Raw genomic sequence first — 133,052 nt, 5'->3', positions numbered from 1 at the left:
CCTGACCGAGGCCGAGCCTCGCGGCGCATCGCGGCGTTAGGCCCCGGGTGAGACCCAGAGCTCGGGATTTTTCCTAAGGACGCAGCGAGGGCTGCTGCGGGGCATCGCTCCGTGGGGGTGGGAGACACCGGGACGCCGCTCTCCGCGTTCCCCCCTCGGGTGCAGCTCCGAGGACAGCGCCGGGGCCGCCGCTGCCCGTAGTGCGATCTGCCGGCAGCCTCTGCTGGGGGAGGATTTTTTATTTCACATTTGCTTCTCTCTGTATCTTTGCTTCACCCCCCTCCCTCCCCCCTTCCCCCGGCCTTTTCTTCCTTTTTTAAATATATATAGATATATCTTTATTTATAATGTTATTTTCTTTCTTTTTTTTATTCACTCCGATATTTTTCTCCCATTCATTTTCTGCTCTCTCCTTCCCGCGGACGTTCATTTCCTTGCTGCTTTTTTCTTTCTTTCTTTCTGTTTCCTCCCTCCCCCTCCCAACCTTCTCCTCCTCCCGTGTCTCTCTGGAAGTAAAACTCATTTTAGGCCTCAGCCTTACGGAAACCCGACCCGTAGCAGTGCAGGTGCATTGGCAGTGCTCACCACCCGGATCTCCCCCACAGCCCCTCGACGTGCTCCCGCCCCACCGAGCGAGGAGGGTCCGGGACCGTCCCACCCTCAGTCCCGGCCCTCGACGGCCGCAGAAAGGAACAGCCGGGCTGTAGGACGCTTCGGCTGAGCCTTTCCAGCTCCGTGGCTCTCTTAGACGCGGCTTTTAATTGCAAAACAAAGCAAAGAGTTTCCTGAACGCCCGTCGGGAGCCGCCGCTCCTGCGAGTTGGCGAAGCCCAGATTGTGGGAGGAAAAGCGAAAAACAATTAAGACACGATGCAGGTCGGGGCGGCGAGGAGCGGGGGTTACTCTAGGTTGGCTAAAAATAACTTCTCCTAATTAAAGAAAAGTGACGTCAGACGTGCAGGACGTAGAAGAGGGGAAGGCAGCGGACCCGGCGCGGGGCGATCACGTTCAGTAATTCAGGGGAACGGGCACCGGGGCCGCTCCGAGGTGCGGGCGGCGAGCGGCTCCCCGAGCCCGGCTCCGGATGCGGGACGGCTGAGGCGGACGGCATCGCTCCCTCGGGGAAGGGAGCGGGGAGAAGCCGGGACACGGTGCGGAGCTCTGCGCTGCGGGCAGGGCCCAGGGCGCGGAGGCAACGCGGGCGCGGAGCGGCGTCAGTGCAGCACCATGGTCAGAGCAGCGGCCGCCACGTCGGGGCTGAGGTCGGGCCGGACCTGTCCGAGCAGCGCCGGGGGATGGAGGGGAGCGAACACTCTGAACCTCCGCTTGGAGATGGGGAGATCTCCCCGCTTTTTCTCGGAGTTGTCGGGCTGTAGCCGAGGAAGTGTGATGGCTTCTTTCATTTATTCTTTTTTTTTGCCCCGGTTCTGCATGTGTGCATGCAGAGGAAGCGCAGACCCCTCGACCCCATGTCCCCACGTCCCCCTGTCCCTCCGTGCCTTCAGGTGCGGGGGCTGCGGGCCGCCTCCAGGCTCTGCCCGCTGTGCCTCGCTCGGTGCCAAGGAGCCATTTTGTGCGCTTAAATTGCGCCCGAAATAAATAAATAAAAACAATAAGGAATAATAATAACAATAATAACAATAATAATAAATACCAACCCGACGTTTAAACAACGCCGGAAACCTCGCAAACGCAGACAGCGATTTTTCTCCCGGGCCTCTGCTTACACGGAGCGGGCCGAGGCGGGCGATGGCAGCCGAGCGAGGCGCTGCCGAATGAAGCAGGAATAAATATATGGAGATATTCGTGCTTCTGCGAGGATAAATCGCGTCCTTCACCCGGCGGGGAGGGGGCCGCGCTCCCCGGCCTCGGATGCGGTGCCTTCAGCCGAGCGATGCCGCGGCCTCGGAGCGGGGACGGCGGGGACAAACGGGGCCGGGGAGCGGAGCGGGGCCGCGGGGACACCGGGGCCGGGAGAGCGGGGAGGCGGCCGGATGGGACCCGCGGGGAGAACGAGGCCGCCCCCGGGGGGAAACTGAGGCCGGGCCGCGGCCCGAGGATTGAGGCAGCGTTCGGCCGCTGTGCCCCGGGGGGTGCGCCTCCCTTCGCACCGGCGGCGATCGGCGGTCACGGCGGCAGCAATAAATGAGGGGAAAATCCGGAGCCGGAAAATGAAGCAGATCCGATTTGTAGCGTTTTTGCTTTTTTTTTTTTTTTTTTTTTTTCCTCCCCCTCTTTCTCCAGGGCTGATTCAAACATCCCCGGTCAAACCGTTCCCGAGCTGCTCGGGGTGGCGGGGATGGTTCCGAGGGGCTGAGGAAGGAGCGGAGGTTTCCCCCCCGGCCGCCGTGGGGCCGTCGGGGCGGAGGGGCACCCCCGGGCCCGGTTCTCGTTAGGGAGAGGCGGCCGGGAGCCGGGAGCTCTGCGTTGTGCGCCGAGCTGGCAGCGCCGCTCCTACAGCTTTTAGCTTAATTGAGCTCGTCTATTTTATTTCATTCCTTTGGATTTGATTTTATGATTTTATTTTTTTAAAGAGGAGATGGGAAGCGGGGAGAGGAAGGAATAAATAACCCGAATAACGGAGCCGCCGGGAACGCGGGCGGCGCTGGGAGCCGCGGCCGCTCCCGCAGCATTTCGCTCCGTCCCCATCTCTCCCGTTTTACGGGAGGTCACGTTTTAGTCGAGCCCCGGATTGAAGGGAAAAGGAGGTTTAGGAAAGGAGACGGATTATCCCATGAATTTGTATTTCTTTCTTGAGATGGCATTCTTTATTTATTTCTCGCCGTGTAGGTCAGATCGGCGTCTCAGATAAGCGTATTTCCCTCCTGGCATTCGGTTATTATTCTCACCGTTGTTATTATTTGTATGTGCCGGATTTGTCACTACACGCGTACGGCGCTGACAGCCCGCGAGGGGAACGGAGGAAAAGAGGAGGGGAAATCATTAAAATGGGGGAGAAAAAGGGGGTCGAAGGGATCGGGGAGGGATCGCAACCCGGAGCTCATCGGGACGGGGCCCTTTGAGGCAGAGCACGGACGGGGCGGGCGCTGAGAGACTGAGAGGGACAGAATGAAAAGGGATGGGAAAGGGGAAGGAAAATGTGGGGAAAGGGGAGAGGGTGGAGGGAAGGAGGGAGAAGGGAAGGCGAAGGGCCGGGAGAAAGGAGAAGTTGGCTGCAGGGCCGTGCGGGGGGGACACTGCGGGGAACAAGAGCGGAGGGGCGGCACGGCTGGAGGGGGGAGGCCGGGCAGGGGGGATGCAATGGGGGGGATAAGGGGGAGGGGGGGGTTGGAAGGGGCGTCCCGAGCCGAGCTGAGCCCAGCGGGTCCTTAGAGCCCGCCCCGTCCAGCGGGTTCGGCCGGGCCGGGCTGCGAGAGAGCGGGAAAGGGGGCGCTGATTTAAATGTGTGCCGAGGATTGGATGAGCGTGGTGTGATGTCACTTCCCAAAGGGGGCGATTACCATGCGAGGGGAGTAGAAGTTGGGCAGCGGGGCGGGAGCGCGAGATGCTGCCGGGTCGGTACCGCCACGGGCTCGGCTCGGCTCGGACGTTCCGCCTCCTCCTCGCAGCTCCGCTCCGTCTCCGCTCCGTATATTCATCTTTTATTTTTTTTCTCTTTTTTTTTCTGTGTCTCCGTGGTTCCCGGTGGCAGATCCCGACCGTTCTGCCCCGGCTGTGCTCCTTCACCCCATCGCCCGACTGACGGCAGCCCCCGCCGGAGGGATGTTTCTGTCTTTGGTTATCTAGCTGTATGAGTGTTTTGGTCTTCATAAAGCTAGATAACCGAAAGTAAAAATGACTTCCAGACCTGCACGCCCGGGGGAAGAGGCTGCAGCAGCACCGGCGGCCCCGCGGCCCGCACAGCCCCGCCCGCCGCCCTCCGTCCGTCACCTCGGGGCTCCAGGTAAGAGCCCGCCCCGTCGGGCCGCTCCGCAGCGCTCCGGGCAGCGGGACCCGCGGCTTCGCGGCACCGGGAGGGAGGGAGGGAGGGATGGATGGATGGATGGATGGATGGATGGATGGATGGATGGATGGATGGGGAGCCCCGTGCACACGCGCTCAGCTCCAGGTACATGGGAGCGGGCTGGGAGAGAGGAGCCCCCGGGCTGCTCTGCTAACAAAGCCCCCCCCGGCATATGCTGCGGTCAGACCTCGATACAAACCTGCTTAGTGATATTCTATCCTCTCCTCCTCCCTATTTCCCTATTTCTTCTCTCTCTCTTTTTTTCTTCCTTCTTTTCTTTTTTTTTTTTTTTTTTTTTTTTTTTTCCGGCTTTGGACATGATCCCGGCCTCCCCTTGAAGGCCAACTTGGCGATCATGCCTGCACTTTCCCTGTGAGTTCGCTGTTGCTGGGGAGGTCTGTAGGGAGGGGATCCCCAGGACGGGTCTCGCAGCCCGGTGTTCCCTCCGGCAGCGCAGGCACAGAACCTCCCGCACCTCCGCCGCGAGCCCCAGAAGTTGGAACGTAAAATGTATGACAGTGTCTGGCAAATAATAGGGAGGGGGGGAAAAAATACAACAAAAAAGGAGGAAAGAAAGAAAGAAAAAAAAAAAAAAAAGCAATTGGCAAATCTGCATTCCGTTCCCATGGCGACACAAAGCACCGCGCTCTCCGCCGAGCCGCCCCGGCACGTTTTTGCAGCCGGTGTGGGGTGAGCACCCCCGCTTGGGGTTGGAGTCCCTGGGCGCTCCGTGGGGCACTTATAGGGTATGGCCGCAGTCCCTCGTCCGGTGCCCGCGGGGACGATCGCTGCGCCCTCGGGGGCCGTGACAGCTCCGGGGCGGGGGGGATGCAGAGGGAGCCGTCCCCACCGCTTTCCCGGGGCCCTTCGCTGCCCCCGCGGTGCGGGAGAGGAGCGAGATGGGCAGGGTGCTGCCGCGCTCCCTCTGCTTGCACTTATGGGTGCTGTGCTCGGCCCCGTCCTTTTGGCAGAGGGGAGGGGGCAGAGTAGGGGCCCGAGTCCCGCACCCATCTGGGTGTAAGAGGGCGAAAAGTGGAAGCTCCACGCACTCGGGGGGCTCGGCACCATCCCCAGCGCAGGGCCGGCATCAGCCGCTGCAGAGACCTTTTCCAGGGCCAAAGCACCGCCGTAACCCCATCAGGAGAAAGGATCTCAGCCTGAATTCGGCTGTACCGTGGGAAAGCAAAGTTCCGAGGAGCGCTGTTAATAGAGATTCTAATGAGGAGTCATTGGAGAAATTAAAAAGGGGCAAAGAGAGACGGCGGCTGCAGCGCTAATTCCGCAGGAAACCTCCCAGGGAAAGGCAGCGCAGGCGGGAGCGCTGGGAAGCATGAAGGCCTGGAATTAGACTATCATTTAGAAAGCGTTACTAATCTGAAGTTACAGCGGTAATTCCGTGATTTGCTGGGTCCCACACGCAGCGCCAGAATTAAAGAGACGGATTTGGTGAGAAATGTAACTCAACGGCGGCTCCGCGGCTCGGCGAGCGCCGAATGAATCATTCATTCCAAAGGCAGCCAAAGACGTGTCGTTAGGAGCCGACCTCCCTTCTCTCCGTCTGGAATATGCACGGCTCCCTGCAACCCCAGAAATCGTGGAAGGGATGGGAGGTGGGAGGAGGGAACGCGGCCCTTTCGCTCCTCCATCCCGTTGGTTATTGAATAAGAAATAATTTGGGGCTGATTTCGTGTGATATTGTGTATGTGGTGCTCTGCTCCTCTCTTTATTTCTTTTTCCCTCCCGCGTGATGGCATCGAGTCAGGTGCAGGCGTTGAGGTGGAGATGCTTTAAAACTGGAGCGAACAAAGCGAGCAAGGTGCTTGATGAATGCATTTATTCCGGAGTAATGATTTGATGGGGGATGGAAGAAAGAAACATTCAAATTCCTAATGAATGTAATTCAGGGGGAAGCGTTGGAGCGGTGGTGGAGGAGAGCTGCGTGCTGGAGTGCTGCTACATGGCATTGCCCAGGAGGTAGTTCTGTCCCTGGCTTTTGTAATGGCAAAAGGTGGACATTTAAAAAGGAAATCCAAGGAAAAAAAGAGTGTGTGTGTGTGTGTGTATATATATATATATACATATACATGTGTATAATAAGTGTGTTTGTGTGTGTGTATAAATACACATATATAATTGATGAAGTAAAATGGAAGCGTGGTGATTGGGGTGTGCACGTGAACTCCCACAAAGGACAAGGCGAGCTCTGTCTCCTTGCTGTTGGACCAGGTGTCAGACAGCACCCTCAGCTCCCCAGTTTTCCCTCCCTGAAGCCCCCTGCTCTCAGCTGTTCAGGTGTTTTGCAGGCTGTAGGGCTGGTCCATGTATCCTAGAGCCATTCCCACAAAGCAGGCTTGAGGCAGGGATGGAGCACTTTGCCCTTTTATGTTCCAGGCAATAGGAGCTGTGGTCACATTTTTGCTGGGGTTTCATTCTTCGTTTTCACACTGGGAGCTGGCAGTCAGGGCGCACCTATCTGCACCGCAGTGCCCACCTTGCAGCCCAATGCAAGGCTTTCTGCCTTCTGATGGGCCGCTGGCCCACCTCCTTTGGGCATGAGATGGGTTTTGGTGAGCGGGGCCACACCTGAAGCATCCCAGCAGCCTGCTGCTGCTTGGCCCTGTGCCCTGCTGGTGTCAGTGTCAGCCCCATCCTTGCCCCCAAATACAGAAGGTCGGTGCCTGCTGGTGCCCCCATCACTTGTGGGGTGGTGCAGTGCTGCAGGCAGGGAGTAGAGCGTGGCTCCCACATCCCTCCTGCTGCTGGTGACGGTCCCTTTGCAGAGGTACAGGGTGCAGTGCGTGTGGGGTGAGGTCTCCAAGGCCGGGTGTGATGTCTTTGTTCTTCAGCAGTACTAGGGGTGGGCAGAGGGAGATGGGGATGTAAGGATCCTCAGGGGTAATTGGAAAATGCCATTAGGGGATCAGTGCCGCAGGGCATTGCGTGCTCAATCTGTTTTATTTATTTATCTTCTCCAAAACTTCTCCCCATGCAGCGGGATGGGCTCACAAGATTTGTACCCGGTGCCCAACCTGTGTGGCATGGAGTGGGTGGGGATGGGGCTGCCCGGTGCCTGCTGCTCCAACAAGCTGCTCTGAATGGAGGCAGGGCCGCTCAGTTATGGATGAGATCCCATCAATGGGCATTTTTGTGGAATTGCCTGGCAATGGCTGGTGTGGAGCTGGAGGCCTGGCTCTGTCGCTCCTTTTGTCTCCCTGATTCATCGCGTGCTGCCTGCACCCACCTGGCCCTGTGTCCCGGCTCTGTCTGTGCCATGGGGCTGTGCTGGGGGCCCTGCCCATGTCTGAAGCATACAGCTCCCATCCCTTCAGGGCAGGGTGCTCTGTGGATGCCAGGTGCTAATTTGGCACTGGGAGCTTCTCAGAGCTGTGAGCATGAAGGTGTTTGCATCTCACACGTGGTGTGGGTTCCACGTGTCACCGGGGCGCTTTGTCACCCCAAATCCTCACAAACTGTTGGGGTTGGTGGTGTAAGATGGGGACATTACCACCTGTGCCACCCTGCCCAGGTTGGTTTGCTGCTTTGTGGTGTTTCTTGCCCCAGAACACATTGGCAGAAGCGAGGTGTGCAGGGTGTGGACAGAGCTCTGGGTGCCACATCTGTGTTTGCTCAGCAGTTCAGGTTGGGTTTAGGGGTGTTCGCCTGCATAGCTCAGGAATGGGGGGTAAAAAAAGAAAACGGGCTGGGGAGGAAAGCACACAGTCTCTGTCAGTTAGCTGTCTCTTGGAAACTCGGCTTGCTGTTCCTATAGAGGCTTTCTCTTTTCCTTCGCCCTGGTCTGGCCTTAAGTACCACTTTAAGTGGGCTTTGCTCATTCACATCCAGGCTCCTTAGAGCAATTGAGCCCGCGGGGGTTTGAAAAGAAGGGACAGTCCCTCAATGGCAGGACCTTGGGCCAGGCTAATTGGTTTTGGTTCAAGGGGATACTGGATTTGTGAAAAGCCCAAAGCCATCTTTCCCACGCCAAATCCCAGCCCTTTAGAGGGGGAAGTGTGGGGTGCCAGGTGGGGAAGGAGCTGAAAGAAGGGTGATGTGCTTGGAGATCCATTACTACCCTGACACCCACCAGCTCCTGCAGGGATGGGCACCCCGTGGTAGTGCAGGGATGTGGGTCCCTGCTCCATGGGGATGGGTCCCTGCTCCATAGCACCATCCTGCTTTCATTAAACCTTGGCTTCAAGGCTGCCACAGAGATAGATGCTGAGAGGAGCAGAAGGATGGGACCTGGGGAAAGCTGGCAGCACCAAATCGTGTGCCTTTTATGTCTCATTTTGGTTTGGGATTTTATTTTTTACCCCTTACACCGAATCTCTCTGGCACCATCCCAGCAGTCCCATGACCTTTACTCTCCCAGATCCATAAAAATCACTTAATTATTGGGCCGAAAATCAAGGCTTGGAAACAAAGCCAGCTTATGGGACCATCATTTCTTGATGTATTTCCTATGAGGACATATTTCTGGGCACCTTCAGAGCCGTGCGCGCAGCGTGTTGGATATGAGATATCAAGGCATTATTTATTGAGGAAGTCTTCACACTCCCTCATCTGTTATAATTAACTGATGACATTTTTTCTAAGGTTCAAAATATGGTGAAAAAGTATAATTAGCGCGAAGCTGAGGCACTGCATTAAAATGTCTCCTATAGTTAATGTAAGATCGTGCTGCTATTTATTATAGGAGGGGTCGGCTCTGACCTCTGTGTTGCCTAACACTTTTTATTGTAAAGATTGTTGAACTTTTTTATTCTCTCTTTTTGAGACCCTCTGACACTCCCATTGTTTGCTGCGGGCCCTTGAAATTCGGCGGGGGGAAGCTGTTCGGCGGAGAGCGATGCCTATTCTTTGTCCCCTAAATTCCTTTCAGGTTTAGCTGAATTATGAATCATTCAGAATCGCAATTTCCCTTCAGTTGCCTCTTTGAGGCAGGGGGAAGAAAAATAAATGTGTTGTTTCTCCGGAATAATAATCACAACAAACCAAGAGTGCGGTGCCCTGGCATGGCTGGGTAGGATGGAAGAACCATCGCAACCGCCTTTAGGAGCCCCCTCTGCATCCAACCGATCCGTGCCCCGATCTCCCGGCACCAGACTCGATGCTGGGAAGAAAAGAAATTGCATTTGTGTGCATGGGTCCTGCCAGCCCCAGCGGTTCGCCTTCCTGCACCGCCGACCCCGGGAGAGCAGCCTTCTGCCGCTGCCAGATAACATTAGCTCTGTATTTCATAGTGGCAGAAATCTGTGCCGAGGCTCCGGGCTCGAAATCCCTCTCCCCGCGATGAGCATGAGGAGGAGGGAGGGGAATTTGCTACACTTGCGTACAATTGGGTTGGGTGGGTTTGGTTTTTTTTTTTGTTGCTTTTTTTTTTTTTTTTTTTTTTGCTTATATAAACAATGTATTATTTATCAGGCATAAATAATACATTTTCTGTATGTTTAGAATGCACGTGATTTCTGCCGATTAAAAATGTACAGGGTTTAAGGCACCGAACCAAGCACTCGCAGGTCGGGGCGCTCGACTGCGCTTCGGCCGTGGCATGTAATTCAGCCTCTGCTGCCTGTGCCCACGTTGGGCTGCAGTGACTCGGTCACAGCCTATTTATAGCTTACTCCCTCCTTCCCTGGTCGGTGTAGATGCACGGCGAGGTGGAATTGAGGTTGCACGGACAGCCGTAAATTGAGCATTTCCTAACTTGTGAAGTGCTTGACCACGGAGTTCAAACAAGGCCTTTTCAGGGCTGGGTTTCTGCATGTGGCATTAACGGCGTTGGTAGGGGATGAAAAATGCAGGCATAGAGAAGCCATAGAACAGCGGAGCCCAATCGGACTATTGAAAGTGCTCTTTGAATAGGTGGGGGAGTCAACAGAGCCTACACTTGATCTGAGCTCAATGGCCAAGAAGATGTCTCCAAGCTGAAAGGGGGAAGCCTTTGTTCCGCCAGCACCAGCCACGATGTTTTCTTTTCCTTTGGTTTTGCCTCGTTCACTCCTAGGGAGGTTTGGGCTCCTTCTCTTGAGGAATCTTCATTGTGTTCACTGAAATTGCACTTGGGGAAGGTGGTGTGGCCTTAGGAGGGTGCACAGGCATGTGCTCCCAGCGTCACACCTCCCGATGTGCGCTGCCCGGGTCCTCCTTCCCATGGAGCACATGCTGGAAGGAAAAGAGAGGCCTTTGTGTGTTATATGGGAGATCTTATATCTTTTTCTTTAACTGATGGAAGAATTTACTCCACTTTCCTTGGGATCTGGTGGCGTGCAATGCAGGTTTATCTTCGCTGGAGATGGCTTTCTTTTTCCTTTTCTTTGTTTCCTGGGAATTCTCTCCATTCTGCCTTGCAATATCCGTGAGGACACGTTTGGCTCTCTCTGTTTTACAGCAGAGGCCTCCAGCCATTTTTGCCTTGTGGGTTCCTGCAGCCTGGTACCCTACAGGGGCTTTTCCTGTGCTGTCACAATGTCTATCTATGCGCGCCACATTGGGGTTTCCATTGTGTGGGTACTGCCTGGTGTTCCGTGAGCATCTTCTTCATAACTTTCCCCCTCTCTCCCACATCTCAGTTCAGCAAAGGGCCTGTCTATCTGGATGCAGGCAATAAACGTCTGTTCTCACTCTGACTTCTGTTAATGAGATAGAGACAGGTAAGCATCACACATACCAACTTTCCTGCTCTCAGCAACATCAAGGAAACGGTGACAAGCTATTAATGGAAAGTGATGGTCTGGGTGCTAATTAGTGCTTCCTTTTCAACTTTTACCTCCATGTCTCCACGATGCCCATCCCAGCCTCTCCTTTCTCCTTGCATCCCTTTGTTTCCAGCACGTTCCTCGTTCACCACACACATCCCATCTCAAAGGAGATTCTCTGCTTTTTTTCCTACCAATTGCTTGCTGAATCTCTTCATTCTCTTTTAGTACCTTTTTTTTTTTTTTTTTTTTCCCCCTTGGTAATTGCTGCCAGTACCTTCTTTCTCCAAAAAAAAAAAAAAATGAGCACGATATTGTTCTGGGGTCTGAGACCTTGGGGACTGGGCCATGCAAAGTTGGTCGTGAGTTTCTCATCTTCATCACTGGGCTGTGATATCTGCTTATGGCGCTAGTGCATGGGGTCACAGTACCCTGGGGATGTGAGGTCAGAGTTCTGTCCCCTCTTCTCACAGGTAACACTATGGGGAGTCTCCCAGCAACTCTGAGGTCCTGGTCACAGAGCAATTAGTATTTAAAGCAGATCCAGTGGTGATGCCCAGAGACGGAACAGGATGGCTCTCTGCTGTGTGAGCCTGTATGAAATGACAGGTTCTGCTAAATCCTAAGTGCTCTCACTTGCCACCAGGCCCAGAAGGGGCTCCTTTTTTCCATCTCCACCCCAGTCCCTGCAGCTGCAGCAGTGTGATGCCTGGCCTCAGCCTGGTGCCCACTCTCTCCCACACCTGTCTCCTGGGCTCACTGGCTTCCCCGAGGACCCGACCATCCCCTCCTCACTGTTTTTGCATGGGCTGTGCTTTTCCTGCTGCCAGGCGCATCCCACAGAGCCGCCTAATCTGCCCCTGTCATTCCCAGTCACAGGCTCAGCACACACCGTAGCTTTGTGGGGAACGCTCGCAGGGCATCTCTGGTTTGCATATTAGCTAATTAATTTTCATGACCAAACGATGCTGCCTGGTCTCCTGTTTATGCTCCTTGCCGCTCCCCTCTCCCTCTCCTTGCTGACACACACACGAGACGACACATCTCCTCCGAACGTCAGCATCCTCCCGCAGCCTTGAGATGCAAGTGGTTATTCTGTTGGCTTGTCAAACGCGGGTTTCCCAGCTTCATGGTACACAGGGGCCCCCTGTTTCACATTTGCTGATTCTTATTAGACCCAGCGCGTGAGGGCCCCGTCTCTCCCAGCAAAGCACCGCGCTGCATCCCATCCATAAATCCAAGCCTGGAACAAAGCCTCCTCTACCCTGCCCCATATTTCTACCCAGCCTGCCCGCTTTCCCCTCTCTCTCCCTTTCTCTTTCTCTCCCCCTCTCCCATGCTGAAGGTTTCCTAGTGCCAGGGAGATATGATAATTCTTGTGAAGAGAGCATGAAATGCCTCTGCTCTTTGTGTCTGTTTAATTCAATGAGAATCCCAGCCCCAGATGTCATGAATGGTGGGCTTTGTGCTGGCCCTTCCTAAGCCCTAACCGCCAGCCCTGCTCTCTGTCTTTCTTGTTTCCCACCACTGGATACTGATTAACAAACTAAATTATTTTTCCTCCCTAATGATGTTTTCCCACTTTGCCCACCAGGCTGGAAGAAGCCACGGGGAGGAAAGAGTTTGTGCAAAGGATGAGATAGCCAGGGAGAAAATTAAAGAGACAGTGTTGCTCTCTGGGCTCTGGCAGCGCAGGTCCACTCCGCTTTATTTCCTTATTAGAGGATGTGGTTGTGTCTGGCTGTATTTTATGTGGCTGTATGTATTTCAGCTGAGGGGATGGGCTTGAAAGCATCTGCACAAGGTATACTCTGAAGCATGCCAAGGTCCGTAACTCACTCGCAATTGTGTGCATGAGTTTGCAGGGTTCCAAATTTAAGGTCTCTTTTCCAGCCCTTTTCTTCGTGAGCGGTGTTTGGTAATTACTTGACATCCATCCATACATGTAGGAGCCACTTTCTAATTGAGACAAATTCTCTTTTCCTTAATCAGAGCTGACTGCGAGTTCATGGAGCAGGATGCCTTGGGAAGGGATGGGACATCTCCACCTGAGTGAGGAGAGGTGAGTTGTCCTGAAGGACTGAGTCCCTGTGTGCAATGGGAGAGCAGCTCTTTGACCTGATCCCTCCCTCCCACAGCCAGATTTCCCAGTGAGGCTATTGAACCAGGGCTGCTTGTTAGCTGCTGCTAGAGAAGGCCAGCGGTGATAACCCAGTGAGCCTGTATGGAGCTGGAGGCAAACAGCCAAGATGGACTGTGCAAAGCCTACCTGCTTCCCAGAGCCTAGCAGTGCCCTTTGCCACACACCAAGGCTGTGGCCAGCAAACACCCTCCTGGAGCTGGGAGAGAGGGTGGGTGCAAACCTGTGCAAGCAAGGAAAGCAGCAGGGAGGAAGAAATCCTTACAGCAAAAGCAGAAGGTTGGAGTGGTGTAGCTGGGAGGTGGTGTGAGAGGTGTAGCTGGGAGTCATTCAGGTGGGCAGTTGGTTTGGCATTTTGCTTTTGTTTGTTGATCCTTGGTTTAGATGCAGGCAGGAAGAATAAGCAGAGAAAAGGGTGTTGCTTGTCTGCACACACCAAGCACAACTACTGCATGCACCTCCTTGTGTACGGCCTTTGCTTCCCACCGCAGTCACATCTGACCCTTATTACTTCTGCAAGGTAGAACAAGGCAGGAAAAATGGCTGTGCAGTGAGTTTCTTCATGCGCCAGGATTTATTAAGAACAATAGGGGAAATCAATCCATCTATGTAGAATACATCGCAGGCTGCAATGGGATAAAGCATTTATTCCGCTCTTGAAGGGTAGAGCTATAACTCATGGGAGGCAAAACCCTTAGTGCTCCGGAGTCCCTTCCCTTCATGTGTGCAAAGAAATGCTTTAGCCCATGGCAACCTACCCGCTATTGAATTTGTGTGGAGGATCTGCTGCCCTTCCCCTCTGCCGGCCCCTTTTTGGAAGGCAAGTCACTCATTAAAACACACCTCTGGAAAATGAAGGGGCTGTCTGTTCAAAAGCATCTCTTCATCTTGGCTTTATTTAAAACAGAAGAGGAGAGAATAGAAATGTCTCGGTGACGTAAAAGCAACCCCCCACCAATTTGGAACAGAGAGATTAAACCAGTGCAGGTTTTGCTGCAACTTTCTGCTGATGCCCAAAGACCAGGCACAGCAATTACAGCGGAGAGGGACAGGTTGGGCATTGTAGCAAAGCAAGCTCATGCCAGGGAGAGCTGTGCACTGTGGCTGAGTGTGTCCAATGCTGGCTAGCTACATGTGTGTCTCTGTGTGTAAGTACTACCCTGTATCTGGCTCTCCAGCTCGCAGTAGACGGCATGCAGTGCAAAGACTGGAGAAGTAGTTAGCAGGGGCAAAAGGTGACTGGGATTTGTTATAATCTTTCTGGGTGTGTGAGAGTGTGAAAGAGGGGAGGGGGGGAAGGGGCATTAATAGTGAAATGGTATTTTCACTAAGCCTATTTTCACTGGGTCTAATCTATCTTGTGGGAAGAGGATCTCTTCAATAGGGCAGACCCAGTGAGGCTCATGAGCTGTTTGGAGGGGGTCTGGAGAGCTGAGGAGCACTGGCAGGGGGAGGCGTAGCAATTGAGCGGACACATGTCAGACGGTCTTCCTCAGCAGAGATGACTTGGTAGGTAGCGTGCTGTTGGGCAGATGGGGTTAATTCTTACACCCAAATCAAAAGGCGACCGAGGGGGGAATGTTTTATTAATGAAAGCAGCCCTTTGTGAGTATTCCTCCTGAGGCACGTTCCCTCCACCCGCTGCCTTCCCCCCTGGCTGCTGTCTGGCCCCACGTCTTGCTCAGTACCTGCTCAGCTGCCACTCACCCGCTGATGGGTTTCATCAAGAAGTGTCTCTGCATGTCTGAGTCCTGGGCCTGGGTGAGCAAGGCCATGCAGGAGGAAGGACAAGTCTATTGGCTTAGCCAGCATGAAGAAAGAGATGTGCCACAGAAAGCAGAGCTTGAGCTCTCACAGGTTGTATGCCAGCCTGTAGCTTGCTGCACGGTCACCTTTCAGTGACATCCAAGACTGAGAAACACCATGGTTTGCAGAGCACAAGGAAAAATGCAGGTCAAAAGTGGTCATCTCAGCAGGTAGGGATGAAGGGGACAACTAGAGTTGGGTTGAGGATGTTTGGAATGCCCCCTTCCCATTCAACTGCCTCACTCTCCATCCAAAGAATGGTCTCTAGGGAAAGGGCAGAGGAGCTGTTTCCATGCTCCTGAAAGCATTGCTGCCCACTTCCTTGGGGGCACTGGGCAGTATGTTGTGCCAAAGGATGGGGTTGTGAGAGGGGATGTGTGAGGGGGAAGTGCTGAGAGGTTATTTCTGTCGCTTTGTTAAAAATAAAACAAAAGCTGTTTTATGACAACTGATTCGGAAGAAGGAGGAAGCGGAGCTCAATTCCCAGAGCGCCTTTTAGAAAGGCTCTGCATGCGCGTGCGTGCGTTGTACGTGTGTCAGAACAGAGCACCCAAGGAAGGCCAGGTCGGGAAACCTCGCACGGAAGCGGGGAAGAGACCCCGATGCATGGCTGCTTCCCTGAGGGAACCCCCGCAGGGCTAATGTTTGATCTGAGGCTCGGCTGTACTCCTCTGAAACCTTGGGATGTCAGGAGCTCAAAGGGAGACTGGGACAGAAGAGGATGCTATTTGCATTTTCCTATGAATGCATCTATTTGTATAAATATGGTGTCTCTGTGCATGCGCACACCCCCCCTGTGCATGCATTTGTTTGAAGAGCAACACGCTGTCCCCATAGTGTTCTCCGCTTAGGGCCAGAATTGGGTAGTCTGAAATTCAGGCTGTTCCTGGAGGAGCTGTAACTCCCCTCCCTGCTCCAAATCCAGCGCTGCCTACAGACACAGGAGTCCCGAGAAGTTTTGCCATGCGATAGCGGAGTTTCATTGTGGAGGATTGTGACTCCCCCTTTCAAATTTGCACAGACATCAAAAGAGTCTGGAAGGTTCAAACAGATCACAATGTAATCAAAATGCCAAGCCACCGTCTGTTTCTGCCTTTGGGTTGACAAGCAGGATTAGCACCCAAGGGAAGCAGGGTGTAATAGTGTTTCACGGGCACTGTGAACGGCCCAGAAGTGCACGGAGTACAGAAAGGTTAGCCGAAGGGCAGGTCTAGCTACAGATGCATGGTTGGGGGGTGGATTTTAAAGCAAGGAGCTGTATGCGTACAACCGCCATGGATATTTCCTTTAGCAGAAGCAGGACTGTCCTGTGTATGGCTACGTCATTCTGGAAGCAGTTTAAGCTCAACTGGAGAAAGCCAGTCTTGGCCTGGAATACAAGAGGAGCAGTGAGCAGCAGAAGCGGTTGACCTATAGTGCTGTCATGATAATGGTGGGGCTTTCCATGTAGACAACGCCAGAGTGGAGCAGCCAGCCTGCCATCCCTTATGTTTCACTGTCTAACCGAGATGTACAACACAGCTTGTCTGCGTGTGGCTATAATCGCCCTCTTGCCCGGGTAACGCGTGCTCTGGTTCTCAGCGGAGTCGTGGAGCAGATGCCAAATTTTCAATGTGTGTCATGTGCCTATTTTGCCATGCAAATAGCCCCATCTTGGCTAAAGACACATGAAATGCTTCCCAAACACTGCTTTTATGTCAGTAATTACTATAACCATCCTGAGGACAGCCCATGACCACGGATGAGAGTTCCTCATTCTGTGTCTGGTATTGCTTGCTTGGACAACCAAACAACACCAGTGTTTCCATTGTGAAGTTCCCATTAAATGGGAAACACCAGGTGTAGCTTTGTCTGCACCGTCTATATGACTTTACCTTTTCCTTTCATAACACATTTTGTTTTAAGTTTGTCTTAAATTGAGGTTTAGGAAGGTTGCGTGTCCTTTAGTGGTGCCTCTGCAGTTTCAGTTCAGGATTTGTACTGTTTCAGAGAGGAGAAAGGCAGGATCCTTTCAGTACCTCTAAAGGGGCTGTGAGAAAGAAGGAGGCAGACTCTTTAGCAGGATCTCTAGTGACAGGACAAGGGGAAATGGTTTCAAACTACAACAGGGAAGATTTATGGAAATGAGGAGGAGGTTTTTTATGATGAGGGCAGTGAAGCACTGGAACAGGTTGCACAGGGAGGTGGTGGGTGCCCCGTCCCTATAGACACTGCAGGTCAGGCTGGACGGGGCTCTGAGCACCTGATCAGCTGTAGGTGTCCCTGTTCAGTGCGGGGAAGTTGGACCAGATGGCCTTGGAGGGTCCCTTCCAACTCAAACAGTTCTATGGTTCACTCTCTGGTGTCTGGGCAGGTCTTGGTTCCCCTCAAGGCTCCAAACATGGGACCTGCCTGGTGCGACAGGCATGGTGAGAACATGGCTGCTGCAATGGTCAGGCACACGTGGCAATGTGTGCTGCCTTGTGAAGGAGAGCTGTACTGTGGGGACTCTCCCCACGGGCTCTGAGGTAAAGATCCACAGTTGGCGCTGCAGATGAACGGCCTGGCTAAGATGGCCGCCTGCCCTTCCTGTGGGCACGCGCAGGCCTGTGATGGCGTCTCCTTGTCTCCCTTTGTCTTCAGGGCAGCAGCATGGCTGCCCATGCTTCCAGGCCCCATGTGCCAGATGCTGGGCAGAGGGCAGCCCACCGGGGCAGGCCCTGAGGTAGCGTGGGCCCTGGCGGCCATTTTGAGGGAGGCGAGCGCTGCTTGTAAGATGGCCGCATGGGCATGAGGTGGGGTGCAGCGCTGCCTCGTCTTCACCACGCTGCCTCCCTCACGCCGTCCCCTCCTTATCTTGCTAATTACCAATGAAGGCAGAACAATAACGGGAGCTGGCATGCCCCAGTTCTTTCTCTGCCACCTCCTTCCTCGGGCGGAAAATCTGCACACACACACGCACACACACACACATACGCACACCCCCGCCCGCCAGCCCCTCTGTGATATTAATTGAATTAACATACTTCCTAATTTGCCCTGTGTTTTCCGCGCGCCGTCTCCCAGCCGCCTCGTCATGGCTTATCCAACTGGTGGGGAAGGAGCGGGCGCGCATTCTTCCCCCTCTGCTCGTTTGGTTGTATGCGAAAAATCCTTAATGACATATAAAAGGGGTGGCGTGGGGGTGGGGATGGCGGGACAATAGCCCATGAGGGATTTGGCAGGAGACGTGCAATATTTACCGAGATAGACCATCCTTGCTGTCGTTTTGTTGGTGGATTACGATGGCCGTTTTCCCCGCGTTCCTCCATTTATTTATTTTTCCGATGGCGGGGGGGACGCGTTGGCACGCCGCTGCTTTGTGTGGCTTGCTTCACCTATGAAAAGGACACATTAAGGTGTTTCCATAAACCCCTGGATGACAAAGAAAGCGCCTTTCTGCTCGGCTTGTAGGCAACAATGACAGAAGCCTTTAAAACCATGATTTTCACCCCCCCCCAATCCCCCCCCCAACGATTGCAGAAGGCTTCCCCTAAAAGGAACTTAAATACATATCATTAAATCTAAAGCACTAAGCTCTGCTCCTGCTAACTATGCCATGCTTTTTGTTTCTGATAGTATTTGTCCATTGCGGAGCGCAAGCGAAGGATGCGGAGCCTCCCCCGCCTTCCTCCCTTTGTTTAAATGACAAAATGTTTCAATGTTTTTGTTTAGAAAATAAACCTCGGTGGGTTGGGTTTTTTTATTTTATTATTATTATTATTATTAATTTTTTCCCCCCCAGCTTTTATTTTTTATTTTGCATTTATCTTGGCTTGAAATCCAGGCTCCTCCTCTTCCCAGATCATGGGAATCCATGTTCCTCGTGATCGCTTTTCCCTCCTTTATCTAAAAACACAATGTGATTTTATAGCATTACTCTGCTATTTTTTGAATTTGAATTTTGAATTTGAGCATTTGGGGCTTCAGGATATTGCAATTTTTACTTATTTATTTTATTTTTTTTTATAAGCAACGAATGAAAAGCGACGATTTAAGTGTGTAATGCACAATACAGATGCCATGCATTGTAAATACATTTCAGGGGCATAAAATCCAACACAGAGAGCCGGTGTTCCACGAAAGCTGGGAGTCCAAAAATAACTGTAAAAAATGAATTGTCTGTCAGGATGAATCTCTCAGATCCTAGCCAATATTTGCAGGGTTACAGAATACAACTGGGTTACTTATTGGCATAAATATCTCATTTTAAAATGCAGATGACAAACTAAAAAGAAAGAAAAAAAAAAAAAAAAGAGGTGAAGGAGATATTTGACTGATTATTGGATACCGTGGATTCTCCACATTTAATTTCATACTTACATGCTATTTGCTTATCCCATGTTTATGGGTATGCGCTTTAGCTTCGTATAAATCTCTCCTGTCTGTCTGTCTCGCCGTGTTCTTTTCTCTTCTGCTATCCCATCTGCTTCTTGTGGTCCTTCTCCTGAAACCACATCACAGGATCCGATGGGGATAATGGGAATCCGCCTCTGGTCTCTATCATAAACATGCCAACGTGGGCTATTGTGTCGGGAGCCGGCGGTCACCAGATGGTGCTTGGTTGCCCAGGGTATGTGTCACTGGGTTTGGTCTCTCTGTAAGCCAACAAGCCCTGCAATGTTGTATCCCCCCAAGATCTACCCACTCTAGTTAGAGATGGTGTAGGGACCATTAGGTGGTGTACTCCAGAGAGGAGATACTTTTGGGAGCATTCAGCTCTTTGCAGATAGGAGCTGCCCTTGCAGAGCTGAGATTTGTTAATTCCCATGTTCAGCTGTGTTCACCCTGTCTGCATTCATGGGAAGGAAAATTAGCATGTTTGCTTTTGTAGGACTAAATACTGTCCTCATGCAAAAAAAGAAAAAGAAAAAAAAAAGGGGTTCATGCCCACTTGAGCAGACATCTCCCCTTGCTAGCTGTAGGCACTTGGCTTGGGAAGACAGCACAGAGATACTTCTGTATCAGTGGGGTGCAGACAAAATCAAGACATCTCCTCTTTCTTGGGCTGCCAGACAGCTCTTGAGTGTTCACAAATAGACCCGCTTGTGTGGGTCTTGTGGAGAGCAGCTGAGGTATGGGGCTTACCCCATGAAAAAATGCTCAGTGGGTCCAGCCAGCAGAAACTTAGGGTCAAATCCGGCTCTTCATTTGGTGCCTGCATGTCCTCGTGAGGTCCTGGACGTTGTTGTGCATGTGAGCTGCAGAGTGGGAATTAATGCAGAAATAAAGATTGAAAATAAAAACACTGAACACAGACAGATGGAGAGAGCCTGGCATAATTACATTTAGTGGAGGGCCGCCATGAATGAAACCAATTAAAGGAGAAGCGATGCTTGTATGAGGGAGAGGGGGGGAAGACCTCTCTGTATCTTTCTCAGGCATCCACTGTCCGGTGGGGGTGAATCCCTGGGTCATGAGCGAGCTTCTGCATGCTTAGCGGGACTTTGCTTATCTGCTAGGGTGAAAAAGAAGGAAATGGGAAATGTAGGACGCTGGCAGGGCAGGAGCTGGCTTGCAGCCAGCCCCAGCCTCATGGTCCCCATTGTCTCATGGCTTTAATGCGTGCCTAGAAATCCAGTATTTAGGATTCAGGTTGCCATTGTAAAGAAGAAAGGTCGTGCTCAGCGCCGCTTGGCGTGGATTCCTCAGGCAGCTCTTTTGCCTGCGTGCCCTGTGCTGGGGCTGGCTTGGCAGAAAGACTTGGGTTAGGAGTGTGTGGGCTGCTGCTGCATGGCCACGGCTGCTCTGTGCTTTGTGAGGGGTAGAGGAGAATGTCCAAGGCATCAGGGCAGGTTTGTGCAGGCTGAGTGTGCCTTATGGATGAGCTTGGCTGAGCACCTAGCAAGCCACAGTCGCTTCAGGGCCCCAGAAATCGCTGTTTTCTACCCTTCCTCCCCTCTCCTGCCATCCTGTTCTCTCGGGTGGATGCCTTCTGGGTAGAACAGCAGCTGGCAAGGCTTGGCCAGAATGGCTCTCAGGGGCATTATCACAAGGCTTGGGATTTGGGGTGTTTGTTGCAAAACCACAGCACCTGGAATCAAGGGCTGCTTGGAAGCTTCGGTCTCGATTAAAAAGAATCAAATGGTGCTAATGAGAAATGGGTTTATGGGCATCATTATTACAGGGAAAACTCTGGAAACAAGACAAAGACACGTTTGGGCCTGGAATTACCAATCTGAAGAAAGGTTCTCTATCTCCTTGTTTTTTGGTTGTTTTTTTTTTAGTCAGCCTTAGCAATTTTGGGTAGTCATATTGCTGGTATTCAGAGCTGGAGGATGGAAGTGTAGGATACTTAATATCAAACAGGGTGTGAAGGAGAGCCTGACAAACCCAAGCACTGTGGTTTATGTTGGGTTGAATGGGGGCTGGTTTGGATTTGTACCAATGACTCTTAGGAGTGCTCCAAGCCACTGGTTGTAGGGAAACTTGGAAGCAAAGTTCTGTAGCTTGTGCTTCAGTCTCTGAAATGTAGTAACTGGTAATGCTGGTCCCGGCTGCTCTGTTCTGTAAGGGGCCAAGCAAGGGATGTCCATGTGTGTACATGCCTATGGAGGTGGTGGAGACAAGGCTGCACAGGCACACTGCCTTTAAAAACTTGCTTTGGACTCAGCACTGTGCTCAGCATCGTGGAAGACTCTGCTTAAGAACCAGGGGAGATGCTGTCCCTGTGCTGTCCTCCTGGGGCTGTGCAGGAGCTCCCTGGGTTGCTTCAGGCACGTTCCATCCAGGTTTCCACTCAGAGCAGACTTGCAGGGTTATGTGCTCCTTCAGCCTATTTGTGATGTGCTACATAAGCATCACCCTCACCCCGATGGACACGTCTGAATGTGCTGTAACCAGTGTGGTTTTAAATGTGTTTTAATGTGGGAATGTACTGGAGCTAACCAAAATGAAGGAAAACTGCAGGAGCAAGCTGGGACTTGTATGGGCTGGTCCTGTGGCTTCTGAGGTTCTTTCAGGTCTGCTTTCAGCTAACAGCCCTCACTGTTCATCTGCAGCAGTTACAGCAGTGCTGGTCCTGCACTGTCCCCAGGCTGGGCTTTTCCCAGTGGGGTGGAACTGAGGAGTGGAAATGCAGGGCTAATGAGCGGGTGCTAAGCTGGGACCCATCATGTTGCTTGTGATCAGGCTCATGGGTGACATGGCAGAGCAAGCTGGGAGCTTGGGGAGGAAGTAAATGGTTCACGTACATAAGTGCTGGCTGGGGAGCCCATTAGGGCTTCCCCTGCAGAGGGAAGATGTTACCTGCAGTTGTCTGTGTTGCTGAATGCTCTGTCTGGTGGGCTTTCAGACTTCTGCCTCCTCCCATCCCAAATGCCAGAGGTTAAATGAGTGCCTGTGATAGCCACAAGAGCTTAAGGATGTGGTGACTCCACTCCCTAATCCACAGCTTGCAACGTGACTTAGGGAAACAAAGGCTTGGGCTACTTATCTTCATTTGTGCAAGGGCTAATTCTCCTGCCCCATTTGGGCATGGCCATTTGGAGCTGGCGACAGATGCCTGCTGCATGCAGGATTCACATCCTGCCCACTGCGATGGCAGAGCCCAGCTGCTGGGATTGCTGGCACCTCTGATCATCCTGAATCACAGAATGGTGAATTTTCAGACCCGAATCCTCTGATCAGACCCAGTAAGTGTCACACTGGCAGGCAGAGGGACACTGGGCTGTTCAAACCGTACACTTGTACCCCTGAGGGATCAGCTTTATGGCTATGCAGAATTACTCTGCGTTTTCTAGGCCACTTTCGAAAATGGCTGAAAATTTGCTTTCCTTAGCCTAAAAACTGAGCTCTCTCGTTGGCTCTGTAAGTGATGGGCAGGGACTTGAGATCTCCTGTGACCTGAGAGCCTGATGAAGTTGGGAACAGCTCAGCAAGGGTGGAAATGGGTTTTGCAGGTCATTTTGAACTCAGTCACGTTCACCGCTGTTGTTCCCCTATTTTGGGCACAGTGGTACCATCCACCCTGAGTTCCTCTCTGCTGCCTGATGTGGGGCTCACAGAGGTGCACCAGGGAGAGAGGTTTGGTGGCAGAGGGGACCTCAAGCTCCAGGGAGAAGGGGTGTCTCTGCTGACCACTGCTTGCTTTGCCATACAGCCCCGGGGAGCGGGAGGCTGCGTGACAGCGCAGTGGATGCTCTCGGCAGGTCTCCTGCCTGCGGAGCCAGCGGTGACACATTGCTGACATGAACAGAGAGGAGATGCTGGGGTGAGATCCTGGTCATGTCAGCTGGGATCAGGTACCAGGTCTGGCCGTAGCCTCCAGCAGCTGCCCTGAGTGTTGGTGAACATGATCCTGAGCCAATCTCAGGGTGTTTGCTGCATGTCTGCAGCAAGGTGCTGTCCTAAAGCTCTCTGCAGCTCCCTGCAAATGCTGCTGGAGGGATACCAGCATGAATGTGCTAGGCTTGCAGTCAGATGATGGGTGCCATCTTTGCAGGGTGCAGGCACAAATGTTTCAGGGGGATTTGCTTCCCTGCAGATCCTATTGCACTCCGGGGAAGATAGGAAAACTCTGGTCCTGAAGGGATGAGCACTGTCTGCACTTTGATGGCAGACGTCCTGGGAACTGTAGGGAAAAAAAGACACCCACTGATTTTTTCATTTCTCCCCGTTTCTGTCTGCCTATCAGCCTGTCAGCTCTCTAGATGCTAATCCACAGCAGCAGCAGCACAAATAAAGCTAGACTGGAGGGATGCTAATTTATGCCTGGATTTCATGCTTTGTTTTACTTCCACACTTTATTGGACGGGGTAGGCTTTGTGAGTGACGTAAAATGTCGTGTGCACTCTCCCCGTGGCAGGTTCCTGCACATGCAGCAGGAGAAGTTCATCTCTCTGTATTGCTGCAGCTTTGCACGTGGCCTTCTCTGTCTCCCCAAGTATTTTGGGGGCGGGGGGGGGGGTTGTTTCTGCTGAGCTCCCATCTGATGAGGACTCATTCTAAATTTTCTCGTGCTACATTGAAAGCCAGGGATGTATTTCCAGTCTCATCTCGCCTTCTCTGATGGTGCCAGCATTTATGCATCTAAACTGTAATTTTTTACGCTCTAACTGGGGAACCAGACTACAGCCTCTGCAATTTGCATGAATAAATGTCATGTAAAACCATCTGCTCATGGACAGTGACCAGCTGAAAAGTTATGTTAGGAGGCAATCCGTTTGGAGCGATTGGCGGATCTATTTAATGAGATGTTGAGATTTACACGTCTCCATGTCTGAGAGAAGGAGCATGGGTAGATGGATTTAAAGGCAGGGATAGATAGATTTAAGGTCACAGAAGCATTCAGAGCCTGCCAAGCCTGTCCTGAAGTGGAGGTGACTCTACCCGGGTGATGCAGGCAGGGGAGGAGGTCCGCCAGCGCTTCAAAAGGCACTGTCTTAGGAAAAGGTAAAATGCAGAGCATGTTCAATTAAACGTTAATGAAGGGTCTTGCGTAGCTTCTTGCAAGGTTATTGCGTGGGATTCACTCTGTGACCCCTGAGGTCTTTGAAAGGCAGGAACAGCCCACAGCGATGTGTGCTGAAGGATCCTGAGGTCTTCAGACCCCATTAGAGGTAAAGGGAAGGAGATGCCCACATCTCACTGCATCTCCATGCTTAAGAGGCTGGTGCTGACCTTCCCCTGCAGCCAAGGCTTTATGAGCCAAGTGGCAAATCTGTGGGTAAGGAAGGAACAGCCAGAAGGAACTCCAGACAGCTGGAGAACTCTTTGAAATGGCCACATTGGCTGGGATCTACCAACCCATTTTGTGCTCAATTCCTTCCCAGCTCCTTCAGAGCAGGGCAGGGAGGAGGGCCCAGAGGTGGCTCTTGTACCAATCTCTGCTCTCAGCCATGCTGGGTTCAATCCTAAGTGAGGATTTAATTGCATTCAGTAAAATCTGCCCAAATTTACAGCACGGAAATGAGAGCAGAATTGCAAGTGTCCTTGTTTCTCGGTGCCGTCAAATAGCTTTTCTCAGCCTTGAGTCCTGGCAAGCTAATCTCTGTAGAGTTTTATTTCATATGGTGTCTGCATTGCCCTATTAAAACCACAGCCCTGTTCCCGATTCTGTACATGTCAAGTGCATATCCATGTGTATTGGAGCAGAGGGATGTGGCAATAAAACTGTTCGCGACTACTTGTTTGGATAAAAAGCACAGATTTGCTTACTTGGCAGTAGCTTCCCCTTTTTAGCAGGAATATTTGCACAGAGGCTTTCATTTTGTCACAGTGGTCATGGGAAGGATGCTGCGCTGCCACTCGGGTCCTTGGGTTTCTGTGTGAGGTTTTGCCATGGTTTGTTGGTAGCGATGTCCAGAAATCTCCCGCGGCAAACAAAAGAGCTCCAGGCGGTGGTTTGGCTGCAGGAGCTGCATGATGGGAGCTGGGCTTCCTCCAGCCCCCAGACCTCTGCCGCAACGAGGCAGGGCTATGTTGGGTTTGCATCACAGCTTGTCTCCTTTCTGACTAAGCTGATGGACAGGAATAGCTTCTTACTCCTAAGGTGCATCTGTTTCTGGAGGCGGACGTGGGTTGTGGCATTTGTGTTGGCAGCTTGCGCTGTGCTGCTTGGTGAGGCTCTCTTTGGGCTGCTATCTGCTGGGATGGGGGGGACCTGTGAGCAGCACTGCACGAGAGCATCATAGGTGTACGGAGGTGTTTGCCTTTGTGCGGGTCTCGGAGGTCTCTTTGTTTTGTCTCCCTCTGAGTACCTTGTGCAGATGCATTTGCATATATGGAAAACGTTGTCATCATCTCCTCCCCCTTCCCCAGCTCATGCTGCTCTGCAGACTCGTGGGCATTTCCAGCTGAACGGTGCTGCCGAGCCCAGCCAAGCATGTGGGGCTGGGGGCTAAGCCCTGTCTGCTTCTTCCTTCCCTAGAGGGCAGTGGGGCGGTTGGGGGGCGGTCAGGACATCAGGGGCATTTTTTCTTAATATTCTCTGACTCGCCGTAGGAAGATGGTCAGGTCCTCGAAGGGTTGTTCCCTCAACCCCCAACCCTGACCCCCTCTGCTCCCCCCCTTCCATTCTCACGCTGGCAGCGGCGCTGCAGAAAGCATCCAAACGGCACTACCAGTCTAATCCAAGTTGAAACCATTTTTGTCCCTATCCAGAAAGCCTGGGAGCGGTCCCACCGACAAATCCCTCGCTCCACCGGCCACCATTCACCCCCACAAAGACGTCCTGTACAGGACACATTCAGTCCCTAATCCTCTCTAAGGTGCTGCAGGCTCTTCTCTTCCCAAACCCACACCTGCTCTGGGAACTCGAACGCTCCGAGGTTCGTCTCTGTGCTCTGCAGCCTCCATGGGGACAGGCTGGGCCATCGGAAGAAGGGGGTGGAGGAGAGCCGGGGCAGCTGCGGGGCTTGTGTTAGTAAACACTTCCTTGGGTTCACATTTTAATTCCTTGCCCCCCTCCCCATCTTCTCCCCCATCCTTTCCCTTTTCTGTACGCTCACACAATGAGACCATTGTCAAGGGGTGATTTGAATGAGGGGTCTCCGGGCATGTTCCCAGCATTGTCAAACAGAGTGGGAAAAAAACCACAACTCCAGCCCAGCCAGGAGGACCGGACCAGACTGAGACAGATGCCTAAATTAGTGACAAAGCCTTTTGAATGTCCCCCCTAGACAAGGGTTGCCTTGTGCGTGTGTGCGTGTGTGTGTGCATGCTCGTGGGTGTGTATTTGTGGCTGGGTGGCAGCTTGCATGTCTCCTCATGTTAATTAGTTTTGCATGCATGTCTGATAAGGTGCCAATGAATATATTTGTCCTTCCATTGGCGAAAGCTGTCTCGGCGGCAGGGGAGATGCAGGGCGCTGGGGGTGTGCTCCGAGCAGCCCGGGGTAATTGAGCTGTGCGGGGCTGGAGGAGAAGGGCTGAGAGCCCACTGCATCAGCGGGGCTGGGCTTCCCAGCCATGGGTCGGCTGCCTCCTTTGCAAATTGCAGAGAGTTTAAAAGAGAACTGAAGCTTTTTTTTGGTTCACTGGGTCTTTCTGTTCGTCTTTACTGATTGTCTGGCTGAGGGTCTGTGGGCTCTTTCTTCTCCTTTGCCCTGTGTCTCTCTCTCAAGTCCCTTAAAAGGTGTTTATTTCCAATGGGTTTGTATCCATCTTTGTATGTACACATACACATGCAATCACTCACACAAAGCCCCAACAACAAAACCTCAGCCTGCTTCTCCAGTGAGGCAGCTGGATCCACTGCCAGCTACAAAGCATGGGAAGGAGCGGAGCTGGGGTGTGCAGGGCACGGAGCAGTGGGAACAAGAGCTGGAGAGACAAAGGGAGCAGTGCTACCAAGGATTTATCAACATTTGTTCAGAACAGAGTTATTAATTACAAAGATAAAAGTCTTTCCACTTCCCCAGCATATGGACCAGCACATAGTGTCATTCCTAGAGTGCATCCATCCATCCATCCCCCCGTCTGTCCATCCATCCGCCCAACTGCATTCTTCAGATTCACACAAGGATCTATAGGATGTAGGGATGTTAACACCACTTTGTTAATTATTTTTTGCATCTTTCCGCTTAAACCAGCAAAGCTCGAGAGCCAACATACATTTACTGAGCGAGAAGCTCTAGAATGGCCAGGGATGCCTTCCCTCCCCATTCCCCCCTCTGCTGCTGAGCAGCTGCTGTGCTGAAAGAGCAGGGAATTACATGGCTGAGCAGCGACTGCCACAGGGCTGCTCTGAAGCGAAGGTCATTTGGGGAAGTTTTGCTGTATGCAGGGTTCGGTGGCTTTGCTTTCTCTTCTATGCTGGGTTCCCTGCGTGGGCACCAAGGGTGTGGAGAGCAGTGGGGCTGGTTCTGGCTGGGAGATGGCTTAGTTGGAGCAGCAGAGCATAGGGCAAATGTCTTAAATCAAAGAATCATAGAATAGCCCGAGTAGGAAGGGGCCCATAAGGATCATCGAATCCTCCCTGCTGTTGGAGCAATAGGCACAGTGGGCAACTCAAAGCACTTGTGGGGAGTGTGCAGGAAAAAAGGACCCCCAAGAAATGCAGGTTGGAGAACAAAGGCAATTTCATGTGGCTTATCAGCGGTGCCTAATTGCGCAGGGTGAATAATGAGCAGTGGGGGAGGCAGCTCTGCTGTCCTCCTGACAGGCTGCAGCCAGTGTCTGGAGAGCCCGAGTCAGTGCCAGCACATGGTGGGGGTCCTCAGAGAGGGCCAGCCCCATCTTCTGCATCTGTGCCCCTTTCAGAGCTGCTGGGCTCCTCTGTTGCAAAGCCTTTGTGTTAACTCCACATCATAGAATCGTAGGATCGTGGAATCATGGAATCACAGAATGGCTTGGGTTGGAGGGGACTTAAAAGATCATCCAGTTCCAAGCCTCTGCCATGGGCAGGGTTGCCAGTCACTAGTATGTACCCTGTAAACCAAAGGGGAACGTGCCATTGGAAGAGGTCACCATGCAAGTGCTTGGACCTGTTGTTGGCTTGTGGGGTGCACACGTTATCCACAGCTGACCCTGGTGCAACGTTGCCTTTAATCATGAGGAAGAACTGGGAAATGACCCACAGACCCACTGCAGACCCCTCCAGTCCATCTCCCACCCCTCCATCCCACTCCATGCATCCCACCTCTTCCTCATTCTGCTCCCAGCCCCATGCAGGGCAATGGAAACCGCTTTGTCAGAGCTCTGTGCCAGCCCGATCTGCAGAAAGGCTTTTTTTTTCCCCCTGTTGGGATGACTATTCCCACACAAGCAAAGCCTCTTAATGAATCCGTGGCAGCAAAGTAGGTGAGGCGCTCGCCCTGCCAAGGCTTCTTGGCACTGCTACAGTCACGTAATCATGCTCGGCTGCCAGCGGGGACAGAACAGGAAGAGTTAACATGGGGACAGCGTGGGGACAACTAATCCCAGCAGGATGGGTGGCACAGACCTGTCCTTCCTCACCTCCCCCTCACCGCAGCCCACCTCTTCCTCTCCCACCTCCTCCCTTCACTCATCTCTCCCATCTCCATCACACTGTCACTCCTCCCCCGGCCCCTCCCGTGCCCCGCTCTCTCCATCCAGCACGTTCCCCTCCCGCACGCTCCGAGTGGGAGCGAGGGGCCGTGCGTTTGGGCTGCGGTGGAGGTCACAGCTATATGGGGATTGTTTAAAAGAGATTTGCCCACATCCCAGCCCATGTGACCAGCCTCAGCTGCAGGTCTCTCTTTCTTAATCTGGAGATAAGCGTGATTATCCGAAGAAGGGCTGTTCGGAGCTTTGTAACTGTGACAGGGGAGCTTTCAAGTCGCACTTTGCTGGCAGAGCAGCGTTTAAAGCCGGGGAATCAGATTCCAAGCGTGGCTTTGCATCTCTTTGCTGCTGGGAGCATGGCGCGGGGCTGGCAGCAGGGATGGGAGCTTTATTAGGACTTTGCTTATGATGCGGAAAAGGAACCGGGGGAGGGAAATGAGGGGAAAAAAAATCCCAATTCACCATTTCCCGACTGGTGGTGGAATTACAGCCATTCTCTGCTTCCAGGAGGGCAGTGGAGTCCCATTGGCCTCACATCCAGGGAGCAGTTTGATGGCCAGGAGGTTCTGCTGCTTTCGGTGCCATGCAGCGCGGGCACGTTGTGTCTCTTTGCTCTGAGTCCCCATCCCCGTTGCACAAGAGGTCCCCAGGGCCCTGTTTGGAAATGAAATGCTTGTGGCAGCTGGGGATGCTGTGCCTGGCTGTCCCCAGAACCCCATTCACAACAAAGCTTGTTGGAGGTGTGTCTTGGTGGGATGTGGGGATGTGGCAGTCGTGTGGTTTAATGTCTTGTCTTGCCATCTCACACCAAGGGCACAGTCCCCAAAGGCTTCTTGCACCAGGACAAGCATCAAAATAGGGTTTAGTGGAAATGTTCCGCCGTAGAGCAGGCGCTTCTCTGCTTCTATTTGTAGAATAAAAACTCTGAGCAGAGACTCATCACTGCGTCTCTTTTGATGGAGATGGGTCAAGGAGAAAGAAACCTGGATCTAAGCCAGGGGCTGGAATCTGGGTCGATGCTGAATGAGGACTGAGTGCCAGCAGCGCTCCGGCCCGTCACTCGGGCAGCACTCACTGTTCTTGCTGTATCCTCCTTGGAAGGGGTTCAGCTTCAGGCCAGCCTGATCCAAAGGACACCTGAACAATTCCCTCCTGCTCGCAGCCACTCATTGCTAGAGTTAGTGTGAATCTGCAGCCCCTTCTTCTGGGTTTATTTGAGGGGAGCAGTTTCTTGCTTGTGTCTCATGATACAGAAAGTGATCAGATGTCCTTCTCTGTCTTCCATGTCTTCTCCTTGCATAATTTGGCCATGGTGGTGTCCAGCCCTAAAGTAGCCCAGGTGAGCAGTGGGGCAGGACGCATGTGGGGTGGAGATGTGTGCCTGTGGGACTGGCTGCTCATTGTACCTCCAGCAGCTGCAGGAGGGAAGTGGTTGCAAATACATCATCTTGAGCATGAGCTCTGCACTGTCTCCTGCATGGTCTGCTGTCCCTGGAGCCCCACGCAGCTGGTCTGTGGGTGGGAGCTCTGTTTTCCTTGTACCCCTGTGAACTTGATTTTTTGTTATTTTTCTCTGCGTGCCGCTTACATGAATCCTCTTCAGTGCCTACAGCTTATTCCGTGGCTTTACTGAGGATCTGGCCAACATATGTAGCCTTCCTCCAGGGTACGGCTCTTTGAGAAGCTCCAAGCTGGACACAGCATGTTTTCCCAGTGGCTACAGGGCTGAGCAGTCCAAATCCCACATTGCACAGATCTCACACGTGCCCTGGGTGGGGGAGAAGCAGAGCTCCCCCCACTCCTGGCAGCATGGGAGCAGCAGAGGGAACGTGGGCAGGAGCGTGGAGGTGTTGGCGGGTGCAGGCAGGAACACACGTGTGCTGGGACAGCCGTGCCCATCTGCACCATCATGGTCACACGTGTGCCTGCATGGCAGACCATCCCCATGCTCCTCACCTACCTGAATCTGTGGGGTACAGGGGGAGGATGGAGGCATCCCTTTTAAGAGCCTTTTAAATGGAACTGGATCTCTAAGAGAAAGAGTTGAATTGATTGCAAAGGTTGATTTATCTGCTGGATGTTTCTTCCAGCTTTCCGGGCATGCACAAGCTCAGAATTGCCAAGGTGGGAAGGAACTGACAAGCACTGATGTGTCAAAGCAGGACATAAAGAACTAGGGGCCATGTCCCCAGCTTGCCCCAGCCTGGCACTGTGAAACATCTCAGTCCTGCAACCCACCAGGGCCAGCTCTTCCCCAGCAATGACTTTGCCTCCTTTTTGCACAACCGCAGCACGTTTCTGTCTTGCCCTGGCAGTGGGATGGGATGGCCAGGGACAGGCAGACAGCAGAGCCCAGGCACACCAGCCCTGTATGGAGAGCTTCTTATGGGCTGAGGGTGGATGGAGTGGTGTGAGGTATTGTGTGGTGCTGCATAAAGCGAAAGGGCTGGTGGGTCTCAATGGAAGTGACTGACAGATTTGAGAGGTGTGAACAGGACGGAAGGGACCAAAGGTGAGCTGAGCCCAGCAGCCAGGGCAGGGTTTGGCAGAGAGCAAGGGGGGATGAGGAGGAGTGTGGTCATGCCATGAGGAATGGGAGAGCTGCTGCAGGGCTGGAGGTGGTGCTGACACAGGAGTGACACAAAGCTGCATCACCTGAGTGTCCCTTATCACTGTGTGGGGCAGTTCCATGCTTTGCTTTGTTGCTGTTGCTCACAGCCATTTGCTACAAAGCCCCAAACCAAAAGATTTGACCAAAAAAGAAAATATTTTTTTTTCTTTTTTTTTTTTTCCTTTTTTTTTTGCTCTCCACCTCATTGCCATAGTAACAGAGGTCCTGAGGACACCTCCATGAAGTAGGTCACCGCAGACCCCGTTTTGCTGCTGCTCATGGCAAGCGCTGGGCATCCCCAATGGCTTGAGCATGGCTGGGCTGGAGAGGTACCCTGCAGTGGGGTACCCCATGGCCATGCCCTGGTGGGGGTGACATCACCTAAGTGCCATCCAGAGCCATCCAACGCCTGGACACCGATCGTGGGAAACTGCCGTCCCTCCTGTTGGTGTCCCCAAGTCAGGGCTCCCTCCCATCCCCCTCCGCCTCCCTCCCCCCTTTCACTGGAGCCTCTCTCCTCCTGATTTGCATAATTTTCCATTTTCAGTGTCCCCTTTTCTTTTTCTCCTCTCCATATGGTGCGTCCCCCTCTCTGCCTGGTGCAGGAGCCCTCCTTAACAAGCTCGGCAAAGCCCTCTCTCTCAGGGGCTGCACATGAAAGATGTTCTGTAAAAACAGAGGCCGGCAAGGAGCCCTCCCCCTCTCCCCCTTGATTTATAAGGGGCCGAGATGTGGGAACGTTCCTGGGTCGTGCTTTGGAGCCGTCGGGTGTTTGCAGCCGTCTGCAGTGCCTGTTTGCTCCATTCAGTGCAGACCCCTACGGCTGGCGCTCCCCGCGTCTTTCATCTGCAATGCAAAAAGAGTGGTGGGGAAAGTTGGTGCCTCTCCTGCGTGTCCCAGGCTTTGCTTTCAGCTGCTGAGGGATGCTCTGTGCCTGCTGCGTCGGGGTTGGGCTGCACCCTTGCTGGTGCTGCTGCCCCACCTGAGACACAGGTAACAAAAGTGGCACAAGTGAAACAAGTGACACCGGTGGCACAAGTGACACGGCTGGCACAAGCTCTGTAACCAAGCAGCATTCAATATTCATTCACCATTCATCATCTCCTCCATCCCAGCCTGGGCTTTCCCACCACCCTTTGGAGCTCCATCCTCAGCAGCACCGTGGCAGTGTCTATGTACAGACCCCACTGCCATCCCACTGCCACTCTTGGGGATCCCCCCAGTGCCGTGCTGCCGGGCAGAGGGTGCCAGCCCAGCATTTGACGGGTTAAGCCGGTCTCCAGCTAATTTCTCCCAGCGCTCCCCTCCTCCTCGCGCTTCTGTATGCAGCAGGCAGGGCCTCCGCGCAGGTTCCTGCACTGAGCTGTTGCCAGGGGAGTAGTTAGGCGAGTCTGAGCTATGCGGGGAAAAGGCCCGGGCTGTCAAAGTGTCTGAGATGAACCATAGCCCGGTCCCCCTGCAGCTGGGCCCAAGCATGCATCAGCCCTTGTTTGGAGCCTGGGAATGGCAAAGCCCAGGGAGGTTCAAGGGCAAACTTGCTATTCATTAGTCAGGGGTCCTTGACGTTCCCACTCTCTGTCTCCCTTCTTCTTCTTCTTCTCTTTTCTGTCCCTCTTTTGACAGATTCCTGGGTGCTTTGGGGGAAAGCTCCCCTCCTCCTCCTCCTCCTCGCCCCGCCAAAAGCCCTCCCCATAAAATTCCCTGCAGACAGGCAGGGGGACAACAATGACGGCACCGAGAGCCGCATCCCGCGGGCATCCTCTGCCCCCCGGTGCCGTGCACGATGCACTCACCCCATGCAAGCTGCACATCACCCATGTTTTATCATTGTGATGCTCACAGGAAATTGTAACTTGAGATAAGAAAATGTCAGCAGCATTCTCCTCTCACTGAGCCCAAAGCACCATGAAGTTCCTCCATAGGAAATGTAACCACGTGCCCAGGTGCACAGGGTGGGTGTGGGATGGAGGGAGCAGTGCTGGAGATTGTAAAGGTTGGAAAGACCACTAAGATCATTCAATCCAACCCAACTCATCACAACCGTGCCCAGATAGAACCCATTCCCACTGCACACAGCATTTCATTGCTTGAAGAATCCAAAGCTTGCTTGTAATTACCCAAAGCAAACAGCACATCTTCTTAATTTCAAATGATTTTTCTCTCTCCAGGTCCCTGGAGCAGAATGGAGGTGTAATGCTGAGGAGCTGCAAGAGAGAGCGCAGCTTTGGTCACTTTGGAGTTGGAGATCTTGAGCCAGGGATGAGGTATGAAGGCTCTATTTGCATCAAAGTGTGTGTGTGTGCAAAACGACAGATACCGGGGGCTTGCAAAATGCAGTCAGGGGTGGAAGGGAGGAAAAAAAGGGGGAGAAGGAAGGGAGGGACAAAAAAAATTCAGCAGTGAATAAAGGTTTTAAAAGTAACACCTCGGCACAATTAAATTGTCCAGAAAGTTTCTCCGCACCGACGGAGCGGGGCTGAGCTGGGGGAGGAGCAGAGCCCCTCCTTCCTGCCCAGCCCCAACAACAGGCCTTTGGCACACAGCGGTGGTCCCGTCAGGCAGAGCCGCCTGTGTTGGTGGGCTGGCACTGGGGGTTCCACTATCGAGGGTGCTGTTATTGGGGGTGTCATCACTGGGGGTGCTGCTGTCGGGGATGTCACTATTGGGGTTGTCTTTGTTGGCACTGGGTTCCACCCAGCCATCTCCTCCAGCCCCTCCAGCCCCAGTTACCCCGTGCTGGGGCAAGTGGATGTTGTCCCATTGCAGAGAGCATCCTCTTCATTGGCACAATGGTTGAGTTTCTCAGTATGAAGCACGTTCACGTGGCACCAGAACACCAGTGTGGGTTTTGCCTGATGAGCTCAATGGCTCAGCATCTGCCTCCTCTCCTGGGCTTGGAGATGTGCTCACTATCCTTTGTGTCCCATCATGTGAGGACATTTGGGGTGACTTTGTGTAATATAGGGCAATGCAGCATCGGTCTGCTCCCCTGCTTTGCAGCCTGGCTCTGTGCTCCCTGCACATACACACACACATCAGCGTGGGGTCAGCCCTCTGTGAGCCATCCCCAAACCAATGCACGTGGGCTGCATTTTCCTCCTGCCCTTCTAACGTGTCAGCTCGCTTCGAAGTTGTGCAAGAGAAAAGGGATTTTCCTCGGATTCCCACCAAGCGCTCTATGAATATTGCAATAAAGGGGTTATAGGAGATAACTATTTTTAAGAGAGAAAGAAAGAGGAAGAAAAAAAACCCACATAACAAACCACCCATGGAAATGGCAGCCTGGACCCCAGAGTGAGGAGTATTTGCACAGTTCAAAGAGTGCCGGTGGTTCACGCAGCCGCAGCCCGCGAGCTCAGCGCTGCGACCTACAGCGGATCGCGTGGCGTTGCTCCCAGGGCGCCTCATTAGAGCCACGCCGTCAGATTTATATCTTAAAATGGGCTCGCAAATATTTTATACAATTTGCAATATTTTATAAAATCACGATTTGGTGCACTAAAAAGAATAAACGAGCTGCCTGACGGTGCTTTTTGCGCCCTAGATCCAAGCGCGTGGTAGAATTAGAGGTGTGTTTGACTTTGCTCTTCCCAGCACTGCAGTTTATAAGCAAAGCGAAGGGAGGATGGTGAAGGACGGGGCTGGGCTCCATGCTAAAGGCCCGTGCTTGTGGTTAATGCGGAGAAAATGGTGGAAAACTCCAGGAAAAGAGGGAAGAACCTGTTATAGGGTGTGGGGTGAGAGCTGCAGGGGGAGCCTTGGAGGGGATGAGGGCACTTTGGCTCAGCGTCACAGCTTCGGCCGCAGCTCCGTGCCTCATAGGTATCACTTTCTGCAGGCAGCCAAGGGCGCTGAGGGCAGGGAAAGTTAACGTGGAGATTAAAACATCAGAGGGCTGCTCCTTTAGTGGCTCTGACATGCAGAGTAATCCCTTGCCCCAAAGCCTACAGGGAAGGACAGGCTGCAGCCCCTCAGTGGGGCAGGGGGAGCACGGGGCCATGGCTCCGTGGGTCAGGAAGGAGTGAGGTGACACACGGCGGGACAGCAGCAGGTGGTGGGGTGTTAATGGGGATGGGGTCGGAGCCTCGGTCCATCCATGCTCCCATTTCTGTTCTCAGCTTCTGCGATTCTGTGTGCTGATGAAGAGACAGTAACCTGTGTGCTTTTCCTTTCCTTCTCAGATCCCAGAGAGAAAAGAGACGTCCCCAGCCCAGCAGCTCCTTCCTGGCTGTGCTCTGCTCACACTGTGCCTGATATCTCCAGGATTCTCCAGGAGGGACCCAACCTGTCACAGCCCCAGCAAGAGGCAGCATCGGCTGCTGGACGTGGAGGGGTTCTGCATTGCATCACACCTGTGGGAGGGAGCCAGGAGATGGGGAGGCTGACAGAAATCCCATGTAACTCCTGTTTATCACCTCCAGGACCCAAATACCACTGGGCAGAGATGTGTGAGCACTGTCCCGGCTGGGTCTGGGGGTGTTGTTGGGAGCGGGAGGGAGGTCTGAGCGGGATGGATGCCATGCTTAGGGACTCTGCTCATGGAGCAGAGCTTGGCCTACACTGTCCGTGCTGTGTGTGATGGACTGACCATGGGCTGACCATGCCTGATCCAGGCAGTGTTCCATTGCACTGTACAAATAATGCACTGTAATTCTCCCCTATTAAAATCAACCCCACCCCATGCACTGTTACAAATAAACACTCCTTTCTGCAAAAGCCAGCTGTGTGATGTGGTACAGTACTGAGACAGAGGAGGCGATGGGCACGGAGCTGCCTGCAGACACAACCCGGGGAGGATGGGAGCAGCCCAGAGCCGAGCGCCGCGCCCCAGCGAACGATCTCTATTTGGTCTGAGCCCTGTCTGGGAAGTTGCCGTTAAACCCAATGCAAACAGCCCCTGTGAAAGGGCATAATGAATATGTCTCCGCAATGATTTGGAGCTCCTTCTGCTTGCAGAGCGGGGTTCCCCATTGTGCCCGGCTCCCGGCGTGCTCTCGGCAGAACGCTCGAGGTGGCTGCTTTCCCAGCTGAAACCCGAAAAAAGCAAACAATGGGTCAAGGCCCGCATTGTGCGCGCCCAGGCAGGCAGAAGGAGCGCAGCCCGGCATGGCCAAGTTCAAGGCTGGGCAGGGGGCCGGGCGCGCGGGGATGCTAATGGGGCTGCGCTGAGCAGGGGGGGAGCGGGGACTCTGCGTGCCGTTATCCTAAAAGCACCTTGCAGGGCAGCAGTGGGGATGATTGCCCGCTGTAGCAAGGGGTGCTGATGCTGCTGGGAGGGATTTGGGGTGCTGGGATGAATGCGGGTGCTGTTGCTTGCCGGGGTGGTTGAGCGCCGCTTAGAGTAGTGGGACCGCAGGTGGATATTGGTGGGGATACCGGTGCTGGAGGGTTGAGAATGGATACCGTGGGGGGAAAACGGTGCTACAGAGACGGGGAGGAGATGGCACGGTGCAGCACTGCCCACGCTGTGCCTGCAGGATGGGGCTGTTTTTGGCATCTCCGCCCGCAGAGGATGCGGGCACGGCTCAGCCCCTCCCGGCAGCCGCCCCCTCCCACCCCCCCGCATCCTCCCCCCTTTCCCCGCCGGTTCCCCCGTTGCGGCGCGGCTCCCCCCGGCCCGGATGAAGTGTGTGGAGACAGGCGGAGCGGCCCGTGGAAAAACACCATGGAGGGCCCGCACAAAGGGGGTTTTATTCAAATTTGTTTAGAGTTTAGCGGATTTGCATGAAAAATGTGTGAGAAAAGCCGGCTCCAATGACCTCATCCCCAGCTGCCATTAATGTTCAATTAAGTGCTGAATAGCGGCAAAGGGGGGACCGGCCGGGACGTGCAGAGAATCCAGGCTCGGGCGCAGACTGTGAGAACCGGGCGGCCCCCCCACCGGCCGTCTGGCAGCCCCTCCCCGGGCGCGGCGCCCCGACGGGATCCCCCCCCCGCCCCCCTCGCACCGGGAGCAGCGCTCAGCCCTCCGAGTGCCCCCGGCACGGCCTGAATCGAGGGGGACCCCTCCGGGGGGTTGTCTGGGAGGGGGCGATGCCCGCCCGAAGCTGTCGGACGAGGCCCGGACGGGGCAGAGCCGCTCTCCGCTTCGCAGACGGTGTCAAAGCCCAAGTTCAAGTCCACGCCGAGGGGCTCTGCCCCGGGATTCCCGGCTCCTTCCCATCCTCCGCCTTTTGTTCGCCTCTGACAATTGCTCTTTATTTCTTACACACCCCCCGGCCTCCCCCCACCCCCCCGCCTTCCCGCACTTGGCACCGTTTAGCTGTCTGCCTTCAAACTTAACAACCCCGGTTCTTGGTATAAGCACTCCAATTCCCCCTCTTTCCCCGTATAAACGCAGCTCTCCCCGGGTGCGGCCCCCCCGGCTCCACGCACCGGTCCCGGCCCGTCGGGTACAGCCGCGGCCGGAGCGAACTTCCTGCTCAGACACACGGGAGCGAACCGGATCCACACAACCCCCCCCGGAGCCGCCCCCAGGCTGTGCTGCCCCGGGACAGCGCTCAGGTAAGGGACCCCCACCCCACTGGTGTGTTGGGGCGCTGACACGGGCACGTTTATGGGCTATCTTTCTGCGTCTACCCTGCCCCCCCCTCTGCCACCGTCTAGAATAAAACATCGCACGGAGGTTGTGCTCCCCCCCAGGCCCGGGGCTGCCTGGCGCTGCCTGGCGGGGAAGGTCGGGAGGCCACGGAGACTTCCCCAAACTTCCCGTGCTCGGCCTCTCTCCGCCCCCTCGGGAGGGGAACACCCACCTCGAAGCGGGCCGCTTCGCTCAAGGGGGACCCCGGCGAGAAGGCACCCCCGACGGCCTCGCACCTGCAAGCCGGAGCCGTCGGGGCACCGGGCCCGCTGCTGGCGGAGCGGGAGGGTACTGAGCTCCCGGCGGGGCAAACCCCAGCCCCGGGTTCCTGCAGCCCGAGGGACGGGGAGGAAGGGGGGGCAGTCCTCGGCACAGCCCCTCGGGCCGTCCGGTGCCGTCGGGGTGCCCATGGGGAGCACGGCACCAGGCGGGGTGCGCCGTCGGGGGGCACGGGGCCGTGGTTGTGCCCTCTTCCAGATTTGGTTTTCGGCTGAATTTAGTTTTATTTTTGAAGGCAAAGTTGGGTGAAGGAAATGAAATGAAGCTTTCCTCCCGGGATTAAAACAGAGAAAAGAGAAGGAAAGAACGAAAATACCTTAATTAGGGAGAGGGGACGGGATTTGGGAGGAGGAATAAAATAAGGGTGTTGAAAGGCTGCGGGTTATGGTGTGGGGAAGGCAGAGGGGTCCCCGGGTGCCAGGACTCTGCCCCACTTCGGGCACAGCACCGCGGTTCCCTTCTGCGGAGCTTCGGGGCGGGGCGGCCCTGCGCGCATCCGTAGAATGTCACATAGCTCAGCAACAGAGCGCGTAGCAATCCGGTGTCATAAAATACAGCATAACATGTAAATAGCGCTGTGCCGTGTTGTAGGGATGTAGCGCTCGGCTCACGGCTCTGTGCTGTGCTCCCACCAACGCGGCCCCCCCCGGGGGGCTGCTCCAGTGACGGGGCGCCCCATTTTCACCCCGTTGATGCCCGGACCGGGATCGCACCGTTTCCGCGCAGGCAGCGGGGACCCCGCGCATCTTTCCCCACGGCCGCGGTCCCGGTGGGCTGCGGGGGGAGGTGGGGGTTTGGGAGGGGGGGTCCTGGGGGGTCGCGGGGTGCAGCCCCACCCTCATCGCTCCCCGTTGGGCGCTCCCTAAATCACAGCGCAGCACTCCGAAAGGGCGCACGTTTGAAAATCGCAGCATTGTGGCACATCGGGGTGTGGACACGCCTGCTATGAAGGGAGGGAAAGGGAGGGGGGATGTGGCTTTATTAGTATTTTTTTTTTCTGTAGCTATTAAAAATATGAAAGAAAGAAAGAATGAAAGAAAAAGAGCAAAGGTGCCTCCGAATTTCATCCCATTCTTGCGTTCCCCCCCTTTGCTGCTGGAATAGGGTCCCACCCCCGTGTCCGCACACACGGCTATTTTGCCCTCTCAGCGGACGAACGGGGGGGGGACAAATCACCTCCGGGTCCCCACCCGCGCCCTCGGGGCACCCGCAGCTGTCCCGCAGTGCCCCGGTGGCAGCGGCCGGGCCGGCGTCGGGGCCCCTCGGGGGGATAGAAGGGGCTTTTCCACCTCCCCAACAGGATCGGTCGGAAATCAGAAATCCCCCGCGCATGGAAACGGCCCTTCCCCGGCGGGGGGGAGGAGGGGAAGGACGGATGGAGGGATGGAGGGGGAAGGAGGGATGGAGGAGGGCGGGAGGGGGGAAGGGTGCCGCGCCCCTGATTGGCTGTTTCAGCACAAAATCCGGCGCTGGGTTTGAGGGGAGGGGGCCCGGGGGATGTCGGGGGGCAGAGGTGGGCGCCCCCCGGCCCCCCCTCCCGGCAGCCATTTTGTGGCATTGCTCTGCCGTCGTGCCAGGGCCGGGGGGGGACCCGGCGCAGCGCTTTGCCCTCGGTGGGGCTCGGGGTTGGGGGTAGTTCGGTGCCACGGTGGGAAATGTATTCCCTCGGCCGCCACGCTCGCCCATTGACAGAGATAAACATGCAAATGAAGCGATTTGCATGTCATTAGCATACAGGCAGATTGGGGGGGGAGGGGCTGCCTGTATGTGCGCACTGCAGCGTGTGGCAATGCAACACCCAAACAGCCATTGCCGAAGGCTCCTGGCAGCGGCACCTGCGGGCCCCGATTCGCCCCGTGGTTCCCCCTTATCCCCCGATGCGGGCACAGCTGGGCCCCCCCGGGCCCCTCCACACCCTGTGCTCGGTACCCCTTTCCCGGCCGGGTGCGGCCCTGTGTGGCACAGGGACAGGCAACAGCGATATGGCAGAGCTGAGGCAACGCGATCTTGGGGCTATTTCCCTATTTCCCCATCGTGCACGGGAACAGAGGAGCTGGGGGGCTCCGTTCGGCCGCCGCCCATTGCAACCCCAAATAGCGCTGGGAAAGGAAATAAGAACCCGCGGTGATGCGGGCAGAGCGCGGCCCGGGCTGTGCGCAGGGTCAAGCAGAGGGTTCTGAGAGTCCCCGGGGCTGGGGGACATCGGGGTGCAGCCCTCGGGGTCCACCCACCTCGGGGTACCCGCACCCCGGGGTACACACACCGCGGTGCCCCCCTCAGGTGCGGAGCATCCATCCCTTTGGGCACCGGGCACTCGGCACACGAGGCCGTTAGCGCACACCCCGCGGGTACCGCTCGCCCTACACTCGGAGTGTCCCCCCCCGGCCCCGCACCCCATTCTCTGCTGGCTGCGGTGCGGGGGGCAGCAGCCGCACGGTGCCCTGTGCGCAGCCTTGCGGGTTTTCGTTGAGGTGGGATCAGCTCGCGGCTTCCTGCCCGCATTGGGCCGCGGAGCGAGGAAAAAGAGTCGGGGGGAGAATCCAGCCCGATAGGGGCGAATGTCAAAGGTGCCCGACGCGCTTCTCCCCCAAATCCCGCGCCTCAATGCGGGATCTCAGCGGGCAGCGGGCAGCACCCGTTCCTTGCCCGACTCGGGGCAGCGCTCCGCAGCCCGGGACCGTCCCCATTCGGGGCTCACTTCGATAGGGACGATCCCTTTTCCCTCAATCTCCTCGTACGTCCCACAGCAGCCGCTCCCCGTGGGCACAACGCGGCTGCGGCCGCTGAGAGGGAACGAACCCCGCAGTTCTCTGCGGTGCGGAGCTGCGGCTCCGGGCTGACACCGCTTCGCGTGGAACGACCGCACCGCTCCTGCGTCCCCGCACGGCAGAGGAAAGCGCCGAGCAATTGGTTTTCCAAAACCATTTGTAACGTTTCAAGTGTATCCATCTCCCGTTTCCCCTCGTGTTTCCTCGGGAGGACACGGAGCAGAGCAGGAGCGAATTGTGACTGCTGCAAATTCCTCCCAAACAGAGTTAACAGATTATCGTCACAAATAATGCCGCCTCTTTTCTCAGCGACTCGATGCACGATCCGAACTTAGAAACACCGTTTTGTTTGTCGGTTTGTTATTATTATTATTTTACATATATATATAATGTACCCGAAATCTAATTTTCTTAAGCTTAGGCAGCCCTGCGGAATAACCCCGAATAACAGCCAGGATTTCTCTTTTTAAAACGACAAATATACGTGTATATATTTCTGGTTAGCTTCACATTAGGCGAAGCCTGCGGGAGAAGCGCTGTGGGAGGACAATACCGAGCGGGGCTGGACGTGTCCGGCGGACACCACTTAACGGGATTCATCTTTTTTAATTGCAGTCCCGAGCCAGAAAATTCGGTAACCAACGCGGGGTCGAAAAGAGCGATTCCCGGGGACGTGCGGGGCTGCTCCGCCCCGCTCACCCCTTCTCCGTCCCTTCGGTTTTGTTTATTTTGACGCTGATAATTTCTCCTCTTGCCCGATTGTTTCCGGGAGAACGACTGGAGAGGCGCCGCACGGACAGTGCCGGGCTCGGGGGAGGGCAGAACAAAGTTTATTAGTGCCGTGGGTGGGGGTGCGGGATGTGTCCCGGCTCTACGGAGCAGTTCCCGTGTGTGGGTCCGGCGCTGGCTCTGGGCGCGCACACAGCGGTGCTGGACACAGCCCGCACGCAGCGCATCCCCTGCCCCGCCTTTGGGGCCAGCGCCGGTTAACGAACGGGAACCGTATCTGTGTCGGTTCTCTACGGCTGGGGCCGAGCAGGGCGAGCCCGAGGCTTTGCCGTCCCGTTCCGCCATCGGGGCCCGGCGGGGCTTCGCACGGGGCAGGGCCGGGGATGCTCTTGTCTTCCCGGCAGCCGCGCATCCCGGCACCGGAGAGGGCGGGGGGGGATCCCGGCTGCCTTTCCGTCCCCTATAAACCTTTCCCCCTCGCAGGCAAATTCATCCTGCTCTGTGCTCGGCTCCTGTGCCCGCGTGCATCCCGTTGGGTAAAGGGAAAGAAGCGGAGCCCGGCAGCACCGCGAGCATCCGGCGGGACGCGCCCGGGGAAGCGCGGAGCCCCGCGGAGCCGCGCCCCGACGGACGGCCCCGCCCGCCCCCTCCTGTCCAGGGTCCTGAAAGCGGCCGCTCGACCGGGGCCGGCAGCTCCGACGGGGCGGGCTCGGGCTGTACCCGTCGGGACGCGGGGCTCCTGTCCGCCGCGTTCACCGGGAGAACCACCGGTTCTACGAGAGGGAAGACGGGGCTGCAGCTGTAGCGCTGCCCCGACGGCGCGTTTCCATCAGCTATTCTTCCCCGATTTACTGCTTGTCACCGGCGACTCAATGCGTTCCCCGCTCTTTGGGACCTGCCCCGCCACCCCCCTCCCCGGGGCCGTGCGGAGCCGGCCCGACCGCTCCCCCCCATTCCCCCCCCCCAGCCACACGGCGCTGCCCCGCGGTTCGCTCCATGCGCAACACCGCAGCCCCGCCGGCTCCGGGGAAGTTCAAGAAGTTGGTTGGCCCCACTCCCTGTGAGTGAGCCAGCCCAAACATCAGTGTCTGCCCCGGAATATTTCACCGTCGGGGAGCGGGAGGGGGGAGAGACAGCTTAAAAAAAAAATAAGCCCCCTCGGGCTCTAATCTCCCATGCATCGTTACAACTGTCCGCAGCGAGGCGGGGGAGGCCGGGCTGCAATTAGCTATAGAGCCGCTCGCCTTGCAAACAGAGGGGCTCGGATTATTGCAAATTCATTTCTATTTTCCAGGCCAGCGCTTGTATTCTCTGTTAGCATAAGAATAGAGCCAGGCCCTGTGAACTCCTCCGACCTACTGACCCCTCTCCCCAGAAATGAATAGCAGCACTTTCCGTCCCCCCCCCTCGTCAGCCTCTCCAGCAGACTCGAGCCACGGCCTAAATTCCTAATCAGGGTAATTTAATATATCTTAAGCCCCTGGCTGCTTTATTTTCGCTCCTTTTTTTAGTTTGTTTTAGGCATTCACCGGCTCTCACCCCGTCATTAGAGATCCTTATTTGACGGATATAAGAAGCTGTTATGAGACTACAAGTCTCTTTTTATCTTCTAAATAAGCTGTGCTTCCCTGTAATTAGAATGGTATTCCCAGCCTTTGAGGCCTTTCAGGACCGCCTAACAAAAAACTTGCAGGAGATGAATAATCCCGAAGGACAAACTCCCGTCCCAAGTGAGAAGCTGGGAAAGCAGCAGCGCCCGGCGCGTCCTGCTCCGTGCTGTCCCCGTGTCCCATTGTCCAATCCTGCGGGGCTCCCATGGAACCCTCGGAGCGAGCACAGCGCCTTCTCCCCACAGCACCTCGCGGCCATCACAGCCCAAACGCACCGGGCACCACAGCCTTATCCCCCCCCCCGGCTCCGTGTCGCCATCTCCTCCCCATCCCGCGGGTCCCTGGCCGCCCCGTCGTGCCGTCGAGGGGATCGCACCAGCGCTGCTCGGCTCTCATTGGCCACCTCGGACTGACGACGTGCTCCCAGGCCCTACCGATTGGTTTTGCTCTGTGGCATCACGATTGTTCGACGGGGCTCCCCGCCGCGGTGGGGGGGAGTTCGCTCCCAAAGCGCTTTACCCCGTCCCGGCTCTAATCGGTGGGGGAAGGGAGAGAATATCTGCCCCGACGGCGCGCACAGCTCTGCCTGCTGGGACGGGGAGGACGCCGCGATGATGGGCACAACCCGTCCTTCCCCACCTGCTTTGTGTGCCCAAGCAGCTCTGGAGGTTTCGGGGGGGAAAAAAAAAATCACATATATATATATATATATATATATATACATATATAAAATAGATGTGAAAATGCGGGGAAAGTGGCTTTGGGATAATTAGCCTTCTTGATGTGGTTGGAGAGTTATCTAATCCAGAGGAGCCTAAAGGCATCATTACGGAGACAATATTTCAGGAAATCCAATTCATTGGAGCAAAAATATGACATTCATTTTGCTGGTTATGTTATTACAAATATCCTTCAAAGCCGACATTTCACGCCCCCCCAGCCCCCCTCCAAAAAAAAAAGAGGAGGGGAAAAAAAAAAAAAAAAAGGGAAAAAAATAAGGAAAGAAAATGACCAGACGAAGAGCCCCCAAGATACGGACTGTAAACGGAGGAAGAGGATTCTGAGCACAGGACCCGCGCTGAGCAAAATCGGGGGCTGGAGACTGGAGGGAACCCCTGAGAGAGCAGAGGGTTTGGAGGCGGAGGGGACAGAAACGACAAGGAGAGGGAAAACCTCCCGGCCCCAAACACGGGACACCTGCGCTGCAGCTGCCCGGCTCTATGGGGCTGCCCATGACTCGCCTTGAGCCAGCGGTGCGCGCTATTTCCAGCCCTGCTTCACTTTCCTTCGCAGGGTTTTGGAGCCGAGCGTTTTCCGTGCTGAACAGCCGGGCTGTCGTTTCCCACTGCCCGCTTCCCTGTCTCCGAGGCAGCAGAAGCGCAAGTACCAGCAGTGATACTGGTGTCACTGGTGCGCGGCTGTGAGGCTCTGCGGGAAATGCCCTCCCTCTTCCCCTCTGGCTGCGGAGCTTCCCGAGCTCTCTCTGCCCAGCCCCGGCCTTTTTCCCGTGTCCCTTTCGGTGCTGCCGATGGCCGTCGGTGTCTCTCGGCGTTGAGGTTCTCTGAGCCTTTTCGAACCCTTCAACGAAATCTGCTTCCCGCAGCACCCCTCGTCTCCCACCCGCATCCCGCCCCGCCGCGCAGCTCTATGCGGGGGCACGGACACGCGCGGCCTGCCATTATTTGGCTCGCTCCGTGTGTTTTTATGAGAAATACGTAGAAAACGTGGGAAGGAACGTCGTTTCCCGTCCCTAAAGAGACGCTCCGGCAGCGGCAGCGTGATCCGGGCAGACCGGGACCGGGCCCGTCCCGATGGGGCTACGGCGGGGGTCGCTCCCGAACCGCGCCCATCCCGGCTCCTCCAGCTGCTGCCAATTCTCTTCCAACTCGCAGCCCGGTTGTTTTGTTTAATTAAACTCAATGTCAGTGTTAATTTTCCGCCTGGCCGGGCAGCCCTGCCTTTGCCGAAGCCGGCGTGTTGGTTACAGATGTCAGTACGCCCCGTCGGGGCCGCGCCGTGCCTGCCACGCGTGTCCGCGGCCGCGGGGCCATCGTCGGGGCCGGGAACTGCAGGGCTGGGCAGGGCTTCCCTCGCAAAGCCCACAGCCGTGGGTCGGTCCTGCATGTGCGAGCAAGGTGGATAAGCTGTGTTTCACGAGTCTTGTAATGGAGGTGTGTGTGTTCCCCTGCAAAGCATCCCTCTGGGAAACGTATTTTGGGAGGAGTGAGTCGGTCTCACCTGGTGCTTTAGGAATGAGATCCCTTCACGAGGTGCTGCCCCGGATTGGGGGTGAGCAGGGGATCCCAACCCCGTGGCAGCTCAAGGATGAGCCACTTTCTCCACACATGCATCTTAGGGCACAGTGCAATGGCAGAGAGCAACGTCCCCTCCTGCTGCCATCACAGAGTAGAGCCCCCCACCAGCTCCCTTCCAGCAGCCAGACACCTCTCTGCTCTTCATTTCTCGAATATTTTCCCAACCTCCCTGAACGTTCTGTCCCTACACCCTCTGCTGAATGCTGCTCCCCTCGCTGGGCACGCAGTGGCACATCCAGTGCCCTCTGCTGCTGAGCCAAGCAGTGAATAAGAAGTGCCCGTTCACCTTCTCTCTCCATTCATGCTTGCACCATCCACTCTCTCACCCTCCTCAGCCACTCTTTTTTTGTAGGCTGAGAAGTCCCAGTTTACGGCATTACTGTGGCTGTTCCATTGCTGGGCAAGCAATGGGATTGTTTTCTCTGCCCATGCTCAACATGGGATCCCCCTCTTATTTTAAGGCTGAGCTCATTGGCACAGAGAGATCCTTTTTCCTGGCACAGAAAGACCTTCCTACGCCCCTCTGCACAGTGCCACATTGTACCAGCACTGGATACTGTCACTGGGCTGCTCGTTCCTTTCCCAGCCCCTCCTGAGCCCCCCAAGCACTGCCGAGCTCCGCCGCGGGAGCCCCAGGTTTTGTTACACCACTTTGTCTCCTAACTTTTACCCGGTTATTCATTCCCGAGCTGCTTTTCAAACCTCAGTTTGCAGCGACAGGACTGGCCTTATTTACCAAACAATCAGGTTTGTTGCTGTTTCGACTCATTCTTTGTTACAATTTCTATCTGTTTTCCCCATTAAACTCGGGATGTTGTGATTTTCCGGACCCCCCATAGAGCCCTTTTTCGGCAGTTGGCGATCCTCCATTCCCATTTACAAAGACCGATTCACGCGGGAGGTACAATCCAGCTCCTGAAATACCCATTTCATATTTAAACCCTTCTAAAACTCTGGTGTAAATCTCATCTTTTGTCACTATTTATTTAGGTGTGAGCAGTTTTACAACCTTTCTGACCACTATCCAGCCTGTGAGCACACCCAGCTCCCATTAGAAAGCTCCTTGGTGGGGTATTTCAGTGGGGTCCTGTTGACGATTACCAGCATAGGGAATCCATCTGATTCCCTCCCTCTGCCTGCCACCCAGTTCTGCCTGCTCGTCCACCTCTGGGGCTTCCATTTGCCATTGGCAAAGTGCTCTTAAAAACCTCTTTGTTTACACCCGCGTTGCAGTTGCTCTGTTCATGCTCCTTTGGATTTTCATCCACATCCCCACGGGTACCGATAGGTGCTGACTGGCTTGGAGGGTGATGGGGTTTGTGAGAGCTGTGCCCCACACATTTGGGACTATTTGAGTGGAATTACCACTGCTTTCTTTGATGCCATCTCCCCCATCCCAATGTCACATCCAAGGATGCATCTGGAGGGGATTTACTCTCTCTATGTCTCCCCCAGATTTGGGTCCCACTGGGGTACAAGCCATGAGTTCACAGCCCCGATTTCAAGGCAGCGTCTCAGTCCAGGGGGAGATGCTGAGCTCTGAGCACAGAGCCCTTGGCCAGCATCCACCTCCCCCAACCCCCCCCGGATGGAGGTGCAGGTGTAAAAGCGTCAGAAGAGAAAATAGCACCCACAGCAATAGGCCCAGTGGTATTGAAACCGCTCGTAAACAAAGCCACTTGAGTGGAGAGTATTCAGAGAGACCAACAGCCGCAGGAAACTATAATTACGTTTAAATATTGTTAGCATCATTATCTTTTATCCGCGATCAGATTAAAACAATTATGGCATTTTCAGGAATTGTCCTGGCATTCTCTTGACCGGCGTTATCTGTCAGGCAGGAAATGTGATTTTCTCCCCGCTCGCTGGGAGAGGTGCCAGCACACCGGGAGGAGCAAGAACCAGTGCAAGTCCCCATCTGATGGAGAAAACCTCTTCCATCCCATTCCCTGTCATAGGACTCGATGCTGCTGCCCCATCGCTTGGAGTTCCCATTGCTCTGGGTTGCCCAACGTGGGGCCGGGTGGCAGGGAGCAGCCAGGGGATGTTGTCCCATGCTGTCAGGGATGCTGGGTGTGCTGGGGTGGTGGGTTCGGCAAACACGGCTCCGTGCCTGAAAGCTGTGGTGAGCAATTTACCCGAGGAACTCATTTCAGGAGATCTAGTCTAAGTTAATTAAAGATGGCTGGCTGGGGTCATCGCCTTGGCAACAATTAAGGGCAGGAAAGACGCCTCATTAGTAATAGTTTTTAACAAAAACCATAATTTTTCATATCGAGACAATCCCTGGCACATGAAGCAATGGGGACAGGGACTCGTGCTTTTTGTCTGTCTGTCTTTCCTCACTCATGGGACAGCCATCACCACCACCTCGCAGAGCTTTCCTGCTCACCGTGGGCATGGATAGCACCAGGGACAGCTCCTGGTGGCAGTGCCACCCCCAGCCAGCGCCAGGCTCTGCTCTCCCAGCTGCGTTTGTTCTTCTATGCACCCCCCCCCCAACCTCCCCCCCACACACCTTGTAATCCAGAAATCTTAATGCCAGGCTGGGCAGAGCAGCTTTATTTTCTACTTAATTAACTGTCATCCCGTGATTGATCAATTAATGATGGAGCCATGGCGGCAGTGCTCTGGGAGCTGGTGCATGAGGGCCAGGCTGAGGCTCCCACTGCCCTGGTGCCCCACTGCAAGCCCGTGCCAGCTCCTCTCCTGACAGCAGAGGGTGAGGTGACGGATGGGGGATCCCTTTCTCTCTACAAATTCGGCCCTTAGCAGGGAGGAGGAGTGGTGCCTGGGGTGATGCTCTGTCCGCATCTGACAGCGGGGGGCCGCCACTGCCTCCTCTCTGCCTCCTCCGCCTCCTCCTCCTCCTCCTCCTCCTCCAAAGTTGCACAAATGGCTCAAACAGGAGGGATAAATATAAACTCCCTTCAGATATCCATAGAAACAGAGCTGGAGATGGAAGACCCCATGCAGCTAGAACCTTCCTCCTCCTTCCCACACACTGCTATTCCCAGCGTTATTCCAGAGCCTTTTATAAAACCAGGAGAGCTGGGCAGAGACCATCAGCAATCACCAGCAAAGTGCTATCAGAGAGACCCCAGATTTATCCATCACCCTCACAAACCGACACATACAACCACACACCGCACCTACAGCACTGCTGCAGTTGACCTGTACACAGTTTTAGGAACTGGGATGTGTTGGTTCAGACCATGCACCCATAACACAAAACTGAACTACCCAAAGCAAGCAGCTTGTTCTCCCCAGGCGCTCCAGATTTGGGTATTCATCTCATTACATCACTGTGCACACACCAGGCCCACACAAGCACACATCCAACCATGCACGGACAGCCAGGATAAGACCTTATTTAGTAGTACATCACTATGCTATTCTTTTCTTTTTTTAAATTAAAGCTCCAAAATGCTCATTGTTGACAACACACACAGTGCACCTGAGCCCAGGAATACCCCCAGGTTGGAAAGCAGCTATGGAAAATACCAATAACTATTGGCATTTCCTCACCTCCCAAACCCAACCCAATATAATTATGCACATTTATGGAGAGAAGACACTGGAAGAGGCAAAAGAGAAAACGTGTTTCTCCATATAGCCTACTCCTGAGATCCCAGTTTGATCTGTGATGGTGCCAGGGAAAGGTCCCCATGCTCAATGTGTTTCCCAACTCAACTTCTGTATGTTTTGGGGCTGTTTTTGCAGCGTGCCATAGCAGAGGACAGAAGGGAGAGAGGGTGGCAAAGCAAATCTCCCTACCAGGGAGCCCTTGGCGATACAAGGAGAAAAAGTAGCTGGAGAAATGAGGAATGTTTCTGCAAAAGCAGCGGTTGAGGATCCTCGATGCTTCTGCAGCTCCTCTGCCCCAGTTACATCCGTTCCTCTGAGGGAATGCTTATGTGCCAGGGATACTTATGGGATGCTTATATACCACGTGTAGAAGTGCACAGTCACGTACTTAGGGATTTTTAGCTAAGAGAAGTAAGGTACCAGGCTGCCATGCTCCTGCTCACAGATATTTGCAGCTGGCACTGCTGGGTTAAAAACACCAGAATTACAGGTAATGGGGAAACACAGGGACAGGTTGCTTAAAATGCTTTATCAAATTGTTGGACCAGTTACAACATTTCAAACATACACCAGAACAGATCCATGTCCTTATCATTCATGTGCTGGGAGCAGACTCTGTCCATGCTGGCTCTGTCTCTTTGCTACAGCCCCGCAGGAGGAGCGTGGTGCCCATGTGTATAATGCAACCGGACCCTAAAGGTGCTCCGAGCCAGAGCCATTTAAACCCAATTAACAATCTGCAAACCACTCCAGCCCTCGCTATTCATTAGGCAACCACAAAGAAACTTTATTTTAGAGTTGCAGCCCATTTTTTTTTAATATATATATTTTTTTTTTTTCAGAGGGAAACTTTTTAAATATGTAATTGGCTCTGGGAACCGGGACCCAAAGGGGTTGCAAAAGCAAGGGAAGCAATTGCCTTAATCAGTCCAAGATCCCTGATTTATTTATGTATTTATTTCTATTTCAAAGCGGTGCTGCTCATCATATCAGGGCCTTTAGAAGCACAATTATTCTCCCGACACAAGCCCTAACCTAGGCTGTGATTATTTGCCTTGCTGAAAGGCGGTGTTCCCCCCCCAGCCGCCCTCCCCATGCTCTCGGGGTGGTTTTGGAACCCCCCACCAAACCTCGCATTTCGGCAGCATCAAAGAATGGTGCAAATGTGGAAGCCAGAACGCTCCTTTCTTCCTTCCCTTTGGCTGCTTTTCAAGTTGCCTTACAGATAAACGGGGCTCCCGGCCTTGCTGCTCGCTGAAGGGACCTGAGGTCACACATGGAATGAGCTGAGTGGCCTCAGCCCAGGTTGGATGGGGTTTGGTGTCTGGGTACAGTGAGAAATGTTTTGTCAGACACAGAGGGGATGTGCTGCCAGGCAGGGCCCGAATGCATCGGAGAGATGGGAAAGGATGAAGGGGAATGGAACAAAGCAATGATTGGGGTGCACACAGCATGGCGATGCCCACCCGATCCCAGCCAGAAGGTGTAGGGCTTTGGGTGCAGCACCTGCTGCAAATGTTACCCCATCCCACCCCAGTGCCATCCCGGTGCCATGTGCTGCAGCCGCCCCATCCCCACGGTGTCACCACACCAGGCGCAGGCTGGCAAGAAATTCTCCTCATGCCCCCCACCCCCTGCACTCCCGCAATGCATATTTTGTGAACGTTTAATTGGCTGCAATTATTAACTAGCACGGACACTGGAAACCTGCCAGTCAGGGAAATAATGAACCGTTTTAATACAAATTCAGCCCATAAACAAACGCGGCTGCGGCCGCCCGATGCTCGGCGGTGATGCTCGAGGAGGGGACTGCAGTGGGAACCACCATTTCCATTGTCCCACTCGGCTCCACATCCCTGGGAACGGCCGTGCCCCAAATCCCCGCTATGGGCACCCCCTGGGCAGCCCCTGTCTGTGGTCCTGGGGGAGAGGGGGGTAGGATGGGGCTCCCCATCTCAGATGGGGGCAAAACTATGGGGATCCTTCAACAAAAGGAGTCTGTGTGCCCCAAAGCTCTGCTGCCGTACTTCTGCTGGGGAAAATATTCCTGCAGAGGTGCAGAGCACGGCCCTGCCGCTTTTGGTTTATTCTAAAAAGGGTGTGATTCTCAAGGCTTAAAAAAAATCTCTTCCCCCCCCCCTTCCTTTTTTTCCCCCCAGTAAAATGGGCCGATGCTTCTTTTAACTTTCAGTAATTTATAGAAATTAATAAATATATACATATATAATTTGCTACTCGACCCAGATTTTAATAGCACTCAAAATGAACGTCTTGGGGCTTTGTTTTATTTTCTTTCTTTCTTTCTGTTTGGGATGAACTCACTCCCGGATCTGGATCTGGATCACAGAAGCGGTTCTGAATTGATTTAAAATAGATGCTTCCGACCAATGAATTGTTCTGCGTCTGAATGGAGATTAAAACCCTCTCCCTTTTGCACGCAGAAGCGTATTTTGCCATTATAAAATCCAGCTAAATTTGGTAGGACGGGGGTATTTAAAATTATGTATGAATTAGTGGCAAGGTGGGGCTGTTTTTCTGCTCTCGGGGCCATTGCATGTGAAGGCGTTTGTGCAGTTGTCTGGGCTCGGCGTATTGATGCCTTCAGCACTGACTCCTTCGCATGGATTGAGCAACAAGGTAGCAAAGATACAGCATTTAGTAGGCAAAAAAAAAAAGGAAAAAGAAAAAGAAAAAAAATCAGGCACAATTTATTAAACAGCCACAACGTGACAATAAATAATTTTTACGTCAATCAAAACCTGATTATTGTCACTGAAATTTGGATTGAAAAGATAAAAGCCTGAAAAGGAGAACTGAAATCAAACCACGGAGAAGATCCCGATCCCTTTGTTCTGCGCGATAAATATTTTGGGTGATGGTTTAAAACAGATAATTCTTAATTTGGGGGGAAAAAAGGTTGAATGTGGTAGGCTTGGAGGAAATGTACTAAGAATGATTTACTAAGAAAATATAGGCAGCATAACACACGGGTTTGGGACGCGGGGAGAAAAGCTTTAGCTTTGTAGCAGCAAGGAAAAGGATATATGTTTTTTAATTAAAATAGATGAATATTTCTCAATAATTCCTGCTCATGGCAGTGCAGTGGTGGGAGAGAGAAAGAACTCAACTCACCACACTCTCCTGTGTCCTTCTGTGCTGGCCAAACAGGCAAACAGAATCACGGGGACACGGTGGCCAAACACGGGCACAGAGGGGCAAAACGCCCCGGGATCAACCATGTCTATCAGCACTGCAAACTTCAAAGGGTTGCCAGCTGCTGTGTGGCTGCTGCAGCACAGTGTGGGGATGGGGATGTGGCTGCCAGGGACACGGCTGGGGATGCAGAGTGATGGCGATGGGTGCGGGCCCTGAAATTATTTCTAAAGGAAAGCAAGATGTTTTTTAAATAGTGGGAGGAATTATGTGTTTTCCCACAACCACTTTTGGGTGCTGGAGGAGTGATAGGATTGTTTCCCCAAGAGCAGGGGCCAAGGATGCAGCTGCTAGGAGGTGTCTGCATCTCCTTTTTTACCCCAAAATGAGGATTGTGGAGGGGGTCCTGGGCAGCCCTGGGCTGGGAGAGTGTCCTTCTGCACTGTGCTGCCCTTACCTGCCTGCTTCATGCTGTGGCTTGGCAGCGTGTCCAGATGGCGCCTAATTCAGGGCTGTAATGCTCATATTAAAGCAGAGTGGCAAATGCAGCGACGCTCCACGCGACATTGCAGGCATTCATCCCAACAATGCCTGCTGCCTCCTCACCTCCCTGATATTAGTATGGTAGTATGGGCAGGTTGCGGTTGAACTTGATTATCTTTAACATCTTTTCCAACCTCAGCAATTCTGTGATTCTATCATTCTATTACTATTGTTGTTATTAATATTTTGAAAGGATTTAGGGGCACCACATCAGCAAAGCCACCTATAAACATCCACCTCCATACAGATGCCCAGTATTGGCTATGGGGAGGTGCAGCGATGTCTGTGTTCGCTCCCAGTGCTGATGGATGGGTGAGGAGGACCCAGATGGGGCCGCACGGTTCCCATCAGCCACAATAGTTGGGTGAAGAAGGGACATGACATCCTCTGTTTGTATAAATCATGCCCATAAAAACAGGGGGAAAAAAATAAATGAAGGGGAGATGGCAATGCTTTTAGTGCCAACTCAGTCCCTGGGTTGGAACAAAGCTTTGCCAGCCAGAAATAAATGACGCTGAGTCTAACGGCTCTCAGCCTTTCCCTGGTGCCTGGATGAGATGCAGAGGTGATGGGAAGCAGTGCCTGGGCCTGGTGCTGGTCTGACTGGTGCTGGCAGTGGGGCTGGCAGCCCTGTGGCCCCGCTCATGGGGCTGTGCTGCCGGCGGGCTCCTCTCTCTGTTCAATTGCACAGAGCACAAATGGAATCGCTCCGCTCGCTGTGTTTGTGGCCACGGGAGTGGAAGAATTACATCGGGCTGAAAATAGTATTTACTTTTACTGATTGAAAAATAGATGTTTGAAAAAAAAAAAAAAAAGCAAAAGCAGGAATTGAAACTATAATTACAACAAACCGTATGTAAACTCCCAGGTAAACACTGATTATACTGTGTCATTTCAGCCAGACTTTATTAGCGAGGGAAGAAGAGAATCTTCTCTCTCTCTGCCTGCGGCGGATGCAGCGCAGGATCCCACCTCCTGCCATTGGCAGAGAGCACTTTTCACCCTCAAAAATCCCATCTTTGTGGCCTCTCACCATCCCAGCCATGCACACACATGGGTGAGGTGCTGGGCTCTGTAGGGCCGTGGTTTGGCTGATGAATGGGATGAAGTGCTCTGAGTATGGCACAATGTCGTTGTCTTGGGATGAGAAGGGATAGGATGGGATGGAATGGGATGGGATGGGATGGGATGGGATGGGATGGGATGGGATGGGATGGGATGGGATGGGGAGCCCTGTTTGCAGAATCCCCTTTCCAGCAGGAAGGCTCTAAGCTCAAGGAAGGGCTGGTGCCAGCCCAAGGCTCCATGCANTGGGATGGGATGGGATGGGATGGGATGGGATGGGATGGGATGGGATGGGATGGGATGGGAAGGGATGGGATGGGGAGCCCTGTTTGCAGAATCCCCTTTCCAGCAGGAAGGCTCTAAGCTCAAGGAAGGGCTGGTGCCAGCCCAAGGCTCCATGCACAACCCTGCCAGGCCTTCGCTCTCACCCCATCCCTCAGCTGAGCCCCTTCATTGGAGTGGTGGGAGCAGAGTGGGCACACTGTAACCATGCAGATGGGCACCCAGGTAGCCGAGGCAGCATCTCCCCTTGCTCACAGCCCAGAGCCATTGGGACTTCTGCATCCACTGGGACTGGATGAGATGGAGTCTCACTGTCCCTATGCCAGGACACCGTGGAGGGACTGCATCACCCTCCTTATGCCATTCCCTCGGGTCGAGCCCCGGGGTGTCCTGCTTGCCCTCTGGCTGTGGGATTCAGGGGCAGCGGCACGAAGCCCAGCGCCAGGTACCGCTTACACAACGGGGCCACTTCCAGCTTTGCCATAGTGGCACCCTGTGGCAAAACGCATTACTGCAGCCACCGGGGCCCTGGCAAAGGGACAGGGGGCCGGAGCCGGGGGTGGGAGACGCTCCGAGTGAGGTTCCACTCGGGGAGCGCTCCGTCGGGGAGTGGCTGCGGGGACGGGGACGGAGCTGGGTCCCGCGCGGTGCCACCCGGCATCGGGGCAGCGGGACCGGGAGCCGGGGGGGGGGAGACAGCGCTGCCTCTCGGAGCTGGGGGGGCGGCCACGGGAGGCTCTTTGTCTGCCTGTCACGGCTCCAGGCGCTTCCAAGCCACCTCGCGCAGGGCAGGAGCTGTTGTGGAATCTAAATGGGGCTGCCCCGGCCTCCGACATCCCTGCCAGGAGAGATCCATCACCCGGCAGCCCCGTGACAATGAGGAGATTGGGGAAGGGTCACCTCCAGGGGAAGGGCCGCCTTTGCGAAGGGGAGAGCGTGGTAAAGTCCCCACAGTGGAGAAGTAGGGAGGGAGGTGGGCAAGGATGTGGCTGTGCTGCTGAGCAGAGATGGGGAGGGTTATTGACACAGAGGGCACGCTGCTAAAAATGAAATTCTCCCTTCCTCAGGCGGTGTTGACAGAAGAGGATGGGTAGGAGATATCAGCAGCAGACATGTGCGTCCCAGGAGAGGATCTGCAGGACTTTGGGCATCATGCTGGAGAGAGAAATGAGAGCGAGTATGGGGCATCCACAGGGAAAAAAACCTCAAATCCCACATGAGAGCTGGAGGCCCCTGAACCACCAACTCACAGCTTCCCCAGTGCTGGGGAAGGGGAGATGGAGTGAGAAGATCCCTGCACCTGCTGAGCACGAGGCTTTTGGCCCGTGCACCCAAAGATGAGATGCGAAAGAAGAGATCCTAGGAGTTTCTGCTATGGGATAGAGCCTGGAGCAGGGATGCTCTACCTTCTGCTGTACTAGGTATCACCATGCAGGATTGTTCCAGCACTCAGAATGTAGGCCTGAAGCTTATCGTTTTGAAGCAAAAGTCAATATAGGAAAGAAAACTCATTTCTGGAGCAGATTCAGGTTCAACCCAGGGCACCAGACAGTTGTTTATAGCAAGTGTTGGGCATGGTGCAGATTCCAGAGATAGGTGTAATTTAAATGGTGCTGAAGAAGTTTTGGGAGGGATTTAGCAGTTCTCAAGCTGCCTCACAAGGGCCAGGGCTGCTGTACACCATGTCCAGCCATTCCAGAGCCCTCTCTGAGGGGAAATGGCACAGACCAGCAGCTTTTGCATGCTGAAAGGATGCTCAGATCTCTCCTCCCATATAGGGAGCACCCACAATGGTCCATGACCAGTGTGGGGGCTGCTGGTTAGTGATGCCTGTGCCCATCCATGAGGTTCCCCACAAGCTGCATCCCTTTCCCCATGTATGCATTTGTAGACTCCAGCAGATGTAAGGTGGGGGAATGGGCCCTCACTGGGCACTAAGCACAGCTCTGTGCCCCCCTCTGCCCCCATGATCAGCACCTCTGCCTGCTCTGCCCTCCCTCTGGCTGTCCTCACACCTGCAGACAATTGGGTCCCCAGCCACCCCCACTTCCCTCCTCCTTCCAAGCTCCCCTCAGCTGTCTTGAAGCCGTATCTGAAATATGCGGTATGTAGGAGGAGAAATTCAGTCTGACAGCAGTTTAAAACACTGCACTACTTGGCAGATTTAAATGCTATTTTAAATATAAGCTATGACACAACGGACAAAAATAGCATTGAAAATACCCTGTCATGTTCCATATTGCGAGGAGTAGAGAAGCAGACCAGGCTAGAAAGGAGCACAGAAAGAGGCCAGATGGAGAAGAGAGGTTATTTTGTTTGTTTTTAAGGAAATGGGATAAATGTATTTTGCATGTGACCAGGTGAAAGTGCGGTAGGGAACACGGAGCCAAAGCCAAATAAATAAACAAAGAAACAAATAAAGGAAATAAACGTTCTCATGAAAATCTAAGTGTTGTGTTTCATGTGGGATCTGCCGAGCGGGTTTGCTGGCAAATACTGGGGTGAGAATGTATTTATCAGTGAGCTGGTAACACCCAATGCCAGCAGCGCCAGGCTGCTATCGGGCTGCATTTGGTCACCTCTGAGCCTTTTCTTATTAATGTTTTATTCTACAGTTTAAAAGGAATTTGATCTGCTCAAGACAAAAGAAAAAGATCCCCTAAAATAGCTGGAAGTGACAACCTCAGGCGCTGTGGGATGTGGGGCAGCTCTCCTCCCAGCTCCTTATCTCCACACATGCAGATGTATGGGGGCAGGACATGCAACACCCTCCCTCTTTGGTCTTGTGCCAGAGAAGCAGATTTCTGCTGTGGCAGAGCCAGGTGCCCATGGTGTGGGTGCTCCATCCCCCCATCCCAAAGCAGAGCAGGGCCAGCACACTTCAGCACGTTGCAGAACACAGGCTTTTGGGGCAGCACCATGCAGGGAATGAGAGAGGAGGAAGCTTGCTAAGCTCCCAAATGGCACCGTGACCTCCTCAGGCTCAGAGTTAAGGTGTCTGTCAGAGAAAGGCACCCACATCACTGCATCTCTGTGAAGACTTCAGAAGCCTCCAGGGGCTGGGATCTGGGTCCTCGTGCCCCATATGTCTGCAGGGTTTCCTGGGCACTGCAGCCACGCAGGCACAAACAGCAGCAGAGATGCTGAGTGGGCATGGGACGTTTCCCCACCTTGGCCACCCCATGCCCAGAGATGTCCCCCCTGTCACAGCACACCGCGATGCCCAAGTACGGTGCATGGAGCAATGGGTTTGGTGCTGCACGGCCCAGCGGCATCGCCATCCTGCATCCCCCTGCCCTGCCCAGCTGCAGCGGCAGCTCCGCTCCTTCCTCGCTCTTTGTTAAGCGCTGAATTCATCTGACAACTCAAAGGGAGCGAGCGAGGGAAGAGACCTCGTGGCCGCAGCGGCCGCAGCGGTTCCCCGGCTCCCCCTCTGCCCTCATTTGCAATGCTTGAGTGGGGATTTCTCTATTTACTAAGCTAACAATGTGGGTTCCCAGGGCCGGGGCTGATGATGACATCCCGGCGCTGGTGGGTGGTGGGGCCGGGGGGGGATTGCATAATGCCGAGGCGGGCGTGGGAAACCCAAGCATCTGCGAGCAAAGTCCCTGCCAGCCGCTTTGAGCAGGGCTCAAAGGGCTCCCGGGGACCCGGTGCAGAGCGCCAGGCGTGGGAGAGGCTGAAGCCCGAGCGATGGCGCGTCCCCGCGGGCACACCATGGCCTCACCATCGGCTCCGTGCCCGGAAGGGTTAACGCAGGTCTCCTCATTACAGGGTTAAGGGGGAGATGGCACTTGCAAATCCCTCAATTACCCAGGCCAGAAGGCTGCTCAGGAAGAGCTTTATTAACGGTCGCCGTCTTCATTAACCGCTTCTCAACAGCTGCCTAATTATGGCCGCCATTAGACTTGGCGGGGTCTCCCCACCATCGCCCTGACCCCCGGCCCTCTGATTAACCTTAATTACCCCTCCTCGGCCGGGTGCTCACCTGAGCAGGGCTGGGGCTGGGGCTCGGGGCTGCCTAATTGCGGGGGCACGGGGAGGGGGCCGGCGGCCGCCCGCCCGCTGCACGCCAGATGTTCGGCGCTGAAAAGCAGAGGGCTGCCCTCGCACTGAGCTAAGTGGTGGCAATGAGATCGCTAGCAGGGCATTGAGGGAGGCGCTGAAAGGCGCTCCCACCTGAGCCGATGGGGCCGGGCGGGCTTTGTTGGCGAGGAAGGCTGCGACAAGGGACGGGCAACGGGGGCCTTGGGTTGCACTACATCACAGGGCCTCCTTGTGCTGTCAGGGGTGAGGGGATGGGATGACCCTCGAGGGATAGGGGATGTTGTACGTGGGGGCTGCACACACTCTGTACTTTGGGCTGTCCCTCATGGCAAGGCCACGATGGAGGTCACAGTGGGGTGAAGCCCTGCGGCCTACCATTTCTACCCAAGTGCACAGCCACCAGCAGCTCAGAGCAGCCCTGAGCATCTCAGCTGAGCCCAGGGTCATCCCCAGCCTTCTCTTCCTGTGACACCGCTCACGGCCATGACAGCAGTGGCTTGGGATGGTGCGGCCTTCTCCTGCCTGCTGGGCCTCCTCCCCAGGAGCCGCCACAAAGGGACGGCTGCTGCTTTTCTTCTCTCCATCACTGAATGTGGTGAAGTGCATCTCCTCGTTTGCAGAGAAAATGGAGACTCTATTTCCATCTCCTGCTCGGTGAGATGCCCCCACCACCTTCTTCTGCCACCCCTCCTCCCCAGTGCACACCTCCCTTTTGGGATCGGAAAAAAAAAAAAAAAAAAAAATAGATAATAAAGTTCTTATTTCCACCACATTTGCCATTTCCTGGTCTAAGTAAAGAGTGTCATAAGAGTGACAAGCTAAAAGCCACTGATTACTGTGGATTCATGGCATTTATTCTCCTCGTGAAAAGAGCAAACATCAGAAATAATGTGGTCCGGCCTGCCTCAGAGCCTAACCCTGCAATTAATCAGCATTCATGTGCAGAAGGTGCACGAGCATCTGATATGCAGAGAGGGAGTAATTAAAGGCAGATGCAATCCCCGCTTCCCGCAGGCCTGGGGAGGGCGAGCAGCCCCCACCAGCTCTGTGCCCCCACCCCATCCCCTGTCCCTGGTCACCCCTCTGCACCTTGGCTGGAGGCTTTGGGGTCGAGCCTTGCTCTGGTTTTGCAGTAGGAACAGGGATGCGCACCCCACGCCGTGTCCCCAGCAGCACTGGGTATGGCTTTCCATCCAAGTGTTGCATCCAAGGGGAGCGACATGCAGAGGGAGGATTTGGGTTAGGCGGTATTTAGGCGAGCTTCCGATGCCTTGAACCCTGACACGGCTCGGTGACACCGTGAGGAGGGGCGAGGTCCCCGCGGGCTGCTCGGGGCTGGGGCCTGCCCGGCACTATCGCTGTCCTCCTCCCGTCGGGGTCTGCACCGCTGCTCCCGCTGATCCTGTCGAGACCTTTAATCCGTGGGGGATCAGCAAATTAATCCACTAAAGCATGAAGGGCCTGAGCTGTGTTTAATCGCTCCCTTTTGTGTCGGGGGACGGCTAAATGACCATACAAGAGAAAAACCCACAGAGGGGTCAGAGGGGAGGCGGTGGGCGATTAACCCCCGTCACCTCCCTGCCGGCTGCGGCGCGGGGTGAGATGGAGCCGATCCCACTCCCTGCGTCCCCGCGATGCTGGCGGTGAGCGTGCGGTGCTCGGCAGCCCCCGGCCACTTCCCATCCGCGGGTGAGAGGTCTCGGCCCGGCTCCCAGCGGACGCGCTGTTATCACGGCAATTACACCCCGATGTGCCCTCTGGGAGCTATTTGGGCCCAGGGGTCAGCAGGGCTGACTGTGGCCGCATCCTCCCCTTGTTCCCGGGGAGGAGGCTGTGCAAAGCTGCGGCGCGTATTGTGCCACGGTGGATGCTCACGGTTGGCACCCTTCAAAAATATCCATGGGGGGAAGCAGTGCCACCACCTCCCCCTCACCATCCTCACACTGTGAAACCCTCGGCCCCGCAGGCCACAACATGGGCGCTGCAGCCCCCTCGGCCCTCCCCCCCAATTTGCTTCAAAAGGAGAATAACCTGCAATATCTATATATTTTTTTTTTCCCCCTCCTTTCTGGAAACTAATGGACTCCTTAAATAGCAAAAATTGCACCCTGTAATTAAGATCTTGCTTTTTAAATGATTAATCATTCTAACCCCTTCCAGCGGCATCCCACTTACTGCTGCTCTCATATTGAAATGCAGATCTGAGAGGGAGGGAGCCGAGCAGGTCTGCGGAGAGGAGCAATTAAATCTTCCAGCTGTCGCTGGTCCACCATCCTCCTGTGTTTTGGGAGCCCCAGGCTCTATCCATTGGGGTTTGCTCTAGACCTCAACCCACATCTCCAATTTTGACCCTCTGATCTCCCTGTATCCAACCCATCTTTTTGTCAGTTGTCTCCTGTTTTCTGGGCTCAGTGATACCTCCTCACTGCAAGGTCTGACCTTCTTTTACCTGGGGGAAAAAATAGTGACCTATCTGTTATTTGTTTTGGTTTGGTCTGTTTTATTTTCCAGGTGAAGGGAGAATGATATCATTAATATGGGACCATGGAGAGCTCTTAACCTCTGTGCCTGCACCAGGTCTCTCCTCCCAGCCTCCTCTTGGTCTTCCTTGGTATGGCACCTAGACATCAAAAACAAAAGACACTCATTAACACAGGTCCCCTGCAAAGGCTTCCCCACAACCCGGACCTATCACCTCCCTCATTCACACCTTCCTGGGACAAGCCATTGGGTTTCTTAAGAGACTTTGGTGAGGAAACATCACAGCTGTGTAGAAAACACAGCCAGAAGAAGCTCCTCCAGCTCCAGTCCCACCTGCATTCTCTGCCCAGGCTGGACACGATCCTTCAGACATTGTCTCTGATGTTTTCAGCCCATTGAGGTGGACATACGGGTGGGTGAATGTCAGCCAAGGGAAATATTCCTGGCTTCATTCTGCTGGCTTGGGAAAGACAGACTCTCTTGAGGAAGGACCTGGGATGTGCTTTTCAATTTTAACCTTCTCCAACAAAACTCATCCCTGTCCTCCCTCTATGCTGTTCTCTCTCAATAGCGATCCCAAGGTGGAGAAGGGTGCTCCCCATGGGGTGGCTATGACACAATGGCAATGACACTGATCCCCACCCTCATCCACCTGCCATGAAGATATCTGAGAGGGAAGAAGGTCCCTAGATTCTCCCCATGGGAAGATGCTTTGGTCCTTGTGGTCATCAGGGCAGCTTACTATAGTGGGCACAACGTGCTCTGGAACTTTATTTCCTGCTCAGCTAGAGGCCCTTTTCCTACAACAAAATGGAGACAACATCAACAGGCTGTGCAATAAAAGATGGAAATACGCAATCTGCCCTTTTGTAGCAGCACCTCTTAGCAGCATTGAATTCCCCATTGCTTGGACACTCTCATATAGGTTGTGATCTCCCAAGCACCTGATGGTCCTCTGGGATTTGAAAGCCTTAAATGCCCACTTTGTTCATGTTTTGGCTTTGGTTTGGCAGGGGAAACTGCTTAGGCAGACTGGTGTGGAAAGATTCCAGGGCCAGCTGGCTCTGGGCTTGTGCATCTGAGAGCACTGGGAGGGTACGGAGGGACCTGATGGGCCCAGATTTCTGAGCACCAGCAGGAAAGTGGTAAAAACCCACCAAGCTCAATATTTACGGGTCCCTGCATCTCCACACGGCCCCTTTCTTCTTTGCCTTTGCTTTCCTCTTTTTACTCTTTGCCCAGGCTCCAAGGCACAGGACCCCAACCCATCCCCAAGCCCCCTCCTCACCGTCATTTGCATTTCCACCAGCCTTGATTAATGCCAGAGCCTGTTTATAGAGTTACAATCTCCAAATTAGGTTGCCGAAGGCATCCCGGGCCAGCCCTGGAAAAATCTCAGTGGCTGAAAGGAGCCATAACTAAGCCTTAAGCAGACGTCTTTATTCAGCTGTAATTGACGTTTAACAGACGTCTGTAACTTCGTCTGGACTTATTAAAAAAAAAAAAAAAAAAAGGAAAAAAAAAAAAAAGGAAAAAAAAAAAGTTCTCCCCTCTCTTTATGTTCCCCCCTTTTATCCAGCAGTCAAAAGTGTAAGAAACCACCACACAGCCCCACTCGGTCAGCGTGCAGCAGGGGCCGTGACAATAGTGGCGCTGAGACAAAGCCGCAGCCCACGCTGCACACACTGGCGCCTTGTATGTCTATTTACCTCCTAGAGTGGTTTATGCTAATTTATTGGCGAGCGGAGACCACTTCTGCATACTGATTCGCCTTCCCGTCTTCTCGAATGGGGGCCCTTGTCTGTAGGGGGGGCAGTGGGGCGATACCCTCACAGTGGCACCCCAAATAACGATGATCGGCGCCCATTGGTCCCTACCATTTGTCCCCCATGTCCTCCCAACCAAACCGCTGCCTCCATGGCACGGTGGCTTTTTGGTTTGGTCCCTTTTGATGATGCATGGGGACAGTCCGGATACTTGAGCTATACCAAGGGAACCAAAGCATGGGATGGAACCATGGGCACAGATAGATCTGCTATAGATAGCTGTGGAGATAGCAGGATTTTCATGTAAATATCTCTGCTGTGTGCCTGTTCTGCTGACATGTGTGAGTATGGGAGGGTGCGCACAAAGTCAGGAAGACACTAGAAATCAGGATAAAATTATTTGCTTCTTTCCTGAGTGCTTACATTGTGTACTATTCTTTGCTGCACAATGGTTTATTTCAGCACCGGGACATGAATTCTCAGCTCGGGTTTTGCTGACTGTTCCATGAAGACAGATTTGCCTTTCTCCTTCTAGAAGATGTGGTGTTGGGAAAAGCCCCCATGCTGCCCATGGGTTTGGCATGGTAGGTGGACAGCTGGGCCCTGTTAGTGGAGCTTTCTGGGGGCATTTCAGTGCACAGCAGAAGAATAAATGGGTCCTGGTGTTTGAAGAGTTCCAGCAGAAATGCAAAGCTCTCAGCACTGAGACCCTTCCAAGCACTGGTCCCAGCAAAGCCAAGGCCAGGAGAAATGAGCGAGGCAAAAATAATGAAGTCAGGAGCACTCCATGTTGTGCTGGAGGCCTGTGACCTGCAGCACATATAGGTCCTAGACATCATTGCCATCAAGATGGGAAGGCTGGGGACAGTCAGATGCAAGTCCTTACATCCACGAAGTATTGTGTGAGGTGACTGCAGACTGCACCATGAAGGAAAGGCCAGTCTGTCCTGGCTGCACAGCAAGGCAAAGACCTGCCATCATCCCTCACTGGAGGACAGCTCATCTTGCCAGAAAAGCCATTTTTTTTTCAGCTGCTTTGTGCTGCTTGAGCTCCGGAAAGGAGCTGTATCGCAGGCACAGATCCGGCCTTTTGTGTTTCAAACCCAATGGCTGGGGGGTTTCTTTCCCCTTGGTGCTGCTCAGAGCAGCAATAACTCTCACAGCCCTTCTGGCATCTGGTTCAGCTGAAGGAGAGTCCCCTGCTCCCCCCATCCCCCCGACCAGGGCACTGGGATGGTGCCAGCCCCTAGCCTGGCAGCGGGCAGCCCTGCCTGCATTGCTGCCTTGCAGGAGAGGAAGGGTGTGAGCACTATGGCTTAGCCGAGGGCACCTCATGCTGGCAGCTCAAGAAATCGCCTGGGAGACCTTTGTTTTAGTGATTTCTTTCTCACAGGGTCGACTGGGGCTGGCAGGGGGAGAGGGTGCTCTGGAGCAGCATGGGGCTGCAGGGACCACAAAGCAGGCCCAGGGCTGCACACGGCCCCCCTGCTCGTCTGCCTTGTGTTCCCTTCTCAAACTATAACCAGAAGCACCAATCCATGAAGCCAAATTACTTTTGGTGGCTCTTGCTGGCAGCTTTTGCTTGGCCAGCATTGGAGCATCCTTTAAGGCCACTTCCTCAAAGTCCCTATGCACCCTGATCTAATAAGATACAGGGGCTGTAGTGTCCTCCTTCAGCCACACTGGTGAAACTCACATGTGTTCCAGCACACCCCAAACATTCAGGGCTGAGTTCCCAGCCCTGACACCGCTCAGCAGAGCCTCCTGCATCCTCCCTTCCCCAGGACCAGCAGTGCAGCGGGGGCATCCCTGGGCCTCGCCTGCGAGCTGTTATCTGCCAGTCAAAGGTGGGGGAGAAGAGAACTCCCCCCCCAAAACAAGATGTCTGGTGTGAATCTCCTGATCCCGCTAACCCAAGGGCTCCGTGCAAGCATGCAAGCAACAGCCCTGGGTCTCACTTAGCAACAGGGCACAGAGCAGCCTGTGGCTCGCAGGAGAAAAAAGGGCCTTTTCTTGTCGGTGAAAGATTCATCGCTGGGCTGAAAGTGGCCCCTCCCCTCTTTCAAATACTTGTCAGCGGGGAGAATACAGCTTAGATACTGGGTTGATCAGATCATGGCTAATCTGTTATTCCTGCCCGCTAAAACTGCCGGAAGACTTTCAAACAACTTCACTGGGAGCGTGTGCGGTGAGGGAGCAGGCGGCGGCACAGAGCCACGGGCAGCCCCAGGGCATCTCCTGCACACTGGGTGCATGGGATGGGCAACTCTGGTCCCCTGAGGCCAGAAGTGATGGGTTGGCCAAAGTGTGCCCTGTAGTGAGAGCTGGGTCCCTGTGGTCCTGCTCCTTCCAGCCTGGTTTGGAGATGCTTGTTGGTGTGGAATGGATGTGCCTGCACAGCTCAGCAGTGCAGGGTAACAAAAGAAGGTGGCCGGCTCTGAGGAAGGTGCCCTCCTGGTTGTTCCCTGCCTCTTAGCTGATGAATTTTCAAAGGGAAAAAATAAAATAGACCAGACAAATCAAGCAACTCATATTCAACAGCTTGCAGGAATTTCACATGGTGACCCAGACTCTGCTCTCCCCTACATGGGGGTTGATCCCAGAGGTGCTGTTAGTGGGAGAGGTAGGAGCACGCTCACAAATACCTCCTAGCAGCACCTTGGGGACAATGCAGCCTGTGGACCCCCGTCTCTGCTTGGCTGTGCTCTCACTGCCCCTCTTCTCAGTGCTCCAAACACTGCCATGCTGAAAGCCCAGCCAGGGGTCTGGTGTGAGTGAACACAGGCAGTGCGAAGGTGGTGCTTTGGGCTGGGAATTGAATACCAAAACACTTTGGCCCAAACCACGGAATCTGATTGAAAATGCAGAAGGAGGTTTTGTTGCCTCTCCCTAAATGCTGTGCATACCCGAGCATCTTGTCCACGTGCCCTGCTCTGCTCCCTAGCTTTCTCACTACTTTGCCCTGCAGCAAGGACTGCTAGCCCAGAACGAAGCCTGGATTTAGCCCAGATCTACCCATTAGGCTCAGCACTAACCACGGTTACTTTGCAGACCGTCAGAGGGACAGCTTTGCCTGTGATTGAAAGGAAAACTCTCCTGAAGTGACCTGAGCTGATGGAGGCTGTTGGTTGGGACACAGGGTTCCCAGTGAGCCTAGGGACAGGCTCACGCCCCAGCAAGCTCCTCTTGGTCAGGAATAATTAATTACCTTCTTGAGGATCTTAGCTTCAGCCCTTCCCTGCTCATACACAAGCCCTGGAGAGGAGGGAGGGAGGAGACGGCAGTGAAGAGGGTAGAGAATTAATTGGACATTGTGTTGGGAATCGCCTCCTGGTTGCTGTCAATCTTGGGAGTGAACAGCCTCTTGTCTCACTCAATAGGAACTTTATATGCTCCTTTAATCCTTCAGTCCGTATTGTCAGGGTTTCCCCCCTCCTCCTGTCTCTCCTTCCCACCGCAGGACTTTTGATGACCCCAGCTGTCTGAGGCAATACAAAGAAGCCCCTTAACAAACACCCTGTGATCTATACAGGCAATAAAGAGGCTCCCCTTGACAAGGATTTGTGGGCAGAATATATGCAAATACTGGGAGGTGGGTGGGGAGGTGTGTCGCAAGAGCTGCTGTGCAGCTTGGCACAGCTCAGGCCCTGCGACCGGGTGAGGAAGGGACGTGGTGCAGGTGAGGGAGGTGACACAAGCAGGAGCCAGCAGGAGAGGGTTCTGGTCATCTGGGCTGCATGTAAAGGCATCCAGGGTCATGCAGAGGGACTCCCTGTGACACACATGTACTTTGCTGCCTGCTGTCTTAAGGCAGGGTGGGGAAAGGTGGCCTTTGGTAGCAGTGGGGTGACTGAGAGCCTTGTGTGTGTCTGTCACAGCAGCATCTACAGCTCATGGATGCCTGCAGTTCCTCTCAGTGTCACCATTTTCTCCACGTCCCTGTAGGCTCAGGACAACTGGCAGTGCCAGCAGGCAGCTTTGCCTGCTTATAAGGTATAAGAGAGGTAGGCAGCATCTCCTTGTCCATTGATGATGACACCATCTCTCCCTACCATCTCTGTGCTGGTCTTGAGGTTTTGTTCCATCTCCAGAGCCAGAGGGGTGAATCCCTTGGTGTGGCAGAGGCCAGGCAGCCCTGCAATGAGATGCGAAGCTCAAGAAGCAGCAACACTATGTCTTCATGTCCATCATATGGAGGCCAGAAGTCCTCGCTGAGGCAGGGGGTGGCAGCAGCCTGTGGACACGGGGCTGGGTGCGGGCACCGCGTGCTGCTCCACGGCCACCTCCTGAAGTCAGGAGGCCATGCTCCTTCCCATATTAGCACATGAATGGGGCCGGGGGTGGGGGGAGGCGGGAAGGGGGGCAAGCCCCCACTGTCCACTCAAGCAAACAATTTGGCTAGCAAATTGACATAATTACAAGGGACAGAGAGAAAAGAAAGGCAAGCCCCCTCCCCTGCGCTCCAGAGGGCCCGACCCCTGCCGAGTTACTTAGACCCTTTGTGAGACTCAATGCTAGGTACTGATTAGGGAACGTATGCCCTTTTCAAGGGCCCTAAGTGATTGGCTGCCTTAATCTGATTACAATTTACAGCACTCCTGAAGAAGGGGCTGGAGAGCCTTTCACACAGGCGTGGACGCACCAGGTCCGACACGCACACGCACTCACACCAGCACAAAGGTGCACGGATGGGCACGGCCACGATGCGGCCGGACAGCTGGCACACGTCCCTGAAGGGCACACGCACGTGCAATGCCAGCACGCACCCACAGATATGTGCACATCACTTTGGTGCTCATTGTGTTGGGGAGTGTGTGCATGTGCTCAGAAGGTGTGTGTGTGTGCTGGGTGTGTGTGTGCATGTGAGGCTGCACCCACACAGCTGCAGCGTGGGCACGGGGACAAGGGGCTCTGCACGCATTTGGGGCATGCAGTGAGCCCACCACGGCCCCAATCTGGGGTTACATCGTATACTTACACCTACACAGACACACACACGAGCACAGACAGAAGCACATGTCCTCTTGCCACAGATGGGGATCCTTTGCAAGGATGTGGGGGTCCCCTCCAGTCTGCAGGGCCGTTCTCCAAAATCTCTGCAGCAGCTTGCAGGAGCGGGAGTGTGATCTAAGCCCACCACCTGCCTATTAAAAGCTGGATTAAATGGTGCTGTTCCCCCCCCCCTTCCCGCCCCCTTCCCTCTCTCTCTATCATCCCCTTGGGGAAACCACCATCTTTACATGAGATTTTCTCTCTCTCTCTTTTTTTTAACCTCTTTTCTGCTTCGTGTTCCATAGCTCCCAGGGGATTAGCAGCCAGGCTGGCCCTTCCAGCCTCCTTGAAGGAGGGTTGTTTCAGGCAGCCCCCCCATGGGAACCTGCCCCAGGACAGCTCTGGTCAATGCCTCCGGTGCTTCCCAGCCAATTTGTACCACCTAATCCCCATGGGTATCAACAGCTCCTTTCTCACACCTCCTCCTGCCTGCCAAAGCAGGCCAATCCTCTGCTCCCTGTTGAGAAACCCTCTGTCCACCGCTGGGGCCGTGACCACACTTCAAACGCGCTGGCCCGACCCCGGCATTGTTCATCAGGGAATTAAAAGTGCAAGGCCAGCCCCAGAGAGTGATTTAGGTACTGAGACCAGACTGAGCCCCGCGAGAGCACGGGCAATAAAATGCTTCACTGCCCTGGAGTCTGGGCAATTCAGGTGTCTTCCCACGAGGAGGAGGCAGAGCTCAGAGGACAAGGAGCGGGGTTGGGGCTCCCATCCACATCACAACATGGGTTAGGACTATGTCCTGGTGCTCAGAGATGTATGAGATGGGGGCTAACAGCCTTGCTAAAGCAATGAGGGCTGCTCAGTTTTTTGGTTACTGAATCCCATGGTTGTTTTCAAGCTGTTGCAAAGAGAGACCATAGTGGGACACTGGCTCCCCAGCACGTGTGGGCTGACGTGTCCAAAACCTCGAAGGTTCTCATTTTCCTGTCCCTGTACTGGTTCAAGGTGAAAAGCGTGAGCCAGCTGGACAGTCCAGGGCAGAAGCAAAACTACCCTGGCTGAAGCCTTTTGAGTTATAGACGACAACATCAGCACCTGTTGTGAGATAGGGAGATTTGTAGCTCAAGTCTATTAGTTAGGGATGCTGATTCTGCTATATTGAGACATCCCAAGCTCATCCCACAGAGGGCATAGCCAAGGATCCAGGAATGCCCTGTTAGAACAGCAATTTAGCTGAACTTCCTCTTTGACTACAAAGCCGTCTCCCTGCATCCTACGCTGCTGCTGTGCTGGTGATGATTCCTGTGGAGGATTTTAGGCCTTTTCCTTTTTCGCTACTCCTCTTTTTTTCCCCACTACTGAGGTTGTTTCAGGCTAAGCAAAGACAACCTTGGTTCAGAACAGAGCATCTCCTGTGCTTGGCTGTCCCCGTCCCCTCGACATGGCGGGGGAACACAGTGTTTCGGCACCTCCTCCTCTGTCACAATGTTTTTCAGCTCCACCAAGCAAAGTGTCCAATTAGAGCAGAGCCTCTTGCTTCCATCTTTGCCGACATTTAATTAACATGCTGCTGCTGGCAGCCGCTGACAAATTCCAGAAACATGTTGTAAAGGGTTTTTGTCTTTACCCAGCATGGAAAATGAGGGTGTCATATCCCAAGGGGATGTGAATAGCTACTTTTGACTCCCCCCCTCAGGTGTGAGAATTACAGCTAGACACGGTGAAGAGACCTATCAGCCCTCCCACCTCCTTTTTTTCTCTCTCTCTCTTCCCCCCCCCCTCTTTTCCTCTCCAGCTCCTCACATATATATCATGCTGGCAAACACACAGGGTTTAGGCCTGATTTTTATTCCTGTCTTCTTCAGCTCTGGTTGAACCCTGATGTTTTTCCTGGATGGAAGATGGTCCAGTTAACAGATGGAGGCAGCGATCTGTTGTTGGGCCCTTCCCATCAGAACAGGACCACAAAATGGAAAGACTGGTCTGATCACAGAGTCATGGGTTGGAAGGGGCCTTAAAGATCCCCCAGCTCCAACCCCCTGCCATGGCTGTTGTCCTGTTGTCCCCCATCGGACCAGCCTGCCCAGAGTCCCATCCAACCTGGCCTTGAGCACCTCCAGGGATGGGGAACCCACAGCTTCTCTGGGCAGCTGTACCAAGGCCTCACTGCCACCCAAATACAGAATTTTTTCCTAATATCTAACCTAAAATTCCCCTCTTTTAGTTTAAAGCCATTTCCCCTTGTCCTGTCACCATGTATAAAGTCAGTCCTCCTCCAGCTTATAAACACCCTTCAAGTACTGGGAGCCCACAGTGAGGTCTTCCCAGTCTTCCCTAGCTTGGATGCCGTGCCCCACTGCCCTCCGCTTTCATCAGACGCCTGTACTATGAAAAAGAGCCATGCTTTTATTTCGTTCATATGAACTAATTACAAAAGTGAGCCAGTAGGGAAGTGCGTGTTTCCACCTGCAGCCCTTTCCCCACTAGGCTGTATCCTCACGGGCAGGGCTGTGTTGCTGACATGGCGGCCGCCATCTCCCCGCCCCCGGGAGCAGCCCCGCCATCCCGCTGAGGCGGCGGCATCCCGGCAGCATGGCGGCTCAGGGCGAGGCGGCCTTGTCGGGGTTGTGCATGTGGTACACGTCGCTCTCTTCGTCCTCGGGCACCTGCAGCACGGAGGGACCCGCTCAGCTCCACCGCCCGCCTTCATGCAGAGGGCGGCAGCGCCATCTTGTGCCGCCCTCCACCCCCGGGCCTCACCTCCCAGTAGATGTCATCCTCGAAGCAGTTCTCGTCCGCCGCGTCGCCCCAGATGGGCAGCTTCAGGATGGCTCCTAAAGCAGAGCCGATTGGGGCTGGTTTTGGGGGCTTGTCTCCCACAAACTCCCACCCCATAACCCTGCGAGCACAAGTGGAGGCTGTGGTCTGACCCACGCTATGGCTCGTCCATCGCAACACAAGCGGCAAGGACCCTTCCAGCCAAGGCAGAAAAGCATGTGGATGTCTCCATTTCAGCTGCAGGCTCTCACCTCTCCACACTTCATCCCTGCTTACCCACAAGGGTTCCCCCAGCAAAAGCCATCAGCAGAGAAACGACAATGCCGGCTGCCTGGAACCCTCCTTGAATACTGGGTGTCCGTGTCTTATAGCTGCCAGTGAAGTCAAATGCCTTGATAAACCTACATAGGGTAGAAATTGTGAGGACCGCTCACAATTCCCAGAAGAACACTTGTGAAAGTTTCAAGCTGTCTTACCCTTCCTTTCCATATACATCCTCTGTGGCTGCAGCTGCAGTGATGGCTCCCACAATGCCCCCTATAAGGCCTGGCATGCCGTGGAGGTTGTGGATGCCACATGTGTCCTGGATGTGTAACTTGGACTCCAAAACAGGCTGAAGGAGAGGGAGGTAGAGAGAAATCAGAGGAATGAGCATAGCCCTGGAAATAATTAGTTCCTTCCATGGAGGACTGGGATAAGTAGAGCAAGAAAAGTGGTATTGTGTGTCTCATTCTAGAGGTAAGGACTGATAGAGAAATATTTGAAACGAGCTCAGGACAAAATAAGAGCTACAGTTTTCCAGTTAGGAGACTGAGCCTTACTTGGCATTTTGAGGCAGAAAATGGAGTCATGAGTGCATCTCCATAAGGGACAGTGGAAAGCAGGAACCCTCAAAGGGAAGTGAATCCATTCCTGGTCTCCTCAACAGAACCAGGGCTGCGGACCCCCAGAGCAGCACTCACCGTGAGGTAGACATACCCCACTGTGGACACAATGCCACAGATGAACCCAACGATGAGGGAGCCATATGGGGTCAACATCATCTCCGCACTGGTGCCCACAGCCACTCCACCAGCCAGTGTTGCGTTCTGGATGTGGACCTGCAGGAGTAAACACTCTGTCTTGGCATCTCAGAGAAAACACGGTTGTTCAAACTGTTTGCAAATGGTAAAGCAGGAGAATCAGCTCTGAAAATACTTCCAGAGGAAATGTTGGGGCCCACTTTCCTGCTTGCTGGTGAAAAACAAGAGGACAAGAACAGGCAGCCTCTGTCTGTAGCACAGGCACACATAGACTCCCACTCTCCATACCACACACGTTCTTTGTATCCACCAATCTGGGTGGGGAATTGTGATGAGATGGAAATTGTCTCAGCCATGTGTCACTCCAGCTCTGCTGTCACACACTGTGCACCCACACACATAACACATACAAGTCAGCCCCCCGATTGCTCACAAGCTGCTGCACAAGGCCCTGCTCAGCTTGCTGGAGAGTGCTGCCAAACATGGCTCTGCATTATGCCCATCAGTAGCTCTCCTGGGAGAGTAAACGCAGCCCTTGTTGTGCCCTCAGCCCATCACATGCAGGGACAGCATCAGCTTGCATTGTGAAAACATCAGGATTCACTTCCCACCTGCTTGTTTCAGTGCAGCCTGAGTTTTTGGCTGGAGGCCGATCGCACCAACACACTGTGAAACCCATTGCAGCAAAGGACAAGTCTCACTCAATTCCTGGGCCCTTGGTCAAATCCATTGCGAGTTCCCTGGGTAGTGTAGTGCTCTCTGATCCCAGCTTACCATGTCAAGCTTGCCCTTCTTCTGCAGCATGCTGGAGAAGGCCACTGTAGTGAGGACACAAGCAGCCAGGGAGCAGTATGTGTTAATGGCAGCCCGATGCTGGGCATCCCCATGTTCAGAAATGGCTGAGTTGAAACTGGGCCAGTACATCCACAGATATAGGGTACCTGTTGGGAGGGGGAGGGAGAAGCAAAAAAGAAGTGAAAAGAAAGAATATTGAGGTTGGAAAAAACCTCTAAAGGAGGTGAAGTTAAATTCCCTAGTCATGATGCCCCAGTGCTGTGCCCTCCATGATGGGACCAGCACCAGAAGGGGCTTGCAGTGAAGAGGAACCAAAATGCTGCCTTGTCTTCACAGGCACCATGTTAGCCCAACCATTAGTGAGGGGAGATGAGTAGTTCCAAGGTGTTGAAAACTAGGATGCAGAGCTTCTTGTCCCAGCCCTGGGCTTTGGTCTGGTTTCCCCAGAGACATGGGAGGGAACAGCTCTCTGCAACTGACTGGTACACATATACCAGTGCCACAGAGGTTATGGCTGACTCACCAATCATAGCAAAGAGGTCAGAATGGTACACAGAGCCCTCCTTGTCTTTACTCTGCTCCAGGTTGGGTCTGTATAGGAAACGGGTCACAGTGAGGCCGAAGTAGGCTCCAAAGGTGTGAATGGTCATGGAGCCACCTGCGTCCTTAACCTGCAGCCATGGGAAAGCAGAGGTTCATTTCTGGAGATGAGGTGTGGTCTACATCATGCCCAGCTTGTCTACCCATCTGTCTTTCCAGTCTGCACTCAGTCTTGGGGAGAAGGGGTCTGTCTAAAGCTTACGTGAAGCAGGTTGAGGAGGATGTACTCATTCACTGCAAAGAGTGTGACTTGAAACAAAGTCATGATGAGGAGCTGTACGGGGCTGGTTTTGCCCAGGATGGCTCCAAAGGCAACGCACACAGAACCCACGCAGAAATCAGCATTGATCAGGCTGGAAGAGAGGAAGGAATATTGTGATTCTCTAAGAAAATGCTCTTCCATAATTACTCACCCTCACCCACACCAAACTCTAGAAGATCCCACTGTAAGGCATATAGTTGATTAAGAGCCAGCCCTGGGTTTCCCATTGACTTTTCTCCCAACTTGACCTGTCCAGTTATGGAGCTTTCATCCAATTTGTTTAAATAACGAGAATGAAGGATCTTATGTGTTCTTAACCTTGGGGTCTGTGGTGCTCTGCTTGGGTATTAAGAGATGGCACACATCTCACATTTCTCATGTAACAGTACCACCATCATACAGGTACCTGTGGACTAAAAGGTGGAAAGCAAGTGGGGTTATGCAGAAGGAAGATAACATTTTGGAGGCTGTAATTTGCACATAACACAAGGATATGCACTGGCTCTTATCCCAGCTCTTCCATCGCACAGTCAAGAGGTGGCATCCCAGAGCCCATGTCCCTCCTTACTTTTCCACTCCAATAAGGATCTTCCCATTCTGGAAAGAGTGGAACCAGCCTTGCATCAGGAGAGCCCATTGGATCCCAAAAGCTGCAAGGAGGAAATTGAATCCAACAGCTCCGAATCCATAACGCTTGAGGAATGTCATGAGGAAGCCAAAGCCCACAAAGATCATCACGTGGACATCCTGGAAAGCTGTGCACAGGGAGGGAATTATTAGCATTGAGGAGAAGGCAGAGCTGGGTGTCTTTTGAATTGAAAACAAACAATGGTGGCAGTAAGGAAAAAAATCAAGGAGAAATGCATGCATTTGGCTCATGTCCTCCCATTTCTAAGTCTGAAAATGACTCGGCTTTTGGAAACTGGCTTTTTGGTGAAAACGTTCAGTTTTCAAACCTAAATATCTTTGTTGCAAGCCATGTGCAAGATAAAGTATTTCTTTAAACTATGTGAATGGTCATTTTGGGTAAGCCTATGCAATATAGGGTCCTGGTGACGGCTCAGTGCGAGCACTTAGGGAAGAGACAAGAACAAGGGAAGTTTACAAACATGTTTTTATTTGCCACAGAAATCAGTGGCAAGATACCTTTGCTATGAGGATCCCACCTTGTGGGATTTTGAGTGCTTAAAGCAGAGAGACACGGTTCTTCCAACAAGTGCTCATACCTGCTAACTGGAGCCCCTCAGATGCCCTTCCCTGGGGGAAACTATACCTGCATGAGCCTCTTGAGGGAAATTCTTGGAGCGATAAACCTGCTGTACTTCTTAATGCTAAACGTTTATTTCAGATAAGCATCACTTTGCAATTAAGTGAGCTGAAATGCTGCATAATTACAATCTGAACCATGCAGACCCTCACACTGGAGGCCACTCCAGTGTAAAGAGCAGGAGATGTAATAAGCTCAGGGCAGAGGAAATTCAGTGATTAAGGATCTGCTGTGCCCCTGACCCTGTGCTGGCCCTAAGGCATGTTGGCCATCCAGCAACCCTGGACCCCCTCCTGCAGGGATGGTGGGGCTGTACCTGCTACCTCCGCTGTGCTCCAGGTGAGGATTTGGGTGTGTGTCTCAGCTTCTGCCCTCTGGTGCTTTACAAGACCTTGCAGCTTGTGTAAGGACAAACGTTTGGACAGGCTCCATGTAGTGTCAGGTTGTGGAGACAGATTAATTTGTTTGCTTTCAGAAATGTCCCCACACCTATGAAATTACTCATGAGAGATGAAGGAGACTAGACCTGCAGGTGACCCTGCTCAGCTGAAGTCTCTTCTTGTGACTCTGCACGTCCTAAGAAATAGTCTTCTTAACTCTAGTTCTAACCATGCAGTCACACACACTTTCCCTCTGCAGCTATATTTCTTTTCTCATCACCTTTCTGCTAAAGCATTTTTCTAAATCTTGCCTTTGTTTTTCCTTTGGAAGAATAATACTTGTGTTACAGGCAGCCCAGGTGCTGCCATGCTCAAGAGATATTGTGACCTTGCTTTTGTGGGAAGGCAATTGCAGTCACTATCCAGAGGTGTTTGGGCTTTGAGAATACTAACTGTGCTGAAGGATCTCATTTCTTTTCCCTGGAGAGCAGATGATTCACTCACTATGGAGTATCAATGTATGATTATAAATTAGAAGAACACGTCGTGTTGCCTAGAGTTGAACTGGCAGCCCTGGCAATGGGCACCAATGGCACAACGGCACAAACATCCTACAGTAACTAATCATCTCAGGCTGTCACTGCTCACCCACTGCAACATCTCTGGAGGGGTCCTACAGGCTGTAGCAGTCACAGATTTGGTAACACAAACGATCCTTGGGTGTTTAGCCACTGCATTCTCTTCTAAACAGAGCTGGATGGACATGGGTGTCATGGTTCTTGACCTCTCTGCTGCACTCCTGTCCTGTCAGAGATTACGGCAGCACTGGGGCACTGCTGCTGCTTCACACCAACCAGCTGAGCAGCAAGTTTCTGCAGGCAAATCCTTCTCTGAACCAGTTAATCCTCAGCAGCTACAGGTTTCTATAGCTCCTTTGATTTAGCAGGTGTTTTTTAATGGAAATATTCTAAATAGATGCATGACTCAAGCCTGTTGCTTCCTTGGAAACAATTGCCTACAGAAGCAGCCTGTTCCCATCAGCTCACAAAGAAGATGACCAGCCCTAGAGATCAAAGCCAGCCAAGTGTACCACCTGGCCAGAAAAGCTTTGACCACCTGAGCGATCCCCATGGCAATAAGGCATAGTGACCGAAGGACAATGGGAGGCTGGCAGGTTGGGAGGACTCATCAAAATGGTAGCAGCTAAAGAGTAATTTGCTAGTGAGGGGGAGGGTGTAGGAAAAGGGGGAAGATGTCACAGGATCTCGACAGCCGTTTCTCTGTATGTACAAGGAAGCCAAGAGAGGGGGCAGCGAGCTGAAACTTGCAGGGTGCTGAGAATGCGTCAGCCCTATTCCTGGAGAAAAGACATCACGTACTGGTGGCACCCTGTCAACAGATCCCTAGAGCACTGGATGGCCACGAGGTTCTTCTCTCATGCTTTGGGGCACCCCAAAGCAGTGTCAGGGTAAAGCCTAACTCCTCAGCAGTCATCAGAGACATCACCTCTGACAGATTCTGTCCCAAACCAGATTTAACTGGGAAAGACAAATAAAGCACTTAAGAACTCAGGACTACTATCCTGAAACCTGCTTATCACCTTTTCCCAAAACCCTTGGGTCAACAACAGATAGGACAGGATGGGACTGGACGGGACGGGATGGGACGGGATGGGATGGGATGGGAGAGGACGGTGGCCAGCCAGCACTGGGACTGGGCTTCCTGAATACTCACAGGGGTATCGGAAGTAGAAATCATTCTCAATGTCACTGGTAATGTTCATTTCATGCTTCTCTTCCTCCCAGTGTGCATCTGCTTCAGGACCGAAGCGCACAAAGACACCGAAGAGGATGATCATTGCCACTTCCCAGAGGAGGCAGATGAGTGGGAGCCGCCAGCGCATGTAGGTGTTCTTTGCCATCCCCTGGTGCCTTGGCCGCTCCATCCGCAGGGACGCCTGGGGCCCTGGCACAGTGTGTCAGCCTGTGTCCCCTGTGCCCTTGGAGGGTGACATATATATGTTGGGGAGCGCAAGGTGGGGCCCAGGGAGGTGCCTCCAGCAGGATCACATTTCAGATGCGGGAGGCTCCAGGCTCGCTCTCTGCTCTCACCCTCCTTCCTCTCTGGGAGGGAGGACGGGGCTCCAGCACCTCTTCTCCCAGCGGCTTGCAGCAGTAATGAGCCCTGCCTCCCCAGGACTCCTAGCTATGGAGCCTGGGTGTCCAGCCCCCTGCTCAGTCCTGCCTCACACCCCTTCCTGTCCCCTTCCTGGTCCTGGGCCAGGTATCCTGACCTTGCCACCCTAGCTGCCTCCCTGCCTGCATCACGTCCTTTTCCTGTCACCACTGGTCCTGCTCTGCAAATGCCCTTTCCCAGCACCTCTACTGAAGACACCAAGTCAGCCTGAGTCACTGGGTGCAGGTCCTGCTCTTTGTTGATGAGAAGAAAGTCTGTGGGACAGTCCCAAGAGGAAGAGGAAGATGGATGCTTCCAACCAAAAGCCAAGATCATGCACGGGCATGCAGTGACCTTGCCAAAGCTGCCATATATCTACAGGGATATAGAACTGACACGTCTCATCATTTCGTGGTGGTTTAACCACCTTGTCCTCTTGACAAGACAAGCTAAGCTGGTGCTTCAGGGACCAGGGCAGTGTCCTGAGATGGTGACAGAGAGGGGGCTGGAGAGCTTGGCACTACAGCCCTCAGCTGCAGGCTTAATATCCTCTCCTCCGGCACAGAGGGCTTCCATTAGTGTTATATTAAACATAACTTTCCTTTTTCTGTGGCTTTGAACCATGTGTTCCTTCCCCACGAGCCAAGTCCTTCAAACAGATCCCAGCTCCTTCCACTGCCTGCAGATCCGAGAGAGGCTTGTCAGTCTTCCAGAGATGAAAGACTGCAGCCCAGGCAAGCTGCCCGAATTTGCTGATGGCATCTAATTGTGGCCTGCAGGCTGAGCAAGCAGCACTGATTTCTGTGTTGATTAGGCAATAATTTGAGTTGATTATTATTTCTTGTTTCCTTTCTTCTCAAACTGACAAATGGCAGAAAAATGCTGGGGATGATCCTGAAGAGACTGATGGCTACACAAAATCACTGTCAGATCTCATTTGGGCCCCATACAGGGCTTTGGAAAAAGCCTTGGAAATGCAGATCAGGTGCAAGGAACACTTCTCTATGGCAGAACAGGCATACCATGTAGGGACATCTGGGAGTAGAGCAGCAAGTAAGCTGTGATGCTGCCCATCTGAGCTATCTATGTGACATTGACGGGGCATCCCATTACCTGTGATTTCTGCAGGGCAGTTGCAGCTGTACACACAGCCAGAAAGAAGCTGAACCCTAAGCAATACTGGAGCTGATTGCCCAAAGCGCTGTTGATAGTTGTGTTTTCTCTTAACAGCCTCATGGCAGGACCAGACTACCCCACCCTGCAAGCAGGTCTTAGAAATCTTGAGAAAGGAGACACAGAGGCACAAAGGAGCATTTTACAACATAAGGGAACTTGCTATACCCTGATAGCACAGTCACCAGCAATTACACTGTATGGTTACAACTCAGCAGAAGAAACCACACTGCAGTTTTCCAATCTGGGTGCTAAGCCCTGTTTCTTCAGAGCCCAGAAGGACCTGCATGGGCCATCCCATGGCAATAGCTCTGTACCTGCCTCTTTCCCCAGCCTCTGCAGGCAGAGCACAAAAGATACTAACTTTTCCACTAGCCTGATAGTCTCACCTTGCTGCACTGCCTTGCATGGGCCCTTCTTATCAATCTGCAGATCATCACCATGCTTCTACTGGCCTGTTGGAGCTGGCATGCTCCACTGGCTGCTCATACTCAAGGCTCACCCCTCACCTGCTCATACCCACCCATGATTTGGGAACCTCTTTCAGTAGCAGCTGCTCTCAGGCTGTTCTAATGGGCAATCATGGAACTCCACATCAGGGTTGTCCCTGCATCCAGCACCCATAAAACCAGATTCATTGCAAGCTGCCCTTCCCCTCCCTCACAGCAGTTAGCACCCTTGAAGTTCAGTCACCACTTCCTCATGAGTATATATATGACTAAATGAATCTGAGAGTTAACCTCCCCCCACTCCCACAAGGTTTCCTAAAGAAATCAACTGGGTTGTGCAGGGGACTTGGAACAGGTCTGTTTGTCCTTCTGCTATGGGACATGGGACCGGGTAGGTCCTGGTTGCCTTGGGAAGGCTCTGGGTGAGGGTTGTACCATACTGGTCCCAGCTGGGTCTCTCCCAGTTTCTCAATTTTATGAGCACTAAAAATACTTCAGAGACATAAACACCAAATCTGAAGTGTGCAGAAATCCCTCCCTCTTGCCTGGAGCACTCTGGGCAGCTTTGCCCAGGAGAGGAGGGCATGGCGGCTCCTTGGTTCACTGCGAACTGTCCCAGCAGATCTTATCACCACCACTGCTGGGACACAGGAGCTGGTCCCAAAGGTGACCTCAGAAGGTACGTGCCAGAGATCACCCTCATCTGGAGGGAGAGTGGTGGGGCACATCCGGCTCCTGCCTGGATTTATATTGGAGCTCATGCTGACAAGCAGATGGCGACGGATCTCATCCATTAACACAGTGAAACATGGAATTTGCCTCAATTGCAGGCAATCACAACACCAAAGCCATCTCTGCAGTCTGTAATGTCCAACAAGCACATCCAGTCCTCTCAATTTGCTCCTCCATTATTAGGAGCAAAAGAGCAGCAACCACTACCAGCAATTGCATGGGGAGGGTGAGGGGATGTGGGGAAGATCCAAAGCTTTAATGCAGTCCCCAATGCTTTAGCGCAGTCCCCAGGCATTGTGCAGCATCTCAGGTGACTTCTCTCTCTTGCAGGTCCTTGAGAAGTGTCCTGTAAGCAAAGCATTTGAGGCAATCCAAAACAAAACTGAAGAGAGCGTTGGTACAGCAGGAGATCAGACCTTTCCTTTAGGTGTGGGGTTTTGTACACAGAGAGGCTCGCCCATAAATATCACTCAGAAACACTGGAAAAAGGTCAATATGGATCAAGGATTTGCCAAGTAAAAACAAGACAAAAACCAACCAACCAAACAAAAAAACCTAAACCGTAACTTTTCAAGTCAAAGCGCCAACCAAACGTGAGCCCAATCTACAAATGATTGTTCTGGCATCCTTCCCCTCTTCCCATGAAACCACATTTATCAGCAGGTAAATGATTGCCCAGAGAGCCCAGTGGAAAGAGAAGTCAGTGGTGTCCTTGGAGAGTGGGTGGAGAGGGCAAACGATCCAGCGAGCAGCGGGACAGTGTGACAAGGGGTGGTGTGAGCAGCTCCAGCTGCCTAACGAGCGGGTTCCCTGCGGCTCAGCTGTCTCCTGTGGCTTTTCTGAGAGCTGGATCAGCTGCAGGAGCAAACAGCTGGAGTGGGAAGGGAGGGAGCAGCATGGGGAAGGGGGAGGTGGCTGTAGGGTGCTACAGTGGGAACTGCTGTGCTGTCCCTGTGTCCTGACTGTGCTTCTGGTCCCCGGCAGCCCATGGTAAGGTGGGTTAGTCACACTGTTGAGTGTCCTGATCAGGATGCTGGGACAGATGCCAGCTGACAGTGGTTACAGTGAGAGCTTAAAGGCTCTCTGTCAGGACAGGAACACAATATTGATATATGGGGCTGTGAGCATCCCCAGCAGCTCCCGGGGCCGGGCTGCAGCTGCTGGCCCATAGGACAGGCCAAAAACCAGCATTGATGCCAGCAAGGGAGCGGTGGGGCCAGAGGCAGGAACCACAGGCTGCACACTTAGCCTGGGTCCTTCCTTGCTCTCAATGGAACAGCCCGGCCCCGTTCCAGCTCATTAACACGGCTCACAGATGTGGAACCCACAGCAAGGGCTGCTTTAGTTCTGCAGCACTGAGTGCTGAGCATCGCTCACAAAGCAGCAGCCCCACAGGGGTGTTTTTAATGCGTCATCAGCCCTGAACGAGCCTGGAGGTCACTTATAGGACACTTCCTAGGCCACTTATAGGGTCCACGATCTCGTGTGTGACACACTCGTGTCGCTATTCCTTCACCCATATATGTTGTTAGCTCTCTATACTCCCTCGCCCTTGCCAGAATCCTATTGCACCCATAGGGGTCCCCACCCAAATCTGCCCGAGTGGAGGTGACAACAAGTGACGTCACTCCCGCCTTTAAATTTTAAATTTGCAGCATTGACCAATCAGCTCGCTCGTACCGCTGGCCCCACCCCTCCCTCAGTGCGACACGAACACTGGCCAATGGAACGCCGCGCTCTGCCCCTCTGCGATCGGCCGCTGACCAATGGGCGAAGAGCTGCTCTGCAATGCCCGCCCCCTCTCGGCACTTCCGCTCCGCTCTCACCTGGCGGCGCGTAACGTGGGGCCGCACCGCGCAAGCGCGTCCCTCCCACTGTGCCTCAGCGATCCAATGGGAAGCGAGGAGAGGAGGGGGCGGCAGCCAATGAGGGCGCGGGGTGAGAGCGCGCGAGCGGTTGGAGATGGTGGTGGAGGCGGTGGGCGCGTAGCGATGGCGGCTCCGTGAGGGGCTGCGGGCCGGGCCGTGATGGCGTGTTGTTCACCGAGCGCCGTGTTCCTCCTGGACACCGCCAGCCCGGGGCGGCGGGAGCGGCTGCAGCTGTGCGCCCTGCGCCTCCTCAACCAGCTGTGCTGCCGCTTCGGCCTGCCCCGCCTGCGCTGGGCCTACCGCTTCTTCGACTCCCTCGGGGGTCGCGGCGGGGCGTCTCGTGGTGGCGGGTTCCGCCCTCCGGCTCCTCGTTCCTGGGCGCGTTTCGAGACGGAGCTCGCGGAGCGTTTTGGAGCTCGAGGCTCCGCCGCGCTGCCCGGCCCGGCCACCCGCCTCACCCTCACTCACAGCGGCCTGAAGGAAACGCTCCTCGACTTCCAATGGGACCGGCCCGAGATCGCGTCCCCCGCCAAAGCGCCACGCAGGAGCCGCGGGGCTGGTGGGGAGCTGCCCGCGAGCTGCGCTCCGTCCCACGGCTTCGTGAACGCCGTGTTCATCTTCTCGCCGTGTCCCCGCTCGCACCGGGAGCTGCGGCAGTTCGTGTCCGGGGGCGGCGCGGTCCCTGCAGAGCCCCCCACGCTGCAGGAGGTGGCCGAGAAGCTGCTGCCCCGCAGCGTCCGCGAGCTGCTGGCAGAGCAGAGGATCACGCTGTATTGGGTGGACACCGCCGAGAGCTCGCAGGTGAGTGAAGGGAGCGTGGTTCTGTGTTGCAGCCCTGATGCCATCCCTCTGCTCTCTCAGTTGTAATCTTTAAGTGGGGGAAGTATAAAGGGTCTTTGCTTAATGCTATGTGAGCCTGTTCCGTGTGGGGCTAAAAAGGAACAGCGTTAATCCCTGTCCGCAGGGATATACTGAGCTGTATCAGCAGTTTATTAATGGGCATTCTCCTGCTTGGAGTTGGGTGGAGATTTTAGGTATCTGGAATGGCAGCCCAACAGTTCAAGTAACTTAATGCTAAGTTTAAAAGCCCACATTTGAAAATATTGGCTGCACCTTATTTCAATGGCAGTGTTGTCTTTGTTGTATTCCCTTGAAAACACTTGGAAGATGCTGCATTGAGATACTCCATACACATCTCATACTCCAGTCCTTCTAGAAGGATGCAGTGCAGTCCTTGTGTGTTTGGGTGGATGATATCTTACTGCTGGACTTAGAACTGTAGGATTAGAAGGGTTGTTTAAAGTCTAGTCCAGTTCTCCTGCCATAGACAGGAATATCTACAGCTCAATCAGGTGCTTAGAACCCAGTCTCACCTGACCTTGAATGTTTCCAGGGCTGGAACATCCGTTGTCTCTTTGGGCAGCATTAACTCAAGGCCTTTCTGTGTCTTTATTTCAGCTGATTAAATCCCCAGATCACGGTGGATACTGGATAATGCTTCAACTGCTCCAGCAAATAGGAGGCACCATTTTGCCATCTGAAACCTTAGTGCAATGGCTGAGACCCCACAGGGCAGACCTTACTGATGACTTTCTCAGAGACTCAGGTTCTCCAGTGCCGTGCTCTGTGCCATGGACGACCCTTCTGCCATCGGACTCAGCCTTGAACAGTTTGTTTTCAAAGCCCTCTGTGCTTCATGCAGCGTTCCCCCAACAAGAAGGGATGTTATTTCTCAGCATGCCTGGTAATCTCTATTCTTTTTAAGACATAATAATGATTGGTCTGTGATGTAGAGTTCTTGATGAGTTTCCCTTATGAAGAGTGTGTATGGGAGAAACATATTTAAAGACCTGTTTTTTTATTAACAAAGTTATCCAGGTGCTCTAATTGCTTTGATATGAGAGCTGTTGGTCTGCATTCCTGGTCTGTTCTCTTTATGGACCTTAACTTTGGGAAAGCTTTGGAGTCTGATGAGCTCTTTGCTGGACCCACACTGCAGAGGTGTGTGTGCTTTTCTACAGGCTTAGTTCAGTTTCTTCTATATGGTTAAACGAAAGGAGCTAATTATGAAAGGCCTGTCAAAAGAAACAGATTAGCTTTAAAGCAATGTGTTGTGTGCATCTGCTCTTTAGCAGGGCCTTTCTGCACTCATTCATGAGAGAAGCTGGAGGGAACTCACTGTAGAGCTATTTGATGTTGCAATTTGTTTTTCTTGTGTTAAAGTTCTCTTCATGTAGATGAGAAGTACATTTTGTAATGCTTAAGACTTGTACTTTATTTTACCCTTACACAGAAGGAAAGAAGGAAAGCTGTGCTGTGATTCTGGAACCTCTCACTGTGTGCCAAAGACAACAGCGTTGTCCACTCAACATCATCCTGAAAGGCAGTGTGACGAGCTGGAACTGGATGCAGGCTGTCAGCTTTCTCACAGAGAGCTGGATAGTGAGAAGCCCTGAGACTGAATGCACAGAGCAGAACTGGTTGCATCAGCTGTTAAGGAATCTAGTGATGAAGGAACTGCACATGGTAAATCTTCCTCTCTGCCATAAGTTAGTAGCTGTTTTTATATGAACTGTGGCAAGAAAGGTGGCAGTCTTGCATGTCATATCATGAAGACAGTAACAGTGGTATACATATATACCACTACTATTTGTATATATATAGTGGTGTGTATATATATAGTGGTATTGTATAACAAATACCACCAGCATTGGTCATTTGGAACTAAATTCAGAACATCCATCTGATTAAATCTCTGTATATTTCTGGAAAATCTAAGTACTTTTTCTTTTTTTTTTAATGTAGATTGCTGAAGTGTCTCAAACTAAATCTTCATGCCCCTGCACTGCTGTTTTATCACCACTTTCTGAGAGTGCTGCTGTCCTCACTCTGTTCTGTACTGAAAAGACAGCTGAGGCTCAGCGACGCAACCTTGAGGGAGCTGTAGTGGAGGCCTCTTCCCAAGATGATGCTCTGTGTCTCCCAGATGTTGTACATAGTGTGCTGAGTGAAATTGATATGGCAGTGGAAGACTCTCTGCCTAATACAGGTAGGCATTAGGAAATAGAAAGCAAGTCTGTTGTTCATCTATAGGTTTGATTTGGGATGGAAGGCTCTGGCGCTTATGAGTTCCTTAGCAAGGAGTCTCATTTCGTAGGGCTTGTTCATTTTGTGGCTCAGGCTTTGATATGCAGAAATCTGCTCTTATGCTGTCAATAAGACTGTAAAGTACATTAGTTTTTAATAGCTAGATAGATAAAGCACAGCTGCATGTGTTTGGGCACAGGTTTTTAGAACAAGAGTTCCTAAAAGTTGTCACGCGGATCATCCCTGGCCAGTCAAATCTTTGTGTTTTCAAGATTGAACTTCCCCTCCATAAGCAGAACTTTGGGAGCTTCTACCTTTAGAGCCTTTGTGGAGACCAGGCATTCTGCCATTTCACTTATAGCTTTGTTCTAATGTTTATATTTCTCTATTCAGAAGAAACTCCTATGCCAGAGTGGGTCCAACGAGAGCTGTCCAGTACCGGGGGCTGGCACCCTTCAGTGCTTGAAGCATGGTATTCTTCTTCAAATGCTTGTGGAGCAAGCTCAGATCTGATGGATTCATTCAGGTACTCTTCTAAAACAGTGCTGTGCTTCTTTTCTCTTTGGTGCAGTTCTTTTAAGATAGCCTTTTTTTCCCTCAGTGTTTCTGAAGTAAGGCTTTTAGGGAACAGGCTTTGGAAGAATATTAGCATGTGTTACTTGTGGTATAGGATTGTATTTCCCAGCAGATTACATGTAGGAAAAACAGGTCCTGTGGAATAAGAACAAGAAGTGTGCTGTCTTCATTGCTTTTGATACCTGTATTGACTTGTTCTTGTCCGTAGACTCCTGCAGGTTCCGTGTACTAATGTGAAGGATAATGTAGACCAAACTGAAGTGGAACTTTCAGAAAGTTTATCTGAGCTGTACCAAAGAAAATCAAGCGAAATATCTGCTGGAGCAGGAAATAACAAGAGAAGACGTATGTATAGTGTGGGATTGCTTGTATTTTATCAATTAAAGATGATAGAGAAGCCTTCTTATTGCCTAAACCCTAATGGTCCTTACACAGATTCTTGAGTAGTGACATACTTCAGGTTTTCTTCTCTATTTTAAAGACAGCATAACTAACATATCAGTATTATTGTATAGAACAATCCAAATGACTCATAAATGCAGGGTACTCAGTGACTGACAAAACTGTTAAGAGAGCAGTGTGCAGAGCTCTGCAGTTTTGCTGGTTCTTGGAACAGGGACCACTGCAACTGCTGCTAAATATTGTAATACCTCTGCTTTATTTGAAACTTTCAAATGAAAGAGTTTCATTGCTTTTTAGTGTACAAACCAAAGGTGCATATATACTCGCTTCATGTATACTTAAGTCAGCTATTTGTGGCTCAAGATTTCTTTCCTATATATGCAGTTTCTGATTCTACTTCATAAGCAGAGCAAAAGCCTTTATCTGCTTTTGACATTAAGAGCTTGCTACCTCCTGTGCTGCTTGTATCTTTATTTAATGGAGAAATATAAACCTTCTAGAGTGTGGTCTTGATTAACAGTTACTCATCTTGCTTGACTGCAATGCAGAATTCAGTGTTGTGTTCTAACTTGATATTCATACCCCACCCAATGTCTCTAAAACTCCCTTCTTGTGGTGTTGCAGGTGGGGTTCCTCGAACTCCGGTCAGGCAGAAGATGAAGACCATGTCCAGATCCTTGCAGATGCTCAATGTGGCAAGGTTAAATGTAAAAGCACAGAAGTTTCAACCTGATGGTATGCCAGCGGTGAGTGAGAAGGTTCCACAGAAGCTTTCAGCAAAAAGATTGGATGAGAAGTTGGAAGGAAAGGAAAAGGCACTTAAAACATCAATAGGTGTGTACTGACTTTATTCTGATGTGGGGTAAGGCATTTCTGTGCAGCTGCATGGGGCCGGTGTGATGAGCAGTGAGTCATTACAGTAGCCTAGAAGCTTGGTAAAGTGTTTAGATCTGAACTTTCTATCTACCTAAGAACTAAGGCTGCTTCTGCTGCTTCTGTTAGTGTTCTGTGGTCTTGCATGCATATTTGCATGATAACTTGCATTCCTTTCTTCAGCTGGAAAGAGTTGGTTTATTTTTTCTTCTACCAGTAAAGTGTGGTAAGCTGGTGTTTGGTTGACTCGCACCATTTCCCTTTCAGACTTGAAAACTGAAGAGGAGCTGCAGTCTCACTTAATTACAAGCTATCAGAAGGCAGTTGCTGAGGAAGTTCTTTCATCTGTGTGTGCCCAGAATATGATCATGGCCATTAAAAGGTTCTTGAAAATACAGGATACCAAAGAGAAAGAGGTAGGTAAGAACATGTGAGCAGAGCTGTTACTTGTTTGAGTATGAAACAGCAAGATCTTAAAAACTACTTTTCTTTCAACTTAAGTTATTTATTTACACACTTGTTAGTGGCTTTCACCAAGTTGTTCTACCTGTGCTGGATTGGTAGTAAAAGTTATGAATAGTTATAAAAAATATAGGAAAATCGTTTTCGGGTATTGCTTTACACCTCTAGGTAATGCGTTGCTACAAATGTCCTTTACATTGACCTCCATCTGAATTTTAATTTCATTTAAAGACAGTATTTTCAGAAAAGAAGTTCTTTAAAAGACAGCTTTTAAAATATGGTGTCTGTTTTTGCTTTTTGTGGTTAATCTGGGCAGATTAATTCTCCAAGAAAGAGAAATAGTCAAAAGTATTTGAGTTTTGAGTAGTGTTATGGATTGTATCTCAGTTAAGCTTAAACTGGTAAGGTTGTCACTAGTCAAAGCAAGCACTGTGACAGATCTATAGGTACTGAAGGCCTGAAGCTGCAAGCAGTCCTGTGCCTTTTGTTGTTAGGCTGTATGTTTTCCTACATCTTGTGTTGTGACTTTACTACTGAAAGCAAGGGAGAATTCTTTCCTTGAAGGAGGAAAACAAAATCTAAGAAGAGGGGGATGAGGGAGGGATGGAAAGAGCCTGTCCTGCACACAAGGAACACACTAGAAGTTTTTATTCTGATTACGTGTATCTGCAGGTGGCCTGTGTGGAGAAAGTCAGAAACCATCTCCTGAAGACAAGCAAGTTGCTCAGACAACAGCATGGCTCAGAGAAGGAAACCAAAGTCAGAGAGTATGAGACACCCTACTTACTTTAACTCCTAAGATGCAGGGGAATTGGTTAGCACTTTGTAGTGGTAGCTCTTTTTGTTCAAGTAAAAATACTGACATTGGTAAAATAGAAACATTAAATGCAAATATAACATATGCTATATGATGAGCATTGCAGCCTAAATATAAAATGTGGCACCTCCCCTGCTACCAAAAGGAAATGCTAACCAAGTTATGCTGTCCAGTCCTTACTGCTTTGTAAGCAGTTGTTTTGAAGTAAATACCCTGTTTCCACCAGGAAATGGGGCAGTAAATGACTACTTCTTTTCTTAGGTGCCGACTTCAAGTTCTTTTGAGGCTTGAATTGTGTCTTCAGTGTCCTTCACTACAAAGCAACGCTGATGAAATGGAGCAGCTATTAGAAGAGGCAAGTATACTGTAGAGACCAAGAAAGTAAACCCAGAACTTGTAATTTTCCCCTGAATTTATTGTGACATTCGATGTTCCTTGTTAAAAATCTAGTGTTGACAACTGTCATACCTTAATCCATTTTCCCACTCGGTGTTCTCTTCCAGATGACAGATATGCTGCGTATTTTGTGTCTGACTGAAGACCCGGGGTACCTTACGAAGTTTTTAGAGGAGATACTAGACCTGTAAGTTTTTTGGGGTGACTTGAATGTTACAGGGGACTGTGGGTTTTGTCACTTACCTTTTATAGAGAACAGCAATGTACGGCTTTGATTTACTGCATTGTTGTAGCATGGAGAAGTTTAGACTATTGTTTGCTGCTAAATGGAACGTAGCTAATAAGCAAGTAAACTAATAATGTTTTATGTTTTTAAGCATTAGTTAAAAAAACAAAGATTTGGTTTAAGTCTTGGGACTGTAGCATTGACTGTTTTGTTGGTTATTGCATTTGATGTGGCTTCTCTGATGTTCTAGGTATATGGATTCTATACCAAAGACCCTTGGAGATCTTTACTACAGCCTGGGTACACAAATACCCCCGAAGTTGGCTTCTGTCCTGCCTTCAGACTTCTTCAGTGATGATTCAATGACTGTGGATAGCAAATCTCCAGGCCTTCCATCTTTATCATCTATCCTAACTCCCACTGCTGCTTGCCTACACAGTGAGGGTGATCAGCTGGAGGAACTGCGCACTCGATCTGCCCAAAAGAGAAGGTAATCATCCTAAATAAGGGAGCCAGTTGGTTGTGATCTAACGTGTGTTGGTGGAGCTATCTAAACTGTAGCTCAATCGTTCCAATTTCTGTTGCTGATTCTGGGGCAAGCTCACTCTTGCTGAGAACTCTGTGAGGCTGAGGGAAATATGAAGGGTTCCTATTTTTCATGTTAGTTGCCTGCTGTTATTGCTCTGTGTGAATTTGGTGGATTCTATGTCTGTTCTATTCATGAATAGAGTTTGTGAGTCTTTTCTGTAAGAGCAAGAGGATGTTCTGGTATGCACGAGGGAATCTTGTATCATTGAAGTTAGAACTGAGATTTACTGTGGACCTCTGTGGTGGGGATTCCGTGTTCATTTTTTTGCAAACTGTGAAATGAGTTTTAATACCAACCTTAAATTTAGTTACAGTTATTTACGTTGCACATCAACTCTGTGTTGTAATGTAAGTGAGGTGCCACCACAAAGAATTTGCAGTCTGAGTTTAGGTGAAGATTTTCTATCCCTAGAGTCAAACCAGTGTTTAACTGTCAATTAGATTGATAACCCTATTTCTGATCTTATTTTAACTGAGTCTTTGTAACTTCTAAAGGAATAATGTATTAGCCAGACACAGGAGCATGACAGAAGCATCACAGAACTTGCGTCAGATTGAGATTCCCAAGATAGACAAGAATCCCATCAGGAAGGTAAAACTCTCCCAGAAGCATTGCGGGTGGGTTGCTTGTGCAGGGGTGTAACATTGCTGTGAAGTAACATGAGTTGCTCTGTAACTCAGTAGGCATTATAAGCACTATTGATATAAGAACTACTGACAAGTCTAATTTATCTTTGATTTCTAGGAGAGCTCACGTTCTTACCTTGCTACTGAGAAATCCCAACAAATGCCTTTGCAGAAAGAAGCAGTGCAAGGTATATTGACTTCTAGCTTTTCCATGGAAAGGTGCGTCTTCAGCACATCATCCCTGATAGTTTCAGTGAGCTGTGGTGCAATCATGCTGAAGCATGCTGGAATTCTGAAGGAGGTTTTGCTGAATTTTGCAAGAAAAATTGAGAGTTGGGGAAAAAAATAGTTACTGTCTGCTTACACACAGGAGACTTGTGTCATGTCCTGAAAAGGAAATGTCTCAGTTCTTCCTTGATTCTTGTGGTTATTTCTTCTATTGGAAGAATATATGTATATTGGAATTGAGAACAGGAGGAAGCATTTACATCTTTAAAAGCATCTCTCCGTGAAATGTCTAAGAATTAAATCCTGAATGTGTTCTCTGAGCCCACGTGTGCTTCAGCTGGATAGCAGACTTTCTGCTGGGGCACCCGCTGATAGCATATTCCTGTAAAGAATGAATAGTATAATAAACTTGTAAGAAGTCCAGGATAGATTTAGGGAAGGATATTTTGGTAACAACTATTCCACCTTGAGACTTAAAGAAAAAAACTCCACAAAACAACTTCCTCTCTCCCCCATAAAAAAAGCCTAATCTTTGGTTTGGTTTTTTTTCTACACTGATATATGATTATATTTCCAGTGACCTGATTGAAATATGTCTTTTTTTTCCATTTTAATTTCTTGCTTTGTCTCCTCTCACAGAGGTTACAAAGGTAAGGAGGAACCTCTTCAATGAAGGGATACGTTCACCATCAAAAAGGACTGCAAAGAAGATGCCCAGAAGTCAGTCAGTGTCTGCTGTGGAAGGCTTAAGATACAAATGCACTGATGAAGGGGCTAAAGGTAGGATGTGGCTTGCATGTGTAGAACAGCTGTAAGAGCAGTGCAGATAACTACTTGTGCATTATTTTCAGTCAAGGAGAAAACATTTTGGATCGTAGTTGTTACTGTGTAGTGAACAGGATGGTTCTGAAATAGAAACCTACTTTTAACTCAAGTTGATACACCTCTCAAAGAAATCAGATGTTAAAAATAGTTACAGAAATGATGTGTGAATGAAGGATGAGGAATGAAAGTTGCCTCAGGAGGCTTATTACGTCTGTCACATCAAAGTCAGTACTATTAATAAATAATACTGAAGGAGTAGGAAATAGATATAGACACTGGACTCTGAAATATATTATTATAGCTTGTGAGTGCTGGGAAGCTGACACACAGTGATTCTGTACTGGCAGTTATTCTTAAGCTGAAGCCCATGTGAAACTGTTTGTTCTAACTACTTTATAATTGTGTGCTGTTATATCCATTGCTTGAATTTATTTACCTCTGTTTTCAAGATCATCACAAGTTACTGACCAAGAGAGTTGCAGAAACACCTCTACACAAACAGGTCTCTAGGAGACTACTGCACAAGCAGATTAAAGGCCGGTGAGTGAGCTCTTAATTTCTTCAGTAAGTGCTGGATGTTTAATTAATGGCTATGAGCCCGGCTCTCCTTTTTGTGGTCAGAGTGTTGTTTTCACCTAAGGTAGCAAAGAATGTCGGTGGAGGCATGTCCTGTTGTACGACTGCTTGCTTCGTTGTGCAAGTCAAGGTACTTTAATTCCTGCAACAAGGTGCTGTTTAGGTTTAGCTTCTGCTTTAAGGACTTCCAGAGAAAAGGCCTGTGCTGGAACCTGTGCAGTTCAGGCTAAAACTTCGTTTACTTCCATCTAAAACTGTTACTGATTGACACTGTCTTTCTAGCTGTACTTAATAGGAGGTAAAGTTTCATGCTAATTGCTCAGAATACCCCCATAGAGCAGAATATTGTTGTAGAGTATGGTACTGCTTTTCAGTTTTCATGGTAAGTTCTGTTTGTGTAAATTTGAATGGTATGATAAGTCCAACGTTGTGCTGTTTGTTCAAGGTCTTCCGATCCAGGCTGTGAGACTGGAGTTGTAGAAGAGTCTCCAGAGAAAGCCATAAGTGGTAAGCACTATTTTTGTTGTTGTTTATTAAAGGTGGTTTTGCTGTGTTGAAGCACTCAAAGCACATTCATCCCGCAATACAATGTTATTATACTATTGGTGGAGCACAACCTCCCCAGATATCTGAAGGATGGGTATCAAGTGGATAGGACCAGGCTGGGCCCTATTAATGCTCTGTTTTCTGTTGTAACAAGCAAGTGTTCTGCAAAAGAACTGGCTGCTGCTGTTTATGTCCAAGAGGGAAGAGGAAAAAGAGGATGGTTGGGTAAATAGAGAAGTAAATCTCTACTAAAAAGAGATAGGAGAACTAATCTTGAAGCCTGGATGCTACTTGAATTGAATATGGATTTTTCTAGTATTCCTTTTCACTTAATTGCTGGAGGGGGAGGAAAGTAATCATGACTTAAAGGACAGAGTGCTGTGATTTGGAAGGAGGCTTGTGTGCATTAGTGTTCCAGAGCTCCAGGATAGCTGAAGTTTTTTTTCATATGAATACCTCAGTGTAGATGTTAAGTGTATGAAAGCTGCTTCTTAGAGGGGGCTTTTTCCACTGGATTTGTTCCTAAAGATGTCCCGTCATTGAAGGAGAAAGAGGGCTCAGTCTGTGATATCATATTTCAGAAGCAAGTTTAAGAAGTCCACGCATCAGAAAGCTGACTTTGAATAGGACCCACTCTGGTGTTTTCTGTTCTACTGTGCAGCCCAGCTCACAGAAGTCACAGCAAGTCCACTGGGGACAAGAAGAGAGCTGTACTCAGCGGGATGGAGCAGGTACCACGTGGAATTTGAGTAGGCTCATATTGCTGCTCTGAAAAGCTGACCTGGATACCTCTAAGTTTGATTTGATTTGGTTCTTCAAGAGTCTGTGAGGAGCTAAGAGCTATTATGTAATGTCTTCTGTAGGCAGGATTAATCCCCAGTAATTTTTGAATTGAGAATCTGAATTTGGAGGGTGGAATGGCAGCTATTTCTACAATGAATAATATACTGCCAACTTAAGAAACTAGTCAGGCCTCTGTAACAGAATATAGCTGATTGTCAGCCTGCATTCCTTAAATGCAGTGAAGAAATCCCTGTAAAATATGGGACAGAAATCCTAAAGCTACTTTCAGTCTCTTCTGTCAGCATAAAGCAATGACTGATGGCATCTTTGCAGGCTTTCTTTGTAGGATTATCAGCTATAAATGGTGACATTTAGTTCTTTATATTATACCTACTAGGATCCTTAGTCATGAACGAAATTTTCCTGATGCTATGAGCAATAAACAGAATAAAAAGCTGAGCTATTTAGGTTTTTCTTTTTCTCTAGAGCACTCTTTCTATGGATGATTATTTCCTAAACTATAAAACTAATAATAATTCTATTGAATCTTTAACATCAAGCTAAAAAAGAACTGCTATGGCTATGAGATGCATATGCTGCCTGTCCATGCATTTTGAAGTGGTTGAGATAATCATTTATAGCATGTTAGTTCAATTATACTGTTCTACTTTCTAGGTGCTGGGTTGCCTTCTGGGTGTCCAACTCCCAAGAGGTTTTTTTTTGGCGCAGTCATTGATGCGTGTAGTCCTGTGGTGAAGCGTTCCCCTGGAAGGAGGAGAACAGGAAAAGATTGCTTGGACTTAGAGGAGCTGCCTACCTGTCAGGTAGAAGCAAACACTTGCTACTCTTTCTTCAATCCCTTTATTCTGTTAGTGTTTAGTGAGACTTATGTGTCTTAGATTTAGCATTTCTGAAAGTCTAATGAAACAGTTTACTTCTGAAGATGTACAGGGATAAAGAGCAGTTCTGGAACAGCCTTATTCTTTCTTTCTTTTCCTTCTCTCTGTAGACTCCTAGGAAAACACCTCATAAGTCTGCACAGAAACTACTGAATTCTGCCAGTAAACCGCTGAGGAGATCACCTCGCATCCTCCACAGGACACCACAAAAGGTGGAGAAGACTCCCAGCAGAAGTCCAGCTGCTAAGCAGACTGTAGCTAAATGTTTGGGAAAGTACTTCTCTCATCCTGTACAAAGGGTCAGGTCACCATCTGCGTTAACAGAAGACAAAAGGGCTTCCTTACTACAAGTGACTAAGGACTGTTCTCCAGCAGAAAAACTTTTCTCTCCCTACAAAGAAACTAGTTTACAGATGCAAGAACACAGTGAGATGCTGAGCACTCTGAATCCTTTATTACCTCTGCAAGACTCAACTCCAGCTGTTAATTCCCTGCCTGCCACCCAGAAAAGCATTTTTGCAGAACTGCGAACTCCAAGACGTTCCTTGAGATGCCTCTCAAAGTTGGCATCTCCAGTTGGTGCTCGGAGGCAAATCCTTCCAAGTGAAATGGAGATGCAGCCAGAACCAGCATCTCAGGCAATGGAATCTACTCCCAGGAAAGCTGAAGATTCAGGTTTGAAACTCTCAGCCAGCCCACTGAGTGATGTAGAGATGTCTCAGCTCACCGTGAAACTGGAATCTCCCTTCAGTTCTCCTCTCTCTGAAAAAGCTACAAACTCTGTAGCAATCAGCTCTCCTTCCCACACAGAGGCTAAAGAGTTTGACAGGGAATTTAATGTGCCTGAAAAACATCTTCTAAAATCTCCAGGTGTCGGTGGCACTTTGCTGGAGTCCCCACTTAACACTTCCAAGCAGGCCAAAAGTGAACCAGATTCTGCAGGAGACAACCGAACACATGCATGTGAAACACCTTCCAGAAGTAAGGATGGTCATCATGATAATGGTGACAGTTCTTGTGTAGAAAACCTCCAGTTCTCTAAATCCCAAATTCCTGAAAACACCCACGTACTGGAGAATAAGCAAATGGATGCAATAGCACAACATTCTTCTCCAAGGAAGGACTCAGAAGACTTGAAAAAGCATTCCTCCCCAAAGCTGACTGCTGGAGAACATAGGCTGAATGCTGAGATGGAATGTGAGCAATCAAGTAAGGAGGGCAACTCCAGTATAAGCACCTGTGAATCCTTCCTAAGCAGTTCTCAAACAAGCATTGATGAGCTGGAACAAAACACTCTGCAGAGAGAAGAATGTAGTAGGCCAAAGGCACTGAGTCTTAAGAGACGCTCTAGGTCTGCCCGGACTTGCTCACCTCCCCTGCCTAAGTCAGCTCCTGCATATTCTTTACGGTGTACTGCAGACAGGAGGCAACGGGAGGCTGCAGCACGGATGGGAAAGCCAGAGCTTCCAGCCAAGTTCTCAACTCCTAAAATTCACTGCCAACAGCCTTCTGAGAGCTCAACAACTTACGAAGTTGAGCTTGAAATGCAAGCTTCAGGCCTGCCCAAACTTCGCTTTAAGAAGATCGGGTCTTGCTCAGCATTAGATGTTCAATCTGAAGCAAATGTTAGCAAACCCAAGGGAGGAGAAAGCCCTTTTGGTGATCTTTCTATGACGTGGTGTAGCAAACACCCAGGAAAACTAGCAGCTGCCTGTGTTTCACCCTCCTGCTTTCGTTCTTTCCACGGTACACCTGGGAAGGGTGGAGGACAGACCTTCATATGTCAGTCGTACACCCCAACAAGCTGCGCTTCTAACACCACCTCCCCATCCCCCTTGGAAGCAGAAGTTCCATTGACTCCTCCTAAGCTGAAGGGGAAGACAACTCCTGATGCTATTAAGGACTGGCCTCGGAGAAAGAGAGCAGCCAGCAGCACTGCTAATAGCAGCTGTGGTCAAAGTGAAAAAAGTGCAGATGAAGCAATATCTACAAGCAGAGAAGGAAAACTGAAGGACTTAGAGAACTGCAGTAGCAAAGTAACATGTGCCTTTGGAGAGTTTGAGCTGGAGGGGATTTACAGGCTCCAGGATCAAACATCTCCTAATGACACTGAACCCAGAGATGAAGAGAGATCTTCCATGGGGGCTTTTGTTGTGATGTCTCGTAAACGTGTCTTTACGTATCTATCACCAGAGAAGGAGGAGAATCATGAGGCCAAAAGAGCTTGCACTGAGAAGTGCAGCATGGTTCTCAGTGCCTTTTCCCCAGAAGAGGGCAACAGAAACAAAGCAAGGACAGACTCGGTACTTCCTGAGAAGCCCAGAGCCTGTTTGCTTCCAACTCCTGTGCAGCCTATTTGTATAGGGGATGATGATGTCTTCCCTTTGTCAGGTAATAAAGTGGAACAAGTGACACTGCTGAAATTCAGAGAGAGCTAGAAGTGCAGAGTGGGAGAAAAATGCAACTGTTTTGTCTGACTATCTGAGGGAGACTGAGATGGAAGGGGAGAGTGGGTTGCAAATGGAATGTAAGCTAATGATGTGGAGAGGCAGATCAGGTGTGAGGAGTTCTGCTTTTGTCATCGTGTGCGAGCACTTAATCAGTGGAGTAATAATTAACAGACTACAAATAGGGAAGAGCAGGAGGCTGGAAGAATTGAAATATTAAGAACTTGGTTTTGTTTAAGGGAGGATATTAATTACAACCAAATGCTGTCTGTAGGAGCAAATAATGAAAACTCGAGTAGGGGGGAAAAGGATGCTGTAAAGTAACTGCAGTGCTCAGCATGGAATGCAAAGCATGACTTGAGGGACAGGCAGCAACACGCTGCAGTGTGTTTTGAAAATTAAGCTGGGCAGCGGATTTTGAGTTTGTGTGGGTATTCTTGGCTGATTCTGCCCTGTTTCTATCCAGCACTGAATGTAACTGTCTCAAGTTCTTGGCTTCTTCAGTGTAGAACAGCACCTTGGAGTGGATGTGGCAGATGCTGATGCTTGTTGGTGCTCCAATTCTCCCCGGGCCTGTGGCAGTGTATCTGTTAAAAGTGTGTATCAGAAACCTTTACTCTGTAGCAGTGATATTGTATTGGGCATTTAAGTTTAGGCAATGTCTCTGCTCTTACTTGGTGTCTGCCACTTGGCCCTGCCACGTTTAAATACTTTTAAGGCAGTATTTATTTTCTACAACAACCTTCAGCTTTACAAAGGACTGAGGCAGATGGTGTTTTATAATCATTGCATGCCCCGAAGTGCCAGATTTCAGTGTCTTATCTCTTAAAGTTTTATTCACAGAGGTGACGTCTTAAGTGTTACAACAGGTATTACCAAGAAGTGAGTGAATTTACAGGCAACATTAGTCCATATTCATGATGTGAAATAGCAGCAGTACTTAACCTTGAGTTGGCTCTGTAAGAGGACCATCTGTACCTACAAACCTTATTTTTCATTTACCAGCTGTGGTTGTAGTGGTGATTTCCCTTCAGGGCACTCGAGCTGTGAGCAGTAATAAGTTCAGTAAGAGTAGAGTGCTTTCCTACTAAGAAAGCTAAATCCTGAAAGAGCTATTGCAGACATCTTCTGGTGGTAGCAATGCACTGTGCCAGCCTAGACTGTGCTAGGGATAAAAACCAAGCACCGTGCTGATGGAAGCTTCAAGGCAGAATAAGGGCTGTGTTTGAGGCTTAGCTGAAAGCACTCTTGAGCTGTCAGTTGGCTGCAGTGTGTCACTGTGCTTCTCCAGGTGCCACCCCTCCAATGAAGAGCTCTCTGTCTGCCAGCAGCCTCCTGGCACTGACACAGTCTCCGCTGCTCTGTAAGGGACAAACGCCGCCGTCTCGGAGGAAGTGTGTTCAAGGTAACCAACCTCTTGTGCTGTAAGGAAGGGCTGCGTGTGTGCTCTGTGTGCATACAACTAATTGAGAACAAAAGCAGACTGTGCTAGGGATTGTTCTTCATGTAGGTGTGTGCTTTTGTTTGCCGTTTCTGTGTATGATGCCTGTCTTGCATGCTTCCAATAAACTATTGCATGAGCTGGGAAGTTGAGGAGGGTGAGGCATTAGCAATGAATAAGAGCAACTTAACAGGAAGTGCAGCATGCTGATTCTGTAGGTATTGGTTTTCTTGGAGCCTCTGGGAAGTGAATTTTAGTAAAGTGTGGCTTTAATTTTCCTTTGTAGATGAGGAACCCGATGACCTTGAAGTTGTTACCAATCAGGAGCTGTCTCCATTCCACAGCATGGCTTCCAGGAAGCGTTCCCTCAGCAGGACTTACTCACGGAAAAGGCTGCTCAGCTGAAGTCTGGAGCAGGGACACTATGGGAAGTGCTGTGTTACGTGGGCTGTGCTGTATGGGTTTTCACATGGAACTCTTTTACTTGGTTGTGGCCTGGAGCTGTCTACAGTGATGTGAGATGGGATGGCTGCGGAAATAAGGAACTACTTCTAAATGTTCTAACTTGAATTGCAACATCTCTCCATCCTTTCTGGCATTTCTCCTGTGTATAGTTAGTAGCTGAGTTCTGCAGTGAAGGGTTCAGTCCTGCTAGGTAAAGAAGGGGACTTGTCACTCTTCTAGTTTACTTATAAAATAAACAGATGTGGATTCTCATTGTGTCACTTCATCAGAAATCTGGCTTGTCTCATCCTGAATCCAGCAATTCAGAAGCTTGTTGATTGGTTTTAAGGCTTCGAGGGGCTAATGGTGTCAAATGGAACTTGCTTTTCATGCAAAGGTATTTGCTTCATGGAAGCCTTATTTGTTGAGGGCAGGAAAGCTGACTGCTTCCTTTCCCAAGCAGAGGAATGGTGTGCTTGAGTGATAGGTGCACCTCTCTTACAAGCTTTGGGGATGTGAATTTATACAGTGGAGCTCTAAGTCTACTCATTATTTCTAAGAAAGAAAGATAAGTTTTCCCTTTCTCTGCTGAATATTTCTGTAGTAAATAAGGGCTCTGAACTTAAATGTGCAGCTTAGCCAAACCAAGAGTCCTCAACAATGTTAACTTCCTGTTTCAAGTATCAAAACCAGCCCTGCAGCCAAGGTTAAGTATGTAGGAAGGTGATTTTGTGCTTCAGATGCTGGCTTTTGGTGCGTTATGCCTAGAAGAATAGTTGTGGTGCTCATGATTTCAGCTGAAGCAGGGGGGTTTGCTTTTAGAGTCAGGCAGAGGGATGAGCACCTGCTTCCCTCCCTCTTGCCCTCCTCAAATCAGATACCTGGGCTTTATTTCTTGCCCTGTTGGAGCAGAAAATGGTGCTGAACCAGGGCTGCTTTTATCCTGGATGTTTAAGGCATCTGTGTTGCTGTCTGGACATGCATCTTTCCTACATGCCATGTCTACCAAATCTCTGGTGAATTACTGCTTCACTGCTTCACAGAACTTGCTCTGCTTTATTAGAAAAGTTACAGTAGAAATGTTGTTTGTTTTATAAAGAAGTTACTACAAAAAAAACTATGTACAAATTCTCCAGAACTGCTGAGCATTTCCCTCTCAGGCTGTTGAGGCTGAGAAGGCCACCAGCAGAGGTTTCCAAGCTGTAAAAATTTTCTTAGTGTTAGAGGACAGGGTAGGAGGCATCTCCCACTTACCAGCATTCAAGCTGCTGAGGGTGCAATGGGAAGTGTTGGATCGGTGCTGCCAAGAGTGGCAGCAACACAGTGTAAATCTGTTTGTTCCACACCTTGCACACTTGTTGCAAGTGAAAAGTTGCATTTTTTTTCTTCCTTTGGGCCTCATCAGGCTGGCTTAGAGGGGCAGAAAGGCTTCTAATCTCAAGCCAGCAGTATCTAATCCTTCCTGCCCCTTGCTAGCTAAGCATTAAGCCTGTATCTAAAGGGGATTTTTCCTAACATCGATCATCTCTGGGTGGTAAGGCAAGGGGGTGACATTAAGGCTGGCTCTGCGGGGCTCCCGGCGTGGCTTGGCAGGCCCCAGGCTGCGAGGCAAGTGCACCTCATGCCTTGGGTCTCCAGTGCTGTCAGTGGGCAGGGAGGAACGTCTCCATGTTGCAGGCAGAGGAGCGTGCACCAGGTCCCTGCTCTCATCTCTACCCCGATGGTTCTCTTCTGCAGGAGGCAGGGGCAGCTCCCCATTGCTGAATTCCTCACAAGTCCCTGTATGCGTGTTTCTCTCCATCCCTGCTGGGAAAGAATGAGATGAGTTTTAGGATCTCTACTGCTATGTCAGAATTGCTTCCTGGAAACCACTTGCTCTGTGCCAGCACTATTCCTTGGGGGCTCAGCTGTGTGCACCAAGCTCTCCCCAATGGGGAAAAGAAATTCCTGTCTTGAAGTTGGTAGGAAAAGCACAGCCTGTGCCTGCTCTCACCTTTGGCTGCTCCTGGATGGAGATTGATGCTGTTAAGCCTTTGGCTCAGCTCCTGGTTTGCCCGCATGTAACGGCTCAGCTCCTTTTCCAGCACCTGAATCCTCCCCTCGTACTGCAGCTTGCTGCTGGCCAGCCCCTCCTCCATGTGCTCTGCAGGGGAAAACCAGGTTATTGCAAGCTGCAAGCCCTCGGAAAGGTAACAGCAATGTTGTTTTGGGAGCTGGGCCTCTACCATGGCTCTGCTGAAGCAGCAGCTGCATGTTCTGCTCATGTTCCTTCTGCTGCAGGGTGAGCTGCCGGTCCATCTCCAGGCGTTGCCGCTCCACAGCTGCCTCCAGCCAGTGCACCAGCTGCTGCTGCTCCTCCAGCTGCATCTCCAGCTCTGAGAAGGCAATGTGCTGCCGGTGCTGATCTTCTCGCAGCGTCACCACCTGGCCAGGGCACAAAAGGAAGCTCCTTCAGAGCCTGGGCAGCCTTACTTGTCCTGCTCCGCTTCACCAAGTTAGTTTTTTTTTGATGTATCATATGAAGAAAGAGCCATGTGTGGCTACACTGGTGTGGCAGAGCCCTGCAGGGGTGCATGCATCCTATCCCTGGTATTTAAACCCCACTCCTAGGAGATGCTGGGGGAAGCAGGGACCTACAGGGTCATGTAGCTGTGCAGGGTGAGAAAAGAGGCAGCAAAGGAAAACAAGAGATTGGTCACACACTACAGCTCCCTCCAGCATAGACAGCGTTCTCTCCCACCTTGTCAAAGTACTTGCAGAGCAGAGCTCTTGTCTCAGAGGAAGACAGGTAGCTGAGCTTGGCCATGAGGTTCATCTCGCACTGGGACAGCAGGCTGGCTGAGGCCCGCAGCACGCGCTGTCGGCATGTGATGGACTCATTCTTGTACTCAATTGCTGCATCCAGAGCTTCAATTGCCTCATCCAACTGGAACAGGATCCGCTCCTCCTGCAAGTGCAGAGCAGCAGTTAGAAAAGAGCAAAGGATTTGCTGTGTGACCACCATCCCTACCTCCTTTATCACCTCACAGCCAAGACAGCACTGGCAGAAAGGTAGGAGGTGGAAGAGCATCTGCCCAGCCAAAGAGCAGGTACCTCTGGGGACAGTAACGTGCCCTGGCGCAGCTTGTTGTCAAGCTCCAGCCTCTGCTTCAGCAGCTGGTCCTTCTCCTGGCGCAGGTTGCTGATCTCTTGTCGGATCTGCTGCTGGTCGTGGGCACTGCCGTGGCGCAGCTGCCCGTTCTTCTCCGTCAGCTCCTTCTCCAGATGCTCCAGGCGGCTTGACACACGGACTATGTCATCTGTCAGGGCCTGCAACAGATGTTTCAGGTTGGATATTAAGAAATGAATATTTTCAGAGTGGTGAGGCACTGGCACAGGCTGCCCAGGGAGGTGGTGGGGTCACCATCCCTGCTGATGTTCAAAAATTCTGGGGATCACTGTGGCCATCACCTTATCCTGACCTGCAGCCTTCTGCCAGACCCAGGTGGCACCACTGTCTTTTCAGCCTCCTACCTCTGCTAGCCATGAAACAAGGACACAGGTGTCACACTCTTGTCCTACCTGGCTGGAGCGCAGTCTCTTGCTTTCCAGGCCGTTCTTCTCCTGCAGCAGAGCCTCCTTTTTGGCCACAATAGCTTCACGCTTCCTCAGCTCGTCCTCCAGCTCATCTAAGGCCCGGCGCTGCTCCAGCACTTTATCCATCTCCATATCCAGCCACTTCTTCTGTTCCTCAATTTTCTGAAGGGAGGAGGCGTAAGTCATATACATGTATATAGACAGCAACAATTCCAGGGACTGCTAGACTGAAGGGCAGCAGAGTTGATTCTGTTTCTGCTAACCTACACAGCCCTGACATCACTGCTTCTATCCTTCTGAATCTCCCACTACCCTTTTGTAAACAAACATTTCTACAGTTTAGATGCAATCTGAGTCTTTTGCTATCGGATTGAAGTGATATACTGGGCTGTTCTTAAAAGGAAGATGGACTGCTGCAGGAGCCCCTTCAGGCCAGGATGGTGCCTGTACCTGCTGCTGCTCCAGGCTGATGACGGAGCCATTGCTTCCACTCCTCCGCTTCCTCTGGAAAGCTGCAATTTCCTCTGTTTTGATGCGCAGGATTTTCTGGTGCTGCTCATGCTTCAGTTCCAATTCCTATGGGGAAAGGAACAACCTACAGCCATCTCGAAAGGATGTCAACTGCTTCTCCAGAACCAAGGGCTGTGGGCTGATGGGCAGCTTTTACATTCTCAACACAGCACCTCTTCAGGTACTCTTAAAAAGCACAGTACCCCCAAGCCCGATGCTGTGCTGACCACAGCCACCATCAGAGCTACCCCTGCTCCTGCTGGTTCCTACCTTCACACGGTGCTGCCGCTTGTTCATCTCCGCTTCCAGCCGCCTCTTCTGCTCGCTCTCCTCCCGCAGCCGCCTCTGCAGCTGGCCCTGCTGCCGCCGCATCAGCTGGATGTTCCTCTCCAACTCCTGCACCCGCTTCTCACTCTGGGCCGAAAGCGACACCAGCCTCTCGGTTGCCTGCTTCTTTTTGCTCAGGACCTGCCGGAAGGCCAAAGTCTGCCCTTGTGCTCTGGGCAGTGCTGCCAGCTCCCACTGGGGCAGAGCCATGTGCTCTCCATCCATACTCACCTGTGCCTTGCTTTGGGCAGCTGCCACGCGTGTGCGGTACTCCTGCAGCTTGCGCTTCTCCCCGGGGTCCCAGGGCTCTTTGCCCTCCAGCTCCTGGAGCTGCCTCTGGCTGTCACTCAGCTCAGCCCGCACCTGCTCTGCTTCCTGCTCCAGCTCGCCGATCTTCTGGCAGTACTGCTTGTTCAGAGCCTGCGCGTCCCTGCCTGTAACACAACCCCTTGTGCTCACCTCTGGGTCCCTGCTGTCCCAGCCCTGCAGGAAGGCAGGTTCCTCAGTATCCCACCTAGCAGCTCCCCAGCTGCCCGGTGCTCGCTCTGCCCACCAGTAGCTCTGCACCTGTCTTGATGAGCTCTGTGATCAGCTCCTCCTTCATGCGGATGTTAATGGCCAGCTCCCGGATCTTCTGCTGTGCTTGCACCAGCCTCCACTCTGAGTCCTTCCCTGCAGGGCGCTCCTGCCTCCTGCATGCCTCTATAACAGAAACTGCTGGGTAAGGATGTACAATCACACTCTTACAATCACACGTAAGAGCTGCAGCTTAGGTCTGGTACAGCACCAGGACAGCTGTCCCTCAGCCTATGGCTGCCACTTGCCTTTGGGCAGCTCCAGCTGCTCCTCCTGAATCAAGAAGGGATGGCCTCCGCTCGGCTCCTCACTCAGCTTGCTGCTCACCTCTCTCCTACTCCAGCTGGGAATCCCGTTCCTAGAAAAAGAAGCGAATGATCACTTGGGTCTGGGCACCCCCTTCTGCAGCACTGTCACTTCTAACTTGCACAATTATCATGGCAATGTGTGGTGCTGGGACAGCCTCAGCTCACCGGCGCTGATACAGGGACCGCTTCTGCTCCCACTCTTCATCCTCTTCTGAGGACAGCTCGGCTGCCTTCTCCAAGCCCTGGCTGTGTTCCCTCCTCAGGGCCGTGTCCCTGAGCTCTGCACCGCTGGGTAGGTTTGGTTTACAGCTGGCTGTGTCTGCCTTTAAGGAGGGACTGCTGTTAAGCTGATGGGGCAGAGAATTGAGAGGAGATGAAATATGCTGCAGGATTGCCAGCGTTAAGGAAGGCAGCTGACTCTCAGCTGGGCATTGCTGCTAGGCACAGCAAAAAAGTAGAGCTCCAACTCACCTTCTGACACAGGCCCTTTCCGCTCTGCTCGGTGGGGATCCTACTGAGGCCGTGGGGCTGCGTGGCCACCAGTGGGGCTGTGTGTGGTCTCTGGGTGGCAGTCACAAGGTGCAGGTTCTCCAGCAGCTCTGGCACACATGGGTTTGGCATCGCCATCTCCAGGCGCACGTGCAGCTCTGAGATCTTATCCTGCTGCTCCTGCAGTTTGTCACTCTATGGAGGCAGTGAGAAAAATGTCAAGAAGTAACACAGATCCCAGAGGTGCTACAGAGGAGCTCCAAGGCTGGATTGTACCCTGGAGCAGGGAAGATCCTGTTTAAGAAAGTACATCTCGGCAATACCTGCAGCTTATACTGCTCCATGGCATCCTCCAGGGCAGCCAAGAAATCCCGGTTCTCCTCCTCCAGACGTTCCACTTGTCTCTGCAGGTTGGCCACATGCTTGTCCTTGATGGCCTCGCTGTCCTTCTCGGTGCCTGCCTGCCCCTGTAATACAAAAGAGACGTTAGTCTGCAGATACAGGACAGGTGGACAGTCCCTGTGAGCTGAAGCCCCCAGCCGTTTGCTACCTGGGCTTTGGGCAGCTTGCAGCCCTGCACCTCAAGGCTCTGATCCTCTGCAGAAGTGCTCTCGATGCCGCTATCCAGCCCGGCTGAGGTCAGCTCACTCCTCTCGCTCTCCACCGCGCACAGCCACTCCTTCACCCGCAGGATCTGCTCCACCGTCAGGTTGCTGTCCTCCTGCAGCTCCATCAGCAGCCGGTAAGCAGCATCCGTGCAGGTCCGGTAGTGCGCGCACTCAGCCAGCAGCCGAGCAGTGGGTTCCTGGGGGCAGCGCTTGGCGGTGTCTGAGCGGTTGATGATGCGTGTCTCGGAGCGGTGCCGCTGCTCCAGTGCCTTCTGCAGGTTCTTTATCTGCAGGTGGAGCTCCTCCACCTGCTCTGTCTCCTTGCGGCAGTTTACCACCGCTTTGTTCTGGATGTTCTGAGCTCGGCTGGCGTAGTTCAGCGTGTTGAGGCTCTCATCAAAGTCGGAGGAGGAAGGGCTGACACACGCTATCATCACAGTCTGGGCATTGCCCCCCAGGGAGTCCTTCAGGATCCTGCAGAAAGCAGAGACATTGGTGACTGAGATGGCTGGAATGCACAGGAACCAGAAGGTTTCCAGTCCTTTTCAGAGGCTAAACCCAAGGAGAATGAAGCGAATAGAATGACCGAACACAGAATCATTGAATTGTTTCAGTTGCAAGGGAACCCTAAAGGTAATCTGGTCTGACTCCCCCATACTGAACAGGAACACCAACAGCCGATCAGGTGCTCGAGCCTGTATAGATCTCTGAATGGCAGAAGATAGAGGAGTAACAACTTGCACCACAACAAGTTTCTGCCTGAATAACTTCTGGAGCCCGGTACTACCCAATTCTGTGCTCACTGGCATGAGAGCAGAAGGGATGACTTGCCCTGTCAGCTTCCCCTGTTCAGTCTGGGGTCTCTGACAGCAAATCAGGCTGGGCATGACAAGGACCATCAAGAAGCATCACGTCCCTGCTGCTGGGCCACCAGCCCATGGGATGTGTGGGGTCCCACTTCCCCATCTTTACCTGGTGATTTTGGAATCCCTATAAGGAATGTGGCTGCCCTTCCTCCGAGGGTCCCCCAAGGCACTGATGACGTTGCCCAAGGCCAGCAGCCCGCTGTTGATCTGGATGCTCTCCTTCAGCCTCTCCCCAGTGTTTCCTGTCTTGACGATCCGTTCTGAGCCCGCCAGGTCCACAAAATGGAACTTGGAGACCAGGACCTGTCCTGAAGCGGGGATGGTGGGCTGGTTGGACAGCGCAAGGCGGGTGACACGGCCGGCACCGCGTCGCTGCTCCATCGTCACCGTGAAGATGGTGTGTGAGCGGCTGGACTGCGCGTTGATGTGCGTGGCACCCGTGTGCTTGGCTGTGTTGCCCATCTCCAGCAGGCTCAGCACCTCATCCAGTCCTTCCACCTCAGACTCCTTCACACCGCAGAGCACTGCAATGGCAAATAGATAAGGGACCCAACAGAATGACAAAGCCTAACAACAACCTTGAGAATGGGGAGAAAAGGGAGCCCGTGGGCAGCTGCACATACCAATGTTGCCCTTGTCATCCTCTCGGATCTGGATATCTTTGCTGGCTGTATCCACCTGCAGAAGGTCCCGGAACTCCTCCTTGTACACCTCCAGGTAGGACACACGCACTGTGTAGTCAATGAGGTCATTCTCATCAATAAGCTGGAAGGTCTCTGCCATGGCTCGTGGGATGATGCCCTGCTCATCCTCATTGATGGAAGCTGGCAAAGAGACATGGACATGGTCATGGATACGGCATGTGCCTGGAACCATGATGGCTGGGGATGGGCTGGAGCCAGGTCTGCAGCATGGGTTTAATCCAGAGGGGAGCAGTCCTTTAGCCTTCCTACAGCCCTGCACTGCCTAAATTCAAACTGTCCCTGCAAGGGGTTGTAGGACTTGAGGGAAACCTCAGCTCACTGCTTCCCTGCACAGCAGTGGTGGGATGTTAATGTTCCCACTGGTAACAAACACTGAGCATCAAGCCAAAGAGTGCTGTCCTCTGAAATGAGAGTTTCCCCCCCAGCTCATTATCTGTCTGCTCTGCCATTGTGATCTTAAGCTGTTCTGCTTTTATCCCCAGCAGCCATGCAGAAATGCACCCCCCACCTGGAGCTACAGCCTGATCTAAGAGCAGAGATGGACCTTAAAGCACGGACATAACTCAGCGTTCCTAAGTGGCACAGTTAAGCATGGCCACACACACTAAGGTAACTACAGACAGCTTTTAAAATAGGGATACAGCTTTTAAAAGAGGGATAGATGGGATATAGCAGGATGGGGGCTATGGGATGACGGCAGGGGATGGGATGATGTGATGGAGATGTGGTGTGATGGGTCGCCGCCACTCACCGACGCTGGCCTCCCCGATGGTGTAGGTCTTTCCGGAGCCCGTCTGCCCGTAGGCGAACACGGTGGCGTTGAAGCCCTGGAAGAAAGCCCGCAGCAGCGGCCGGACGCAGGCTCTGTACACATCCTCCTGCCCCGCCGCCTCGGGTAACACGGCGGCGAAGCGGAATCGCCGGCGATGACCCAACGCCACCTCCCCGGTGTCCGCATCCCCCCGCAGGCAGGAGCGGTGCCCACGCAGCACTTCCTTGGGCAGCAGCGGCCGGACCCGCACCGCCACCCGCACCGCCGCCCCCTCCGGGCCCATGGCCGGGCGGAGCGCTGCTCGGCGCCCAGAGATGGCGTCAGGCGGCCGGCAGCGCTGGGAGCGAGGTGGGAGTGTCTGAGAGGAGGGGCGGGGGGTGTTCCGTGCCGGCTGGGATGCTCGTGGGGTGGGATGGATGGGGTTGGGTCCTCCGTCACTTTTGAAGTACTCCATCACTTATGCCGTGCCCCATCCCTGGAGGTGTTCTGGGCAGCCTGAGCTGGTGTGGGGCATCCAGCCCACCGCAGCAGGGTGATGTTTAAGGTACCTACCCATCTAAGCCATTCTGTGCTTGGTCACGACGTGCTCTATCATCCATCCGTGGCATGGTCCGTCAGCAGCAGTACTCTCCATCACTTCTGAGGTGCTTCATCTATTGTAAGACACATCTATTGTAAGCCACATCTATTATGTGATGCTCTTTAGATGACTTTCCCCCTTCCACGGGAAGAGACAGAGGACTGAACGTCCCTGCAGAGGAACAGCAGCCTCCTGGGATGCTCTGCAGCCAGCCCTGCATGCTGGGAGGTGACAGGGCCAGCCCCAGCGCTGACGTACCATGGGGATGATCCAACCCATAGCATCACTTTGAATCCCGCTGCCTGCAGCTGCGGGCAGTGCTGTAGCCCTGGCAGGTCCCCCGGGTGCACATGGAGGAGCTGGGTGTGCTGCCATGCGGCTCCGGCTGCGCAGGAGTGTCAGCTTCACCCCTGAGCACCCGGCCCTCCTGGAACTGCCCTGCCCTGCCGCCCTGAGAGCAGAAGCCAACGTGTTGGTGATGGGAGCGGACAGCGTGGGGAAATCAGGTGAGGAATGAGCGTGAGCTGAGAGCTTACAGGCAAGGAAACCCATTTCTATGGCAAAAATAGGCTGCAAACTGCAGCAGTTTGAGGAATGAGCTGAAAGAAGCAGTTCTGCCTCTCTGCTGGTGTCCAGAAAGGGGAAAATCAGAGCTTGGTCCCAGCAGTGGGAGTTTGTGGGGGAATGCAATGCATCCTGAGTGTGGTCAGGTCTAAGCTGCATGTAGGCTGGGTTTAAGATGAAAAGCTCAGAGGTTTGGAATTATTTTGTGATCCTTGTTCTCCCCTTTGCAGCCCTGACTGTGCGTTTCCTCACTAGGCGCTTTATTGGGGAGTACGGAGACATGGGTGAGTACCGGCTGTGCCAGCCCCCTTCCATTCCCATTAGGGACAGGGAGGTTGCAGGGTTTGCCTTATCTTCCTGCAGGGTTTGGTTCCTTCCTGTCCTCTCCCATATTTCTCTAGAGCTCCCCAGAGCCTTGGTGTCCATGTTTGACCACGAGCTGTACTGTCACTGCACTGCATTGTGGCAGAGGCAGCTGTGTGTGAGCTGAGCACAGGGGCAGTGCTGCTCTGTATCCCCAGAGCTCTCTGCAGGGCAAACAGTCCCAGGTCCTTAAAGATTCTGGAGGAAATCAGCTGTGAGTGATCTGTCTGCAGAGACAAATGGTCTCAGTCTCATTTCTTTGGCAGAGTTCATCTACAGCCACACACTGACCGTGGATGGCCGAGAGGTTCTCTTCCACATCTGGGATGTCCCCAACTCACAGGTGAGGGGGCTCCATTCCTATTGTGTGCCCTCCTCCTAAGGAGGAAGCCCAGTCCATTCCCTTTCCCATTCCTCAGGACCAGGCTGACGATGGCTCCTCGGAGGAGAAACGAGTCCAGTGGGCGGATGGCTTTGTCCTGGTCTACAGCATCTGTGACCGCGCCAGCTTCGACTTCTTGCCCCTCAAAGTGCAGTTCATAAGGGCGGCCAAGGAGGGGCAGGGCCAGGTGCCCATCGTCATCGTGGGCAACAAGCGGGACCTGCAGCACCAGCGGGTGGTCTCCAGCGAGGAGGGGCGGCTCCTGGCCCTGTCTCTGGACTGTGGTTTCTATGAGGTCTCTGCAGCTGAGGCCTATCATGGGGCTCTCATGGTGTTCCATGGACTGGCTGAGCGCATCCCCGACACCAGGTTGGCACTGAAAAGAGGTGCTGGCATCCGGGGCATCGTCAAGACCGTGTCAGCAGTGTTTGCCCGTAAGCGGATGGACTCGCTCTGAGCTGTGCCTTTACTCCTGTGTTGTGCAGCTGGATGAGGCCTCCTGTGTTCTGTGCAGTTGGGTGCATTCCAGGAGCATGGCAGGTTCTCCAAACCCCAGGATCTGGGACTCTGGCTGTATATGGCCAGTGAGGCAAGGGCCTTCCTCTGCTCAGCCCTCAGCTCTGTTGGCTGCACAATCCCCAGCTCCTTCTGCAGGCTAACAGGGAGGACATGCAGCTATATCCCACTCTGTGTCCTTGCTGTCACCCTGGCTGTGCCAGTAATGAGCCTGGAGGACAGCAGGCAGAGTCCTTCACCCCTCCTTCTCATCGCATCTCATCTTCTCCCACCCCATCTCATCCTATGTGACTCCAAGCAGTGCTGTGCTGCTGACCTCCCTCTTGCAGCCTTTTGGTGACAGCCCATGCTCAGCATGGGAAAGTCAGGCGCTGGGCTTTTTCCCAGGATGTGGGACTGCGCTGCGTGTCTCATAAATGCAGACCTCTGAGCCTGCTCCTCCCCAGGGAGGAAGGGATGGGGGGAGGAGGGCAGGGAGGCCTTTCCCCTTCCCTGGGAATGCAGTGTGTAGGAAGGAGGTTGTGTGTGTGCAGTGCAGACAGCGATTTCTCTGTGCTGTTCTCCTGCAAATGGAATAAATCTTTGGCAAGAAGCCCCTGGTGGCTCTGAGTTAGTATTCCAGGCATGGGAAGGGGCATGTACAGTGCTGGGCAATGCTCACGCACTGCAAAAAGCCCTCGGCACCCTGAGTGCTCTCCCACCCTCAGTGTTCCCAGCCCTTTATGGCTCACCAGCCAGTGGGCAGCTCTTGTAAAGCAGACTGTGCAAGGGGTGATGTGGGGAAGGTTTATTACTGCAGCAGATACAGTCACAAGCTGTGGGAAATGGGGCCTTTGTGCAGGAGTCTGGGGTCCCAGTGCTCTGCCTGGTCTTGTGCCTGACCCCAAAACTGTGGGAGGAGGGATTGGAATCCAGGCTGCCCCGAGATGTGGGTGCCCCATCCCTGGAGGTTCTCAAGGCCATGTTGGACAGGACCCTGGGCAGCCTGAGTTGGTGGGGGCAACCAGCCCGTGGCAGGGGGTTGGGACTGGATGGACTTTAAGTCACTTCCAACTCAAGCCATTCTGTGATGATTCTATGGTGATGTTTGATGGTCGTGTTGCCCTCGGGTCCATCTCCATGCTCTGTATCTCACCCAGCTGACACCACTTCTTCAATGAGCAGCAGGTGGCCCAGTATCAGAGCTGGCTGGTCCCTTTTTTCTCCCTCACTGCATCTCCTTCCCTCATCCCCTCTTCTCTACCTACTTCTCCAGCAGCAGTGCCTCAGGCTGCCTTTATTCTCCTCTTGGCCCTGAGGAGGGGACATCCCCTAGCACAGCTATCACCAAGCCTGGAGCAGAGCAGGGACCCTCAACCACCGATGGACAGATGGACAACCCCAGAGGGACAACCATATGTGTGCCGGTTGGACTTGATGATCTTCAAGGTCTTTTCCAACCTGGGTAATTCTATGATTCTATGCCAGGTTGGGGATGTGGGTAAGCAGGCAATGTGGGATGTGGGTACATGAAGGTGAAGCGTGCTGTGGTGCAATGTGGGGCTGAGGTTCTCAGGGTCAGTCCTTCTTGAAGGGTGGGCCATAGAGGTTGGCGTAGTAGGCCCGGCTGTACATGGCCTCGGGGCTGAAGCGGTATGAGCCCTCGCTCACACGCCGGCTGTAGGGTGCGAAGGCTGATTTCCGTGGTGCAGCCTCAGGCTCCAGGGCCGAGCTGCGGTACAGATTGCTGCGTATGAACAGAGGGTCCTCCAGGCCCAGGAAGGACAGCGGGTGATGGCCGCGGTACATCCGCCAGTCACCCCTCAGCTGGGCCTTTTCCTCAGCGCTGCTGCCCGCCTGCTTGCTTTCCTCCTCCTTCTGCTCGGCCTCAGGGCCTGTCTTGCTGCCCCGCGCTGCCGCCTCGTCCTTGGACTGCCTGCGGAGCTGAGGGCTGGGCTGAGCACCGGGGCTCTCTATGGGGAGACTTTGGGGACCGGTGGTTTGTGCCCATGGAGGCTTTCAGAGCAGGGAATGGGAGGCTGCAGAACAGCCCCGGGGGAGAGCAGGCAGGAGGAAGGGTGTGTGGTCCTGGAATGAACCTTTGCCTCCCCCTTATGCAGGGAGTGGATCAAAGGGGTTTTGCTGGAGGTGGGTGGGACCTGCTCCCTGCATGTCCCCAAGGTGCTGGGGTGCACTCACCGGCACGTAGCTGTACAGGCTGCCCAGCAGGTGCTTAGGGGCACTGATGAGCGTCCCTCCCAGAGCATCCACCGTCTCCATGGCCCTGGATAGCCTGCGTGGTGTGAACAGGATCAACCCCTCTGCCGCATCCCAGGCCACAGCGGGGACCTTCTTCACAGTGGAGATGCCAGAGGCGCAGGCACTCTGCAGGTTGTGAGCCATGCTGCCCACCAGCCCAAGGCCATCCCCTGCCTGCAGGCAGAAAACACCATCATTTAAGGCAGACCCCAGCCCTCTGGGACCTCACGTTTCTGCTGTAAGTGAAGGTGAAGGGCACCGACCCCGACCTGCAGCTTCCTGCCCCTGTGTCCCAGAAGAGCTGCTACCTCCAGGGTAAGTCCTCCAGCCTGTGTGCTGTCAGCAGGGTACCCCAAGTCCTCCACACCCCCAGCCAGGGTCCTCCTGTTCACTGCTGGGACCACAGTGGGAGTATGTTTTGTGTTGAGACCCCAGATCAACAACTGTGATCAAGGTGCTGATTGGAAACTGGAGCATTGCCTGGCCCAGAGGCTGCTGCAGCCCTGTTTGGGAATTCAGGGCTTTTTCTCCTAAGGAGGACTGAGCAAGAGATGCTGATTGCTGGGTCCTTCTGCACCCAGCCCCTGTTAGAATGCCAGAAGGGAAGTGCCTTGATTTGGCTTGTTGGAGAAGAGAACGAGAACATGGTGGGACCGAGATGACCCCATCTCACCACTACCTTCATTTTTCCCTACCTCACCAGCATGGCTGTTCTTTTTGTCCTCCTTCTTCTCTGCTTTCTCCTGTTTCTGCTCCGGCATCCTGCTCTGCCGCCAGCTGCCTGCAGTGCTCTGCCTCTCACTATGGCTCTGTTGCACCACGGGCTGGCTTGGCTTGACCAGACTGCCCTGCAGGGGGGACAGAAACCAGTGCTTGGGGTGAGTCCCAGGTCCCAGGGCTTTGGGACAGGCTGGGACTCACCAGGATGGGGATCCAGACGACCAGTTCCTGCCCTTTGGCTTTGGCACGCTGGAGGTTCTGGGCGGTGTGATAGTAAGCACGGTGGGAGGCAGTGCTGACCAGGGCTCCGATCCGGCCCAGGGTGCTGGGTGCACTGCTGGGGGCACTGGGAGCACTGTGAGCCCTGTAAGTCCTGGACTGCTGCTGTGAGACCTTTGCTGCTGGCCTACAGGGCTGCTTGGGCTTCAGATCTAAAGGCAGAATAGCACAGGGGGAGTGTGGGATGTTACAGCGTGATGGGACGGCCCTGCACCAAGATCCTCCTCTTTCTACCTGCACCCCATCAACAAGACCCCACCTCCATGGTGCCAGCCTTGGGTGATTCCTCCACCCCAGCAGACCTTACCAGGACACCCCGAGGTGATCTTGGCACCAGTACTACCTGCTTCCTCCTCCTCTTCTGGCAGCAGGTATTCCATCAGCTTCTCCAGCCCATCCAGAGCTGTGTCCATCCCGGCAGCTGCCATCTGGCTCACTGAGTTGCTCCTCGTGTACCTTGCTGTGGTCTCCACGGTGCTCTTGGTGGTCTCATAGCCCTCCACTGCCAGCCCCAGGATCTTGTCCATAGAGTTGCCAATGGTGCTCTTGGCACTTTGGATGGGGGTGGAGATAGTGTCCTTCACTTTGGAGGCAAGCTGCGGGCAGAGAGATAGAGAAGAGCCCTTCTGATGTGCTCTGGATGGCACGGGGCAGCTGGAGTGACTGTGGGCTGCACAAGAAGACATAACCTAGAGCAGCAGAACAATTTCCTATAGCCTGGGCTGCAGGTAGCCAGCCATACAGGACACTGCTGGCCTATACTGAGGAGCAATTCAACCACACCTGTGGCCAAGTCCTTGCTTTGAGGTGCTCTATGGAAGCCCTTTGCCATCACTGGTGACCAGGTGGGAAGCAAAACTAGGATCTGTCCCAGAGGAGAAGTACTGTGGGCTCTGCAGGGGGGCCTAGAGGGTCCCAGAGGCTTTCCCACCCATGACTTACCTTGTCAACAGGATACTGAAGGGCTGGGATCTTCTCCTCCAGGTGGTCCAAGCCCCGACACGCCAAGTTGTTGGCCATTGAGACTGCCAAGGGCAAAAGCATGAGAACGGGGTGGAGATTAAGGCTGGGGGCTGTGCCACTGAGGGTACCCCGCCACATCCCTCCTGATGGACTCACACTGGGGCTCCAGCCTGCGCACCACAGGCTCCACGCTCCACATGGCCAAGGCGCTGGCACCCTTCACGCCCTGCTCATAGACCTCACACACCGAGGCTACAATTGGGTGGACCTCTTTGGTGCTGGTGTAGGTCCGCTGCAAGCTTTCGCAGGTTGAGCTCACCACCGGCAGCTGCAGGACCCGCTGCAGCACGTTCTCCTGTGCATCAGATGGGGACCAGTTAGGGGCCAGCCAGCAGCTACTCCTCAAGAGAAGCTGAGTCTGGTTTTGTGGCCTGACTGGTCTGTGAATCTGCGTGTTCAATAAGGAAAATACACCTCCTGCTAATTTCATCTTGCCATGGAGCCAGCTGACCCAGAAATCACATGGATAAGTGACCCCAGTGGCTGTAGCTGTGCTCCCAGCTGTGCATTGCTGGAGGTTTTTGGTCCACCATGGGGACAAAGATGAAATATAGGTACTGCTGATACAGTGCTGAAGGCTGCTATCAAGGTTATCTTTGTTGATTCTCAGTTATTTAATTGCAGGTATGTGAATGGTCGTGCTTTAATGGCTGCTCCGTATTATTACAAGCCAAGATAACACACAAGACAGCACGGTATGAGCTATTCCCCTCCTCTGCCCTTTCCTCTCCCTCTCCCCACACTCACCTTGGCCCTTCCATTCTGCAAAGGCTGGTTCTTCCTTGCCGTCATTGTGCCACGTCCTCCTGCAAAGCAAAGTGCAGAGCTGCAGACTGTGCAGTGAGGTCTGAGCTGGGCTGGGGCTCAAAGCGTGATGTGCTTGGGTTGGGCTGGGCCACACAGCTCCCTTGGGTGCTGTGCTTATGGCATTGCCCAAGCTTTGACTTTTTACCAGTTAAACTCTAGAGCCAATGCTCCTCTGCTAGAGCTCCTCAGCAATCTGTCCTCACTCGGGTCCTGTGCCTGGGATATGTGGTGTTGGGGCACTACTACCCCCAGGCTCCACCTCTGGGCTGGGCTGGGGGGACGTGCGTTGCTGGGGAAACTGAGCAAACAGCTCCCCAAAGGTTCTCATCTTGTGGGATGGATGGCTGCAAAATCATCCCCATGCGTCAAATCAGGAGATGATGGATGCAAAAGAGATTAAGACCTTTCTGTGTTTGTGCAGCACTGTGGCAGTGCACCAAGGCCGGTGAGAAGCGGGGGGGATAGAAAGTGTGGGTGTGCAGCTTGGGTTTGGTGCAATACAGAGAAGGGAATTGAAGAAGGGATGGAAAAGTGGATGTGGTGTAGCCAAGCAGCAGGACAGGAGGGTAAAAGGACTGAGTGGGGATGAGCAGGAGCACTTTCCCTTACTGCTAACAAAGTAAGGGAATGTCAGCACAGAGAAAGCAGACCTGGCTGGATCCTTACTCACCTGGACCAGAAGGGCAGGCATATGGGCAGTGTTCTGCAGGAAGAATAGGCTGCCTATGGAGGTGGTGGAGTCACTGTCCCTGGAGGTGTTCAAGAACTATGGGGATGTGGCACTGATGGAGTTAGTCTGTGAGCATGGTGGGGGTGTGCTGATGGTTGTACTGGGTGATCTTAGTGCTCCATGACTCCTGGAAGAGCCTGGGCTTACCCACAGCCCTGCATTAACGGGCTCACCCCAGGCAGAGGCATGTGGGTGTCTGTCAGGTTCTGGCACAGTGCTGCGGTGATTCAGGGTTCTGCAGACAGTGGGACAAAGGGCAGCAGCCTGCTCACAGCTCTGCTCTATTGGCCATGGTGAAGGGGCATGATACCAGGAGCAATGCCAGCCTTCCCTCTGCCCAGTGAGATCAGGGATCAGCAGACAGCACAGCCTCTGCCCTACTTGTGCCCATCCCCTCCCCTTCCTATGGGGCACTGTCATCCCAGGCAATCTCTTCAGTCACGATTTAATTCCCTTTTGTGACAATATATGTGTATTACCCCCTAGGTGGATTAGAGACTAATTTATTGCCTTACACTTGACTGCAAACCTTCCACACGCGCACCCTCCCTCAGTCACCTTTCCTCTACAAAACGGCTCATTTGATCCCTCCCTGGAGATGTTGGTTTTTAGACCTTTGGTCGCTCCTGCTGCTCACCTGGGAATGCTGAGTAGCTCACCCTTCCTGAAATACCACACCAAGCAGTGTTAACATTAGGAAAGCCTCCTGTCTGAGTAGATTACTTATCTCACTTACCATTCTGCTGTTAATTGCTACTATTATGAAATGCGTGTGTAAGAGCAGTCATTCAGAAGGAAAGTCTTGCTAAATCGTTGCTGCATGCAATGCTTTGTATATTGTTCAGGGGATGACGTTTTGGAGCCTTCGCCTTTGTAAAGCTCTTGTTGCAGGGGATAGGAGTAAGCAGTAAGATACCAGTAGGAGCTCAGTAGCACTGGTTATCCCTTCTCCATCCCTCCCCACCACAGATGGAGATGCCAGTCTCCACTCTCTGCCCTTAATTCATCATTAAACATCTGTAACAACTCCAGAAATCTCAGTGATCTGAGAGGGGACTCCTTCAGAATCTCTTTGCTTTTCCCCACCCTCAAAGTCACACACAGATGCAGTGTCATACACACCAAAGTTTATTGCTTGTGTTCAAACAGCTCACCTTATTCCAGCTGTCAAATTAGAAACACACACACAAAAGGCACTAAAAGGATTTTCTCCATTTGCTTGCAATCCCATGGCTTCAGTCACATTACATTAAGGTACGTTAAACTGCTATCCCCCAGCGGGGGAGCAGAAAGGCAGTATTAGTGCTTGAGATCAAGTAAAGTTACTCCTGTATGCTCTGACCCGTGTTATGCCAAATGGAACAGGTAAGGCTGAGAAAGGCTGAAAATTCTTTGCTGCATCTCCCAGGTTAAGTCTGTACTTGATGAGCCACCCCAGCCCCTCCAGGAAGAGCATCAAGGACTGGTTTGTGTCTTTGCACGGTGTTTGTTGGGCACGTGGGCAAGAAACCACCCTGCTCCCTCTGCAGAGCACAGGAACATCTATCTAAGCCAGGGCTACATACGTGTGTGAATCCATTCCCCCTTACCCATGAACTGCATGGGAAAAAGAGGAATCAGTCTTCAAACCAGCCTAAGATCTGATTTGTACCCAAGAGGTCCCCTGAGAGGAATTTATAATGCAGCTTCTTGCAAGAAGATACATGTTGTAGGCAAAGAGTGTCCAGGGCTCTGCTGGTAGATCACCAACACTCCTCTCCTTTCCTTACCAGGTTGCTGACACTATGATAATGGCCAAATCTGACCAAGAGAGGGATGGACCACACAGCGCCAGCAGCTCAAAGGCACATGGAGTAAAGAAACAACAAAAAACCCAACCCTTAAACAAGTAGCAAGAAAAAGCCCTTGAAGACAACACATCCATTAAGGCCTGACCTGCAGAGTGCTCTACTTCTAGTGGTATTCATTTCAGTATTAAAAAGAAGAGCTGCTATAAGCCAAGTTTGGTCTTCAGACACACTTAGTTACCCTGCTCAGCAACCTCTATTTTCAAACACTTCACATTCAGAGTGGAAGTAATTCCAAGCACGACCACAATGACTTTAGGTAAACTGGGGCACTGCATAACCTTGCCTGCTCAGTTCCACAGCCTCCTCCTTTAATAAAGGAGAACAGCACCTTTTACTTTCTGTTTACAGAGAGTATTAGAAATAATAAGAGAATATGTTGGTCCGGGTTAGGATAATCTCTATTCACATCTCCTGAGGGATTAAACAGGCAGCCCCTGCAGTCAGAAAGCAACAGAACACACAGACCTGGCTCTGGTGAAGAAAAGCAATAATTTTGTGTCGTATGACATGTGCAAATCGCTCTCAGATGGTGTTAGAACTGATACTCTGCAAAGTCAGGAGCAACAAAGACAGCACATCGTGTAAGCTGTTAGATTGCTGGACACAGCAGTTCTCCTCTAACTGAGCTCACACTGCCAGGCAATCATTCCCAGCCAGAAGAAGAGCAGTAAGTCGCAAGGGCAAACATAAGGCATTTGCAAATGGTAGAACCAGAGAGGGAACACACAACCAACCTTGCTGTCATGATGGAAGGACAGAGAGGATCAGGAAAGAAAATCTGAACCATGAATGCCCAAATCCAGGTAGTAAGTTTCTCTTCTCAAATACATTCTGATACATGATCAAGTCTGACTCTGTTCCCTTCTCTCTGGGAGCTTACCCAACTGGAAACACTCTTGCAGCTTTTCTTACTTGATAAGCTCCAAGGTGGCCTTTTGTCCCTAAATGCAGGTTCCAAAGCTCCTTATTACACTGGACTTTTTCAAGTAAAATTAAAAGAGCAGAATAAGCTGCTTATCACACTGTCATTAATGTAAAAATGTCCCACGTATTAAGGTGTGGATATAATGGGAAATGTAGTGCTTAGGACAGGTTCCAGATTCACAGCTTCACTGCACTCAGATCCCTTAGCAGCAATGAGACCAGCATTTCCCACTTGCATTTCTTCACCCAAATCCTCAGCCGTGGCCTGCTGTTAGAGTTAGTTGGTGGCCAAGCCACATCTTGGCTTATATTATCAAAGGAAAAGAAGTTATTTATTTCTTGAGACAGAAGTTGGCACTCACCAGACTGTAGGTCCAGAGTCAGCAGTGCGTGTTCATGTTACATAGGGATCACTGAGAGGGCAGATGATACCAGTTTTCACTTATCAAATCACTGCTCACAGAAATCAGGATCCAGCAATCCAGTCCTGTCAGAACACTCAGGCTTTACTTTAGGCCACAGTTCCTAACTTTCCTGAACGTACTACAGAGAATTTGGCCATAGGAACCTTTGATTGCTGAATTCTTACTTTCCTGTGTAAACATGATTAGTTATGAGTCATACACATACTACGGTAGTCTAGGCAGCTATTTCATAAAGCTGTATTAAAATATAGGATCATCAGTATTTCCTTATCTAGCAGCCATGTTCCAAGTCCTCTTTCTGTCTGTGCAATATTACTCTCCCTTCTTCCATCTTTGCTCTGTTGAGCACCAAACTCATCTGCAAAGACACGGGGAAGGACAAAGGGCAGAAGTCGCTGATTTGAAGGGGAACAAACTCATCTTGAGGTTAAAGTAAGACATCTTCATTTTTAAAGTGCCACGTGGAGAATAAAGACCTGTCAGAGGATGAAAGCTGCTGGCTCGCAGTGCAATGAGCAGTTCCTCTTACATCACTCTTTCAGCTTCAGATGTGGGCTCGCTAGAGTGAGGATCCCCACCAGAGAGGAGAGGAGCCCACAGAAACCAACCACGCCTGGATTGGTTTTGTAGATCCCCAGTGTGTCCAGAGGACCTGTGAGATCACAGAGGTTCTTCACCACGTCTAGCAGCAGAGGAGGATGATTTCTGAGTATCTGGAACAGCAGGAAGAGAAAACCATGCAAGCCATTACATTTGGGAGAGCTTAGATGCTGATGTCGTTCATCCCAGAAACAGTTCTCCTTCATCTTTTCTTCCTGTGTGGCTTGTTCCAGCCTCCACAAGACCTCATACCAATCCCTGGCCAGGTTCATCAGCAGTGAGAAGTAGTAGCACTTGGTAGCCCAGTTCTGCCACTTTGCCTTATTGAAATCAGACTGGAGTCCAACACTCTTCAACCACAGCACCGTGTCGCAGAAGAAGTACAGAGCACGGCTCAGGTTGGAGGCTGTCAGGCAGATACGAGGAAGCACTTCGGGAAGCTCTGTAGTTTTCTTGGCTGCTACCAAGGCGTGCACCACATTGCCCAGCCGGAACACTGCAAGGAATGCCACAAAGGTCAGAATGGCCACTGCAGGGACACAGCTCTGTGCACAGCTCAGAATGGCACTGCCCCACGTGTACATGGCAGAAACATAACAGGTCTGGGGTATTTATATGTTTAAACAACTCCTGCCTTAAGGAATATTGTGAAACTGTGCCTCCCAAGCCATGAATTTGTCACATAGTTCCCTGCAAACAGGAGCAGTATATTCCATTTCAAGCCATAACACGGGTCAAGCTGGATTTCATCCCTCGCACACGCTGGGTTTCACCCTGTGAATGTTAATACAAGAGTATGCAAAATACTTGTTATAACCTGCTGCACTACAGCGGTGGCAGATGTGGGCAGCACCCAAGGGTTAGTGGAGCTGCAAGGCTCTGAATTTAGGCCTGACTGTCTGTTAGAGATTTGTTTTGCAAGAGAACCGATTAAGCAAGAGAATTACAGCTCTGCTGATACTCTCTCCTAGAAATTATGATCCTCCAGATGTAATTGCAACAATCAAACCTATGGTAACGTATTAAGTTGGTGTATTTCCCTTTGGAAGTTGTTCCGGAATTGAGCAATTGACAAGTAGGTGGAAGGTCAGCCTGAAAGCAACAAACTACAGCACAAGGGGAGCAAGTGGGACACAGGGTGGAGGGATGCATTCGAGTTAGAGTGTGAGGGATGTACTGAACAGTGCAGGACTGAGCTCTCAGAAGCTATAAGTGTCATTCTGGCCCTATTGATTCCAGCTGGTTAATACACTATTGGGGGTTATGCGTCCCAAAGGAAACCCCCGAGGCCAGGAGCGATTTGGATGGAAGGATCAGGTGGGGAAGGACCCCTGTGCACAGCGGTACTTACTTTTACGGCCAGAGCTCATGCTGGATTCCAGCCGCTTGAGTTTCAGCACCAGCTTCTCGTTATCAGCGTTACGCTCTATGACATAGCTAAGCAACATGCATGTGTACTGAGTGGCTCTGGAATGGAAACAGGAGGAAAACGGGCACACGGGTGAAACGGGGACGAATCGCAGCGATGGCAGAAGAGCAGCAGAGCGGCTGGGGGGGGGGTCGGCTCTATGGGGAGGGGATGGAAGATATGAACGGGGGTTGGGATGGGAGCTGCGGGGGTAGAAAGAGACTGAGAGCCCCGAGGAAGCCGCACTCACCGGAAGATCCTCTCCCTGCCCTGGCTGCGGTTGGTGAGCTCCACGAAGCCCTGCATGGCGGTGGCAGCTCGGCACCCCGCTCTGCTCCGCCCCGGCCCCGTCTCACGGCGGAACCCTCCGCTCCGGAGCGTGTTTCCACGCGCCGTTGCCAAGGCGAGCAATAAACAGCAGGGCGGGGACAGGCTGTGCCACCGCTAAAAGGGTCCGCCCGGAAACGCTGCGTGGGGATTGTGCCATTTATTTGGGTTTTTGCCTTTCTGTTGGATTTATTCACTGCGAAGGTGCCTTTTCCTTCCCTTCCTCTTTCCTCTCTTTCATCCCATTCCTATTTATTTTCTCATTTAATCTCCTTTCTTTTCGATGTGTAGCCCCCCATATCCATGTGGTTGATGTCCCTATGATGGCTAATGCACTCAACGAGCTGTATCTAATAGCTTTGCCTACCCTGCAATGAACCCCATTCCCACCTGGAGCTCATGGATCAGCCCTTTTCCCTCATTACCTCAATAAAGCTGACAGTGCACGGCTCCTTCTCCTGCATCTCCTCTCTTGGCCACATCTGTGTCGGGCAGGATCCCCCGGTGACTCTTCTGCCATCGGAGTGGGTCTGGAAGAGGAAGGGGAGGATTTCTTCCTGCAGGATCCCAACCCACTGTGTGATGCTGCACCTCAGCCCCTCAGGGCGGTCAGCAAAGTGGTGGTGTTGGTCTGTGACAGTCTAAAAGTTGTACACTCCAAGAAGCACCACAATGGAAGGTCTGTCCCACACAATGCACAGCTGAATTCCAGGTTCAGAGCAGCTCAGAGTGAGGAGAGCACTAATTACCTTACAAGTATTTTTAGAGAGTATCTACTGAATTGATGTTACATCCCTTCATCCATCACCTTCCTCAGAACATGCCACCACCACCCCACTAATTTCTCAGGTTGCCTGACAGGTTCTGCTTCTCACTCATCCATCACACCTCTCTGAGAAGGGACAAGCAGATGCTAAACAGCACTAAATTCACCTTCTGCTTTTCTGCCTGGCTCCGCCCTTTGCTTGCTCAGGAGAATGTAATTAGTAGCATACAAATGAGTGAGCACAGTGTTGTGTTATGGTGAATAACTCTGTAACAGAAAAGGGGCTGCTCCTGGAGCCACAGGGGGTTTGGAGCAGAAGTTCAGCCTGTCTAATCTGTTCCCTGCCCAGGGAGGTGTTGGGGTCACAGTTCCTGGAGGTGTTAGAGCCATGGGGATGTGGCATGGAGGGATGTGGCCAATGGCACGGTAGGGGTGGGCTGAGGTTTGGGTTTTACAGGTGTTTTCCAACCTAGGAAGCTGTGTCTGCTGCTAGTTGGCTGCACTTATCTTTTGCCTTTCTTGGTAGGTAACTGGGACAGCTGATTGCCTGGCGGTGTCTGGAAAATACATCTTTGTTGGTCTGTGTGTGGGCCTGGCTGCCTTCAGGATGTCTGACTTTAAGAAGGTCAGTGCCTGGGATGCAGTCAAGACATTGGCAAGCTGTGCCATCAGTTCCTCAGATATGGGGAATGAATGCCACATTGCACAGGCTGTGGATGAAATGGGTGAGCAGGACGTGGGTTTCCCCACCATGACTGATGGGGAGCTGTGCTCTGGAGCTGAGGAGTTGGCAGCTACTTTATGGAAGAGTGCTAAACTAGGACAGGTTTCCTAGAAAGCCCTACAGAGAAAGGTGTTAGATAACAAGTTGTAGGGTGATAGAGTGGCCCTAGGGCCTTGGGATTAGAAAAGGGTGTGGGTTAGGTGTCCTGTATGGAACAACAAAGGTAGATGTGGAGCTGAGGCTGAAGTGCAATATAGTTTAGGAATACATTGGACTAGACAGAAAAAAAGCACTGCTAAGTGTGACCTCTTGCCTCTGCCTTGTTTTAGTGTCTGTAATTGCACAGTCCTGTGGCAAATTGGTTTGTTTCTTGATTTGTCTGAAACCCAGGCTCCATTATCCATCATTGTGTACAATCGAGTACTTTCTAGTGTTGACATAAGGAAGCCAATGGAAGTTTATTGCTGGAAGCAGTGGGATATTCTTCCACGTGCCCAGGAAAGAAATATAGCCCTGTTCACACCCCAGCATGTTATAACAGCCTTCTCTCAAGAGCACGGCTGCCATCTGTTCACTTTCCTTCTGCTACTTCTGTATTTCAGGAGCACGCAGGTAGTTTTGTGATGTGACATAAGCTCTCTGAGTACCAAACTCATTTCTGAATGCTTGCATCCCAGCGATGTATTGCAGCAAAAGCAGCTGCTGGAGATCCTTGATACCTTCCATACAGGACTAGAGGAATGAGCCTGTCTTTAGAATAGTCTCAGGGTCATTAGTCAGTGCAGTTCCCAGTGCCAGAAGGCTCTGTGAAGCAGCTTTCCTTCCCGTGGTTCTCATGGGGACATCTGGAGGTTGAGCTGGAGGCTGCTTGCTTGAGAGACCTTGCTTCCAGTTGCTCAACAAGGTTTCCCAATGCAAGCAGCTCAGAAGTTTGGCTGGAGGTCTGCAAATTGCCTAAGGATTCCTGGCTGAAGGAGACAGGAAGGAGTTCAGGGGCCACAGCAAGGCTGGCTTTCAGGGAGAGGAGGGCAAGCTGGATATCTGCAGTACAAAATGGTTCCTCACTGTCTGTGCTATTTCTTCTTATACCCTCTTGCCTACAGGTCTTTCCCCAAGCCTTGCTCTTGCAGGAAATGACAGCAAGATACAGGCTGAACGAGTCTGGCAGCCCAGGGGGATGTGCCTCTGCAGCTGCTCCAGCCAACCCAGCTCACATTGCACAAGGCCTTTTTGCTACTGGGACATGTGTACTCTCCCAGGACATGCTTTCCAACAGGATTCCTTTGGTCCCAGGGCCAGCATTCCTGCTGCCCCTCCTTGAAACTGCCAGCTCCTTTCCCAGCAGCATTGCTCCATCAGAGGAGGCCCCATGCAAGGGTATTTTCAGAGCTTCTCCCTTGTGTGACTCAGGGAAAGTGAAGGAGCAAGCAGGGAATCAGACCTGGTACCTCCACTGAAGAGTCTCCTCTTGGCAGGGACAGTGACTTGGGTTCATGTTTTAGATTGCCTCTGAGAGGAGCCTGGTGGGTTCATGGCTGAGTCTACCCTGGCACAGGGAGCTTGTTGGAACTGACCACTGCCACTTCTGTCCTTGGGCAGAGAAGCCTGGAGCAGCACATAGGTGGTTCTGCAGAGGTGGTAACTGGCCTTGGTGAACATGGTGGGCCAATATGAGGAATTTTAAATGCTGAGTCAGTGCTAAGCCTCCTCCTGTGTCACTTTCACCCTGTTAGGTTTCACCTCTACCCATGTATCTGAGTTCCCACCTCTTCCTTCTCAGACATGGTAAATTAGTGAAGCCACCCAAACCCATTACAGGTCAGAGGCTTTTTCTGTACTTGAAACACATAGATGGCAAAGGAAACATGGCCCTTAAGTCTATGGAACAGCCAGAAAGTTTCTGTAATGTCCTCCCTCATCCCTCCCTGACCTGTCTTTGTGGTTACCTGTAATCCTGTAGTGGGAGTTGCTTGTTGCCCAACCATCTCATGTGTCACTTTCATTAGCACAAAATACTTCACTGTGTCTGGAATCAGATGTCATGTGTCCTTGGCTTCATTGCCAACAGAGAGAGAGGAGGCTGCTTCCTAGATTCTTGCAACCTGACAGCACCCTTATCTCTTTGATCCTGGATTCATAAGAATGTTCTCTTTTACAGAGAGGATGGGGAGGGAGCTGATCATGTACTGAGCTGATGTCAAAATGCCTCAGAAAGGCAAAGTGAGCTGGGTCCTCAGATGGCTTCTCCTAATTTCTCCCTTCACGTACTGGAAAATGAGCTAGTGATATGAAAAGTCCCTGGTGTATGTTCTTAATGTTGAACTGCTTCAACCAGGAAAATGCACTGTGGTCCTTTTCAGGACAATGCCTCCCTGAAGGTGGGATAGTAAATGTGCATCTGGGTTCTTCCCAGTCTCCATAGTGTCCATTTCTCTCAGGGTTGTGACTCTTCCCTTTGTGTTTCTGATCTAGGAACAAACTTCCAAAGCCCTTTGGATGCCCTGAAGAAAGTGAATGATGGCAGCATGCTGGGTTTGGGCACAGGCACCTGACTGAGGACTCTCAAAGGGAGAAGCAGGAGGCAATTTTCCACAGCGCTTATCAGGGGTATCCGGAGGTCAAGGGTGAGAATGAGAACAAGGATGAAGTCCCCAGGTGACAGTCCCAGTCATCATTCTGTTCCACGAAACTTCAGTGTGGGATGTGTGAAATGCAGATGGAAGCTTCTGACTTGGTTCTACTGCTTTCATCCCAACGTTTCAGGACAGAAGATTAACATCATTCCAGATCCTGTTGCAGTACTACCTACTTATCAAGGCTTTTACATGTATTTCTTCCTTCCTTACTCAGACGTGCTTCTGTTCATTTTCTTCTGCCCAGCTGGATCCTGGAGATGGGACTGGTCAAGTGATCCAAATGGGCTAAAAGTTGTTGACGTGAAGTATGTCACTGTGTAACGTTGGGCTCCAGTTAAAAATCAATGATTCTGGGTTAAGCTGACTCTGTAAATTCCATCTTCCAGAACAAAAGGTCTGGCTTAAACTATCACCCCTACGCCAGCATGGAGTCAGAGAAACTTTGCTCCTTGGTTTAAAATTATTGAGAGTGTACATAGGCGAGGGAGGGTTTGTTGTGTTCTTCTTTGTGGGAGCAGTTCCTATAAATCCTGCCAGGAAAATGATGAGAGCTCTAACAAAAGTTTTCTGATGGGGTTTTGGTGTCCTGAATTGTTCCATTCTTCATTCCCTGATCTCCTTCCCACATTTATCCTCCCCTTCTGTATACCAGATGTTCCAGCTGGCACCAGTGTGCACTGGGATGGGAAGCACAACCTCTGCTTCTATTTACTTCATCGATCCTTCAGGGAGAAAGTGGGTAAGAACTTCTTGCTTTCCCTCGCAGAGCAGCACTCTGTGGGGAGTGGGAGTGTTCAGCGGCCAGTCACTGTCACTCAGATAGATCAGAAATGAGGAACAAGTAGGAGAGCAAATCTGAAGAGTCTTTTTAATGCCTCCCCAGTTTAGCTGCTGTTTGTGACTGCCATTCTAGAGGAACATCTCATCCGTGCCATGCCATGCCACACAATTTGGTTTTGCTAGGAATTGATCTCAGCCCCAAAATCCAGAGGTTATGCCAGAACTGCAGGTATTCCTGCTGCAGGGCTGATGTTCAGCTGGCTGGGTCTCTGCCAGGTTCCCAAGGGCACTTCTTTCTTGTTCCGTCTGTCCTTGACCGAGTAATTTCTACCTGGAAGACAGACTACAGGAGTTGCTCAGACCTGACTGGCTGTTATATATTGGTACTGTTAACAGTCCTCCACTGTTGTCTCTGACACAGAGATGAGCAGCAGCAGCAGGCAGATGCATTGGCACAGAGCAGAGCCAGTCTCAGCACCATGTTTCTTTCTCACTTCAACTCCTACCCACTAAAGGAGGCTTTCCCAGAGGAACCTGATTTGCCTTTCAAGTCCTTAGAGAACCCACCATTGAGAGATGTAACGTTTTCTTAAGTGATTTGTATGTGCAGAGATAAGTAAGGTAAGTGCATTATTGCAAGCTGTGGTGCCATGTCCATGCAAGTTCTCACCTTGGAGTTTCTGGGCTCTTCTGTGCTGTGTGACGCAGCATCTGTCTGCATTAGGGGCATCCTCATGCTGGGCAGAGCTCAGCGGGTGCACTGAGTTCATGCTGTCACTAGATGGCAATGTGATATCTCTTATTGGGTCACTTCTGCCTTGAATTCTTAACCTGGAGCCAGATCCACATCAATAACATTCTGTTCATTCTTATCGCTAAGCTTTAATTTTCCAGACTAAAGTGGAACAGACAGGCACAGATATGACCTCACAGCACTTACTACCTGGAAGGCTTCCCTAAATCCTTGTGTCCAGAGTGAATCCTGTGGTGTTATCTGTTATCTGCACTTGGTCTTTTCAATCCAGGCAGCAGATCAGCCATAGAGATGGGCATCTCCAGAGCACAGCAGGGCAGTGACACTGCTGGGTGACTCAGGCCTCACTTTGGCCAAACACATGGGTCAGAGGCCATAGAAAGGTGAACCATCCCTCTGTATTTTCAGGTCTGTAACTGTGTGGCAGCACCTCGATGGCTGCTCAGGTGGGGGCTGACAGCAGAACTTCATTTTTGCCACTGGGCACCTTTGTTTCTTATGGCAGCCAAGGGAACTTGAGGGGATTTAGGAGAGGAGACTGAAAACAGGCATTTCAAGCATCTACAAAACGTATTTGCCTGGCTCCTGGCACTGCAGAGCTGTGACATTACAGCCACCACCTCAGGAGGGGCTGTGTTAGTGTATGTAAGAAAGATTTATATAAATACCATGAGAAAGCTTCGGTCTCTTTACAGCTGATCGTGCTTCCAGGGTGACTGTCTAATCCACAAAGAATGTACCAAAGCTGCCAGCAACCATTCCTATGTGCATGGCTGAGCTGTATTTTTTCCATGTCTCCTGCTGGTGACTCCCCCGAAGGCTCAGCAAAGCATCGATATGTGGGTTTCAGCACAGAGCTATGCAGGCACTCCCACACCAAGTTCCCATTTCGGATTCTCATAGCAAATCATCTTATTTTGCACTGAGTTTTGGTGACAGTTCTCAGCTCTTCTGGATGTAAAGGCAACCAGTCTGGTGCAGAGGTAGGAAACAGAAGAAGCATCCCAGTTGTTCTGCAGTTTTCTATACAAGTTATTTGAATGTAAGCCTTCCTATCTGCTGCCTTGGTGAAGGGTTTTCAGAGCCCCATTAAGGCCCTTTGTGCTGCCATTTTCCGTCTGCCACAGCTTATAGCTCACAGCTCATCTGATTGTTATGGATATCGATACTGGGCTGTGTGAGCACTTGCCATCTGCTACAGTGCAACGCCAGGCTGGTAAGCTCCAACCACCACCAGTGCCTGTTTAAGCTGAGCCACCTGGTTTAGCAATGAAGTGAACAAGGAGCAGTCCATCTTTTTCTCTGCTCTTGCTGTGGTGGCAATAACAGCTGAATTATTTTGTTTCTGTGGCAGTTTAAGACACAATGGACCTTCTGCCATATCTGGGCATGGGGGATTGCTCAGGGCAGGGTTTCCCATTTTACAGACAGAGAACACAATGGCTGCTCCAACAGCTAATTCTTACTGTTTGCACAGGTGTAAAGGTCTTGGGGACCTGAGCCCTCTAATCACACCCCATCTGCTGCCGGCCCAGAATCAGGACAGGGCTTTTCCAGCATCTATAGGAGAGGCAGGATCCACTAAGATGTGTTGTGCATCCACCAGTTTGTGTGCGTTCATCTCAAGATGTGCTTGTTTGTTTGCAGTTGGAAGTTGCTCTAAAACCCTAATCATGCACTTGGCCAAGATAACCAGGAGCTGGCAGGCTGCACAGAGAAAGGAAAACAACAAGCAGCTGTAGGAGGCTGATGAAGAGCCTTTGTTTTTTCTCATGACTTCAGCGGGGGACCATTTGTTTCCTGCTTCTTTGGAGGGATACAAGAGAATTGGTATGATTGGGGCACTGATGTGTGTTGGTGATGGAGCTGTTTGAGCTCGTGGCACGTTCTGCAGAGGATCAGGGGCACCTGCTGGCCTCTTCCAACAAGGATATCCCTGCCAGTTCTTTTGTCATTCCTTTTGCTCTGTGAGCCCCAGACAACTGTAGATCTGAGGCAATTCAGGCTGTTTCGCTGCTGGAAACTATAGAAAAGCTTCCAGAGGTATCATAAAGATGACCATCAAAGGATGAAACATCGTTTTCCCCGGGCCAAGTGGCAAGCTGAGAGGTACTACAGTCAGGCTCTGTGTTTTAGAAAGGAAAAACATCACAGCTGGTGTATTGTGTGCAGGAGGAAGAGGGCTGGGATCCACAGAGAGGCGCTGGAGCAGCACTGCTCAGCACAGCCTGCCTGCTGCCCAGCTGGGTGGAGATGGTGTCTGGGGGAGAGGAGCTGCTCTTAATCTCTCTAAATGATCTGCTGTTCTCTGCAAGAAGCCAAATGTCAGCTTACTTCTTTGCATGTGCTGTGGAAGCAAAGGAAATCAGGCTGATCTGATAAGATTCTGCCACTCCTGAGGGCCAGCAAAGGTTCAGGCTGTTGAGGTTGGAAGGAGTGTGGTCCTGGGTATGTGTGTTCCTTGCACCTATGTTGGCAGTCCTTATCTCACCCAACACCTTGCTAACATGCAACTTGAAGCCATCCTGAGGAGGAATGTGCAAAGAGCTTTGTGTCCTGGCTGGGGCGAGCTGTGTCACTGCAGCACACTGGGACTGGAGCAGAGCAGACCCAGCAATGCTTGTTCTGCTCCCTCTGGATGTAGGGGCATAGGGGCAGCTCTAGCTCCTAGATACAGGGGAGCCAGGTACTGAATGCTTGTCACTTCTGTTCTTTGAGACTAGGCTACACCTGGAGCTGTGCTGTTGGGCCAGACTACCCAGATTAACTCTTGAATTTTCCCTAGTGCTTTGTGCCAGGCTTTTCAGTCTCATTTAATTTTGGTTTTCTGCAAACCCCTTCCAGTTGTCCCAGTTTGTGTTTGCACAGTGGTTCTTGTACTGCTCTGTCTGGGACCCAGTACAGTATTTCACGTGCTGTCAGTCTCTCCTGGAGCACTGAGAGCCTGGCTTCACTGCCCTTTATGCTTGATACTGGCTAGGATGGGAAATCAGCTGTATTTCTGAGGCCAAAATGAGGAGGTAGTTAGCCAAGAGTGTCAGAGAGAGGAGATGTGCATGATTAATGGGTGATGCAGCATTCTGGCTATAGCCCTGCAGGTTTCCAGGCACCTTATGGGGTGGGGACAGTCAGAGTTGTGCCAAGTGCAGGGCTGTGCTGTGCACACAGCAGTAGCAGAGGATTTGTCATCAGCAGAGCCTGGCCCTCCTGTGACACACATCTCTGTGGTGACATGTGCTGGCTCAGCCCCAGGGAAGTCCATGCTCTAAGAGGAGGGGAAGGCCAATGACTCACATCACCATGAAGCATCTGCAAGGCAAATTGGCCTGGGCTGCAAAGGGTGAGATGCTTCTCCTGCTCCCAGCTCCTCTGTGGGGTTAGGGGCTGAGGGTCAGCCCAGCTGAGCAAACAGCAGTTCCTGTGTGTGCAGGCTCAGGTTGTTCCAGGGCCAAGAGAGAGGGAATAAGTGAGCAGTGTGAGGGGGTGTGGGCAGGAAATGGAGCTCTGCAGGGGGAGAAAAACAAGTCCTGTGCTGAGCTATGAGGAAAAACCATTAATTAGGTGAAGAGGATGAACCTGCCAGTCCGCAATCCTCGCCTAACCACCAATTATAGTGTAATATGGCTCTGTCATGCAGAGTAAACACAACACAAAGGATGCTTCTGAGTTAATTCCAGTTTGAAACACAGCAATCACTAAAAACATCTGGTACCCCAGTTTTAGACTGTCTGTCATGGACTCCATTGCAGCCTGTGGTAAGTTGTCCCAGTTGCTGATCTACCTCTGTTGCCCAAAGCTGCACCCCATTCTAACCTGAGTAGGTGACATTCCAGCTTCCAAAGTGTAAAGGAGGTGTAGAGGAGGAAAGGAGGAAGCCCAGAGTCATTTTGCTTTGCTGTAATCACTTTAATCAGTGGTTTTCAGGAGCAAGTTGTATTTTTCTTCAGTGCACGTTACCACTGTTGTAAATCATCGTCCCTCAGGGATCAGAGGGACTGAGGTTATTTACTTGTGTGAACCAGAGTGCATAGATAGAGAGTTCCTTTACAAAATGAATTGAATCTAAAGCTTTCCTTTGTAAATTCTCCACCTCTTAAGGGAAAGGTTGAAATCCAGATCTGGACTTCGCGTCGCTTCCCTCTCTGACCACATTGAACCTTCCAGATCTGGTAAGAAGACACAGAGCCCACTTTGGCCACCTGCTCTGCATGTGGATTTCTATTTAAGTCAGCCTCAACAGCTCTTTCTCTTACCTCATTTTGCAGTTAGGAGGTACTGGGAAGGCACTAGGCTAACAGAACAGACACACAATCAAATAGAATGAATTGCTGGTGAATAAACCAGCCAAGCAATGCCTTCAGCTGCTGCAGCTCCAAAGAGACATTCCCTCCCCCCACAAAGTGGATCAGGCTGTGTTATGAATTCCTAAAGCCTCTTTAGAGAATTTAAACGCAGTGTCCATGTGGAAGCTGCGGACTCACGTAACATTCTAGCAGTAATATTTTCCCAAGGATGAACTGATCCTGAACAGAACGGCCACTGAAGTGCATTTTGTATGGGAGGGATTTCAGGTCAGAAAAGGAGCTTATGGTTATATAAGGAAGGTGAATATAACTTGTCAGAAAGTTCTAAGTGTTTCTCCAAGAAGTTTGAAAGAACCTTGTGAAGATGTTGTCAACTTTTGAGCACAGATCCAGTGTTTTTGCTTGCCTTCCTTATCTAATGAAAGGTGCAGGGTGAAGAATAAGGACCTGAAGGAAGCACTCATTTCAGCCCTCTTGGTTTCAGTGCCCCCTCACTGCAGTCAGGCTGATCATTTGTGCTAATGTCCTCATCTCTGGTGAACAATATCGCTGCTGTGTTTAATATGAGAGGGCTATTACCTTATTATGCAGAACGAGCCCTCACCATTATAGGTTGCTTTGCATCTCAAAGCTAGTTTTAATTAAATCTGCCCATAACTTTGGAGGTCTTTGCCTCCTGGAGTGGAAGCAGAGGAACAAAGTGCTCAGGTGGTTGCATCTAATGGCCCTGCTCAGCCAATGAGCCATTTCCCCACCTCAGGTAGCAATGGGTTTCTTCTATTCACCATCACTGCCTATGCACTTGTGGCTGTAATTGCTACCTGCAGGAGCAAAGAACCCCAGATTTACCCTAACAGGAGATTTAGGCTCAGATTTGCAGCATATCCTGGAACACCACCAAGCCATCCATGCCTTGGCTGGAATGATGAGGCTAGAGGCCTTTGTAAGCAGCCCTGTGTATTTTGGCTTTATTTTGGTAATCAGAATTAGCACCATAATACATGAATAAGCCCAGCTTATTTGTTTGAGAAAATACAGGCAGGAGATGATGGGATGTATGCGTGATATTTCCTCTTAATGGTGCCTTGAAACCATTTTTTCTCAGTCTGGATCTTCAGTCTTGTTTTCCTTAATAGCCACTGCTTTCATTCTGTTCTCCTTCCTCGGCCTTAAAAGTTATTTACAAGGTACTTCTGAGAGGGGTGATTTTTGGCTGCTCTGTTTCTTGGTTTGTTTTTGTCTCATCACATTGCTTGCTGACCTGCAAGCAGCGGCCAAATCAGCCTGAAATTAAAAAGGTGGTGGAATATGCCCCAGTCTCTCCTCAATCAATACCAGCCTAAATTACTGCAAACCTGGAGCCATGGTGCACGTAATACATCATTTTGTAACCCCATAAATTGCTTTTAGCCAGTCTCTTCTGATTCCTTTTTAATGGCCTTTCAGCTAAGATCAAGTGTAGCATCAGTTTCGCATCAGCTGTGTGCCCTGCCTGGGGACCATCATGTTGGCACTGGGATGATCTCAGCCAAATTGCTGTAATTCCTCAGTGCTGGTCATTTCTGAGCTGCCTTTCTGCAGTGAATGGCATTCACAGAGGCTGTAGTTGCCTGCCACAGACCTTCACATCCTACTCAGGGCTGGGTTCTTGCTCATCCCTTTCTTGTTTTAAAGCAAGTAAGAGAAGATGTTGGATTTGGGATTTAACAACTGGGTTACATGGCTCTAAGGCACTTCCTATGGCTTTTTTTTTGGCCAAATGGTGCAGTTCCCCAGTGGGAACCAACCTACCCTGAAGTCACAGTCCCACAGTTAATCTGCCCCACAGATCTTTCTGCACACGTCTGACTGGAAAGAGAAGTCAGCTGGAGGCTGGCTACACCATATGCTCCCAGCATGAGTTAAAAACCATCATACACAAATATTTTCCTCTAATTTAAGTAACATTTGTCTTGGGCTTGACCTGAGGGACAGATGCAAGGGAACAGGTAAATGTTTGGCCATGAGTTCTTGGAAGCCCAGGAAGAGCTCATCTCCATCTCTTCATCTTGTGCCACCCATTTCTTCTCTTTCACCTTCCCTGAGCTGCAGCATCATGAAATAAGAATGTGGGCAGTGCTGCACGTGTTTCAATTGCTCACAGATGTCCAAAAAAGAAATTTACCCCCCAAAAATACCAAATACCCCCCCAGAAATACCAAATACCCCTTCCTACTACATTCATAGGGAAGAACATCCAAGGTGACACGCAGAGGCTGCTGCCTACCCTCAATTGGCTTTAAGTGGATAGACACACAACTCTTTGTGATGCTCAAGTGGTGCTGTCCTGGCTGCTCCCAGGATAAGTACCACTTCTGCATGTTATTCCCCACTTATAACCTTATAGCTCCTCAGATCTGTAAGGAGAGAAGGCACACATCCACCTGTAGGTAGGCAGCCCTCAGTGCCTTTCTATACCTCTATGGGAGCTCACAGTATTTAAAACTTTCTGTTAATAATAATAATAATAAAAACCCCCTCTTAATTAATAGAGCCTGTAATAGCCGCTGTGACATAACAGAGCAAAACGCGACAAGAGGAATTACTTGTGCAGAAACCTAATAATGAACGTGTGTGCAGATCACAGCGCTGATAGGCGTAATGTACTGCATCTGGTTTCAATTTGCATTTCTGACCTTTTGTTGGAAATGAATTTTAATAGGCAATTGACTTAAATAATTGGTATGTGTTCAAATCAATATCGGAACGTGACGGCTAAGTGGTTAAAATAATTGAGGTGTGTGAAAGGGTTGGGAAAAGATTTTTAGATTCAGATTGGAATGAGAGCTTTATAGAGATCCGAGCTCAGCTCCATGGCTGTGTTATCCATATCTATAGACACATCCTTTTTGAAGAGGAACGTGTGTCCTTTGCTGGTCATGATGTCTTCATGTTGTTTTTTTTTTAACACATAGAAATATTTGTTGCTTTGTATGGGAAAAAAAGGGGAAAAAAAAGAGTTGAAAAGGCCACTGTTGGCTTTTTCCATTTAACAGCCAGCTCTTCCCCTGGGCTGGCCTCCCTTCTCTCTCCCATGAAGCAACACAGCTTTGCTGTGAAAGTCGCACATTTCTTCCCTGGGAAACGCATACAGGAGGTGAAATCCATCAAGGGATGGAAGCCATCGTTGTTTTGCAGGGCACAAAGCAGTGTGGATGAAAACACACTTGAAACCCCTATGGAGCTCAGTGACAGCTTTTACATAGTGAAGAAATTGAGGTTTCAAGCCTTTTTACTTTTCTGCTACAAAAGAAGAAAAGCGTATGTAAAAAAACAGGTGTTTTGCAAAACCACTCACCTTGCTTTGTCAAAAACACAAGTTTTCGTTAGAGAAAATTGTTTGGTGGGACTCAGATCTCCTTCTATTGCCTGGGAGGAGCTGGCTTGCACATTGTTACTTCAACACATCATTCTTTTCCAGCTCTA

The 133,052-nt window shown here is 51.9% G+C and overlaps 7 protein-coding genes and 1 long non-coding RNA gene across 12 annotated transcripts; 4 read left to right on the top strand and 4 right to left on the bottom strand.

Annotated features, from left to right (window-relative positions):
* Window positions 1–3,567: 3,567 nt before the first annotated feature.
* On the top strand, window positions 3,568–35,923 carry LOC107318792. The gene is made up of 4 exons (XM_032446830.1): window positions 3,568–3,903; window positions 12,654–12,723; window positions 33,372–33,467; window positions 35,385–35,923. Exons 1-4 carry the CDS (start codon window positions 3,795–3,797, stop codon window positions 35,455–35,457), a joined length of 348 nt encoding a protein of 115 aa, XP_032302721.1. The 5' UTR covers window positions 3,568–3,794; the 3' UTR covers window positions 35,458–35,923.
* A 33,867-nt stretch (window positions 35,924–69,790) lies between these two features.
* On the bottom strand, window positions 69,791–77,367 carry RHCG (Rh family C glycoprotein). The gene is made up of 10 exons (XM_015873057.2): window positions 76,246–77,367; window positions 73,433–73,619; window positions 72,805–72,955; window positions 72,526–72,673; window positions 71,982–72,148; window positions 71,148–71,285; window positions 70,662–70,798; window positions 70,462–70,586; window positions 70,168–70,241; window positions 69,791–70,073 (listed from the first exon to the last, which is right to left on the bottom strand). The coding sequence occupies exons 1-10, from the start codon at window positions 76,454–76,456 to the stop codon at window positions 70,008–70,010; spliced, it is 1,404 nt and encodes a 467-aa protein (XP_015728543.1). The 5' UTR covers window positions 76,457–77,367; the 3' UTR covers window positions 69,791–70,007.
* A 3,562-nt stretch (window positions 77,368–80,929) lies between these two features.
* On the top strand, window positions 80,930–97,437 carry TICRR (TOPBP1 interacting checkpoint and replication regulator). The gene is made up of 22 exons (XM_015873050.2): window positions 80,930–81,709; window positions 82,367–82,652; window positions 83,202–83,434; window positions 83,714–83,957; window positions 84,389–84,521; window positions 84,780–84,916; window positions 85,598–85,807; window positions 86,114–86,262; window positions 86,981–87,075; window positions 87,387–87,480; window positions 87,629–87,708; window positions 87,998–88,237; window positions 88,831–88,927; window positions 89,081–89,150; window positions 89,830–89,970; window positions 90,465–90,555; window positions 91,037–91,098; window positions 91,719–91,868; window positions 92,596–92,744; window positions 92,930–95,210; window positions 96,558–96,671; window positions 96,994–97,437. Exons 1-22 carry the CDS (start codon window positions 81,068–81,070, stop codon window positions 97,110–97,112), a joined length of 5,817 nt encoding a protein of 1,938 aa, XP_015728536.1. The 5' UTR covers window positions 80,930–81,067; the 3' UTR covers window positions 97,113–97,437.
* A 747-nt stretch (window positions 97,438–98,184) lies between these two features.
* On the bottom strand, window positions 98,185–106,368 carry KIF7 (kinesin family member 7). Of its 2 annotated transcripts, none has more exons than XM_015873051.2 (18): window positions 105,867–106,368; window positions 105,035–105,235; window positions 104,518–104,935; window positions 103,488–104,019; window positions 103,261–103,404; window positions 102,920–103,132; window positions 102,614–102,795; window positions 102,389–102,498; window positions 102,132–102,266; window positions 101,796–101,998; window positions 101,508–101,705; window positions 101,178–101,303; window positions 100,713–100,889; window positions 100,245–100,460; window positions 99,892–100,098; window positions 99,377–99,575; window positions 99,145–99,294; window positions 98,185–98,957 (listed from the first exon to the last, which is right to left on the bottom strand). In XM_015873051.2, exons 1-18 carry the CDS (start codon window positions 106,339–106,341, stop codon window positions 98,647–98,649), a joined length of 4,197 nt encoding a protein of 1,398 aa, XP_015728537.1. In that variant the 5' UTR covers window positions 106,342–106,368; the 3' UTR covers window positions 98,185–98,646. The 2 variants fall into 2 exon arrangements, with proteins under 2 accessions (XP_015728537.1, XP_015728540.1); XM_015873054.2 differs by having other exon boundaries at window positions 98,185–98,954.
* A 446-nt stretch (window positions 106,369–106,814) lies between these two features.
* Window positions 106,815–108,884, top strand: LOC107318809 (ras-related and estrogen-regulated growth inhibitor-like protein). Its single transcript, XM_015873061.2, has 4 exons — window positions 106,815–106,973; window positions 107,262–107,315; window positions 107,661–107,737; window positions 107,814–108,884. Exons 1-4 carry the CDS (start codon window positions 106,841–106,843, stop codon window positions 108,231–108,233), a joined length of 684 nt encoding a protein of 227 aa, XP_015728547.1. The 5' UTR covers window positions 106,815–106,840; the 3' UTR covers window positions 108,234–108,884.
* Window positions 108,885–109,064: 180 nt separating this feature from the next.
* Window positions 109,065–114,328, bottom strand: PLIN1 (perilipin 1). Of its 3 annotated transcripts, none has more exons than XM_015873056.2 (9): window positions 114,030–114,328; window positions 113,300–113,358; window positions 112,649–112,847; window positions 112,472–112,554; window positions 111,873–112,125; window positions 111,452–111,681; window positions 111,226–111,378; window positions 110,471–110,704; window positions 109,065–110,215 (listed from the first exon to the last, which is right to left on the bottom strand). In XM_015873056.2, exons 2-9 carry the CDS (start codon window positions 113,342–113,344, stop codon window positions 109,850–109,852), a joined length of 1,563 nt encoding a protein of 520 aa, XP_015728542.1. In that variant the 5' UTR covers window positions 113,345–113,358; window positions 114,030–114,328; the 3' UTR covers window positions 109,065–109,849. The 3 variants fall into 3 exon arrangements, with proteins under 3 accessions (XP_015728542.1, XP_015728541.1, XP_032302658.1); XM_015873055.2 differs by lacking the exon at window positions 114,030–114,328 and adding an exon at window positions 113,505–113,866; XM_032446767.1 differs by lacking the exons at window positions 112,472–112,554; window positions 112,649–112,847; window positions 114,030–114,328 and adding an exon at window positions 113,505–113,868.
* Window positions 112,843–116,090, top strand: LOC116653892. The gene is made up of 2 exons (XR_004308489.1): window positions 112,843–113,247; window positions 115,862–116,090. It is a non-coding gene; the product is annotated as an uncharacterized LOC116653892 (long non-coding RNA).
* Window positions 115,200–120,158, bottom strand: PEX11A (peroxisomal biogenesis factor 11 alpha). Of its 2 annotated transcripts, none has more exons than XM_015873059.1 (3): window positions 120,049–120,158; window positions 119,240–119,355; window positions 115,200–118,384 (listed from the first exon to the last, which is right to left on the bottom strand). In XM_015873059.1, exons 1-3 carry the CDS (start codon window positions 120,141–120,143, stop codon window positions 117,819–117,821), a joined length of 777 nt encoding a protein of 258 aa, XP_015728545.1. In that variant the 5' UTR covers window positions 120,144–120,158; the 3' UTR covers window positions 115,200–117,818. The 2 variants fall into 2 exon arrangements, with proteins under 2 accessions (XP_015728545.1, XP_015728546.1); XM_015873060.2 differs by lacking the exon at window positions 120,049–120,158 and adding an exon at window positions 119,547–119,686.
* Window positions 120,159–133,052: the final 12,894 nt, after the last annotated feature.

Source organism: Coturnix japonica, chromosome 10 (genome assembly GCF_001577835.2).
Source record: "Coturnix japonica isolate 7356 chromosome 10, Coturnix japonica 2.1, whole genome shotgun sequence".
Lineage (NCBI taxonomy): Eukaryota > Metazoa > Chordata > Aves > Galliformes > Phasianidae > Coturnix > Coturnix japonica.
This window is presented reverse-complemented; position numbering and strand designations above follow the sequence as displayed.

Excerpts from the sequence above, each read along its gene's own strand:
- TICRR (XM_015873050.2), top strand. The coding sequence starts at position 81,068 with ATGGCGTGTTGTTCACCGAGCGCCGTGTTCCTCCTGGACACCGCCAGC. Across the intron at positions 87,709-87,997 it reads TTAGAGGAGATACTAGACCT|GTATATGGATTCTATACCAA; the intron begins GTAAGTTTTTTG and ends CTGATGTTCTAG. Across the intron at positions 95,211-96,557 it reads TGATGTCTTCCCTTTGTCAG|GTGCCACCCCTCCAATGAAG; the intron begins GTAATAAAGTGG and ends GTGCTTCTCCAG.
- RHCG (XM_015873057.2), bottom strand. The coding sequence starts at position 76,456 with ATGGAGCGGCCAAGGCACCAGGGGATGGCAAAGAACACCTACATGCGC. Across the intron at positions 72,956-73,432 it reads ATCCTTATTGGAGTGGAAAA|CCTGATCAATGCTGATTTCT; the intron begins GTAAGGAGGGAC and ends CCTCTCTTCCAG. Across the intron at positions 70,074-70,167 it reads AGGATGACATCTACTGGGAG|GTGCCCGAGGACGAAGAGAG; the intron begins GTGAGGCCCGGG and ends TCCGTGCTGCAG.
- PEX11A (XM_015873059.1), bottom strand. The coding sequence starts at position 120,143 with ATGGCAGAAGAGTCACCGGGGGATCCTGCCCGACACAGATGTGGCCAA. Across the intron at positions 119,356-120,048 it reads GCACTGTCAGCTTTATTGAG|AGCCACTCAGTACACATGCA; the intron begins GTAATGAGGGAA and ends TTTCCATTCCAG. Across the intron at positions 118,385-119,239 it reads CATGAGCTCTGGCCGTAAAA|TGTTCCGGCTGGGCAATGTG; the intron begins GTAAGTACCGCT and ends CATTCCTTGCAG.
- PLIN1 (XM_015873056.2), bottom strand. The coding sequence starts at position 113,344 with ATGACGGCAAGGAAGAACCAGCCTTTGCAGAATGGAAGGGCCAAG. Across the intron at positions 112,555-112,648 it reads GCGCAGGCTGGAGCCCCAGT|TCTCAATGGCCAACAACTTG; the intron begins GTGAGTCCATCA and ends TGCCCTTGGCAG. Across the intron at positions 112,126-112,471 it reads TTCAGTATCCTGTTGACAAG|CTTGCCTCCAAAGTGAAGGA; the intron begins GTAAGTCATGGG and ends CTCTGCCCGCAG.
- KIF7 (XM_015873051.2), bottom strand. The coding sequence starts at position 106,341 with ATGGAGTACTTCAAAAGTGACGGAGGACCCAACCCCATCCATCCCACC. Across the intron at positions 102,796-102,919 it reads GAAAGGGCCTGTGTCAGAAG|CTTAACAGCAGTCCCTCCTT; the intron begins GTGAGTTGGAGC and ends CTGCCCCATCAG. Across the intron at positions 102,267-102,388 it reads GCAGCTGGAGCTGCCCAAAG|AGGCATGCAGGAGGCAGGAG; the intron begins GCAAGTGGCAGC and ends TTTCTGTTATAG.
- LOC107318809 (XM_015873061.2), top strand. The coding sequence starts at position 106,841 with ATGCGGCTCCGGCTGCGCAGGAGTGTCAGCTTCACCCCTGAGCACCCG. Across the intron at positions 106,974-107,261 it reads GGACAGCGTGGGGAAATCAG|CCCTGACTGTGCGTTTCCTC; the intron begins GTGAGGAATGAG and ends TCCCCTTTGCAG. Across the intron at positions 107,316-107,660 it reads TGGGGAGTACGGAGACATGG|AGTTCATCTACAGCCACACA; the intron begins GTGAGTACCGGC and ends TTTCTTTGGCAG.
- LOC107318792 (XM_032446830.1), top strand. The coding sequence starts at position 3,795 with ATGACTTCCAGACCTGCACGCCCGGGGGAAGAGGCTGCAGCAGCACCG. Across the intron at positions 3,904-12,653 it reads CCGTCACCTCGGGGCTCCAG|AGCTGACTGCGAGTTCATGG; the intron begins GTAAGAGCCCGC and ends TTCCTTAATCAG. Across the intron at positions 12,724-33,371 it reads CTCCACCTGAGTGAGGAGAG|GTCCCTGGAGCAGAATGGAG; the intron begins GTGAGTTGTCCT and ends TTCTCTCTCCAG.